This window comes from Pogona vitticeps, chromosome 1, assembly GCF_051106095.1.
Source record: "Pogona vitticeps strain Pit_001003342236 chromosome 1, PviZW2.1, whole genome shotgun sequence".
Lineage (NCBI taxonomy): Eukaryota > Metazoa > Chordata > Lepidosauria > Squamata > Agamidae > Pogona > Pogona vitticeps.
In genome coordinates this window covers 302,257,296-302,401,474 of record NC_135783.1, presented here as the reverse complement: position 1 = coordinate 302,401,474, position 144,179 = coordinate 302,257,296, and the positions used below count along the sequence as shown (strand labels likewise).

Sequence of the window (144,179 nt, the reverse complement as noted above, 5' to 3'; positions counted from 1 at the left end):
CCCCGCTCAATACAGGAATACAAATCAGAGGATATCTGTCAGGTGGTTGTCTAAATTTCTCAAATGCCTCCAGTGTTGGAGCACTCACCACCTCTTGAGCTAATTGATTCCATTGCTATACTGCTCTAACAGTTAGGATGTTTTTCCTGATACTCAACCAAAATCTGGCTCCCTGTAACTTGAGCCTATTGTTGTGTGTCCTGCACTCTGGGATGATTGAGAAGAAATCCTACCCCTCCTCTGAATAACAGCCTTTCAAGTATTTGAAAAGTGCTATCATTTCTCTCCTTGGTGTTATTTTCTCAAAGCTAAACATGTCGAATTATTTCAGTCTTTCCTCTTTACATTACACTAGGCATCCTTCAGTCTTGAAAGACTATGGACTTGGAACAGCATCTAGTATGGCTGAGAAGGCCAATATGAGAGTGACAATCCCTTCCACACTGAAGACAAATCCAATCGTTCCCCTGTCCAGCTCCCTGATTTTGCTGCTTTTGTGACTTCCTCTTTGCCTTGGCCTGCTGGACAAGGGTCTCTTCAAATTGGGAGAGGCAATGATGCACCGCCTGCCTCCAGGCTGAATGCTCAGATGTCAGGGTTTCTCATCTGTTGAGGTCCATTCCTAAGGCTGTCAGGTCCTGCTTGCAGATGTCCTTGTATCGCAGCTGTGGTCTCCCTCTGGGGCAATTTCCCTGCACTAATTCTCCATACAGGAGATCTTTTGGAATCCAACCATCAGCCATTCTCATCATATGCCCAAGCCAATGTAGATGTTGCTGTTTCAGTAACGTATACACACTAAAAATTCCAGCTCATTCTAGGACTACTCTATTTGGAACTTTGTCCTGCCAGGTGATACCAAAAATTTGTCAGAGGCAACGCATATGGAAGGTGTTCAGCTTCCTCTCCTGCCGTGCACAAATGGTCCAGGACTCACTGCAGTACAGGAGTGTGCTCAGGACACAGGCTCTACAGACCTGGATCTTGGTATATGTCGTCAGCTTCTTATTGAGCCATACTCTCTTTGTGAGTCTAGAGAACATGGAAGCTGCTTTGCCAATGCGTTTATCCAGCTCGACATCTAGAGAGAGTGTGTCAGAGATCGTTGAGCCAAGGTACACAAAGTCATGAACAACCTCCAGTTCTTGTGTGGAGACGGTAATAGAGGGAGGTGAGTTCACGCCCTGGCCCATGACTTGTGTTTTCTTCAGGCTGATTGTTAGTCCAGAGTCTTGACAGGCTTTGTTAAAATGATTCATGAGTTGTTGGAGGCCTTCAGCAGAGTGTGGCAACAATGGCTACATCATCTGCAAAGAGGAAGTCCCATATGCATTTCAGTTGGACTTTGGTCCTTGCTCTTAATCTAGAGAGATTAAAGAGCTTTCCGTCTGATTTAATCCGGAGATAGACACCTTCTGTTGCAGTTCCAAAGGCATGTTTCAGCATAGGACTTGAACGAATGAATTTATTTATTATAGTCGGGTGACCAGCTGGGTTTCCAGACCCCTGATCATCCTTGTTGCCCTCCTCTGAACTTGTTCCAATTTGTCAGTATCCATCTTGATGTGCGATGTCCAGAATTGGACACATTACTCAAGATGAGAACTAACCAGTGCTGAATAGAGGGGGACTAGTACCTCATGGGATTTGGAAAATATACTTCTGTTAATGCAGCCTAAAATAGCATTTGACTTTTTTGTAGCCACATCACACTGTTGGCTCACATTCATCTTGTGATCTACAACAATTCCAAGATCCTTCTAGTATTGCAGAGCCGGGTGTCCTCCATCTTGTAACTACTTGTTTGGTTTCTTTTTCCTAGGTGCAGTACTTTGCACTTATCCCTGTTAAATTTCATTCTCTTGTTTTCAGCCCAGTGTTCAAGCCTACCCAAATCATTTTGGATTTTGTTTCTGTCTTCCAGGGATTTACTATTCCACCCACTTTTGTGTCATCCACAAATTTGATTAGCATTCCCTGCACCCCCTGATCCAAGTAATTACTAAAAATGTTGAAGATCACAGGGCCCAGGACTGAGCCCTGGGGTACCCCACTTGTTATCTCCTCTCAGTTTGAGAAGAAGACATTAACCATCACCCTCTGAGTACAATTCTATAGTTAACTGTTTGTCCATCTGGGACAGTTGATCTGCACAAATGGGATCCACAAAAGCTTTTGATCACGTGCCCCTCCAAGCAATGTTTCACCTTTTTTGGACCAAGGTCTAATCCCATCGCATGGTCATTGAAGCCAGCATTACTGTGTAGAAAAGAAACTACAGAAAAATCTAAAAAGATAATTGTGAAATATATCAGAGAACAATGCACCAGAACTGCCTATTACTATGCTATGGGATTCTTTGACGGCTGTAATATAGGGTGTATGTATTGCTGAATCATGCAACTTAAAAAGAGTATCACAAGCTACTAGAAATCAACTTCTTTTTGAGATTAAGAATATCTAAAAATATTATGAATTTGGCAACAAAATTTCCAAATTAGTTGCTAACTATATTTGAAAAAAAAGTTATTGAACGGAAAATAGCAGCTATCAAAAACAACAAATGGGAGAAAATGTATGAGGTTGCTAAAATTAATAATTTTAAAAATATTTTTTAAATTCACTGTACACTACATCAAACCCTGTGGAAACTAAACCTAATAATTTAATAGCCAAAGCAAATTTTTAAAAAAATTATTGAAGATCATGAACGTTTCCTGTCTAAACCAATTACATTTGAGGATTTGCATAAATCAGTTCAGAATGTAAAACCCACACAAGGCATCTGGTTTGCATGACTTTGGTGGATGTGTCTAAAAATGTTTGCTGATCAGCTATCACCTTTCCTCATTAACATGTATAAATCAGTTATGAATGGTTATCCAACACCTCCCCCCTTCTGAAATTTGGCCAGAATAATAGTAATCAAGAAAACAAATAAAGATCTTACAGAAGATCTTTTTTATTATACTGTTTTTATTATATTTTTATTGTTAGCCGCCCAGAGCAGACATGTGTCTAGATGGGCGGGGTATAAATTTAATAAATAAATAAAATAAGTTAAAAAAAATTAAAAACAAACCCTCCCCTTCCTTGTTTGTGAAGGGGTCTCTTTTGTCTGTGAATGACCCAGTGTTCAATCCTATGCATAACTTACTAGAATTTGAATACATATATATATTATGCATAGGATTGAAGATTGGGTCGCTCAGAGAAAAAAAGAGATATATTCAATTTATTTTATTTATTTATTTATTTTTGGACTTATATACCGCCCCATAGTGCTACAAGCACTCTCCGGGCGGTTTACAGTTTCATTATACAGGCTACACATTGCCCCCCCAGCAAGCTGGGTACTCATTTTACCGACCTCGGAAAGATGGAAGGCTGAGTCAACCTTGAGCCGGCTACCTGGAATTTGAACCCCAGGTCGTGAGCACAGTTTTAGCTGCAATACAGCGTTTTAACCACTACGCCACGAGGCTCGTGCAATTACAATTAGAATTACAAATTAGAACAGAATTCCACCGCTAGCCAATATGTCCCGTGCCTAAGATGGCTGAGAAATTCTGGAGGCTGAGTTTTTTAAAAGTAATCTTTCACGCTCTAGGAATTATGTAGAAATCAGCCACACTAAACTCAATGGAACGTAGACATGTTCTGAAACAAAAATGCTTGGTGTTGCACTGTGAGTTCCACCTCACTGGAAAGACTGAACAATCAGAGTATCATGATTCTAGTTTACTTTTTATTCAGTTTTACCTTGGAAAGGCTTTTATGTCAGTGTCAGTTAACTGGGACGCAATGCAATATCATCAAAGTTGATCTTAGGAACAGCCTGACCTGTGGGAGGAATTATTATTGGAAAGGAGAAGGGCCTTATTCACTGTTTTCCTTCTCTCTCTCTTTTTTTCTTTTTGGTGGTCAGAAAGGCACAGCTGGTGGGTACTGTATTGTTAAAGACGGCACATGCTTATCATGGGAGCTTTTTTTAAAAACAACAGGAGGCTAGAGGAGGTAAATGCCCATCTGCTTTTAAAATATCTGATAACTAACAGGAATGCTAGTGGCCTCATAATACACCTGCTACCCGGAACCAAAAATATATAACAACGGGAAATTGTTCCTCAGGAAATCATCACATGCCCAGGAGCAATACAGCTGCTAACCTCTGAAACTGTTTGACCTAGTTGTTTTGACACATATTCTTCTGCTTAATCTTGCTAAGCCACTCGTCTCAGAAATATCCTGTGGCAATGCATTCCCCAGGCTTACTGAGGCTTGATCAAAGACAACATCATTTTGTGTTGGTCTTCTTGCCTTTTCAGTTTCTTAAGTGGGGCTGTTTTGTTCAATTAAGAACAATTGTTGTATATAACACTTGTATTAAAGTATATCTGCCGTATAAGAGCTTGGAAATGTTTTTTTCCTGGGCAACAGTGCCCAGAATCCCCCAACAGGACTATAAAACCTAGAAATCTCCCATCCCTGTCAGTACTGCCTGTGAGTGCTTGAGGATGCTTGGAGCTGTAGTACAAAAAGTACTTTTCCTAGCTTTGTTCCTGGAATGGCCCATTGGTCCATTTAATGGGGTGGGCATCATGTGACTCATGGGCTGCACGTGGCCCACCAGGTGCGTTTTTGTGGTTCTCCTCAAGCCCACCCCAGGGCTCCCTAAGTTTAAAAATGCAGAGAAAGGTACAGAAAGAGAGCAACGGGGTGGCTTTTCTGCATTTCTAGAAGCCTTTAGGTTGGCAGTTTTCACACTGGGAGCCATATCAACTGCTAGATAGATCTACTGTATCTATCTATCTATCAATATATTGGGAAGGGGTTTCTGTTTGGGAAAGTGTTCTGTGTTCTGGTGGCTGCTCCTGAGGAAATGTATTGCAAACAATGGACACGGAACCACCATCTATGGCTGTGCCGCTAGTATGACAGTGGCCGGGTGGTGGGGTCGGAAAGGCACACACTCAGCTGCTGCCGAGACATGAGTACAAACAGGCAGCTATGCACAGGCAGTGAAAAAAATATAACTCTATGGCAGCCCCTCCCAGTGACATTGGCATACCACCCGTTCAACATATCTTCCGTAGAAATAAAAAAGAAATTATTACCCGCCAGTAATGTAATGGTGTACCCTCCTCCGAAATCCTTTTGCCAACGTGTTGATGTACTGGCTACAAAAAAAAAAAAAATCAGTACAGTACACGAACCACAAGAATGGCGGCCACCTTCCTGGCTTCAACTCTGAAAAGAATAAGGCTCATAGAATAATGAAGTTGGAAGGGGCCTATAAGGCCCTCGAGTCCAACCTCCTGCTCAGTGTAGGAATACCAATCAAAAGATATCTGTCAGGTGGTTGTCTAGATTTCTCTCAAATGCCTCCAGTGTTGGAGCACTCACCCACTCCCGAGGTAACTGGTTCCACTGTTGTACTGCTCTAACAGTTAGGAAGTTTTTCCTGTTATTCAATCAAAGTCTGGCTTCCTGTAACTTGAGCCCATTGTTGCGTGTCCTGCATTCTTGGATGATTGAGAACAGCTTCCGCCCCTCCTCTGTATGACAGCCTTTCAAATATTTGAAAAGTGCTATCATATGTTTCCTCATATGTTTTTTCTCAAGGCTAACCATCAGTCTTTCCTCATAGGGCTTGGTTTCCAGCCCTATAGAAACCAAGCCCTGTTCCACATAGACAATCCCGGTAAGGATTTCACTGGCACAACAGAAATACAAAATAACACAACCCTCACAATGAGGGGGAAATATTCCACAGTCACACAGTTGGCCTGGAAAATGTTTCAGTGTTGACTCTTTGTGGTGTGACCCGGGGAGGGAGGGGACAACAAACTAACTGGGGATAACTAGAGAACATTTCTTTTGTGTGACCAGGGCCATAATCTGACAACACTACACTGCCAGAAAACATTAAGGAATGTATTCATTACTCATTATTCACATATTGCTGATCATCTCCAGTTTCAGCAGGAAGAAGCATGCCCTGCTTCTCCTGAAGCATAATCATCATTAAAAACTGTTTTCTTAGCATAGGGACCATTGTAGCAGCCCTGACCCACTCTAGGGAGATAAGATAACATATTGTGGACCAAGATAATTTAGGCTGACTTTGCATGTTACAAAACCGGTGGGAAAAGAGAAGAAAGCTGCCATTCTTGTATAATGCATATAGCCAGGAGTCATGCATTTGTTGTCATTTTCTTATTCTTTCTGTGAAAGCTTTCCCTAAAGTATCATAGTTTTTACTTCTAGATTGAATGTATGGGTGTTGGGTTTTTTAAAGTGGAGTGTGTTGCTTATATACTACCCCACAGCGCTTAACGCATGCTTACATGGGCAGTTTACAATTGAATTATGCAGGCTACAAACAATCCTCCCCCCCACAGCAAGCTGGGTACTCAATGTGCTGACCTCAAAAGGATGAATGGGTGAGTGAACCTTAAGCCAGCTACCTAGGATCGAATCCTGGACCGTGAGCACAGTTTGGGCCACAATACAGGAGCTTAACTACTGTGTCACGAGGCTCCACTGCCCCACAAGACGAGTGTATTCCTTTTGTATGCCATTCCTGTCCTGTGCAACAATGAGGAAATTAGTCCCTCAGAATCAAACAAGCTCTTTCAGCAGCAGGAGGCAAAGCATGAGGGCCCTGCCGAACATCTCTCTCTGTGCCTTTGCCCTCTCTTGTCACCTTCATTCCTTCTGTCTCTGTCCTCCAAGTCTTGTCTTTTGTTCAGCCACAACAACTTCATTCTCTTTAGCGTCAGTTTCAAATTTCCACCTGCAATGCTGCCAGAACCTGCTAAAAGCAGCAAGCAAGTTTAGTCAAGGTCACTCAGATGTAGACATGACTTTGTGCATTTCTGACTCTACATTAAGGGTTGGGGGGGTCATTTTTCACAATTCAAAGAACAGCTGGGGAATCTCTGGCTCTCTGGGCGTTGTTGAACATAACTCCCATCAGCCCCTCAACAGCCAGAGGTCAGAGGTGGGAGAATGCTCTCATCCAGCAACATCTGGATGCCCACTGGTTTCTTATTCTCATTTGAAGCCATCTTCAAAAGCATTAATACAACCTACAGTATTTCAAGGTCAAACTGAGGATTTAGAATAGATTTTAGAAGTAGTGCTCCTTAGAGTGTTGACAAATATATTTGTCATAGTGCATGATTTTCCTTACTTCTGTGTATTGCATTTAGCAGTGTTTGTTTTGTGATTGCTGTTGGAAAATTAAACAGAAAATCTGATTGTTGAGACATGGAAACACATCATCTCACAGGAAACCCCCAGTGGACCCTCTACTTATGGAATTAATCCGTATTGGAACAGTGGCTGCAGGTCAAAAAGTCTGTAGGTCGGGTCTCCATTGACCTACAATGCATTGAAAACTGATTAATCCCGTAACCAGCCATTTTTGTTCCATTTTGGGGTTTTTCTGGTCTGTAGGTCAATTCTCAGGCTGCAAGTCGAGAATTTTGTGGCCAGAGAAGTCTGTAAGTCGAAAAGTCTGTAAGTTGAGCCGTCTGTAAGTTGAGGATCTACTGTACAAGGAAACAAGTTGATCAAATCAAACAGAAATTCCTCTCAAGATCTAGTTTGACCCTTAGGGGATTTTTTCAGGGGATTTTTAACAAAGCAACCAAAGGCCAATGCAAGGGCTGTCTTTTTCCACACAGTCCTATCCATTTCATGAGATGTGTCTCTGATGGAGGTTGCAAGGACTATCAGCAGCCAGCTAATTTGAACATCTGGCAGAAATGGAAATCTGTAAACTGGCCCCAGTGAAAAAATGTGGGGTGTTTTTTGTTTGTTTGTTTGTATTTTGTTTTGTTTTGTTTTTGCTTACTTGTGTGCTCAGCTCCTGGTGCCATTGATCTTGGATTGCTTTCTGCCTGCTGTGCCTCCATCTTGGATCCTTTATTTTTTTTTTCTTTTTTGCCTTCTTTCCTTGGTTTTTGAAGTGATCAGCCCCATTTCTTTAGATTATTTATGCTGCTGGCTGCCAGCCAGCCTGTGCCAGCCTGCTTCCTTGGGATTACCTTTTTGGCCCACCCCTCAATTTCTTTGGGGATTCCCCTTCTTAAATCCCTTCCTTTCTTGGATTATTTTTCTGGCCTGCCTAGCAGGGAGTGGACTTTTTGACTATGCCAGTATGCCACTGGGTGATGTGGGCAGTTGTTATTGTTGGTTGGGCACAGTTTAGGGCATTTATCTTTTGTAGAGCATATTCTGGTGATTTTAGTTGAAATGTATCTTCAACTCGGCATGCCCAGAACTACGATTTGCTCAACTGTAACTTCTTTGCACCTTTATCTGTGAAGAAGCCCATGAGGCTAGGTTGGCCCCCCCTCTATCTCTCTCTTCAGCAACAACTGAAAACATTTTTATTCCAACAGACTTTTAGTGTTTAACACCTAATTTTAACATGACTAAATGCCCTTGCTTCCTGCCAATATACAGTATCTTTTTCTTTAAGTTTTCAAAATGCTTTTATATGTCGTAATTTGTTTTTATATGTTTATTTTAATATTTCCATGTTTAATAATTTTAATCGCTTTTTGTATATTGCTTTTTTATACTTGTCGCTTTTAATTATTTATGAGCCACTCTGAGTTGCATTGCTGGGAGAAAAGTGGCATAGACATGCAATCAATCGACCAATCAATCAAGCCTCAATGAATAAAATGGGACTCTGTGTCTGAGTAATCAAGCCTCATGTGGGATCATAATGTGATATTCCCCCCCCCCGCCTAAAGAGCTGTACTCCCGGGACCTAGTTCTGCATGAAGACAAGAAGCTGGGATTGCTATCTGAATCAGCAGCTCCCTGGAAAAGACATAATGGAGGAATGCAGACAGAAAGCTGACTCAGCCGTATGAAATGCCTACATCCAGTGATGGGATTCAGCAGGCCAACAAACGGTTCTGCAGAACCAATAATACATTAGCAACCGGTTCTGTAGAACTGGTGCGAACCTGCTGAATCCCACCACTGGCCAGGATCAGTGGTGGGATTCAGTAGGCCAACAAACGGTTCTGCAGAACCAATAATACATTAGCTACCGGTTCTGTAGAACTGGTGCGAACCTGCTGAATCCCACCACTGCCTACATCTAAACCTCTGGTACGAGGGGGACAGCCCTTTTCCTCACCACAGCTACCATCTGTGCCATTGTGACTTATTGGCACAATATAACCAAGGTGCTTTTATTTCCCTCTGGACACTTGATTTTTTTTATTTTTTTATTTATTCTACAGTGGACCCTCGACTTCCAGACGGCTTGAGTTACAGACTTTTTGAGTTACAGACTTCTCTGGCCACAAAATTTAGGTTTGACTTGCAGACTGAGATTTGACTTACAGACCAGAAAAAAACCAAAACGGAACAAAAACGGCCTGTTATGGGATTAATCGGTTTTCAATGCACTGTAGGTCAATGGAGACTTGACTTACAGACTTTTTGACTTGAGAACCGCCTTCCAATACGGATTAAGTTCTCAAATCAAGACCCCACTGTATTTATATCCCGCCTATCTGGTAACATGACCACTTCCCACTAATTCAGTGTTTTAATGGCTACCTAATACATACAGGGATTGCTTGCTCCTTCTGTGATGCCAGTATTCCAGTTCTGAAACAATTACTCAATTGCTTCTACAGTATTTTTATTACAATATGGTGACAGACTTCAACTCATATGGACGTATGCCTAATTTTAGTTATGCAAGAAGGGATATATTTTACCTAAACACAAACACACATACATGTGAGTGGCTACATGAAAAAAAAGGTCAGTGGTCCTGTGCCTTGCATAGACAAAAGAGAACATTTCAGTACGTGTCGTTTACCATGCAAACCATACCAGGTGAAATGTACACGGTCTGTGCAACTGTTAATAGTACAGGAATATTGCACTCCTTTTGACATTGCTGATCAGTACAGACACTCTCTCACCCGGTCTAGCAAGCAGTCATGGACTGCATTTGCTGCTACTTCCAACACAAACGGGAAGAAAGTTGTGGGGCGTAATCTCTGTCCCTGTGATTCACTGAATGTATGGTGTTTCTGATATAAGCTGATCTGTTTGAAATATGAGGAGCCTGGCTTTCCCCCTTTGCTGCATCAGTGGAGTACTAAAGCAAAGCAAAAAAGCAAAGTATGCTGCTTATACATACACACACACTCAGTGCTTAAAGCCAGTGGTGGGATTCAAATAAATTAACAACAGGTTCTATGCCCGAATGGCAAATAAAATAAATAAATAAATAAATAAATAAATAAATAAATAAATAAATAAATAAATAAATAAATAAATAAATAAATAAATAAATAAATAAATAAATAAATGCCCAGGACAGTGGGATCGATGAGAGTTTCTTCTACAGTGGTCTTCCTACTGCCTATCATCACAACTACTTCTCACATGATTAAGATATCTGGATAAGTGTATCTGTTTGGGCATGCTGCTGCTGTTAACCTCACCATGGGCATGTGCCAAACACACACACACAAACACACACCTCACAGTGGGTGCCTATGACCAGGTTTGACAGAGAACTGACACATCTCTCCTTCCCTTTACCTCCTATTTTATCCTATAGCTCACCAGTAAAAATTGCTTCCATCCCCTTTCCTGCTCCTGAAATGACTGATAGCCCTGCTTGTTGTTACCTGGAGGCTGCCTTTGCACACCTGTTGAGGAGTTCTTCTCCCCCCCCCCGCTTCCTTCTGGCTTGGAAGGTATGGTCTCTTTTCAATCTGTTGCCACTCCACCTCAACCCCACCACCTCAATTGGTCCAGAGCACTGCCAAAGAGCCCGAAAAACCCACAACAGCCAATATCAACAAATGCTTGATTAGTATGCTCTCATGTATGTCTTTTCTGGAGAATGCTGCCTTCTCATGATGGTCCCTCCCCCTCGGAGTCCCTCCGGCCCCCACCCACCCCCCATGTTGACTTGTGGTCAAGATGTGTCTGAATGTCTGGAGAGAAGAGTTTCAATTCCCCTTATCTATTGAAATGTTTATGTGTTTTCCTTTCTTGGCCCTGGATATATGGCCTTCAAGAATAGTAAGTCTTACTAGTGTTAAAATACTGATAGCTGTCTTCCTCCTTCTAACAGAGTGGGCCATCTCTGTGTGCCATTTGTCTCCCAAAATTGTCAGTTTTGGGGCAGGAGGAAGAGTTCTTTGTTACTCTAAATGAGGCTTGCAGGTTTCATCTCTTTGTGGTGTGAGTGACTTTTCTATTGCATACCTTGCTTGCATGGATCAGTGAGACTGTCACTGGTTCATGCATTGGATATTCTCTGGGATTTTTAAAAAAACTGTTTCTAGGCAGAGCAACAGTCTTATGTGGTACCTTTAACTTGAAAAAAACATAGTAAAACGAGGACGGTTGTTTGTTTGATTGAAGCGGTCTCACCCCAAAACTTTTTCCCTCTGTGTCCTGCCCTCATGCCTTGTCAATCATACACCCCCTCTGCCTCGAGGCCATGGGCTTTCCTCCAGTGACATCAAGGACTCATCCTCCCCCCTTTCCCCCCAGTGACACCTCTGCTCTTTCCAGGGCTTTATCTCTCTCACCCATATCCCACCTCAGATGGCTCAGTGTGGAGTGGGAAGGGAGGCAGTTAATTGTGCCCCTCCCCCTCACTCGTCGCTGGTCACCTGGCCCCTCCTCCTTCATTCATCTCAGGCCAACAAACGGTTCTAAGAACCAATAGTACATTTAGGAAGCGGTTCTATAGAATAGGTGAGAACCTGCTGAATCCCACCTCTGCTTAAAGCACTCCCTGGGTATTTTACAATTTAATTTGCAGGCTACACATTGCCCCCACCCCTGCAAGCTGGCTTTCCCAACTTCAGAAGGATTCCCAACCTTAGGACAGAAGGCTGAATCAACCTCAAGCCGGCTACTTGAGCCTGTTGGGACTGAATCCAGTTTGTGAACAGAGTTTTTACTGCAATACTGCAGTTTAACCACTGCATCACAAGACTTTTACTGATACTCCAGGGCTCGTCAAGCAAGTGGCATCAATGACGCTATGCTGGAGAACACACATTCCAAGTTTTGGTTGATAAATGCTTCCCTTATTGTCTCATTTATTGTAGTATTTACTGAAGGTACTTCAGTAAAAAGTAGATATGTAATGTTCACACAGTCAGAGCTCACTGAAAGCATTTTGCTCTCTGAGGCAAAGTATGTGCAAGCCCCCCAGTAGTTTTGCCACTTATATATCACTAAAGCAAAGAGGATAAATTTTGGGTGCAAGAATGTTAATAAAATAGAATTGGAACTAATTCATCTCCAGAAACTACTCTGGATATGGAAGCAGAACTTTATAATTGTGAATTGTTGCTTTCTAATAATTACTTTTCTCCTGAGAAACCTATATGTGGGACAGGAAGCAACAGTTAGAACTGGATATGGAACAACTGATTGGTTCAAAATTGGGAAAGGAGTACAACAAGGCTGTATATTGTCCCCTGGCTTATTATATGCAGAATACATCATGCAGAAGGCTGTCCTCTGAAGATGCCGGCCACAGAGACTGGCGAAATGTTAGGAAGAACAACCTTCAGAACACGGTCAAAGAGCCTGAAAAACCCACAACAACCAATTACTTTTCAACCTGCCCATACACTTTGGGAAGATCAGAATAAATAAGCATATATGTGGAACTGACCTGGGAACAGTTTGGCCCTGAGCAAGGTATCAGAACAAGACGCTGTCAACTGTACAGTACTGATGTCATTCATTCGAACCATGAATGAACCAGGGCTACATGAGTTGGGAAAAGAATGAGAGCAGGCTATTTTCGCCTGCAAATTGACCTCTTTGCTGGTCACGTTTATTAGCGGCCTTCCAAACAGAGAAGAAGCTGCTCTTCTCATATTGCAACGGTAGCACTAAAACTGAATTCTTAAAGTGAAATAGCTAGGCTGTGGTGTGGATGCCTCTCTTTCCCTCCCGTCTCATTGATGTCATTGGCTGGCAAATTCAGGATGGGAGATTTATTGGATTTGCATTTCTTGAAGGGAACATCAGTTTCACACCTGCCAGAAGAACCAAATGCATCTTGACTTGGATATCTGTTTGCGTGCAAAACACCTTAGATGTTTCAGAAGAAAGTATGATCACAAACCACACACAGAGATAAAAATGAAAAAAAATTTAAAATGCACATATATATGCAATTGCCAACGTAAGAGGGAGGGGAGATTATACAAATTTATATATGTATTTAACAGATCTGTACAAGCCTGCATACATTGGGAGGGAAATGTATACAATTTTTCATGGGGGAGAGGGGTTCACAAAAGAATGGACAAAAATTCCAGTGGGAACAGAAAAACAAGAACACTACTGTTACTCATAGCAACTAGATTTCATTGGTTCAGACAGACATCAGTTACAGGTTTTGCTCTCACCCCAGCTCCCGTCCCTTGGGAAACCTTTGGCAAACTTACACCGGGAAAATTGAGTTCACTGCCCCCACTAATGTTGGGGTGTCTTTCTTTTTCATTTCTCAAGAGACCATTGCAAGATGCCTGACAAATACATTTTACTTCCAATTCTTCCTCTAGCAACCAGAAACTTAGCCTTTTGCTTTCTATAACAGTAAATGGGGCTCCAAATATTATAACTTATTATTATAATTACATATGAATATGGCATTATGTGGTGAACTCCAAATGTTTACAAATCTGAATGCATATCCCTGCTTCCCATAACACTCATACAGGGTGGTAGTATACAGTGGACCCTCGACTTACAGATGGCTCAACTTACAGACTTTTCGAGTTACAGACTTCTCTGGCCGCAAAATTTAGATTCGACTTGCAGCCAAAGAATCGACCTACAGACCAGAAAAAAACCAAAATGGAACAAAAATAGAACAAAAATGGCCAGTTATGGGATTAATCGGTTTTCAATGCATTGTAGGTCAATGGAGATTCAACTTACAGACTTTTCGACTTGCAGTCACCGTTCCAATACGGATTAATTCCGTAAGTAGAGGGTCCACTGTATTTGGGACCATTTGCTGGAGAGGAGAAGGCTGAATGCAAAGTCTCTTCCAACTGTTTGGAAACTCAGCCAGAAAGATTGCGTCTGTTCCAAGGCTGCCAGGCAGCCTTCCAATATTTGTGACAGGCATAGCCATCCCTTATTTACTTGGGACTGTCTCTCTGGATTTTCACATTATGTATGTGTCACTACTGATGTTCTAGGCCAAAGGTCACAATACCTAACCCAAAGACTGGCTGCCCAATATCTTCTAATAATATTGGGCATTGGTTCAGACTATTTTGCCTCTCCAGAGAACAAACAGAGAATCAGCCGACACAGATCAGTACTCTGTCTCCCTGCCAGGCAATGGCCTCCTTTCACCTGAAAATTATTCTCTTGCTATTTATGTCACTGGTAGTATTTCTGAGGTGAGCAGTAAATAAAAATGTGCTCTCCTGCCTCAGGGTCATACTTTTTTTCCTATAAGAATGTCCCCTACGGTGAAAATTACATAATGATTAAACAGGACTGTTTTATGACTTCCAGTCTTTTAGCAACTCAGTTTCCTTTCCTCTAAAATCCCATTAACACATTCTTACAGTTATCCACAGGGAAAAAGAAATCCTTAGACAATTTACCCTTTCCAAGACATCGCAAGAGATGGATTTGTTCTATTAGGTTCAGCATCCTGAGAAGAAAATGAGGCATTCCTTACACTCGAATGCCTTGTCAGAAAATATTTATTTTTTTAAAAAATCAGGTGATTCTCAGTCTTGATGATGTCTCCTACCTTACCTGTATTGGCCATAATGTTAATTTTTGAGTACATCAAATTGCTGGAGAAAGGAACTGAAAGTGAAACTATCAGGCAAAAACAAAATACAGTACTGTAAGAATAAAAAGTAAGACATAAAGAAGACAAAAACATTGTGACACCTTAAAGACTAACTGCTATGTATTAATGTGACCTTTTGTGGACAAGTCGACTTCCTCAGACGTAAGAATGGGAAAGTGAACTTGTGATTATAACTGAGAGTTGGAATAAATCTACCAACTACCAAATCCTTGGTTAAAAATGGATTCACAGCTGTGAATTCACTGAGCATCCTTGAAGTAAGCCTTTCCCCCAACCAGCCCCTCTTGGCCCGTTATTGATAGCTTTACAATAATGATACTTGCCCATCTTACTGGAGCATTCTGGAGTTGGGATGTTTCTCCTGATATTTTGGACCAACAGTCCCTAATCACTGGCTATGCTGGCTGGAAGAACAGAGGTCCATCTGAAGAACAAAAGGTTCTTCACTCTTATTCCAGGGATTGCTTGGACAACAGATCCAAACTGATCTCTCAACATTGTTATGAACTGAACTTTTAGCATTCCACTTAATACAGCTTCAGCATTCCAAGTATATCTGGTCTGACTTGTGTTTGTGATTGTGTGTCCATCTTGCTGTTCAATCACACCACCGCTGGTTGCTTAGTTATTTGCTCATTTGCTTTTTTGTAGCAGTAAATAAATAGAAACATATGGATGGGGACACTTGTGATGAGCAATCCTGAGAGCATTTTTAGCACACAGTGTGCCTTGATCAAGCTCTTGTTACCAATATCCACCAGACTGATTGTTCCTTACAGACACTGTAGGAAAAATACATATTTCTACAACTTAACAACTGATTCACCACAAAATAGCAGGGACTTGAATGAAGCTATTTATCTATGCTATATACTATGTCAAGCTATTTATCCACCTTGCCCAGAAGTGGGGGACATGTGGCCTTCCAGATCAGAACTTGGAAAAGTTACCTTCTGGGCTACATTTTCCATAATCCTCTAGCTGGTAAGGCAGTGGGGTTCTGGGTCCTGCAGTCCAGAAAGGTAACTTTATCAAGCATTGATCTCGATATGTTTGCATGCAACTTCCTTTAGCTCTAGCCAGAGCTGCAAAAGGTTTTCTTCTTGGCCTATAATCAAGTTAGAGGACCCCCACGCTCAGCTTAGCTGGGAGGATGTTGGCTGGAGAACAAGCTGGTTGTAGAAGGATTCTGGGTGTTGTAGTCCAAAAAGCAACTTTTGCAAGCTCTGTATTTATGAGCACTGACCTCTCATGAATAAATGTGGCTGGATCTGAGCTAAAACTGCCTGCAGCACGAAATATCTATTATCATCAACTTGGGAGGTGGAGTCCTGGAAAAACCTGTACTGTATGTATAAGAGCAGTGCAGCTCCACAGCAGAAGGCTGACTCAGCTGGGTTTAATGCTTGGCTCAGGGCCAGGGTTTCTTTAAGGCCCTAGAACAGTCAGGGCTCACAGCAACATGATGCAATCCTCACACTATAGTGTCACCCATACCCATTGAGCAGCCCAGTCACCCATATGCTCAGGCAACACATTTTGGGATGACTATTATGTAATGCTATGAATATTGTCTGTCTGTGTTGTGACTCTCATCTTCCATGACAAGTCATACAGTCACTTCACACCATCAGTTTTTGACACGTGAGCCTGAAATTATGGTGTGGCATAGAGAAAAGAGTTACCAGCTGGTGAGGAAAATCAACAGCCATGGTCTATTTCCATTCCTTCAACACAGGTTGAATAGGCACAGATTGGCTGGTGGAACTGGTATCGATGTCCAGAGTTACCTAAGCTAGCATGGCCACTGTCGAGGTTGGTTGGGACAATTCTGCAAATTAGTGCTCATCAAAATAACTTTTCCATGTTCTGCATATGAGGCATGCTTGGAGAAATATTTCTCCACCTGTAAATCAACTGCAGTGGAGGAAGTAAAGCCAATACCACCCCAAATCTCCATACTTTGAGCAGCTTATATATACAAGGTGCATAGCATAGTTTTTATGTGTGGAACTTAGTGGTGGGACTAAGAGGTACATGACCCATGCATGGCAAAGGTGTATAGGAGATGACTTACGCTGGGAACTGGACAGGGGGAGTGTGTCCCTGATGGTTCTGTTGGACCTCTCAGTGGCTTTCAATACCATCAACCATGGTATCCTTCTGACCTGTGTCTCTGGGATAGGAACTTGGAGGATCTGTTCTACAGTGGCTCTGGTTCTTCCTAGAGGAGAGAGGACTCAGAAGGTGGTGCTGATTGACCCTTTCGCTGCTGACCTGTGGGGTCCCTCAGGGTCCTGTTTCTCTCCCATGTTATTTTAACATCTATATGAAATTGCTGGGAAAGGTTGTCCGGAGTTTTGGAGTTCGGTGTCATCAGTATGCAGATGACACACAGCTCTACCTTTCCTTTCCACCAAAATCCGGGGAAACTGTTTCAGCTCTAGATGTGTCTGATGTCAATAATGGGGTGGATAAGGGTTAATAAAATGAAACTTCCTCCAGAAAAGGCAGATTGAGGAACAGGGATGCAGCCTGTGCTGGATGGGGTTATGCTCCCTCTGGGAACACAGGTGTGCTGCTTGGGGGTGCTCCTGGATTCGTCTCTGAGCCTGGATAGCCAGGTTTCAGAACTGGCCAGAAATGCCTTTACACAGTTAAAACTAGTGGGCCAGCTGTGCCCATTCCTGGAAAGGTCTAATTTGACCATGGCGACACATGCCTTAGTTAAATCCTAGATGTTTTACTAAAACACACTCTACATGGGGCAGCCTTTGGAAAGTGTCTGAAAACTTCATTGGGTCCTAATGCAGCAGCCAAATGTCTAACTGGGACTGGTCACAGGGATAACATAGCCCTCCTGCTATAATAACTCCAATGTCTGTCTATCTGTTTCCGGGAATTAATTAAAGTGCTGGTTATAACCTATAAAGCTCTAAATAGCTTGGGCCCAGGCTATCTCAAGGACTGCATGTTCCTTTATGGGCCTGCTCAGGTGTTAGGATAATCAGGAGAGGCCTTTCTCTCAGTCCCGTCACTGTCATAGGTGCATTTGATGGGGACACAGAAGACAGCCTTCTCTGTTGCTGCTCCCAGACTTTGGAACTCCATCCCACAAGAGGCCAAGCAGGACTCATCTTTGCTGTCCTTCCGCAAGCAAGTGAAGACTTTTCAGCTAAGCTTTCCCTCATTCACTGGCTGCCTGAGTGGGGTTCAGTGAAATAGCAAGCCTACTGCTTTGAATGTATTTTGGAGTTGTTTTTGTTTACCATGTTGTAGTATGATATTTGACCCTTTTTAGTATTTGTATTCTTACTCTTTTTAACTTTAAATATTGTCTTTTAGTGATGTAAGCTGCCTTGGGTCCTTTTTAAGGCAGGACAAACAAATAAAACACATCCACACGGATTTATATTTGGATATTTGGTCATCTGTTTTTTAAGTTTATGCACAAATGCTCCTTTACTGTTATATTTCCAACTATGTGTCTGTATATCCTGTTGCATCATATTTTATGTTATTTTTTCTTTATTTATTTAAAGCTGATCTTATTGAATGTTTATAAAAATAAATAGAAGAAAATTAAAACTATATATACTCTGCACACTAAAAAAAAGTTTGAAAAATATATGAGTTGTTGAGGAAACAAGCAAAAGGATCAGAAGACTACGGGCAAGCCTTCCTAAGGTAGGGGCAGAAATATTTTTCCAACAAAAGATATACAAAGTCCTTTCCTTCACTGTTGATAAATTACATGCAGCCAGCACCTACAAATCTGAAAATATGTCATAGTCTCCAGATTAGAAGACAGGGCTTCCAGATAAGCCTGGTCCCAGAGAACTGGTACCTCTTTTCTACTAAAGCAAATCCAGGGAGTCTCCTCTTCTACTTTATGCCTCTAGGCCACTTGGGGCAACCATCCTGTGGTCTCAAACAAAGGATTCTGCTCAAAAGGCTGCAGAGTCACCCAGCAGACACATGCTGAGATCTATGAGCATTTCTGAGGAACATATGAAGATTCTTAAAAATAGCAACCTGAATCTCTAGTTGTTTAAAAAGCTAGCATCTATCCTCTGTGAAAATGCATTGATTTGACATGCAATGCTGAGGTTTGTTTGTTGTTTGTTTTTAAAAAAGCTAGCTTTGTTTTATTTAACTATCAAATCTTCCTGTGAATTAGCCTGCACAACAGAGCTTTCTGCAGTTCCCAACAAACCATACACAAGGAAGCCGGACCATTAAGATAGAAAGTACTGTAACTTTCAACTCTGTATTTCTCTGGATCGTTCCCAAGATCGTTCCCATGAACGTCAAACAGGAGGCCGACACAAATCGAACGCACTGACCCTTTCTCAGAATTCCCAGCTGTTATCTGTTGTAAGCACTCTCTTGTACAGTACAGCCCTGCCATGGTCCTGATTTATTTTTTATACAGTAATGTGGTCTCTAAATTGCCCACTGAGCTGTCCTCCAGCACAACAGCAACGTCAGCTTGTTTATACATGCAAGATATCTGAAACTGAAATGAAGGAAATTGTTTTTGTTACAGCCTGTCCTCAAGCGTTGCCTAAACTCTGTATTTGGGCTTCTGGCTTGTCAGAGACTTATCACCATCTCAAAGAAACTTAACCCCTACTTGTACACATACATCATTCACCTGAGAAATGGGGTAGAATTTCTGGCTGTAAAACTCTAGTCTTCAGTCTACTTCCTTACTACTATCTTGTTCTTCTTGTTCAAACAAATCAGGGACATGGGCTGGAGAACATGAGCCTTCAAGAAAAAGTTTGTGGAGCTGAGTCCCCTGGAAATTATCAGGCAAAATTGCACCAAGATTCTGGTATGCTTGAGAACACTCGGGAAGTGTTATTTATGTCACTGGTAGAACTCCACCATCAGTCTTTCACATATACTACCTTAATATTGACTGTTGAAAGCCAGCCATATAATAATGATGTTGTTGCTGTTAGTTGTTAAGTCATGTCTGACTCTTCGTGACCCCATGGACCAGAGCATGCCAGGCCCTCCTGTCTTCTACTGCCTCCCGGAGTTGGGTCACATTCATGTTGGTAGCCTTGGTGACACTGTCCAACTGTATGAGTTAGATACTGTATATGCTACAAATAATCAAAAGCAGACTATGAGGGTGACTACATGGGTATTTAGCCCTGTTGTGAGGACAGGCTGGTTCACTCCTTTTACTGATAAGACCAGTCCACTCCCATCACTTCTAAAGGTAAAGTTTTTTTAAAGAGAAAACTTCACATTTCTCAATTGAAGAGTTCTCAGTTCAGAGGTCTTCAGAGGTCTCATCTGGCTACAGTGACACATCCCATCTTGATTAATTTAACCCGCTCTACCTGGAATGGCCTTTGAAGGATATTTCAGCTGATTCAAAATATTACAGCTAAACTGCTGATATGCTAATAAGCTCCTAACAATGTTGTCAATTGCCAACCTGCTTCCAGGCCCAATTGAAAGTGCTGGTTAGGACCTACAGAGACCTCTACAGTTTTGGTCAGGGCTATCTGAAGGATCATAAGAGCTAGTCCATCTTTTGAGGCCTTAAGGGAGATCCGTCTCTTGGTTCCATTGCCATCACAAGCACATTTGCAAGAACAGCTTTTTCGGCAGGTGCTCCTAGGTTATGCAATGGCTTCTTTCTAGCTGCAGGAAAAAGACCTCCGTTTATAGGCAGGCTTTTAATGATTAACTCCAACACAGGAAAGCTGGAATGCTGCACATCTATTGTTCTTTCTGTAGGCAGATCGACATTTAAAGTTTTTAAGGTGCTCTTAAACTACTAAACTTTCAATTATTAAGTTTAATTGTTTTTAAACAGCGTGATTTACTGTATTTTAAGCTGCTTTGTTTTTTTTAACCATTTGTAATGTCCCTTGGGACCCTAGAAACAGAACAAGCAAACAAACAAACAAACATACTTGATCTAAAATATAATTCGTTAACTTGAAGCATTTTGCTATTAATGTCCTAAAAACTTGCTATTAAAACAAATGCAGCAGAGTTGTCTTTAAGAAATGGGGAGGAATGGCAACAGACTGATAGCCTCTCTCTCAATGGCCACTGGTAGACCATTGACCTTAGGTCACTTCCTGCCTTTGCCCTGGTGGGCTCTTGCCCTTGGGTCACCTTCTTCCTCAGAACACCTTCTTCTTCTTCTTCTTCTTCTTCTTCTTCTTCTTCTTCTTCTTCTTCTTCTTCTTCTTCTTCTTCTTCTTCTTCTTCTTCTTCTTCTTCTTCTTCTTCTTCTTCTTCGAAATAGTCTGTTACTTTGTTCCCCTCCATCTTCCACATCAGTGTGCCTCCAAGTCAGCCCACAGCACACCTGCACACATAGAAGCCATCTTAGAAGCATCCATACTCAAATCTACATTTTCTCTCTTTTTAAATCCTGAATAGATTTTTTGGATCAATGTACTATTTCTTTTTTTTCCCCTCTCTTTTATTATCCTGAGTAATTACTCTTGGTTTGCAGCCATAAACTCACCCTACTAACCTGATGTACTCTGCCACCATACAGTAATTAGCACAAATTCCCTGACTAGCCTGGTGAGGCATTGTATTAAGAACAACATTTTCACAGCTGGATTTAAGAATAGAGATGCTCCAGATTCAGACTTAGCGGCTCTCTTAGCTTTGCCACTTTAGAGAGACAAATTATGTTCCGTCCAATTATTTCTAATCACTGTGCCCTGAGGAAAGCGTCTGCAATTCTCACCATATGCAGAGGGTTGTATTTGTATATAATAATTAACTAGAATTCTGAGTCAATGTTTACAGCCACACTAGCTGGGGAACTATGAGAACTACACTTCAGAAAAGTAACTTTTTCAGCCTCTGAATTGCAAGAGTGGCATGGGGAAGATTATCTATTTTGCACTGTGATTTCACTAAAACTGGGGCAGGGGAAGGTTGGATGCTTGTCACTGGGGCCCTACTGCAAAATGTCACTGGGGCCTTGCTGCACATCCTATGCCCCACACAAATATCTAGCATGACATTTGACTGAATCATACTGAACTGGTTTCCAACACTGGTGACCAGACAGCATCTTTGACCACACATGAAAGTAGACAATAGGTAGACAATGAGCTTGGAGCAGGACAGCCTGTCAACATCTTGTTGCCACCTCCCACCATCTGCCGCTTGAGGCGACTTCCCCTCTCTGTCCCATGGCAGGGCTGGCTCTGGAGAGTATGAAGGAGTGCCAGCTGTTCCTGCAAATGCTTCTTTTCTCTCCTTCAAGCCTTTTATCTGATTGCCCACCCCCAGCCTAATCTTGCTCACTACATCCTCCAGAGGTAGTGGTACGTGGAGAGACATTAACTGCAGCAGAAATCAACCCCCGCCGGTTCTTGCTTGTTCAACTGTCTTCTTTCTCTCTTGTCATCACATGGCAAGGGATGGGCCAAAGGGGCCCAATCCCCTACATCCCCCAGAGAGAAAGAGAGAGTGGGTGAGGATGAGCAAGTAAATAGGTGCTCATCCCCTTGTACTGCCAGGATAGACAAAATAAGCAGTTATTATGCCCATGGTTCAGATGTGCTAAATGTTCAGCCACACAGGCTTGCTCTGTGAGGGGTTTGTCAGCATAAAACTACGACTGAAATCCTGTTAGCATAGACAGTCGCAACTAGAGTAGGCCCAATAAATCAATGGTGTTTATGAAGGAGTGGGCTCACCAAATCTCCACTGATTGAAATGGCCTACTCTAGTTGCAACTTACTGTGCTAAGCAACAGGATTCCAGCTTATAAGTATGTTATGCAGTAGAGGGATTGTAAAAGATCATAGAAGATACCTGAATTAATTGAAACTAGCTTAGGGAGGAAAGCTTTTCTGTCAGCTGCTCAGGGCTCCTTTCCTTTCCTCTAGTTCTGCATGTGTCTAGGCAAGATGCACAGTAGAGAAGAATGTTTTCATGTTCTGGTGGTTCCACTGTATAATCGGATCCTTACATACATACATACATACATACATACATACATACATACATACATACATACATACATACATACATACATACATACATACATACATACATACATACGTTTGTTTGTTTGTTTGTTTATTTATTTATTTATTTATTTATTTATTTATTTATTTATTTATTTATTTATTTATTTATTTATTTATTTATTTGCATTTATACCCTGCCCATCTAGTCAACTGACTACTCTGGGTGGCTTCCAACATGTATAATAAAACATTGTAAAAATAACAACATTATAAACATTGATAATCAAATTATTCAAGATGGAAAAAATTAGAAGAAATAAATCAAATAATAACTGGAGGGAAGGCCTGCCTAAACATCCAGGTTTTCAATTGGCTTTTAAAAATGCCCAGCAAGGGGGCCACACAGAACTCAGGAGGAAGATTATTCCAGAGGTGAGGAGCAACCGCCTAGAAGGCCCAGTTTCTTGTTTTTTCCTTCCGGACCTCCCTCAGCGTCAGGCTCCCCAGCCTCACCTCCTGACTAGATTGAGTGATACGGGTAGATTTTGGTGGGAGTAGGCATTCCGCCAAGTATCGAGGCCCTAAACCGTTTAGGGCTTTGTATGTAAGCATTAAGACTTCGAAGTCAATGCAGAACCGAATGTGCAGCCAATGCAACGCGGCCAGAGTAGGAGAGATATGGTGATACTTTCTCACTCCACTAAGGAGTCTGGCCGCCACATTTTGCACCATTTGGAGTTTCCGCATCAGCCTCAAAGGTATCCCCACAGAGTGCATTACAGTGGTCTAATCTCAAGATTACGAGCGCATGTACCAAAGTAGTGAGTGCCCCAACATCAAGATAGGGATGCAGCTGGGCTATCCGCCAAAGATGAAAAAAGGCAGTATGGACCATTGACACGACCTGAGTTTCCATGGTGAGCGCCGGGTCCAGGTGGATCCCCAAGCCGCGAACCTCACTTTTTGCAGTAATAGTCACCTCCCCCAAATGTGAGAGAGTTTCCCAGACCACTGATGGTGAGGCCACCCACCTTCAGGACCTCCGTCTTGTCCGGGTTCAGGCTCAGCCCATTTTCCTGCATCCACTGCAGCACAGACTCCAAGTAGCGCTGAAGGGACAGAACGGCATCCCCTGTAGTTAGTGAAAAGGAGGTGTAGAGCTGAGAGTCATCAGCGTACTGATAGCACAATGCCCCACACCCCCTGATGACCCCACCCAGATGTTAAACAGCATTGGGGAGATGATCGAGCCCTGCGGAACCCCACAATTGAGGCTCCACGAGGCCGATACCCTCTCACCAAGCTGTACTCTCTGGGGATGGTCCCCAAGGAAGGATCAGAGCCAGGCAGATGCCAGGCCACCAATTCCTAACTCGGAGAGCCTCCTCAGGAGGATACCATGGTCTATGGTATCAAAGGCTGCCGAGATATCAAGGAGGACCAACAGGGATGTTTTAGCCCTGTCAGCCTCTCTCAGTAGGTCATCATGCCGGGCAGCTGATGCCGTTTCTGTACCATGGCGTGGCCTGAAACCCAACTGGAATGGATTCAGGGCATTTGTTTCATTCAAATGAGTCTGAAGCTGATCGGCCACCACCTTCTCCACCACTTTGCTAATGAAAGAAATATCATTCCACTTTTATAAGACCTCTCTCTCTCTCTCTCTCTCTCTCTCTCTCTCTCTGGGCTAGAGGTCTCCATCGCTCTTCCAGTGAGATCAGTGTTTTCTCCTTCCCTTACAATCTCTTTTTGCTGTTGTTGTTATTGCTGTGACTTGTTAGATTGTAAGCCTGTGCAAAAGGGCTGCCTCACTACTTCTATAAACCATGGCCGGAACATTTTGTAGTGGAAAAAAAAAGCAGAGGTAGACATTACTGACCATATCACAAATTCTCAAACCCATAATGGGATAACACCTTTATTAGGTCAGTAATGAAAACCCCCCGGGGGGGGGGGCGTGGAGTGTGCCAGCTTTTGAGATTGCACAGATATTCTTAACCGCACAACACAGTGCAGAAATAGGTGGGGAGGGAGGAGAGAATATGTGGTAATGAGCAAATGGTCTTAACACTCTGCCGCCAGCATAGCATTTTGAAATGTTATTGAGGAGGAAGGCTCCGCAGACATTCAAACTGGATTGTCAAATGCGTGCAGAGCCCTCTTCCTCCTGTATTACACCTCACTGACCTGAAAACAGAGAAATGAAGGGATAGCAGAGTTCTGCAGGTAGGGCTGGCTAGAATCCTGCCTGTTACCCTGGAGACCTGTAGCCAGGGAGCACTCAAACCATCACCTCTCCCAAGGCTATCTCTAGCAGATGCAGAGGACTCGATTTCGTAAGGGCCAGTCTATAAGGGCACGTTTCTCCCTACTGTCCCCGATCCCACTCACCACCCCCCCCCCGGTCAGGCTTCTCCCGAAGAACCGCCTGATGCAATCATCACTCTCTTTTACTCCAAAGGAGCCGGGCAAGTTGCATCAGCCCACTTTGACACCGCCGGCAGCAAAGTAACCAATCAGCAGGCGCTTTCCGTTTACGTCAAATACTACGCTCTGCCCATTCCAGATGCCTCGGAGGCGGGATGATTGGGAACTCTCGTGACGCTAGCGACGTTAATTGGAGGATATCCAGCGCCAACTGAGGTTGACCAATGGCCGCAGGGCGAGGGTGCCGGCACACTCGTATTTAGGGAGCTCTGCGGTGGTTTCAGAGCACAGCGGTTCGAGGTGCCTCTGAGCATCGAGCCGAGCGGCCTGTTCCTCTCAGCGCCGGGGCAACCCCGGGCGTTCCGATCCCACCGTGCATCCGCGAGTATCTTGGCTGCTTCTCCGGCTCCTCCTGCGCCGCCACGGAGCCATGAAGCGGGACCCGGTATCGCAGCCTCCTTCTAGCGGAAGAGGAGAGCCCCTCCCTGGGCAGCAGGCGCCAAGGAGGGAGGAGATGATGATGATGATGGAGACGACGACCGCCGAAGAGGCATTGCCGCCGAAATCCCCGCTCTGGGTCTTCGGCTACGGCTCGCTCGTGTGGCGGCCGGACTTCGAGTTCACCTCGAGTAAAGTGGGCTACATCCGGGGCTACACCCGCCGCTTCTGGCAAGGCGACACCTTCCATCGGGGCAGCGAGAAGATGGTGAGAGGCATGGCTGGCGCCCTGGGAGGAGGAGGAGGAGGGGGGGGATCGGGGGAGGAGGAGGAGGGGGGGGATCGGGGCCGGGAAGCAGGCCCGCTGATTGATGGGGGGGGCTCGTCTTATTTCTGGCTGTTGGGAAGGGTACCCCGCGGACAGCCTGTTTTGGAAAGGATGGCTCTCTTGGGGAAACCTGGTGGAAAGCGAGGGGGGGGGGAGGAAGAGGACCAGCCGGTTCGGAGAAGGGCTTCAATCCAGCCCGCCGCCCCAGTGGCCCTCCTCTGGAGCTCGGCCAAAGCCACCTGGTCCCCATCGCCCTCCCTGTGGCATTTCCCATGCGGGAGCTGGGAAGGAGGTCCCGCAGTGCCGATGTTCACTGGGTCTCCTTGGCTTCATCGGTCTGTCCACCCTGGGGTGCTAGTGGGGCTTCTTTAGTAGTTCCTTGGGTCGTGTGCTGATACTGTATATCACATGGCTATCTGATGTTAAAACTCCTCTCTTCTCTCCCTCTTGTTCTTCTCCTGTTTAGCCCGGAAGAGTGGTCACCCTTCAAGAAGATTACAACGTAAGTCTCTCTTGCCTGCCCTCCTTATCCAGTTAAATTTGCATGCTTTACAGCATGGCTTAGTCTGGGTCCTTTTCTGAGAGAGGAGTGGGGATAAATGCAGAACAGTTCTTCGTGAGCATTTTACCCTCATCCCCACTGTGGAGGAGGAGGAGGTGGCATATCTGTGATTAAAGATTCCTCAACCAATTTAGCTCTTGCTATGTGTAACTGTCTCTAGGAGGAATGCCCCAGACCTTTGGATAATCAGACAGCTGGGATGGCTGATTGCTGTTCGCATAAGGGCAGCCTGCTAAATGTAGCCAGATGCTCTGGTTATGAAAGAAAACTGAAATTTAGAAGAGCTTGAAGGTGTTGCCTTTTGTTCTTGCGCTAGAGTTCCCAGAATCCCCATATTGAGTGGGAGATTCTGGGAGTTGTAGTTTAAAGAGGTAACATCTCTAGGTTCCAAAAACTTTGGATGCACTCCACAGTGGAAACATAGTTGCTGAAAAGAGGTTTGGCATGTGGTTGAATCACTACTAGAGCCCTCCAGGAACTCCTGCAAAAGCTGATTGTGTTAATCACCCAGTGGCAGGCCAGAGGTAAAACTGGAATGGAAAGCATGATCAGTATTAAAAATAACTGTTTCCCTTTAATGCCCCCTGCCCACCTCAAACTTCATAAAAATTAAATGGGAGAGTACATTTATTATGGAAAGTGGCAGGTGATCAAGTTTATGGAGAAAGCTGTGTAGCCAACTTCCGCCATTGCTTTTCTGTATGCTTTAAACATGTAGAGTAAGTGTACACAGTATGGCTCAAAAAAGGTGTTTTTGTTGTGCAAATCAGCAATGAATCTAAAAGAGTGAATGGTGGAAAAATGTCACTTTCAAGATGCCCCTTGGCCCTCCTACCTGTCCCAAAGATTCTCATCAAATGCCTTGTTGAGGGGAGAGGTTGGCCACTTCCCTGTATGGTGTTTCAGAGTGCAGATAGTGAAATTATAGCAAAAGTCATTGGAAATATGTGTCACGAAAGGATGCATTTTCATAAATGTAGGGATCATTCTTGTTGAGATATTTCACCACATTTATCAGTAGTTTTTATAGTTCTTTTCTGCTTTGGTTTTTTAAGGGTTTACATTAAAACAGCAATGTTATCTACCCATGCAGATAAGTAATACTGTAATTTGTCATCTTTCAGGGGTGCACATGGGGTGTTGCTTATGAGCTCCGTGGAGATCAAATTGCTGCCTCACTCAAGTATCTCGATATGCGGGAAGCAGTACTTGGAGGCTATGTCACCAAGCTGGTGAAGTTCTACCCCCAAGAAAAAGAGACTGAGGAGCCAATCTGGGCACTTGTTTACATTGCTACCCCACAGAATCCCTCCTATCTCGGTCCAGCATCAGAAGAGGACATTGCAGCACAAATCATTGTCTCCAGTGGCTGTGCTGGCCACAATATCGAGTACTTGCTGCGACTTGCGGACTTCATGCGCTACTGCTGCCCTCAGGTGGAGGATGAACACTTGTTCTCAATTGAGGCAGCTCTGATCTCCATCCTGCCCTGTCTATACCATGTTGAGGAGTTGTTAATAGAATGAATGAGACTCCACAAGCCACACAGGCTTCTTTTAACCAAGAACAACAAATATGAGAGAGACACATCTAGTGCAACTAAAGTTAGGTTAATAAAGCCAAGGGGCAAAAGGGTTGGGATTGGGGATGGAAGAGAGCCTGTTACATACAGTACCTGCTGCTTAAACAGCTGGCAACAGATCTTATTTATTATTGTCTTGAGTCTTTGGAGAGAGCCACTGCCACTTGACCAGCCATCTTTCAGATTGCAAGGCTGGTTGGAAGACACTCTCTAACCCTATACACACCTATCTTGGTGTGAGTCTCATTGAAATCAATATCATTTACTTGTGCAAAAGGTTGCACTGCTCATAGTGGTTTTAAGAAGTCCAAACCAAGCAGTATTGAGAAGGGCTGGAGATACATCATCATCCCTTTTTAAACTAACCCACCAAAAGCAAGGCCTTGGTTTTTAACTCTGCCAGCTTTGCCCTACCTCATCAGTTGGCAAAGCTATATTGGTGTATGTGTGGGGTTTGATTGTGTTTTTGAGTCAAATGAGTGGGCCTCTGCCTCCAGCCTCTATTATGGTGACTTGACATTCATGAGAATGCCGGGGTTTTCAGTGCAATATGAACTTGCCTTCTGTAGGCTCCTAGGGGGCCAAATTTCCTTAGACTTGTCGTAAATGAACTAACAATGCACTACTTTTATTATATGTGGAACTTGAAGATGTATTTATTGTAAGGAACACTTTGTCTTTCATGAAGAGCAGTGTCCAGATTGTTTGCTCATGGCCTTGCAGGTGCCCTGCAGGCCAGGGAGTATTGCAAGACTGATGCAATTGTGCCTTCTAGTTAGGGAGATGAACTGTTACAGAACTGCTAACTTGAGGCACCTTTCTGCAATGGGTGTATATGGTACTACCTGTATTACAATATAGTTTCTTTTCTTATTCGATCTGTTGGTCTCTCATTTATGCCTATATAATTAGTAAGCTCCAAGATATCTCTCTGATGCAATTTTTGGTTACAACCTTAATTTAATAGCCCTTTGGTCAATGTACAGCCTCCCACACAACATAACATGCTGGAGATACTGTTTTTGTACATGGATTAAGAACTGTCCTGTGGCCACCCTAGAACAATGCAGATGTAGTTTTATTAACAAAGCTCGGGATGGCATGCAAAAGCGCCCATTGGTTGACATCTGGCTGCTGTTTGTATATACTGTACTGTGCATTTCTTGTGCATAAAAATATATAAAACTCACATATAGTGTTCAATCAGATGGGGAAACCTGGTTGTCTTTCCCCTAAAGAAAGTGCTAACAGTCTTTGCCTATTCCTTCTATGTAGAGGGAGAAAGAAAAAGAGAAATTGCAGTACCTTTATAATGAATAATTGGCAATACTAATGTTACTGTCTCCAAAGTTTGACATCGAAATGATTTCATAGTGAAGCTGTTTATCTTTACCCATTGGCTGGTTCATGCAGGCCATCTGAAACTGCTTGCTTTATAAGCAGGGTTTCTGTGGTGCACCTGTTAAAAAAGCCACACTGCGCTGGATGGTGCAAGCTCATCTCCTTGGGATTGGTGGCCCAGCATCAAGATCACCTTCTAGTCTTTTCCAACACCAACTGAAAATATTGGTATGGGCAGGAAACACATGTTGCCCCCTAATTTCCACCCTCTGAAATAAAGATCTCTCTGTCTATAATGCTGCATGATCTTCTGTACCCACCAGAGTGATCTGGGAAGTACTTGGCTTACTCTTCAGTTGCTTCTTTTGTGCTATAGAACTGCTGCAATCATGTTATGCTGTGCAACAATGTTCCACTTCCACCCAACACTGCAGGAACAGCTGCCTCTTTCAAAACCCCACGTCTTTGCTGTTGCTGTGATTTAAATTTGACAACAGAAGGCACGGCTACTGGGGCTCCTTACCTGTCGTTCCAGTATTTGATCTCTGATCACAAGCAGAGTATTCTACTGCAAGAGTGAGCCTGAGGCAGATAGATACAGCTTTACTAGGAGACCACACAGTAACTTACAGTGGGTCTGCTGAAGTTTTGACTGCCAGCTGTTTAACAATAATCACATCTTTCTTCCCTTCCCATAAACCAGGCTGCTTTAACAAAGTACCCCTGTGTGGAAACAAAGCCTGAATGTTGGCTTTTGAAATAAGTTCAGTTCTGGTAATGAAGTCAAGTCCCTGGGCTGTGCATAAGCTTAACACACCACAATAGGCCTTAATGTTTGCTCTATTTAGTTTATTGTGCTTATTTCCACCTCTTTCTCATGGTAAACTCTGTGCACTTTGCATTGTTTTCCTGCTCTCTGTTTCATCCTTATAGCATCTTTGTAAGGTCAGTCAGTCTGAAGGAGTGTGACTGACGTGAGGGCTGTCACATGTTTTCATGGCTGAGTAAGGATTTTGAATTTAGGTTTCCCAAATCCTTATTTGGCATCCTAACTAGTGCACTATGGTAGCTTCTATTCTAAATATAAGAGCTACCATCCTCCAGAGCTACCATCCTCCATATGGCCCTGGTCACTGAAGTTCTAAACAACACAGTTGTGTCAAACCTGAAACATGCTCCCTCTCTTTGTTCTAGTGCCTAATCCCTACAAAACAGGGCTGAAGACCATCTTAAAGCCCTTGCACGTGAAAGGGAGAGGCATTAGCAGTCTTGCCAAAGTTTCTCCTCTCTCCCCTGGGGCTGGACCATCTACTCAGACACCTGCTGGTCGCCCCATACATCCCTCCAATCGCTTCTGATTTCATTCTCTTCCGGGTCAGCTAGCCACTGCTGGCAGAGGGAGGGAGGACAAGTCTCCCTGCAAGGCTGCCAAGTGGCTAACCAAGTGGCACTCGGGTGATTGGAAGGAAGAGAAGGACCACCAGTGGACATGTGAGTAGACAGTCCGGCCCCAGGGGCTGGACCCTCATTAACTCCAGCTGCACAAGGATATTTGTATATAAATACGAATACCTCCCATCTCAGGATCAAAATTCCCACTGACCATGGTTCTGCTGGTGGGAGCTGATAGGACTTGTGATATACAGTATGTGGAGAATTCCAGGTTGGAAATGGTTGCTGTAGAGAAACTAGAAGGCTTCCCTCAAGGGAGGAGGTGTAGTTTGCTCCTCTGATTACTGTGGAGAAATGTAATTGGCCTAGCCATCAACATGTAATTTTCCTCTCTCTCTTTCCCCCATTAACATGCCTGTGGCAATAATTAGCAAAGTGATTGCACAAACAACACCAGCACCTACCTACTACCCGTGCCATTACTGGTAATTAGAACTTACTCCCAGCTTAGCCACATTTATTGTGACTTTTTGGAAGGCAAAACAAAAATAGATCTGCACATCAGATGAATGTATTCGAAGAAGGAAGTCACAGCCTTGAGCCTGGAAAAACTGAGCTGTCCACAATTGGATGTTTTGACCTCCTTTTGGCTACCACTAGTCAAAAACAACTTGATGGCACTTACTAATAACACAAAAGCTTGAAGACACTCCTTTTATGAGTACAGCCTCCAGAATCCCCAGCCAGAAATGGCCACACTGTGCTAATGCAAACATATGCATAGACTTCTTGGTATGGAGTCCCGGCCCTTGCCATGTCATGGAACCCAAAGAGACGGAGGTGGGGCCATGGGATTGTTGCTTCCCTATACAGACCCCACTGATAACCCTGGGCTGTACCTGACTCTGGCGTTGCTGGCAGTTGTCTCTTGCTTGCTGTGTACATGCAAGTAGCAACCAACAGAGGAGAGAGAAGAGCATCCTTCTCTCTGGCAGTCTGTGGGCTAACTTCAGAAAGGCTGAGCCAATAAATGGGACTTCTGAGAGCATCTTGTCCAAAGCTCCTAGATACCTAGAAATGATACTGACAGACACAGCCAGGCTCTGTAAGGGCCACAGAAATAGATTATTCTATTCTGGCAAGAACCCCTGCCCTGCAGCCTGAAGGAGAGCATGGGCCTCCTCTTTTGCTTGTCAGATCAGGTAAGGAAGAGGAATCTAGCTTTCCTCACTTGCCCTTTGAATCCCTCTACACTCTTACGCTTTGAATCCTTCCCCTGTTGCACCACTGGTCTAAACAAAGGAGAGGGGGATTTATATATGGAGAATACTGTAGAATGTAGATTAATGACCGAAGCCGGCATTTCCCCAAAAATCGACTAAACCCATGTTATCCTGTCTAGAGCTGCATATTGAAATTAATGAGTCTTGGTAGTCATAACTAGTAAATCCCATTGATTTTAAGACTAATATTGGATGCAGCCCATAGCAATAGATAAAGACACGGAACATTAGAAAAGTTACTTCCTCTCTTGGTTATTCAGGACCCAATCACATCATGTCTTCTCATTTGAATGTTGTGAACATCTGTGCTTCAAAAGAAGCCTTGGACCAAAGTATGCTCTTTTAATAGATGGATCGATACCCCCAAAATATGCCATCCAGAGCTGTTTATACTCATGCCCCAAGGCAGAAGTCCAATAGTGAGGCCTGCCTCCAAAGCAGGTCTTCTGAGGACAGAAGTCAAGTGCAGAAACCATACTGTCTCCCACTCCCTCCCTCCTTGTAAGGATGCCAAGGAAGGAGAGCAAAAGAAGAGGCTGTCTTTCCTCTTCCAAGAAATGCTTATGAAAGAAGAGGAGAAAGTGCCTTGCAGATTTGTGCAGCTTCTGCTTGTGCTAAAAGAGAAAACAGCGGCGTTCACAGGGTTGGCAGGAGGGCAGCAGGAGGACAGTCAGAACCAGGTTATAGCAACCCTAGGAGGGCCTTCAAGGTAAATGAGGCTTTTAAGAAATAGTTTTACCCGTTACCCCCACTGAGTTTTCATGACTGAGTGAGAATTTGATTCCAGGCCTCCTGAATCTTAGGCCATGACTCTGTCTACCACATCACCTGAACAAAATGCACGTTCCTCTATGTTAAAAACCATAGCATCCCTAGTGGATCTGGGAGCCCACAAAAGAGGCTGGACCAGGCAGTTTACTGGGATCAGCACTCATGCAAACAAGCCCTTTCATTATTGATCCATAACAGAATAATTACCTAGATTGTGTGAATTATACCAGAGTCTGCCAAATAAATGTCCAGCTTCCATAATGGTGTCAGTTCTCCGTCTGTCTCCAACATGAGATTGTTCCTCTTTGATAGATGCTTAAACACATTTCTTGAGAACCTCCATGGCAAAAGGCGAAATCCAGTTCCACACACTTACCTTAAGTTCAATGATATGGAATTAGTCTTTCTTCTGAAGAGACATCATCTATAAGATTGTCCTGTTAAGGTAGCAATATTACCTCCCCTAGTCATTACCATGAAATACTAGAGAGAGAAGCAAAAGGGAAATTGAACTTTGGGGCTCTCCGGAATGAGGTGGTGCAGAGGCTGAAGGGGAAAAGGTAAATTAAAAGACAGGCACTGTCATGATATACTATTTATATGAGGATTAGGAAGTACTTGGTGTCATACCAAAGTTGTAACAATGGGTCAGCATTTGTATGTAGGCCTGTCAGAATGTAAGTATTTCCTTTTATAACATACTTTCCATCCAGGAGACCTCAAGTTCAACCCTTAGTGTCTCCAGGTGGGGCTGGAAAATTGTCCTACCTGAAACTGTGGAGAGCTGCTGTCAGTCAGAGGCTACCAGTACTGGACTAGATGGACAAATGATCTGATTTCAACTCCTCAATAAGACGACTGCCTGTGTTCCTACTAACCAGAACCACAGAGATGCAAAAGCTAAGAACCCAGTTTGCAGGAAAGGAGATGCAGCTGTGTGATAGGCTTTGTTGTCAGTATCTGGCAGGTCCTCAGTTTTGGCGGGAAACGACAAGAGAGATGTTTCTTTCATAACAAAATCTTTATTAACAGAACTTTTAGGTTTCTCTACAACAACTTCTGTAGGGTCACCATGACCAAAATCTACAGGGAAATCTGTCCATGGTGGTGGTAAACTTCCTCTGTAGCTTTCTTTTCTCAACAGGGAGAGTGTCCAAATCTCTCCTGATCAGTTGGTGTTCTCAAACATCCACTCCTCACTGCACATATAGTCCCGCAACAGGGCTTCTCCCTCGAGTGGCTTCTGATTCAGCTGGAGAGGTCCCGGACAGATTATCCTCCTCCAAGGACCCCGGCCTCGAGGATACACCAGCACGGTCCATTGTTCTGGTCCTAATCCTTCTATTGGTATTTTTACTTTGCTCTCTTTCCTATCTGGCTCTAAACTCTCATGCCTTTCATCTCTTATTTCTTTCTTCTGTGGTATTTTAAATACTTTTGGTCCTCCTTCCTCCTCCTGCCACCCGTCTTCCCAAACCACCACCTTTCTTGTCTCCCCTGATTTATCCCCCTCCTCCGTCCTCAAGAACACATCTACCCCCTTCTTTCTTGTCTTCTCTAACTCCTCCCCTTTTCTCCCGCCTTCAGCCCTTTCAACTCCTCCGTAACCTTCTCTACTTCCCTATCTCCATCCTTTCTGTCTCTATCCTCCAATATAGACGTGTGAGGGGACGGTTCACTCTTTCTCTCTTGGGCCTCCAAATGTTCTTGGACTTCAACTCCCAGAAATCCTGGCCAGCAGAGCTGGTGGTGAAGGCTTCTGGGAGTTGTAGTCAAAAAATATCTGGGGGCCCAAGGTTGGGGACGACTGCTCTAGCTCACAAGCTGCAGTAACAGGAAATGCTTTTAAACCATAATCCAGTTGGGCAAAGGAATAAATAGCCTAGGGAAGTGATGGAGAAGAGAGGAGACCTGTTTATTGGGAGCGTTTAAAATCTAGGATTCTTGCTATAACCAGATTCTTTCCTATCCTTATTGTTCCAATTCTGTCAGACATTGCTTTTCTAACCACTGACATATAATGACAGAAGAAGCTACACATGCCAGCAGTTTCACATGCATTTTTAAAACATTGTTTCTTTCAGATGTTTTCTGACACACTAGAAATGTAGAAAGACAAACCTACCAACTGAAGGCAGGCTATTCTACTTTTAAATAAGCTTCCTACATCTATCAAATGTTTGTCAAAACTATGATGATGATGATGATGATGATGATGATGATGATGATGATGATGATTTGAAAATACAAGACACAGTCTTTGACTGGCATTATATAAGAGATACAAGTTTCAACCAAAACCCTAAGTATTAGTTTATTATGATTATAATCATTTTGCTTATTATTAATCTTCCCATTTCTAATCTTCTAGCAAAAACAAAAACAGATTCCATCTACTGTTGCCATCCTCTGATTGAATGTTGTCGTCATCTTGCCTATATATTATATATCTCTAGGAACAAAGGTAACTTTCTGCACTTGCTAGAATCCTAAAGGACTTATATGTTATTATTACTGTACTTGGAAACACTCAAGCTGCCATGTTCTGTTAATTTTCTACATGTACTAGTTCTTCGTAAAGGTTTGCAGGAGGTTCTTGGGTTTGCTCTCCATCTATTGCCTAACCAAACTGCTCAGCTTTCACAGCATGTAGCTCTGCAGCTGGATACATATCAGGCACCCAATCCAGTAGTTTAATTTGCATTCCTAAGTCTGCTGGGGAAGACAGATACCAGTCCTGTGTAGTTGTCCACAAGTGTTGAAGGGATGTGGGAGGGAAGAGAAAAAAGCTCAGTCTCATTCAGCCTGTAAAGTCATGCTGACAAATGTATTTACTTCACACAGCATTTTTTCCACACTTAACAATATATTGTTGCATACTTTCTGGTAGAAAGAATAGATCAGAGTATGGAAAAAAAATACTTGTATGGGAGCTCCAGTTCCCGGAATCTTGCATCCAGCATGGAGTGTGGCCACGCTAAATTATAGATTCTGGGCACAATTGTTCAAACAAGTAAAACATTTGAGTCTTCAGATTCTTGGCCTTCAGTTCCCAGGAGCCTCAGCCACTCTGGCCTATGGAAACTGCAGTCCAAAACATGATGGCCAGGATATTGTAGACTTGAAATCCAAATAAGGAACTTTTCCAAGCTCAGGAAGTGTTCATCAGTGTCCTTACGTTTTGAGTTAGTGTAGAGGAGGTTGATCTGTGTCAGAGCTTGGAAACATTACTTTGTTGTACTACAACATCCAGAATCCCCAGACAGCATATAGGCCATATTGGTTGGAGGGTCTTGGGTTTGCAGTCCAGAGCAGCACTGTTTCCAAGCTTTAAGCTATAGACTGAATGTTCTTGCCTTTAGGAGTCTAGCTCCAACTTTAGCTTCTATGCTTTATGTTCACTGATGAATTTAACATGGTAAGAAGAGGTCTGTGGATTTCCCTTTTCCAAAACTGCTCTGGTTATTTGTCCAAAGAAATTTGAAACCAGCACCACAGGGCACCCAGTGCATGCGGATGTACTGTACAGCCAAATAGTTTGCACCTGACACATCCCGGTGATGCTATGTCTGTTTGCCATGGAAGCCAAGCCTCGTGAGAAAGCTGGCTTCAAAAAACATTATCTCTTGGGCACTAAGGATATTCGACAAATTCTTCTCCCCTGCATTACTTTATTGCTTTTTGGATGGGCTTGCTTCAACTCCCTTTTCATCTCCTTTACTTGCTTGGCTACTCTTGGCAAAAGAAAGGCTGTGTGTTTATGCCTGGTAATTCCTGAAGAGAACTGCCAGTACCTTGAACCTCGGAGAACTGCAATAAAGGTCAGGAATCCCATGAGAGGGAGGTGTTGTTTATCTGAGAATCTGTGACTTTAGCTTTCTTCTGGGGACACCAAAACAAGACTTCTCCTCACCTTTCGTTCTGTTCTTTCATTTACTCTTTTTTAATTTGCTGAAGTGATTCAACGAATTAAGTCAATTTGTTGATAATAATGCATTAGAGACTACAGATGAAGTTTAGAGCCCCCCTTAAATAAGAAAACGGACACATTCCACAACGGCTTTTAACAAGATGGGTTAGGGCATGGGAAGAGAAAGCCTGAAAGTAGAAATACCATCCCCTTTTTCAGAAGAGTGGCCATGTTGTTTCAATAAACACTGTTTGAGAGAAACTGTGTTTATTCAAACAATGAAAAAAGCATCAAAAGAGGCTTTCCTTAGCAAGTAAAAATAATAATTGTAAGTATGATTACGGAGAACTAAGTCCCAAGGAGTTCATAAGGCTTACTCCAGCTGGTATGTTTAGGACTATAGCCCAAAATTAAATTTAATTAAAAACACATTAGTTACAGCCAAAATACTATTTACCTCTTAATTTAGCTTTTGTCCTCGAGCGCAGTATTACAAATGAAAACTTTGAGTTTCAGAGTACAATGGCATGTTGCCAAGGTCACAAGGTGGCTGTCACAAGTGGCCCCCTCCTCTTGAGTTTGCCCCTCCGCTATGTAATGTAATGTAAGAGGAAGGAAGCTTTGGCCTTCCAGATCTGTGAGCTGACAATTCTGGGAAGCCTGCCTCAGCATAAACAAAGCAACTCTGGGAGTTAGAGGCCCAAATATTTGGAAGGCCAAGTGTTCCTTCAATCCTGCTTCATCTAGTTCATCAGAATTGGATCTTTATCATGTGCTTTCCCTTTCCTTGTGCACTTGTAGGGAGAAGTATGTTCTAGAAGTTCAAGTCTGATATAAAAGTAAGGAACCACAGGAAAGGACACCTTAAAGTTGCTTATCCACTGTTAGCAGCATCCGATAGGAGACTCAGCTGACACGCAGGTCACTTGGTCAAAGTCCTTTCCACACCAGTGGGTTACATTATCCCCCTGTATATATTCTAAAAATAAGAGCTGATTTTGCATTTGTACATAAATTTTATTTAATTTTAGGCACTTCTGCATCCTCTTTGTTGTTGTTGTTGTTGTTGTGACTGTGAGTGGCAGCCTTCGCTCCTGCTAGTGACAGCCAGTGATGTGAACTAGAACCCAGAAACAACCACTTGGTTGCCATAGGAGACATACTGGACTAGAATCTATTGATAGGGAATCTGGTTTCGCTAAGGGGCTAGCATGTTAAATCTCCCATTTCCTCTGCAACATATAGTTCTTTCCTGAAAGGATAACTCTTGCTCAAATAAGAATGTGAATAATTAATTCTTCCTTTTAGTTATGATTCATAATTGAGATTCTGTGTCTATGTGACAAAGAAACACTCTGCACAAGTGGCTTTCAGCCCGGTGGTGCCCTGATCCAGGGGCAACTGAAGAAAGAAGCATCTCCATCTGGATTTTGAGGTGCCAACTCTGGTAGCTGGACCTTTAGTGAGCCTTTTTTTGCAATCCATCAGGAATGTGGGACTAATTTTATCTGCAGATTTTAAATATATTGTCAAAATACCTTTGATATACTGCCAGACCATAAATTCCAAATTGCTAGCTGAAGAAGAGTTTAAAACCAACATGCATTCTGCAGCTGTTTCCATCTAAGAAGCTCGTCTGGCCTCTACACCATGAGCCATGTGAATTTGGGACATTAAAAAGCAGCAAATAAGTTTGGAACTGCCCACAAGAACTTGATGCACAGCTTTGAAGAAGATTTATCATTCGAATGCTTGATATATTTTTTTATATTCTTAATGGCTGATTAAAGGTATCACCTACTCCTGCATTTGCCCTAAAAAAGTAACCTTAATATGTCTGTAAACTTTATTGCTTTTATCCTAAGCATTGACCATCATTGGTAAACCCATGGCAAAGCCACTAAAGGGGAACTCGTATATCTTGTGCAACATTCGATTTCTCATCAACAGATTATTCAGATTTCAAATGACTGGCAGCCAAATACAAAGTGGACCCTCTACTTAAGGAATTAATCCGTATTGGAATGGTGGCTGCAAGTTGAAAAGTCTGTAATTCGAATCTCCATTGACCTACAATGCACTGAAAACCGATTAATCCCATAACCAGTGGTTTTTATTCTATTTTTATTCCATTTTGGTTTTTTTCTGGTCTGTAAGTCGATTCTCTGGCTGCAAGTCGAATCTAAATTTTGCAGCCAGAGAAGTCTGTAACTCGAAAAGTCTGTAAGTCGAGCCGTCTGTAAGTCGAGGGTCCACTGTAATAGATGCAAATAATGAATACTAACTAACTTTGTTCTTGAAGGCTTTCACAGCCGGGATCCAATGGTTGTTGTGGGTTTTTCGGGCTGTTTGACCGTGTTCTTGAGGTTTCTCTTCCTAACATTTTACCAGTCTCTATGGCCCGCATCTTCAGAGGACAAGATTGTTGAACTCTACCCAGCCACAAGGACCAGTGATCACTGCACATAAAAGACTAACCAATGGAACCCATTGGCCACAGTGACAGATCATCTCCCCCCTTTTCACAACAAAACACCTATAACAAAACAAAACAAAACCAAAGAAACCACAAAAAAACAAACAAACAAACACCCTGGTCACAGGAAACATCCAATTTCCTGGAAATAACAAAACAAAACCCTAATCCCACAGCTACAAATACTCAAAAACCACTAACTTATTTTCCTTAACTGGTTTTAAATGGCCCTTCCAGAAAAATTATTGTCCCAAGGAAACTTGCAGTAATAGCGCAAGTGGAGATTATTTGAAGTATCATTGCAGTTACAGAAGCATTGTCAGTGGCAGTCCATTTAGATGTGCACAGCATCCATTGATATTGCAATTAAATGAATATGCATATATGACACTTATTAAAGATCCAGACCATCCTACTGAATATCACATTAGAGCTCCCCTTGTTTTTAAATGGTTCATTGCATTTAAATTTTATTTGGTACCGATTCTACCCAGTATTTCATAACCAATGCAAATGCTTTGCATACCCCCACCATATTTTTCTCAATCTCATGGTCAAACTATATAATACTTCAAAAATTATCAAGTATTTTTTATCCTTATCTAAAGGAAGTCCAGTCCATCTTGGGACCCCCTAGCACTGAGGATTTGCACCCTGCTACGTCTCCAGTTCCTATTTCCAAAATGTTCTCTCTGCCAAAAGCAGAAAATTTTTATTGCCAAAAGAATCCAGTTGTATCAATATACTACTTTTTTGTCTGAAAAATAAAAGGGCAGACTTTGGGAGCCGGAGTTTGATATCCCACTGTTTCTTGTATAATTCTAGCCATTGAATGCACATACGGAAGCGTTATGTTGTATTTTTAAGTTTATATTGTTTCTTATTTATAATGTTTAATCTATGTTTATTCTTTTATATTAACTTGGTGTTACTTTATTTTAATTTATTGTTGTTGATTATTTTTTCTGTTGTGAACCGCCCAGAGCGGCCTGGTATCCAGATGAGTGGTATACTAAACAAACAAACAGTTAGTTGCATTTAGCTCCATCCTAATTCAGTTTAGGCAAAGACAACTTGAGTCAAGACATCTTGGAAATTAACACTTCATGGAAAGATGAAGTTTCCACCACCTCATTTTGACCTCTGTTTTAAAACATTAGCTTTAAATCATGTTCATGTGTGTTTATACTGCCCCTGCTCCCTCCTAGAACATTTCTTGCCAGTCCTCATGATTTTGTGTTTACACGTTTGGATTCTGAAACACCAGGCAAGGAGCACTGCAAAGCATCCTGGGAACGGTAGAAGAAATGGTGCCAGAAGTCAGCAGCCCAGGCTTGGTCCCAGGTGGTGTTTACTGGAAGCTCCAGGTGGGCATCCTTCCAGGCTGCTGCCGAGGCAGAGATGTTTGCTCTTAGGAAATGGGGGTGACTGAGAGAACACTTCTTGCCTTGCTGCTGCACATTTGAAGAATTGCTACACTGATGCCCATAAAACAGATGCCAATAATCTGGGCAGACAACGAGGGCCAAGAGAGAATACAATTCTCATAGGCCTCCTAGTGTTTGTAGACTGAGTAGTAGGAAGTTATGTATCACCCAAAAGGAAGACCTGCACTGTTCTGAAAAGCCAGGTTGGTCCCCCTCCCCCTCTTTTGGGGGGTGGGAGAAGGAATGGAATAGGAATTCTTCAACGCAAACCAAAGAAATGAACATGTGAGTACCAAAACATTTCCAACTGCAACAATTTTCTGAGAGAAGGGTTGCATTTTCTGACAGAAATGCAAGGGTGCCAACACCTTTTGGCCATGACTGTATGGCCCAAATGAAATTGTCATAGCACTTCAATGTATAAAACATAATGGCTACATTCGTCAATTAAATGTAATCCATATGTAGTATGAATATTCTCATTGTAAACTATGTAAATTAAAGTTTCAGATGCATTGCAATGTAAACATGCAATGGTGTTGCCTTCCTTTTTGTTTTACTTTGCTCCAAAGAAGGCCATAAATTCAGGCCAACATGTTGGCCATTTTTAGATTGAAATAATTTTTTGATATATTTTCTTATAATCTGAAACTTTGGTCTCTCCTTCACAATCAGATTTGTTGAATGTTATCAGTTCCTTTTGTGTTTTAGCTTTTTTTTAAAAAAACAACCTTCAAGGACAGCTCTTTTTCTAACATCTAATTCAATCTGGATGTTGGAATAATATGGATACTGTACCTGTAGCAAGGCTATGTTTGATTGAGAAGCTACATGATCAAATATTAGAAGGGCCGACGTGGATAATGAAGAAAGCTTGTCTTCTGTAGCTCTAGAAGCTAGAACCTGAAGTAATAGATTCGAGTAGGAAAGGAGATTTTGCCTGAACATTATGAATAATTTCTTTACAGTAAGAGCTGTTCAACAGTGGAGTGGACTGCCTTGCTGGGTGGTGGACTCTCTTTCACTGGAAAGAGGTTAAATGGACACCTGTCAGGTGTGCTTTAGCAAAGGATTTCTTGATTCAGCAGAATGTTGGGCCTGATGGCCCTTCGAGACCGTTCCAACTCTATACTTCTATGATCAGTCAGATGAAGAACAAAAGCTAAAGATAAGCCACATGTAGGGAGAGGAATTAATACTCTTTTAGAAAATTAGCTCCTACCCCTTGCTTCACTCAGGGTTGGGGCAAATCTGGCTTTTCAAAAATTAATATACTGTCTTTAAATTGGCCTATGTGCGTTTTTGGAGGAAGACTGATCTCCACAAGCTCAGCATGTCAGCTCTGAGAGAATGAAAATGAATCTTTGAGAAATGTTCCAAAAATGTGATAAGAAAAATGAATTAAATGCGGTGGGAATGGTGCTGAGTTTGCAAAGTGAAGGGAGGGCTCCCATCCAAAGGCCCTCAAGTCTAGAAGGTTCTGACAGTGTTCTGTGCAGGTATGGAATTTCCCATATGTGAGAAACACAGACACAATGAAGAAGAATACAAGGTTTTCTCTTGTGCATTTTCTTATCACAGCCTTCCAAAGGATCAACCAATCTGGATTAAGATAAAATGATGATATTTCTGCTATTCTTGCAGTGATAGAATGATGTCATGCAAAGTAGGGAGTCAAAAAAAAGGAGAGGAGAAAAAAACTACACAGCTGAGGGAATTTTGTTGTTGTTTAGTTGTTAAGTCATTTCCGACTCTTCGTAAGAGTCTTCGCCCTCTTCGTTTTGTACTTGTCCTCCGCTCTTCCTCAGTAGCATGTTGGATGCCTTCCGACCTGAGGGGATCATCTTCCAGCATCATGTTTTAAGCTTTTGTTTCTGTCCATAGAGTTTTCTTGGCAAAGGTACTGGAGTGGCTTGCCAGTTCCTGCTCCAGGTGGATCGTGTTTAATCAGAACTCTCCACTGTGAGCTGTCCGTCTTGGGAGTCCCTGCACGGCATAGCCCATAACTTCTCTGAATTACTCAAGCCCCTTCGCCACGACAAGGCAGCAATCCGTGAAGGGGCTGAGGGGTTTAGAAGAATTAAAATGTTTACAGCAGGTAATGATAACTAAATATAGCTACTGTAATTGCCCACAAAGCCTAAACACTAGAAGCAGCTCGGATTTAAGGGCAGTTCAAGAAGTCAATCTATTATTTATAAACTGGCTATTTATAATTATCTATTACACAGAACTCTTGGCAAAATGCTTTTAGCAGTAAAGCTGCTATAAATACAAAAGGGAAGATTATAGTTCTACAGAACACACCAAGTTCTGCATGCTTTTTTAGGGGAGAAATGTCTTTCTAAACAAATCAAATCAAATCAATTTATTGTCATTGTAAGTATATACACAGTATACTCATACAATGAAATTCACACAGACACCAAGAGACCAGACCCACATGCACACACATAAAAAATCCCCAAACACTCCCCACCCACTAAAAATCCCCCACTAAGAATACAAACATATACACTGCAGGCTAAATAACACTGTCCAGCTGTTCACTACTGGTGGTCTTTAAGCTAATTATTAAGTGCAATAATAGCTCTGGGATTAAAAACTATTCAGAAAATGTGTGTTCCAAGTCTTAATTGTTCTTTATCTTCTACCAGACGGTAACAGTTCAAAAAAGTTGTATGCAGGATGAGAAGAACCTCTCAGGATGTTGTGTGACTTCCTCAGACAGCAGGATGTAAAGATGACATCCAGGGTTGATAGCTGGAGCCTAGTGATATTCTGGGCAGTTTTAATGGTTCTCTGTAGAGCTTTTTTGTCTGCTACAGAGCTATTCCCAAACCATACAAGAATGCCTATAAGTTAGGACACTCTCAATGGTGCTATGATAGTAGGATAGAAGTAAATGCTGAGATAAATTTAACTTCCCGAGCATTCTCAGGAAATACTGTACAGCCTCTTCTGTGCCTTCTTCACTAGCATGTTGGCATTTATAGTCTATTAGACGTCCTCTGAGATGTAAGTGTCCAGAAATTTAAAACTATGAACTCTCTCCACTTCCTTGCCATTTATGTACAGTGGGACATGTACATTTATCTTCCTCCTAAAATCAATTATGAGTTACTTAGTTTTTTATGTTAAGTATAAGATTATTTTCTTTACACCAGAGTATCAACCCTTGTACTTCCTTTCTGTAAGCAGACTCATTGTTCTTATTTATGAACCCCACAACTGTTGTATCATCCACAAATTTAATAATTGTGTTGGTGTTATACAGTGGGGTGCAATCATGTGTGTACAGGGAATAGAGGAAGGGACTTAGCACACAGCCCTGGGGAGCTCCTGTACTTAGTACTAGGGTAGAAGAATGTGAGATCCCATCCTTACTGACTGTGGCCTGTGAGAAAGTCCTTTATCCACACACAAATCTTCTGAGTTAATCTCAGGTTGATCATTTAAAAAAACAACCTATTGGGTAGACTGGTATTAAAAGCAGAGCTATAATCCACAAACAACAGCCTCACGTAAGTTCCCTGTTGTTCTAAATGACTCAATACAGTATGGAGTACAATGGACAAAGTATCATCAGTAGATCTATTTCTCCTGTATGCAAATTGCCATGTGGAATTTACTGTGGAACAGTCACCAAATGGATGGAACAGAAGGAATAAAACAGAACAACTATAATTCTGTAGAGTTCTCCTGTAACTCAGCAGAATGTACCCAAGAGCAGACAGAACAAGCATAGTGAAGTGTGACAAAAATGGAAAGAATGCAAAAAGACAGCAAACAACCTGAGACTCCACTGGATGTAAGGTCTTTTCAAGGGCTCAACTGCATTGCAAAGTAAATGCAGCTACATAACCTAACAGTAAGCCAGTGTCATGTAGCTATTAGTGTGTTGAACTAGGACTCGGAAGACGTGGATTGTATCACTGTTCAGACATGGAAAATCACAGGGGCTCGTAGTTTAAAAAGCGATAGAACATTTCACACACCTTAAAAACACTGTTAGAATTTCTATGGGTTGGATGTGACTTGACAACATTTAGCACATCCTAAGAGCACAACCAGAAGGAAGTGCCATTGTACAGCTGAAGACAGAACACTGTAGAAGTAATGACCCAGTGTGACCCTCCAGAGATGTTCTGAACTCCACCTCCCAACAACCTCTCTCGTAAGAACCAAAGGTGCAGTATCTGGAAGTGTTTAGGTTCCTTATTTCTGCATCAGGCTATGGTGCAACTGTAGGGTTGTCAGTCTGAGGTTAGAAAAGTCTCTTTTCAAATTACCACTCCCAGAATTTCCCAACCACCCTCATCAGAGGGCTGGGATATCTACGTGTTATAATCCAAAAAGAATATTCTCAATCTTGGTGAATGCCATCTGGCCCAAGAGTTCTGGAGCAAAGAGGTGAGGAGTACAGACAAGCAATAGAAGGAGCCTAGGAGAGATGGGGCAATAGTGTCTATTTATATGCAGTTATTCACCCCCACATAGGACACCCAGTGTTGTGTACTAGATAGAGTAATGGTCCAGGATTAAGAAGACCTGGTTCAAATTCTACATCTGCCGTGGAAACTCAATGGGGAGCTGGAGCTGGTAAAAACCAATCCACTTGCTAAATATCTCACTTACCTCGAAAGCCCAATCAGGGTCGCTACAAGTCAGTTCCAACTTGGTGGCACATAACAACATTTACCCCAACAGCCTGGGAGCCTTATATAGTGGAATGGAGGAGTTGTTTCCAACCTAGTAGTGCCTTATGCACTGTAGCTGTGCATATATGGTGGACCAGAAGCTGCTTCTCAGAGAAGTCTGCTGCTTGAATTATTGCATCTAAAGTGTATTATAACCACCCCCCTCCAAAAGCTCTTACTGAGACAAATGTGTTAGTCTTCAAGGTACCACAATTCTTTTGTTTTTATTTTTGTTATGCATGCTTAAATTGAGAAGCACAAGACACTGGGTTGTTTATTTTCTCTGACGGGCATTCTGTCACAAGTAACAGCATGATGAATTGAAGGGTGTGCATGTATGCACATTCCATTAAATGTGTTAGTCTGCACAAGTCATCAGCTAACAATAGATAATTGCAGTCATGTGAGAGTTTTGACATCATTTTAAAGCTATTACAAATGGAGACATCAGAAGAGTCAGAGCATTCACTCAGTGGTTCACACTAAGGGGACAATTTAAAGGTATTCCCAGACACACCAAAGTGACAACTGCTAATTTGAGTGAGAATTGGACAGCACTGATATCTTTGAAACATAAATGTTTCCAGGGGCTAGTTCTGTTAAGTCTGTTGCAGCAAAAACACTTTAAAGCTTAACTGGTTTTAATGTATTCTCAAAGGCTTTCATGGCTGGGATCTGATCGTTGTGGGTTTTTCGGGCTCTTTGGCCATGTTCAGAACATGGCCAAAGAGCCCCAAAAAAACCCCACAATAACCATCTTAACTGGTTTTATTTGGCATTGTGGACTGCAAGCCATTTCTTCAGATGCACAAGGTAGCCTCAGTAGATGAACATTTATCCAGACATAGAGAGGGCAAGAGGACGAATTGCGAACTGTAAAAACAAATAGAACAGCATGTATAAAAAGGAATGCAGGTATGTCTGCTTTATACTGAAAAACAGTTGGGAAACTTAGAAAATTCACTGATAGGCTGATCCCCTCTCTGTTGTTTTGCCAGCTGCCAAATTTTATTCAAACAGGAGTCTCACGAGGTCAAGTCAAGTGCCGCTTTTTTAATTTATGCCTTTTAATTCTTTTTTAAACTCTTTTATTTATGTATTTATTTTGTCACCTTGAAAACAAGGTGGAAGCCAAAACATTTTGCTTAAATGCTCTTATTAGTAACTATTACAAACCTGTGTGTGCATGTGTTTCCCGCAAATGGCTCCAGAAAAACCTGTCGTAAGTAGGCGTGAAGGAGCCAATTATTGTTTCTATACTGGACTATATATTTCCACAGTATGTATACTACTGAAGTGGTACATTTCAAAATATATGTGCTTATCATAACAGACCTTACAGGCAAGGACCAAATTTAGTCTAACAATGCATGTAGCCAATATGCCACACACTTTGCATTTGGATTTTAACTGCATTTCTTTGGCTGCCTGTTTTCAAAAAGTCATTTTTAGGCCATCTACATTACTTACCTCACCAACTTTATTCACTAACTTTTGTAGACCACCTAAACTGTCGGTTGGCAATACTGTGCTATCTTCATATTGGGTGTGGCTAGTTGACTGATGCTACTCCATTGATTATGTTAGTGCTATTTGAATAAGCAAATTTCTCTCTCTCTCTCTCTCTCTCTGTGTGTATACAAATAATAAAAATTGAAAACCATTGGGCAGAACATACATCTTTAATGTACTCCCATTCATGTTTGTGTTCTCTGTCATTTGCTTATCAACTTTCACTGCAGTTTTTTTATTTCTAGCAGAGGTTATAAATGAAATTAATATCTCTTAGAATCAACCATTTTTAACCGACAACTTCACCAGCTTGCTGTGTTCGCACTTTGTCAAAGGTGTTCTCATAATCAGTAAGGCATACATACAAGTCCATGTCCAGGCATTTCTCATATAAGCAGAATAATGCTTCCCTCATGCAAAATTCTCTGATTTCAAACCACATGTCTTCTGCCCCTTCCTTGTACTTCCTATAAAATTTGCCATGTTTAAAGAACCCCTTAAACAAATCCATTTTGAAGGAAATCAACCCTGAGTGTTCACTGGAAGGACAGATCCTGAAGCTGAGGCTTCAATACTTTGGCCATCTCATGAGAAGACTCTTTGGAAAAGATCCTCATGTTGGGAAAGTGTGAGGACAAGAGGAGAAGGGGACGACAGAGGATGAGATGGTTGGACAGTGTCATCGAAGCTACCAACATGAATTTGACCCAGCTCCGGGAGGCAGTGGAAGACAGGAGGGTCTGGTGTTCTCTGGTCCATGGGGGTCACAAAGAGTCAGACATGATTAAATGACTAAACAACAACAAACAAATGGGTATCTCAGCTTATTGTTCTAAAGTCAATACAAGCTTCAGCATTTTTCTTCGGGTGTAATGCAATAAGGGTCAATCTCGGCCAAATTTCAGGAAAGATCTCTGTTTTGTAATTCAACTGAAAAGTTGGATTAATTGGATTGAAAGGACTGTAGCTTTTATTTGTAAATCTCATGGATCTCAACTGGCCATTCAAGACTAAATCATTCCAAAATACTTTGCATTACAACGAGAAGAGCTCAGTAGCTCTTAGTGCTGGCAAATTCATTTACTGCCTTCATCTGTTGTGAAGACTGCACAAAACATGGAGGGAATATGTAGCAAGAACCGAGAGGCCTAGCACTCCCCTCCCACATTTTACTCTCACAGTCCTGGGAAGCTGAGAGAGATGGGAGCAGTTAGCATCCCAGTGACAAGCGTATCTGAACCCTGATTTCTCTGGCTCCTGGATTATGCCTTAATATTACACCATACTATCAAAGATGGGATGTGGTGGCGCTGCAGGTTAAACCGCATAAGCCTCTATGCTGCAAGGTTGTAAGACCAGCAGTCATAAGATCAAATCCACGTGACGGAGTGAGCTCCCAGACTTCTCCGGCCACAAGATTTCCAATCGACTTGTGGCTGGAGAATTGACCTACAGACCAGAAGAGGGAGGCCGAAAAAATCTGGCCACCAATCTGCCTCCGGATGCCTTCCAGGGGTTCTCTGCCGCCATGGGCAGCATCTCGGAAGTCCCCCACCACCGCCGATTGTGTCTCCGAAGCATGATTGGTGGCGGCAGCGAACTCCGAGATGCCTCCCATGGCGGCGGGGAAGGCCTCCGGAGGTTCCCCCCCCGGCCAACGCAGGTTTCCCAGGGCGAACTGGGCCTACCAGGGGAGCGCTTCCCCCAGTAGGCCCAGTCTACTGCCCGGGAATGCCTGGGGAGTAGACCGGGCCTACCGGGGGAAGCCTTTCCCTGTTAGGCCTGGTTCACCCTGGGAAAGCCTGCGTCGGTAGGGGCAGGGAGCTCCGAGAGTCCTCCGGCAGCGGCGCCGAAGCCCTCGGAGTCCTCCGGCAGCGGTGATGGCGGCAGTGGGGGACCCATGGAAGGCTTTGAAAAGGTAAGTTTTAAATTTTTTTTTTTTCATTTTTGTCCGTGCGTGGGGGGTTTCTTGGGCCAGTTACGGATTAAATGGTGTTCAATGCATTCCTATGGGAAATGCATTTTCGACCTAGGGACTTTTTGACCTACAGACACCGTTCCAATACAGATTAATTCCGTAGGTCGAGGGTCCACTGTACAGACAAACGCTGGCTCTATGGCTTGGAAATGGGGATGAGCACTGCCCCCTAGAGTTGGACACGACTGGACTAAAATGTCAAGGGAAACCTTTACCTTTACCTTATCAAAGGTAAAGAAGCCACCACATATGTTACTACACTGAGGAAACATGTTAGTTTACTCTCAGGCAGAATGGCATTAATACAGATTAAAATTGGCTTCAAAATTGCCAGCCATGTGAAAATAACTGGAAATTACAATGGGTGAAATTCAGCCACATAGCACAGTAAGTTGTCAACTCCTTCATAAGTTCTGCTGGTTAAAATGGACCTGTTCTAACTGCGACCTACTGTGCAAAAATAGGTTACAGTTAGAGTAGACCCATTTGAATCAATGCAGCTCATGTAGAAGCTGACTCATCAAACTCCCATTAATTCAATGGGCCTACTCTAATACAATTTATTATACTAAGCAACAGGATTTTGGCCAATGTGTTTTGCAAGAAAGCTATGATAGCTTAAACTATTTTAAGTTCAAATTGTAGATTTAGTCCTAATTCCCTTGTTATGCATGACAATTAACCACTGAGATAGTACAGTACATACAAGGATCTTTCAGACATGGCAAAAGTTCTGTCAGTATGGGGCTTGTTTGTTTGTATGTTTAGTCGTTAAGTTGTGTCTGACTCTTCGGGACCCCATGAATCAGAGCACGCCAGGCCCTCCTGTCTTCCACTGCCTCCCAGAGTTGGGTCAAATTCATATTGGTAGCTTCGATGACACTGTCCAACCATCTTGTCCTCTGTCGTCCCCTTCTCCTCTTGCCCTCACACTTTCCCAACATGAGCTGATTTCCTTCTGAACGGATAAGTTGATCTCCTTGCAGTACAGGGGACTCTTAAGAGTCTCCTCCAGCACCACAATTCAAAAGCATCAATTCTTCAGCGGTCAGCCTTCTTTATGGTCCAGCTCTCGTGTCCATACATTGCTACTGGAAAAACAATAGCTTTGACTATGCGGACCTTTGTTGGCAAGGTGATGTCTCTGCTTTTTAAGATGTTGTCTAGGTTTGTCATCACTTTCCTCCCAAGAAGCAGGCGTCTTTTAATTTCATGGTTGCGGTCCCATCTGCAGTGATCATGGAGCCCAGGAAAGTAAAATCTGTCACTGTCTCCATATCTTCCCCTTCTATTTCCCAGGAGGTGATGGGACCAGTGGCCATGATCTTAGTTTTTTTTTATGTTGAGCTTCAGGCCATTTTTTGCACTCTCCTCTTTCACCCTCAATAAGAGGTTCTTTAATTCCTCCTCACTTTCTGCCATCAGAGTGGTATCATCTGCATATCTGAGGTTGTTGATATTTCTTCCGGCAATCTTAATTCTGGCTTGGGATTCCTCCAGTCCAGCCTTTCGCATGATGTATTCTGCATATAAGTTAACTAAGCACGGAGACAATTTACAGCCTTGTCATACTCCTTTCTCAATTTTGAACCACTCAGTTGTTCCATATCCAATTCTAACTGTTGCTTCCTGTCCCACGTACTGTATAGGTTTCTCATGACATAGATAAAGGTGGTCAGGCACTCCCATTTCTTTAAGGACTTGCCATAGTTTGCTGTGGTCCACACAGTCAAAAACTTTTGCGTAGTCAATGAAGCAGAAGTAGATGTTTTTCTGGAACTCTCTGGCTTTCTCCATAATCCAGTGCACGTTAGCAATTTGGTCTCTAGTCCCTCTGCCCCTTCGAAATCCTGCTTGTACTTCTGGGAGTTCTCGGTCCACACACTGCTGAAGCCTACCTTCTAGGATTTTGAGCATAACCTTGCTAGTGTGGGAAATGAGTGCGATTATATGGTAGCTGAAGCATTCTTTGGCACTGCCCTTCTTTGAGATTGGGATGTAGACTGATCTTTTCCAGTCCTCTGGTCACTGTTGAGTTTTCTAAATTTGCTGGCATATTGAATGTAGCACTTTAACAGCGTCATCTTTTAAGATTTTAAATAGTTTCACTGGAATGCCATCACCTCCACTGGCCCTGTTGTTAGACAAGCTTTCTAAGGCCCACTTGACTTCACTCTCCAGGATGTCTGGCTCAAGGTCAGAAACCACACTATCTGGGTTGTCCGGGATATCCAAATCTTTCTGGTATGATTCCTCTGTGTATTCTTGCCACCTCTTCTTGATGTCTTCTGCTTCTGTGAGGTTCCATTTCCATCCTTCCATCTTTGCACAAAATAGCTCCAATTTTCTCGAACAGATCTCTGGTTTTTCCTTTTCTATTATTTTCCTCTATTTCTTTGCATTGTTCATTTAAGAAGGCCCTCTTGTCTCTCCTTGCTATTCTTTGGATGTCTGCGTTCAGTTTTCTGTAACTTACCTTATCTCCCTTGCATTTTGTTTCCCTTCTTTTCTCTGCTATTTGTAAGGCCTCGTTGGACAGCCACTTTGCTTTCTTGCATTTCCTTTTCTTTGGGATGGTTTCTGTTGCTGCCTCCTGTACAATGTTACAAGCCTCTATCCAAAGTTCTTCAGGCACTCTGTCCACCAAATCTAGTTCCTTAAATCTGTTCTTCACTTCCACTGTGTATTCATAAGGGATTTGGTTTAGATTATATCTGAGTAGCCCAGTGTTTTTTCCTACTCTCTTCAGTTTAAGCTTGAATTTTGCTATGAGAAGCTGATCAGAGCCACAATCAGCTCCAAGTCTTGATTTGCTGACTGTATAGAGCTTCTCCATCTTTGGCTGCAGAGAATATAATCAATCTGATTACGATATTGCCCATCTGGTGATTTCCATGTGTAGAGTCGCCTCTTGTGTTGTTGGAAAAGAGTGTTTGCGATCACCAGCTTGTTCTCTTGACAAAACTCTATTAGCCTTTGCCCTGTTTCATTTTGAACTCCAAGGCCAAATTTTCCTGTTGTTCCTTTTATCTCTTGACTCCCTACTTTAGCATTCCAATCCCCTAGAATGAGAAAAACATCTTTCTTTGTTGTCAGTTCTAGAAGGTGTTGTGTTGGGATATGGTTCTGCTAAAAACAGATAGCATATATTTAGCTAGTCTAGTATTTTTCCTTAGTCTATGTACTTTCCATATATCTATGTGCCATGTGGCCCTGTCCTTAAGGCAACAGGAAGAAGTGTTTCTTCATTTCCCTCTTGTATTGTATGGTGTGATGTAGGTTAGTAGGCGGGCATATGTATGCCTATAAACTATGTAACAGGCTGTAATCTGCTGGAGAGGCGTTTTATGGAGGCAATAATGGAGGCAATAAATCACTCTCGGACAGTGTGTGGAGGAGGGGACGAAGAAATGAGGGAGAGAACAAAGAGCTGCTAGAGGGACGATGAGAGACAGGGAGACGGAGAGAAAGTCTTTTCCCCGGCCATGCTGGAAAGAACTAACAAAGAACTTAAGCAAAAGTTTTTCTTGTGTCCATGAGTGATTATTTTACAGCACCCACATATTTCCCGAGCAGGTCTCGGACAGTGTTGTAAGTATTCACAGAATTGGTCAATTTCATTCTCCTCAGCATTAGTGGTTGGTGCATAAACTTGGATTATTGTGATGTTGAAAGGTCTGCCTTGGATTCATATTGAAATCATTCTATCATTTTTGAGATTGTATCCCATTACATCTTTTCCCACTCACTGGTTGACTATGAGGGCTACTCCATTCCTTCTATGGGCTTCTTGCCCACAATAGTAGATATGATAATCATCTGAATTGAATTTGCCCATTCCTGTCCATTTTAGTTCACCTACGGCCAGGATGTCAATGTTTATTCTTGCCATCTCCTGTTTGACCACATCCAGCTTACAAAGATTCATAGATCTTACATTCCAGGTTCCTATGCAGTATTTTTCTTTGCAGCATCGGACTTTCCTTTCACTTCCAGGCATGTCCACAGCTGAGTGTCCTTTCGGCTTTGGCCCAACCACTTCATTAGCTCTGGAGCTACTTGTACTTGTCCTGCGCTCTTCCTCAGTAGAATGTTGGACGCCTTCCGACCTGAGGGTCCCATCTTCTAGCGTCATATCTTTTAGCCTTTTGTTTCTGTCCATTTTCTTGGCAAAGATACTGGAATGGCTTGGCAAAGCCTGCTCCAGGTGGATTGTGTTGAGTCGGAATTCTCCACTATGACCTGTCTGTCTTGGGTGGCCCTGCACAGCATAGCCCATAGCTTCTTTCAGTTACTCAAGCCCCTTCACCACGGCAAGGCAGCAATCTATGGGAAGTGCCAAAATGCTAAACTCTGCACTCTGGCATGAATTAAGCCCAGCTTCTAGAAATAACAAAAAAGCACAGAAAAGTACAGAAAAAACACTGAGCATAGTGGGAAAACCTGAACAAAACTGTGAGTACAGAATCCAATACTTTTCTGAGAACAAATGCTCCTTCTTTATAAGCCTGTAAGCAGGTTTTCTTATTCTATGAAATTTAAATCTACTAAAACAGAGTTTTACTCAGAGTTTCTGCTGAGTAAAACTCTGTTTTAGTAGATTTAAATTTCATATAATTTTAGATCAGCATGACTGTTATGAATTAGTGGTTAAGAGAGTAAGTAGTAAAGCAGAATATCATTCTATGATATATAGACTAAAACAGTCTTTGATGTTTTTCTGAAACAAATGGGTATGCCTCAACACTTGATTGTCCTAGCTTCTTGTCCACCTGCACTGTGGACAAGAAGCTACTATCAAGACAGAATATGGAGAGACAGAGTGATTTTGTACTGTATAAGCAAAGAAGTGAAATTGGTAGAAGAAACACCAGTAATTTAAGATATGCATATGACACCATCTTACATGCAGAAAGCAGCAATGTCTTCAAACTACTTTCAATGAAAGGATCAAGGGATCATTCACATATTTCAGATCACTATGTATGGGTATGGAAGTTGGACAGGAAGGCTGACCAAAAAACAAAAACTGATTCATTTAAAATGTGGTGCTGAATGAGATCTTACCAGATGCTCTGGGCCACTAGAAAGACAAACAAGTGTGCCCTACAAGAAACCAAGTCCAAACTATCCCTGGAGGCAAAAATAATGAAACTGAGGTTGTCACACTTTGGGCACATTATGAGAAGGCAAGATTTTCTGGAAAAGACAACAATGCTGGGAAAAAGTTGGGGGCAGGAGGAAAAATGAAAGACCACGTAAGAGATGGATTGACTACATAAAGTAAGTCATAGCCTTGGTTCTTCAAGAGCTGAGTAGGGCTGTTGAGGAAAGGTCATTCTGAAAGTCATTCATTCAAAGGGTCAACATAAGTCAGAGTTGACTTGATGGCACTTAACAACAAATAAATATTGGCATTCACATTCCTTCTGTTCTGTAACATCTTTATTTTTGTGAATGCTATGCAGTAGGTGTGGATAAATTAAACTTGCATTTGCATAGCCTATTCATGCCTGCATGTTCCAAAACTGCCATACACATCTGTTTATACAAATACGCGTGTTCGTCTCCACACATATACCTCCAAAATTGTGAAACACAGCTACCTAGTATTTGGTATTAATACTAAGAATCGTAGGGATGTGCACCTCAGGGTTATTTTATTTTTTAAAAAAGGATTATTTAGTTTTATTTAATTATAATCTGCCTTTACTCTGCAATACCATCTTCAGATACTTTAGATACAGCATTATTTTTAGATACTTTAGGTTCATCTTAAGACACCAGTCAGAATACTATAAGTTATACCCACGGGCATCACTCAAGAAGTCAAAGTATCAGCATCCTATACAGCAAGCAATGAAAAATCCACAAAGAAATCACAAATCTTGAACCACATGTACAGAGCCAGCCCTCTGCACCAGATAACGCAGAAGTATTCTCCACTGCAAGAAATAACTTACTCCCTTGAGGAAAAAGAAACAAGTTATCCAATCTACTACAGGACCCCTTGGCCCACCCAGGAACACCATGACCTTTGAGCAAAGCAGAAGTCTCAGTCCTCTCAAGGGACCCGACTTTTTTCTCCTACTGAACCCATGCAGATGATAGAGTGCTGTAGACTGAGGCTCAAAGAATATTCCTACAGCAACCAGTAGAGCAACAAGCTGCGCCTCATTTTACACAGCATGAAGAGGAACAGTCCACAAAAAAACATCAGTGCTCAAACCCTGGCTGAAACACAAGAACCTCAACCAGCTACCTTCTACCTGCTACCAAAACTGCACAAACTGGCCAACTCCAGCAGGCTCATTATATCAATGCCATGCTGTTAGGGGTGTCAGGATACCTTGACTCTATCCTCAAATCACATTTCACTAATGCACATAGCTATGAGAGAGAGAGTGCAGACTTTCTGAGGAAAATGCAATCCACTCACTACTTCCTTGACAACACTATCTTAACCATCATGGATGCAGAAGCCCTCTACATTAACATCCCACACAGAGATGAACAACAGGCAATCAGGAATACCATTCAGAATGAGGACTCAGCACAACGAGCCACTACCCTCTGTGACTTGGTGCTCAGACACAACTGTTTAACTTTTGATAAAACATCTATCTCTAAATTAACAGAACTGCCACGGGTACCTGTATAGCACCACAATATGTACATATATATACATGGCTGACCTGGAACAACACCTTCTTAACTAATGTACCAGAATGCTGGACTAGACAGGTCTTTGGCCTGATTCAGCATGGTTACCCATAAGTTCTTATGACACCACTGACAAGAGAGAGAGAGAATTAAGAAATACTGTGTGAGACTGATGGCTCCTTATTTTACTGGGGGGGAAATCTGACTGTACTGTATAACAGGATTGACAATTACTCATAATCAAGATGAGGTGATACTTGTTTTCCAACTTCCCTAACTACACTGATGCAAGTCCAGACACAGTGATACATTTGTGTTGGGGTTTTTTTAAACAGGCACTGACCTCTTCACAGGCTTGAAGACATGTGCACGTAGTTATTAAATTGTATGGGACAACAAATAACAATTACAGTTATCTTGTGTGCCCAGGCATTATTTGAAAAAGTCTATTTTAGAACATATTCTAACTCCCGTCCTCTGAAGATGCCAGCCACAGAGACTGGTCAAACGTTAGGAACAAAAACTTCCAGAACACGGCCAAACAGCCCAAAAAACCTAGAACAACCATTGGATCTCAGCCGTGAAAGCCTTTGAGAATACAAAAAGACTATTATTTGGCTAACATTACTCCTCCAGAACTACACTGAAAGGTACTAGCAAATAATGAATGACATGAGGTAATACAGCACCAAACCCATCCACTTCATGGACAACAACCCCCCTAGACGATGGCTAAAACTGAGGAGAAGTTTTCTGCATACATCTCAAGCTCTAAATATTAAACCAGAAAAGGCTACATTAAACCTATGAAGAACAAAAACAATACACGTGGCCAAATGGATGAATGCTGAAGAATGTCTCTAGCTGGATCATCTGGAAGTTACTTAATAGACTTCGAAGCGAAGTAAAAGATTAAAAAAAAGAATCAAGATGGGCTACCTGAATAACAGGACAAATTTTCTTTAACTGGAGAAATTCAATCAATGCGGTACTTATGTGCATGCAATTTATGTCCCACCACGTGTACAAAAGAAGATTTAGCAAATGGCAAAGATACTGCAATTAAAGTAGCCTGCTTCTGGTCAAAATAGTCTAATAATCTTAACATTTTGATTTGTTTTCAAATTTACCTATATTTAATATGTAACCATAATTTTAAATTGTGCAGTACTCTGATACAAATAAAAAAAGATTTAAGGAAGAAGGAAGAAAAGATTTTAGCAGAGGTGTTATCATCTCAATGTACAATACCACTTATGAAGCAAGAATGGTTTGATGTTTGCCAAAAATCAGTTGCTTAGCATAGCAAATTATACCAGAACAGGACCACTGAATCAATGGGGATTTAGTTAGTCAACCCCTCTACATATTCTATTGATTCAAATGGGCCTACTCTAACTTTGACTTACTATTCTAAATTGTGACTTATTATTCTACAGTAAGTAATCTGTGATCTCCTGGCCATTGTGATCAGGGTGGTTTTGATTTAAATCACTAGTCAGTAAGACTCCATTTAGATCATTATTTTTAAATGTAAAGACTCATTCTTGATCGTAGTTACTATCTTTAATATTCACAACCAGATGCAGATTTCATATTTAGAATAATAACCTGTCAGATTAGTAAAACAGCTATATCAGAACTGATTTTAGTTGAATAGGTTAATCATTCATATTTGGAGAACTACTTAAATTGTTTTAGTTAAATAAAACTATAGCATTATATAATATTGTTGCATTTGCTTAAACATCAATGTTTATTAACTGAAGTGTTTAAAAAAAAAAGCAAAAGCAAAGTGTGCTGCTTATATACCACCCCATAGCGCTACAAGCCCTCTCTGGGCAGTTTACAAGTTAATTATGCAGGCTACACAAGCTGGGTACTCATTTTACGGACCTCAGAAGGATAGAAGGCTGAGTCAACCTTAAGCCACTCCCTGGGATTGAACCCCAGGTCATGAGCACAGTTTTGGCTGCAGTACAGCAGTTTAACCGCTGCGCCACGAGGCTTCTCGTGACATTTAAATTACGTATCTTAAAAAAAACTTCAAGCTATGTGCACAAGGTTTATAAGTGACGCAGAAGGTTTCACTTTCATTTTTACTGCTTGCCCCTCCCACCTCAGAGCCTTGTACAGATGCATTTAACAACAATCTTCAAACCTAGCATTTAAGGTAATGTGTTCATTGTACATAGATTTGTAGAACAACAATGGGATCAAGGTCTTTTCCTGAATTTTTTAAAATTTTATACCATTTTTACTCTGAAAAGGTAAAAGTATCTATTCAGCTTAGATAACTTGGATTAATTGAATTAGTTTATCAAAAATGTAAATATTGTATGAATATACAGCAGCCTCATGCTACATAACTAAGCTATATTTCAGGATGAATAACCTTTGAACTACAATGTAGTTGTACAGAAAACTACCTATAGACAGATTTTCCCTCCAAAAGCATTTCATTAAAATAAATTTTATTAAAATAAAAAATGTGATTCAAATAAAAAATCTGACTTTTAGTTGTTTCAAAATATCATTGGTTTTAATCCACCCTGATTGTGATCCTACTGTAGATAAGTCATTCACTCTGACATGAAAACAAATATCAAGTGATTGGAAAAACAGGGAAAATACTGAACAAGGTGCATTACTGGTAAGATAATAAAGATATGTTTGCAAATCCACAAACCTTTGGTACATTCCCGTATCTAGACCCATTTTAAGAGAAGCATTAAAAAAAACCCTTATGAAAACAATAAAACTTTTCTTATGAAAACAATAAAACACAGAGTCTGAATTTACATAAAATTATCTCACTCCATTTTATTTAAGATTCATTTCTCCAGTTAGTAAAAGAAAGATGTGTCTCTTTTTATACATATATACAAGTTCAGTTATAAAAATAGACAGCACATTCAAAGAGGAAAAAAAGCTTGGCATTTTTTTCTGATTCCCTCTAAACACAGTATATACACATGTGAATCTGAGGGAGGCAGGGTAAAATCTTCATGATTTAAATTAAACATCCCTCCCCACCCAATTATTCCCTCCAAATCTGTTTTTCTCCCCTAAAAAATCAATCTAACTGAACTCATTTCTGCAATCTTCGGGTGTGCAAATTAGAGGCAGAGTCAAACAGGAAGCACTTCCTCTACACTGTGGGATGCCAGGCAAGGTGCATGAGACTGAAAAATCCTTTGCTATCTTAGCTAAGATCTTCACCTCGTAACCTGGTTCTCCCTTGAATGGTGAAAATGCCCAAAAAGAATGTCCACTTAATCTCAATGTGAAAACAGGAGAACTGGACCCCTCCTTCATCTCAGTGCAATGCAGACAGTATACATATATCTCTAAATCATGCCAAAGCAGAGGGTTCTTTTGCATTTAGAATGGAGTATCAGAACAAAGAGTTACACCCATGACGTTGCTGCTCTTCTGACAACTTTCACTAGCTTCACAGAGCTCTGCAACAGTGCCAGAACATCACAGTGGAGGTAGATGTGGACACATCTAACAAATTACACTTGCTTTAAAAAAAAAAAGAATACGGTGAGTGGATGGCCTGGAATGAACAACACTGCTTGAGCTAGGGATTGCATGGAAGTGAGAGTAACACATGCCTCAGTGTTCTTATTTTGTAGTGTGGAGACTTGTGGTACCTAAAATGTTAACAGAAAGCTCTTCTATGGCACAATGAGAGGGAAAATAATGACATTTTCTCCTTCTCAGATAGCTTCTTGTTAAAAGTACACACAAAATGACTTTTAAATTCTAAAAGTTTTTTCAAGATTGCCACATAAGCCAAAATACTTGGAAATACTTAAAACCCAATGCTATGAAATTTAATGCATCTATTAGATTACTGTGATGTTACAGAATCTTCTACTCTGTGATAGGAGACAGCAACGTCATTCTGAAAAGCTTATCATCCTACTGCTGTTTAACCAAACAAACAGGAGTTCAGAAGCATGGTATTGACAAAATACCTCTTCTTGGACACAGTGCAAAACTTCTCTCTCCTTTCCCCTGAAATCTGCTGTTTATAGTATCCTACCATTCATCCACATTAGAACCGTCAAGTTATTCCTCCACCACTCCCTCAAAAAGGCGCATTCTCAATCTGCAGGGCACTCCCAACGTTTAGACACTGATCTCATTGTAAGAATGAAGTGGAATTCCACTTAAAACCTGAATGATGAGGGGAGAGGGTGCTGGTGTGAATAAGAACAAAGGGGGAGATCTTGTAGCCAATCTCACATGGAAGCTGGATCCTTTCCCCACATGATTTTTAGGATGCCAGAAAAAAACTTAGTGAAAAAGTTAATCTCAAGCATCCCTAGTCTCGGTCTCCTTTCTCTTCACAAATCTGCAAAGGTAGAAAATGTGGGCTACACATGAAAGTGCATGGAGAACACCTCCTGCGCCAGTAGTGCAGCAATCTTCTCTTCACACCCACATACAGGATGGAGACAAGGCATCATCTGTATACCCTTTTGCTGGTAGGCATGGACTGTTTAGAAAGCTGGCATGAACACACATGGGTTCAAAATTACTACCGCCCGCCTGAGGTGTGCGCTCCTTTATACTGTTTTCGTATTGGGTTTTCTGGTGCCAACGAACTTATCAGGTTTAAGGTTTTGGAAGATCCACAAACACTGTTTCCTTTGCTCAAGGGTGAAGAGGCGCTTGATGGTCCAAAATCTGCAAGTCCTGCAGGTCGAATAAGTGGCGTTTGGAGAGGGCTGCCTGAAGACATACCTAGCAAAAACAACAGGACATGTTTCCTCAGTGAGCCACATCTACAGTATGGCTTGTAAACTGAAATCCTGGGACTAATATTAATCATGACTTTTAGCAACTTCAGCTTTCCCCTCTTTCTTCAAGAAAAAAATTATTCTGTTGTTTAAACACAAGTGGTTCAGAGAACTGTGAATATTGGGCATATGTACAAAAAGGAAGCTATTTTCTAATTCAACAAAGGTTAGACTTTTGTACAGCACAACAAGGCTTAAACTGACCAATTATAATTTAATTTTGGGAAAGAAAACATATTAGATTAATTTTTCCTCTAATGAACAAATCACAGACATTCTTATAACTAAATTTACTGGGGGGGGGGAGAAAAAGAAAAATATGGAGTGATGACCAGGGAAGGTCTGTACACATACTTATCTATTTGAAACTCAATGTGAATATTTATGTTGTTATATGTGTTGGCAGTATGACACAGTAGGTTTTATTTGAGATGGGAACCCTGGACCTTCACCATGAGGGTCCCTTCTGATAGGTGCAGAGGAAGAATCCATTAGAATGGGTTATTCCTATCACTGCACAGATCAGGAGACCAGAAATTTGTGGTATTGGAAAACTTTTCACTGAACCTGGAGCCCTCTTCCAGCTGTCTTTTCCAGTACTTTTTCTGAGTACTCAAAAGTGGTTTCTCATTTCCCTCTTCTGGGGGCACTCTAATAGGGCATACCCAAGCCAAACGTGACTGGGAGGGAACAACAGAATTAAAGAGACTCAGTAGCAACCTTCTGAAGAACGTGCCTTCTAATGCTTCCTCAGCAACACTTGACACTTACCTATTTTCTAATGATAGATAAATGTCAGAAGATGTGGCTATTGCTTTGGTTGAATAAAATGTAAACCTATGGGGCCTAGAAACATTTGTGGCATCATATGGCACGACTATACAGATCTGCCTGGAAACATTTCCAATGAAAAGGGATACAAGGAGACAAGAAGAGCCTCTGAGCGCGTAACTGTCCTAGTATAGGAGATGTAAACTTTCAGAGCTTTCCTGACATCTGTTTTATGCCAGGACTCCTCTAGTGGGTGAGCAGTATTAGGACAGAAGGAGGATAAGACTATATTTTGAGAAACGCAGAATGTTTTTTGGAATGAATGAAGAATCTAGCCAAAAATTAAATTGTGGAAAGCACTGAGGTGTTTCCAGACAATAGGGCTGACAAAACCAAGATTCTTCTTGCTGAGATAAATGCTGCAGGAAAGGAGAAAAACAGGAATTTCTCTAAGCGGCTCAAAAAGAGGTCTTGTGAGAGCGTTTGGAATGATGTTTAAAATCGAATGTGGAAAACAGTGTAGAGTAGCTGAAGCTGACTGAGAGGCTACCAAAGGAAATGTTTATGATACGTGTGAGTAGAAAATTGTGGTGCCCCTGGTTTAGAAAGATCTGGAAGAGATGGCAACTGATTGTTATCTTAGTGGGCCTGGATGGAGGCCTTTACCCAAACCATCTTGTAGGAAGAAAAGCACCCTATATATAAAAACAAACAAATGAGCGAGGAGAGACTTAAAGGCAAGAAAGCCAAAAGGAAACTGATGCTTTCGGACCTAATCCATCTGGTTGGCACCTTCCAGATGGCTTCACATATTCTAATATTAGACTTGCGTCCAGAATTTAGTATGGTTGAAATGCCTTTTTAAAGAATATCCCAAGTACCTTAACATGTCCTACTTAGTTTCCAAGCAGCTAGAAGCTGGGTTTCTAAAATTCATTGAGGCTACGAAGTCCCTCTTTTGAAGGGCTTCTTTGATTGTCTGGAAGACTTCCACTCGAACACGTCAAGTTCACTCTGAAGTGGGGATCTTCTTCTTGATGCCTGAACCATAGGGAAGCCAAATCCTTGCACAAAATGCAGCAGCCTTGGCTAAACTGGAAATGTTATCATGGGTGGCATCTGCTCTGAACTTCAGGGCTTTGTAAATTCTTCAGAAGATTCTGTGGAAGAACCTGAATCTAGATCAGAATTCTGGAACACATTTTCTACCTAAAGAAGTGTTGTGGGTGAGTGTGCCAAGGCTGCAAGAGCTGAGGTGCAAGAAAATCTAGTAGCAAGGTCAGTTGTAATATGAGGCTGATGCTGAAGAATCTTTCTAGTCAAGATGCAGAGGGAGAACAGGAATGAAGCACAAGTGTACAATCCAAGCAAGGAGACTGGCAGGGATGTTGCTGCCATCAGCAAATAACCATGGCTTTGAGAGGAAGGTTTATAGTGGTTCTCCTCTGCCCCATGTGCCCTTGATCTGTAATCAGTACTCTTTAAAACAGGGGTGTCAAACACAAGGCCCGCGGGCCAAATCCGGCCCGCCAGACCTCGTCTGATGGCCCGCGGACCCGCCGCCAGCCTTGCAGCCTCCCCCCCCTTTTTTTCAATGAATTTACTCTGTGCCTGCATGGAGTAAATTCATTTTAAAAATGGCTCAAGTTAACCCGGCCCTTTGATGGGGACCAAACTGCTGATGTGGCCCCCGATGAATTTGAGTTTGACACCCCTGCTTTAAAAGATATGCTTCTGCTGTCGCTTTTCTCACACTCTTGGTTCAAAATGCTGGCTAGGGTTGGGAGGGGCCAGACCCTCTTCACCCTCAGAGCACAGAACACTCTTCTTGCTGTTTTGACATTCAGAGCAACCAGGATCTGTTGGTGTTTCATCTGACTTGGCTTCCTTTGGCACAGCCTGGAGCTCTTGAACCTCCTCCTTCTCTTCAGAAGAGGACTCAGATGGATGAGACATGACAAGAAGGGAGACTCTGGTGAACACCAGATGAAGCTGGTCTCACTGATAAAGAGTGGGAAACTTATGTGTCCTGCAAAGGAAGATTTATACTCATTGTTCATCTGCATCCATCTGCATTTTGTGTGTGTAGGCCCTGAAAACAAGAGAAGGTGTAAGTGTATCTACCAAGGGAGTCTTTAGAAGTTCCATGACCTGCTGATGCAAGGTACAGAACCTCTGAAGCCACCTGGGATGCCTTCATACTCTAACTCATCCTTACAACAGCTGAGAAAATGGGGTGGGGGAATGCTCTTAATCTTCTCTCCTCTACCATGCTCCTTCCTTCCTATCAAATGGAACAGGAAGAAAAGGAAGAATGTGTGACAGTTGCAAGCATTCTGGTGGAGGAAGATGATATGGAAGGTCGTCTTTCCTCTTTGCTCCAGAAAAACAGGTATCTCATTCAAACATTCTCATGTTTCTGATAAATTGTTCAAAGGACTCACAGTTGGAAGAACCAGGGCACCTGGGAATTGTGAGAATGTGCAGCAGAGCCTGTTTTCAGATGAGCAGAGGGAGGCATAGGACCAGACTGCCCAGACCACAATCCCAACCAAGAGGACAACTCCTGAAGGGCTTCTGAGATTTCTTGAGTGAATCCAATTGGAGGGACAGAGAAACAGCACTGGCTGAGGTCCCATGATGGGAGCAGCTTGGTAAAACTGCTGCTTGTGTCTCTGCACCAGTGTGTGTGGGTGGGAATGGCACTCCGTCTATGGACAGAAAATGGCAGCAACTGCAAGGGAAAACACAAAGATTTGAAAAATATATATGGAGAAAGGTAGGAAACCTGCTCCCTCAGAGTTCCTCCTTGCATGACCAATCCAATTCTGGATGTGGTGCAAAGGAAGAGTTTGTTGAGATAAGGGCTTCTGCCATGAGAACTCTTCGCTGATAGAGGTTTGGTGTTGACATCCATAAGAATCTGGGGAGGAAGACACATCTTGAGAAAGGGCTTACAGGGAAGCTTTAGAGAGCCATAGGACAGACACTGGAGAAGCAGTTTCAGTGGCTGTGCAGTGTTTTGCCTTCTTAGTGTGGGTACTTGCTTTGTTAGTTTTGGCAGGCATTACTTCATCATGAGGAGGAAGATTTCTATGACATTTCACATTTTCTATGCAACCTATATATTTGAACTCATAAGTAAGTTAAAACATGTTTATGAGCAATCTGATTTTTCTCACCAGATTACTCATAAACGTGTTCAAACCCACCCATAAGCTCAAACATAGGTTGGGGGGGGGGGAAATGACATGTCATATCAATCCTCCCCCTACTCATCAGAACTGGCAGACTTGGTATCCTGCCTACCTTTCTAGGTCAGAGCTGTCCAAAAGCAGGAGACAGAATTGAAAGTAAAAGCAAAAGAGAAAAACATGCTTCCCACTCCCCCTCACCCCAAAGAGAATACAAGTACAGAGATAGGAAAGCAAGCTAGAGGAAAGGCAGAAAGTAACAAGAACTAGAAGAAATCAGGTAAGGTGAAACTGGAGAGACAAGGAATGTAGACAGACCTGACCTGAGTGAAGGCAGGAAACAAAATTGCTGGAAGAGGGCTCCAGATCAAATGAAAACTCTAGACAGTGATAGGATTAACCCATTCTAGCAGCTTCCTTCTCTGCTTCACCCAGAGAATGGCCTATACCAAAGGCTTTTAAAGAACAGATGACTCAGTACAGAGAATCACAGCAGACAGTTTGTTCCATGCTGCGCGCATACCTTTAGACACATTGTAGCCATATGCCGCATATGCTGCTGCAGAGGCGGCAGCTGCTCCCGCTTTAGCACCTGCCATAGCAGCTGCACTTCCTGCTGTTGATTTCCGGCTTCGGCCCTTCCCTGTGGTTTTTGATGTGCTGTTTGAACCTTTGGGGCGACCTCGGCTTCTACCTGAATGACCTCTCCCTGTGACAGGCATGTCATGTATTGAAATTCCTTAAGGAGACAAAAGAAAAAGGCAAAGAATGATTTAGTGATCCATCACAAATGATGTCTCAAGAAGTGAACAGGCTTGCATAACTCCTGTTGCACAACATAAGCAGGGCTGTAAGTTTGATCTGTTTCTTGCTGTGAAATATTACCCCCCCCACCCCGGGGAGAATCACAGTAGGGGCTCCTTTGTTTACCAGTGATGAACAGAGTGGAATATATGTCTGCTTTCATTATGCAACTGGATTTTGACCACTTTGTTTACTATTTGTCTTCATTGACAGTGCAAATATTCTCTGAGACAGATATACATCATCTTGTTTTTTAGACAAAGAAAAAGTGGCCTTAGAAAACAGCTGCTTGGAGACTTTGAATGAACAATGTTTTACGATTCTGTTCTCACATTTAAGTGCTTATCCTAACAGCAAATCTGCTCACCACCTTCAAAAAGCATGCATGAAAATTAAATATATGCCCTTGCTGAACTTTGTAAATAGAAGTCTTGGTTTCATGAGTTACCACCGTAATCTGTTATCACTGTCTAGATCCTTTGTTAAATCCCATGTGCGTAAGTAGTGCTAAAGTTCAGAATTTGCATTGTGTCATCTTAAGTCAAGTATACAGACAAATACTAACCATTCATATTGTCAGAAACTGAGCCAGTGATGGAAGCAGGAGAGTTTGTTGCTCTTGATTGAGGCGCAGAAGATGCTGGATCATCTACAATAACCAGCATGTCATTGCTGCTCTCATCAGGTGGAATGGATCCCATGTGCAATTCACTGTTGATGGAAATCTAGACACATAATAACAAACAGAAATGTAATGTAAATATAAAGTAAATTGTAAGTATATGAGTTGGCATGGCTTTAGCATCAAACACCTTGTGCAACTGGAAGTGCCCTTCCTTCAGATTTAACCATGAAAAGGAAACTGAAAATCCAGATTACTGTTCTGTCTCACATGCAGTGTAGCTTGGCTTGGTCTAAGCAGAAATGCTAAGCTCTATAATGAACTGCAATTCATGAAAGTCACTAGTTTCCTTTAGCAAACTTTGAGGCCATGGCCCCTCTGTGTTGTACTTTTGTACTGCTCGCTCTCTCTCTTTTAAGTGAATAATTTTTCCTAACAAAACAAGGACAGCATAATTTCCATATACGTATTTGTTACATCTCTACCCTGACTTTTCTCCAAGTAGGTCAATGAGGCTTACATGACCTGTTTCCCCATTTTTGTCCTCATATTTTTGTAGGGTAGATTAGGTTGATACAGCAATTGGCTTGCGGAAACTAGCAGTCTTCAAAACTAAGTGGGGATCCAAATCCAGGAATTCCCTAGTCCTCGTCAAACAGCCTACCAATGTACCCTATACACTGGCATGCAGCAGTATGGATGTCTTGTTTTGGGATACTTCTAGGCCACTGCTGTTTTCCAGGAATATCTGCAGCTTACAACATTATAAGTATTTACTGGGAATACTATTTGGGTGATTCTCCTACTAGAAAGAATAGATAACACATTTAAAATAATAAAATGAAGACCAAATCTACCAGCACCTGCTAATTAAAAACCTGGCGTGGAGTAGCTGAAACAACTTCATCCAAATCCAGCTAAATACCACTTTCCACATCAACTGAACTATCAAGTAAAACAATTCTATCTTTCTAGAATGAGCTTCACTTTATCAGTCCTTTACTAACTCCAGGTACTAGCAGAAAACAACTTTGTCCTCATCTTCATAATCTAAACATGCAGGTTTCAAATATATGACAAATAAGGGTATGCATTTGGACAAAAAAATTAAACATTGGCTATATTAACCAATTTACAACAGCAAATTTATGACAAAAGGCAGAACTTGGCAAGTGAGCTACCCTTTTATTCCCTTCTTGCATCAACCTTCCTGTAGGCATTTTAGGATTAAATTGGATTCTTTAAGTAATCATTTTAAAATTTAAACTAGAGGGCAAGATGGACTCTTCAAAATTCTCAAATGTCAGGGCAGAGCCTTCTTGTGGATGGAATAATATCCTTCCTGATTTATTTCCCCCATGTAGTTGAAAGTAACTTAGCTTGACCATCATAGGTCGTCTCAGATGAGGCGATGGCTGGCAGGTCAGTCTAGTATCTGTCTACTCAGAAAATACCACTGTATTCAATAGGGTTTATTCCCAGTTAACAACACATCCTCAGCTACGGCCTGAGTAACTGTTATCTGCTCAGAGAACTGCCTTTACTTCAGTGATGAGGATGCAGAAGAGACTGGCTTATTAGACCAAATCAAAATAAACAAAAGACCTGAGAGATTATACCACAGAGAGGCTTTTGGATGAAGGAAACAGTAAATCCTACAGGAATTGTTAGCGGACATCATTACACAGCTGGCTGTAAAGAGATTCTTACCTCACTGAAAGGGCTAGGCATGGCAGAGTCTACACTAACAAATGACTCGTCCCCATCAGCTGAGAGATTAGAATTGTCCGCAGATGGAACAAATGGGATCACCAGATTCATGCCTTCTTTTTTTTTCCTCCCATCTAACTCATCCTCCTTCTTCTTCTGCAAACAAAAGAAACAACCATCATAATGCCAGAAAATATTAAAAAGAAGCTAAAAGCTAGGATGGACAATGGGACAGTCCAGTATGCAATCATAATTAACTGAATTTTAACTAGCAGAAAGAAAGTAACAGTTATCCAACCTGTGACTTCCATATTTGTTTAAAGGAAACTTAAAAGGAGTTCTGCTGGATCGGGCTTTAAAATGCCATCTTTTAAACTACAGCGGTGCCTCGCAAGACAGTTTAAATTCGTTCCGCGAAAATCGTCGTGAAAAAATCATCTTGAGAGGTTCACTATGCATCAGGCTAAAAAAAAAGTCTTGTGAAACACTGCCATAGGAAAAAAAGTCTTGTGAGGCACCATAGTGATCGCAAAAACCAATCGTCTTGCGGGGTTTTCATCCCACGCAATCGTCTAGCGAGGCACCACTGTATAACTGCTAGAAATACTCCAGCAAGTATGGCCAGTGGATTCTGAGAATTGGTGTCCCAAACTGACTTTTCTAACCTCTGCACGAGACCAAACTGTTTACCTTGTCTAGCATTCTTTTTACAACAGAAATTAGTCCAGATCTCTTACAAACAGGTGCCAAGGGAGCATACCTCCTGTCTTGTCCCCAACAATCAATATTCAGAGGGATACCACCTCTGAAACACAAAGATTTTCTTTTAGATACCATGATTAGTAAGTGCTAACAGACATATTTTCTGTGCACTGGACTCCTCTTTTTGAAAGGCATCAAAGCTAGTAGTCAGCACCAGAAGTTCTGTCAAATGCTACATCTATTAATTAATTTATTGTAGTTAAATTATCTATCTAGAACTGCTAAACTGTGATCATTAAATCTAACTCACAATTTCTTCTTATTTCAATACTGAGTATCTAAAGAACAGCAATAATGTCAAGTACTATTATTTCAGAAAAATTCATTTCGCATAATACAACTAGAATTTTCATTCTCTTCAGAAAGGAACTTCAGATACTTTAGAAGAGTGGTCCACAACCTTTTCTGAGTCATGGACCAGTTATTATTATTTATTGGACAGATGGGATCTGTTCACCGGGGGGGGGCACTCCTCTGCTTGTGGGTGGGCGGGTCACATGCAGGGGCACAGCGTGCTTGCATGCATGCACAAAGCGAGCTCGCACACATATGCAAAGGGTGGGGGCGTGCTCGTGGGTGGGGCATGCATGCCTAAAGGGGCGGGGCGCTCTCATGGGTGGGTGGGGCACCTGTGCCTGCGGGTGGCAGGCCATGTGTGCGGGGGTGGGTGGGAGATCTGTCTCCGCAGCCTGGTCCTGCCATGGACTGGGGGTTGGGGACCACTGTTTTAGAAGACCTTTCTGTTTAGGCAAGTTTTCCCTTAATAACTACTGGGCTGAGGTTTTCTTTTAAAATGAATGGTTGTGCTCTGCTGTTTTAAACCTATTTTAGCATTGATTTTATTGCTGTTTTTGATATAATACTTGTTTAATTCTTCTTAAATATTTGTATACCTACTGTTTTTAGCTTCTACATACTGTTTTTTAATGATGTAAGCTGCCTTGGGTTCTTTTTAAGAAAAAAGGTGTGATACAAATATTTTATATAAATAAATAAATAATTTTAGTCACGAATGATCTGAGGCAAAGGAAACTGAACATACCATTCACACAAATAACTTAGAAAAACTGACATCCATGCATTCCTTTAATGTTTTATATTAAAATTCAGATTGAAACTCCTTCTTAAGTAGGTGAGGCAGACCATTCCTGAAAATAGTCTTTAAAATTCTCTTTGGACCTGTAACCTCTTTGAACCCTCACCTTTGGAACAGTCTCCCCTCAGAGATCTGTCTAGCTCCCTCACTGTGTGTTTTTAAGAGCCAACTTAAGACCTGGCTCTTTAAGCTGATTTTCCCTCCTGTCATCACTTGATTATTTTTAATTTTTTCCCTATCTTGAGATATATTATTATTGTATTTGCGAAGGCTTTCACAGCTCGGATCTAATGGTTGTTGTGGGTTTTTCGGGCTCTTCAGAGGACAGCACTCTGAAGATGCCAGCCACAGAAATGAGCAAAACGTTAGGAAGAACAACCTTCAGAACACGACCAAAGAGCCTGAAAAACCCACAACAATCACTATATTATTATTGTTGCTTTTTATTTTATATACTGTTTTTATTCTATTTTTATTGTTAGCTACCCAGAGTAGACATGTGTCTAGATGGGCGGGGTATAAATTTAATAAATAAATAAATAAATAAATAAATAAATAAATAAATAAATAAATAAATAAATAAATAAATAAATAAATAAATAAATAAATAAATAACAGAACAAAGGAACAAATGTGTGTTCAAACCTTTTCAGCATACTTCTCCCTTTTCCGTTTACGCTCTTTCACACGATTTGTCTCTTCCTGCTGTCTTTTCTCCTCCTGACGCTGACGCACTACCAAGATAAGAAAATATAATACAAGTAAATCTTTATCAGCAGGATGGAAACAGTGGTGTAAAATTTAAGAGCTAAGGCAAATTACCTAGGAGATGCATGTGTTGTTCTTTTCACTCCATCCATTTATTTTAGCCTCTACAGTCTAACTCCCTCCCCTCTGTACTGTAGCCCAACCTTTTCTTAAAGAAACTAATATTGTTATTTATACCAAAATAATTACTTTAGATGCTGTTCAGAGAAAAAAATGGCATAATAATTTGAGACATGAAATGCTAAATGCCCCTCTCACATAGGTTTAATACTTGCCAACAGGAAAGAAAGAAAAGAAAAGAAAATGAAAAGCAAATACTGTAGGAAGACAGAGTATGTCTTTGTGCTTTCTCATCTAGGCTCCAATTTCTTTTCTGGCTTTGCCACCACACATATAGATCTCTGGGAAATGGGGAGCTTGTTACAATACTATCACCTGCACCCAAGAAAGCTGTAATAACACCCTACACCAGTGATGGTGAATGAGTGCCTAAACTGCAACACAAAATCAACTTATTTATTTCAAAGTGCCAACACTGCAATTAAAAGTTTTAGTTTAGAAAAACAACTACTACTACACTGCAAGGATTAAACACTTTTTTTTTGTTTCTTCCTATGGGCGGTATTAACAAATAAATGCTTACTGGTCCTCCAATCCCCCATTGGGCTAGACTGGTAATGGTTGCCATTGCACCCCTCTGCTGGACCACTGCGCCAGCAGAAGGGAGTGCCAAAATCCGGGATCGGAGGACACGTAAGTATTTCTGTGTGCCGGCTGTAGCACATGTGCCATAGGTTCACCATCGCTGCCCTACACCACCATTAAGCCATGTAGCACTTCTCACTCTCTCGTTCATTTTGTAAAGCCTGCTGGTATGGACCTCGAATGACCTGATCTCCATCTTGCAATATTTTAATCATCCCACTGCTGCTGTATATCCTTCTTTCTCTTTATTTCCTTACACTGGGTTTAGTTATGCTTTGCCTTCTAATGAGATGCCACACATGGTAGCTTGAAATTATTCACAACTTTCTTCAACAAATCACTGCTTTACAATCAATGAATAACTGCAACAGCCCTTCTAAAATATTTGTTTTATAATAACAACAATATAATTGTGTGCCGTCAAGTCAATTTTGACTTATGGCAACACTTTCTAGAGTTTTCTAGATAGAGAATACACAGAAGTGATTTACCATTCCCTTTTTCTAGGGGTGCCCTGGGACTGTGCAGCTTGCCCAAAGCATGCAGGCTGGGGCTCTTCCAGGAGACACAGTGGGGAATCAAAACTCCCGACGTCTGGCTCAGCAGGCAGATACAGCTAACAGTTTTATACTCTAGTCTTACTTCCACACTTTAAAGATATTTTAAAAAGGAAGAAATGCTGGCTTCCTCTTTTGACTAATGTTTGCTGCATGATACAGCTTCTTATGGGCTTTGTTAAGGAAACTACTAGTAGCAGCAGTCCCCATTCTACCTTGCCCTGCCGTGGTGATGTCTTTTCTTCCACTCTGACTTCTTGTGTACCAAAGCACATTTAAAGATAGGAGAAGAGAAGTTTCTCATCACATTACTTCCAACTTGGGAATATTCTACAGACATACTTTATTGCAAGGTACTAATGAACAAACTCAAAGTAGTATAGCCAATGGAAAACAAAATTGAGCTTGAATACAAATACGTTCACTGTCTTTAAACATTTCTTCATCGGTTTCACTTTGTGAAGTGAAACAAAACAAGCAAGTGTGCACACATTTGGAACTGGTGAAATTTTGGACAGAAATACTGATTCCACATACATTTCTTCTCAAGTTCCTCATCATCCAGAAGCAGACTAACAACTTCCTTAGGTTTCAATGTATCTGGTTTGAAATTGCCACCTGAAATCACCATCCTTTGAATCTGGAAGGGAAAAAAACCACATTAGACTTTCACCTATCATGGGGCAGAAATAGACTGAAGAAGTACTTTGGTAAAGCACTCAGGAGTACAAAAAGGTATTCTTTAAAAATGTTTTGGTAATTATTACCATGGATGTATCATAATAAACCCAGTAGTTACTGGTTTGCTCTGTTTAAGTAACTTAGACTGATTGTGAAACAGATGATGTTCAAATGTTGTTTTAAAAAACAGTTCCATATGCTTGAATAATAGTGCAGCTTGACCCACATACTCCACGGAGTCATTAGACATATCCTGACACAAATTCAGATATACTGTACATGTAATACAATATCACAAAAATGGGCCACAAATAAGGGTGACAATGTATGTTCTGTGTGAATATGCCCGAACACGATCAATTACTGTAGGTTAATCAAATCAACTAGCAACAAACAGTTTTATTCATTAGCAAGTTATGTCTTGTTCTTCTGAGCAGGGTAGCCAGATGCCCTGCAAAAGAGGGCAGGGCTCCTACGCCTTTAATAGTTGTATGGAACAGAGTGCAGAACAAGTGACTATCCAGATGTCTCATAACTGTAGCTTCAAGAAGCTCTAGACAATATAGTCAGTGGGAAAGATGATGGGAGTTGAAATCCAGCAACACCCAAAAGACCATTTGTTTCCTATCTCTGGTTTCTCAACAATCATAGCATAGTGTCCTTGTTCTTCCCACATGTCATCGTCAACATTTTTTATTCTTACCTCACTTTTCTCCTTAGCCCTTTGCAAAATGCGCTCCTCGATGGTGCCTTTACAAATTAAACGGTAGACAGTGACTTGTTTGGTCTGACCCAGCCTGTGAGCTCTATCCATGGCCTGCTGATCCACTGTTGGATTCCAGTCACTATCATAGAATATTACCTGGCAGGGCATATTTGGAAAAAAAAGTTACAAATGCAGAAGTAATTATCTACCCACTGGTTCTTAACCTTTGTTACTCAGATGTTTTTGGACTGCAACTCCCAAAAGCCTTCACCTTCAGCTCTGCTGGCTGGGGTTTCTGGGAGTTGCAGTTCAAAAACACCTGAGTAACAAAGGTTAAGAATCACTGATCTACAACACACATAGTTCATGCACAACTTTAAAAGGCTGAATAATGGTATTTTTATTTGCTGTTAGATTCTGAGGCAAAAGCCCCTGAAAGTTCCTGTGGCAGAGAAGACAAAACCCTGGTGGATTTAGCTGCAGCAAGCACCATTGCAGAGAAAGCAATTTCTGTGGACTGAGCAAATTTAGACTAAATAATTACTTTCAGATCTTGCTACAAGAAAATTACATACTAACAGTGTGCCAAATTCAGTGTGACTCCCAACTAGATAAGATCAATTAAAATCAATCAAATTTACACTACTTAAGAATAAATCATTACAACTTATTTCAATTTGTTTACTAGAGTTGGGGCTCCCATTTGGTTTAGTCTATACATATTATATCCCATTACTGGAAAAAAAAAGTCTATAGGACTGAAACACCTTCATTGTATTACACTCTATTTCTTAACACGATCCTTGTTAATGAGATTATATGAAGTACTCTAATTAAATTGTAAATTTAGTATTTGCAGAATATATGCACCTATATTTATTTTAATCTGTATTTCATATACTTCTGCTCGATTGTAGTACTGTTTCAAACTCTTCAAATTTTCATACTGTAGTTATAGATATGTTTGTAAAAGATGCACTGGGTATGCTGTATTTCAGAAATGGTCAAAACTACCCAATATATCACCAGGCCTAAAGGTTCCCTAGAGCACAATAATTATTTTAAATTACATAACAATATATATTAAAACTCCCATTTTCATCATTCATGCAAATTGACATTATAACATATACTGAAAAGATCCTAGGCAATGCTGTCTGACACAGAATCAGTACAATTAACATGCCATAAAAGTTAGTGGTCCTTGTTTAAATTAAAATCACATACTGTTCGAGCATTTTGAATAAGATGTTTGGATAAGATTGTAGCAATTTAAGGACTGCTTTACATATTACCATTTTCAATGATGTGATGATTTTATTTATTTATTTAAAAAATTACCGCACCCATCTAGTCAGTGCATCTAGTGGTCAGGCCTTTTTCTCAGGAAAAAACATGGCACATTGGAAAATGTTGCACAAATAGTACACATTTCCTCCAAGTATATATGTGTTAGACAGCCATCAACTAGCCAGTTTAAGTCTTTGCAGTGAAATAAAACAATGGTATTTCTTACATCATGGTACTTCTACACAGATACAGATAGATAAACACACATACACACACCCCTATATTGTGTGAAATGCAGCTGTAACAGTTCAACTCAGAAAAGCAAAGAATGTGAACCTTTATATTTTATTGCTCTCACCACAGTAATTTTGTATTGCCAGGCAATACCATCTCTTACTCTGAGTGAATGCAGTGTTAATTTCATTAGTTTTACATTTTTTTCATGTAATCGTATATCGTATTTTGGTGTCTGTTCACGTTCGTATATCATATTTTGGTGTCTGTTCACATTTATCCTGGAATTTTCAGACCAAGTTATTTACTTACTGTATCAGCAGCTGTAAGATTAATTCCTAAACCACCAGCTCTTGTGCTCAACAAAAAGACAAAGATATCATTCCTACAGAGACAGGGGAAAAGAATATCCAATTGAAACGTGTTGCTGTACAAACAGTACAGATGGTTCAACACAAACAACCTTTTCACATTAGCTAATAATCTAATGTTGGTTTCAGTTGTTCTGAACACTTCGTGTTTTACAAATGTCTAGTAGAGAACGGCCATAAAATGTCATATACATTTAAAAATACATATAGATCTGGATCCATATTGAAATTGCAATTCAATACATTGGAGGAATTTTAAGAAAATAAGCCGCATTAAATATAGTTGGACTTATTGCTCAGAAAACATACACATGATTTTGCTGTGCCTCATTAATTCATCCTATGAAATTAATGGGGCATAAGCAAGCCTGGTGCAACCTTATTTTCTTCTATTGTGGCTTTCTTGTCACTGATACCTTATTTTGAAAACTCTACCAAGCAAGTCACTATGCATTGGTAAACCATATAAAGTACATGTGACACACAACTGTGAAATATGTGATCTCTGTGGTCACCTCACATTCTCAGAACAAGGCACTGGGGCTGGTGAGATCTCTGGTGAACCCTAGTCAGAGCTTCTGAATGAGTCAACAAGTGGTGACCATGCTCCATACCAGAGCACAGGTAAACATAATGCACAGAGAAGTTCTGTAACCACAGAATCTATGATGGTACCCAACATTTTGGATACCATTATAGATTCTATGAAGGAGTCTTTCTGCAGATTTCATTCTCTTAGCTCATTACTTTCTTGATACTTTGCTGAAAATAACCAGATCATTCTTTATCAGCAGTCATAACCGGGGATAAGAATGGCAAGGATGAGTCTGAGAACTCACTGGCACAGACAAGCATAAGGCCATACATTTAACTAAAAATAGAACCCAAAATGTTGAAAAAGAGAAGTAACTGGAAATGCTGCCCACAACAAAAGTGATGATAAGCAAACAAGAACTTATGGTTATGTATGTTCATTTTCAGCTTTAACTTCTAGACTTTATCTACCTCAATAGAATAAAAGTACCATCCAAACTAGCAGTACAACTACACCTTTTCAAGCTAATTGCACAACTGCAAAATAAATCTGCAAAGCATAGCTATGAATGTTTAGTTCATACAGTCTTTGTATAGGAATAGTTTGGAGGAACATATATTTGAAAGAAAATTACTAAAAGAACTAGCCTTTCTGCAGCTTAATTTAAAGGAACTGTCTGGAGGATTGCAAAAATTTCAAAGGTGATGCATATTTGCATAAATGTTACTTGAGTGTCAGACACACAGTTTAACATCCAGGTATTATCGCTAATAACATACATGTAACCTTGCCCTAGACACTTTAATTACTTGGCCATGAGAACACAATTACTGTGTGGCTATGAGGTAATACTGATACTGTTTAGAAATGCCATCTGAATTCACTCTCAAATGCCATCCTACTTCTTAAGCTCCACATGATCATAAACTGGACTATATACTGCAGAGATAACATGTTAAGTTTTGTAATAAATGAAAACAGAAGACAACATGTTCTATTATCTAAAGTGGCTACCCAATATGTCTGGTATGATGCCATAGAAATGGTATATGTCTGGTATGATGCCATAGAAATGTCAGAACCAACGTATGGCATCATACGAGAAGCAGAACACAGAATAAATGATACAAACGTTTTGGCTCATTTTATTTATAACTTTATGAGATACATTGATTTTATAAGATAAATATCTTAAGAAGACAGACCTCATTAAAAATACTTCACAATATTTTTTTCTGATAAGCAGAGCTATTTAGAAATAAAACATTGAGAAAACAAGAGAAATATAGAACAAAATATCATAATATAATTTAATCTGCTGGCTCGAATAATAATACTAACCAAGTTGTTCCACTTTCTCTCCCCATAATAGTGCATATTTCTCTTTCAATTGAGAATTAACACTATATGGCTGTGGATCATGCTCCATTCTATCACAAGACTCAATCCTGGTCTTCTAAAATTCATGTTTTTATGTACTTCTATGTTTTTTTCCAGCAACCTTCAGAGTGAGCACACCTCCCTTATCTTTTCCAGTGGTTCCATTTGCCTGCAAACCTGTTAGCACTGATAACTTTTGATTCGGTATTCAGGAAGCCATGATAATGCAGGGCTTGGGAAAAGCCAGAAAAGGCCTTGGAATAGATATGCAGTCAAAAGAGCTCTACTGAAAGAAAGTGCCCCCACTGATTTCTAGGGAAACACCCTCTGCCATTTCTCCTCTGCATCAATGCCCATACTATATAACACACTCCCTAGCCTTCTTGCATGGCATTTTCTGGGTAGATTAAAAGGATACCAATGGGAAGACAGATGAGGCAGTCTTCTTCAACAGTCCAGCTGCATGCATCTAAATTTGAATCTGACCTCTAGTGTGCAAATGAAACACCAAGGGCAACCCTCTGTTTCCTATTCAGCACAAATATTTGTAAGTAGGAATGGAAGAAGCCAAACACAAATATAAAATTCTGTTAATCTGGGCATTTCTTCTCAACACATTATAGCAATAAAAGAAAGCGTACCTGTTCTGAAAGTCAGCTACCATATCCCTTCTTTCAGAGATTTTTGATGAGCCATCTAGCCGCATATATGTATGCTTCCTGTAAACCATGTATTCCTAAATCAAGAACACAAGAAACAAGAACAAAATCAATCTTACAATTTCATATCATGTTCAAACAGAGTCTATTCAATATTATCTGCATAATTTTACATGAATTTCAAAGTTTATCTCACTCCCATCTGTACATCTATCTGGATTCTGACGTACTGGTAATTCCACTAAAAACGGGTAAGGTTTTGTGTTTCAGTCTTCTGCTTAGAACAAATTCAGAATTTGGAAGCAGAGGTAGAATGCAGCATCCTGAGAATTCCAAAGTTTCATTTCAAAGGGCAATTTCCAGTATGCACGAACAGCCCTGGGAATCTATACGAATCCTAAAGCATAATACACCCAAAAATGATTCAGCAGGACAGCAAATATAGCAGGGTTTCAGCAGCATGTAAAATTATTCGTTTTTTATCATTACTTTTCCATTCAGGTGGAATGTAATAGTCTAGGGCAGTGGTTCTTAACCTGGGTGATAATGCCCCCCAGGGGGCGATTTCATTTTTCAGGGGGGCGGTAGAACGAAAAGGGGCGGCGTGGGGGCTCTGAAGCAGAAGGGGGCGGTAGGGGGGCGCTGGAGCAAGCCAAACCTGTGAAGATGGCTGCAACCTTTTTACAGTGTGCATGAATATATATTTTCCTCCAATTTAAATTTAGCTTCAGACTTTTTGTCTTGGAATTTTTAGTTCCCGCATTTGTTTTTATGCCCTTTTTATATTTCTTTTTGCGTCTTAAAATTCACTTGCAACTAAATCATTAAATGTTACTTTTTGGGGGCATTTCATTTTCTTGGAATTTAATTTTGTTTTCAGGGGTCATTGGATTTAAGTGTCTTAAATAAATAAATAAATAGATAGATAGATAAATAAATAAATAAATAAATAAATAAATGAAAGAAAGAAAGAAAGAAAGAAAGAAAGAAAGAAAGAAATCACTGCGGGGAGGGGGGCGATGATAACTTCCTCAATGGCTCAAGGGGGCGTTTCTTTCAAAAAGGTTAAGAACCACAGGTCTAGGGTAGTAGACAGGACTTAAAAGAGACTGTGATAAATTTACTCCTTGAGGCACATTCTCTATTTGACTGCAACTGGCTCCAGTGCTTCACTAGTTGAAAACCACATCTTGAACCTCACAGGTTTCTTCCCCTCAGCTTAAAATAACTATAACTTACCTTTCTGCATCCTACAAACCAAGCATACTTAATGGGCTTTCGATTTGCTCTAAACATGACTTGACTGAGTGTAGGACCTATTGCTATTACTTTATCAGAACTTAAGCAGAGGGAGCAAATATGCTAAGTCAGAAACAAGATGCCTGCACACTGGTGAAGAAACTGAAAGTAGATAATTTACTTCAGGAATTCACCTGTGGTTCTTTTTACAGATACTCTCAAGGTCCATTTGCTCAGCTCCAGTGGAAACTGACAAAGATATGCCAGGACTGTAGTCTAGAGATGCACAGGGTGAACATTTCAGTGTTTGTTTCATTTTGGAGGTGGTGGTGCTACAAAAAACCTACTAACATCCAGTAACTCACTATTTTGCAATGAATGTAACACAGCAAAGAGGAAATTCCCTTTTACCATGCTGACTGCTTGTGTAAGAATCCACAGTGGTTTTCTGTTCCAGAGTACTCTTGAATATATATAAAAAAGAGTTAAAAAAAATAAAAAGCTGAGAATGCTCCATGCCTACTTTCTTCTCTCTTGGCTCTCAAAAAACTTTCACCATGAACATCCTTAGCAAGCAGCACAAATTGCACAATCACGCTGATGAAGTAAAGAAAGAGTACCACTCCTCCTCACTGCATTTCAACCAATCCAGGCTCCTTATACCTTCAAAATTTCCACTCCACCCTTCAGGATAATTTGATTGGCTGCCCATACAACCTTATCATCTGAAGAACTTCCCAGGTAACTTGACAGACAAGGGGTGAAGGAAAAATTTAATGAAGGAAGGACACAGAAAAACCTATTAAATTTCCATATACCCTTCTTTCATTTAAAGTGCATCCTTCATGTCTAAGAGGTTCTTAGGAATTAGCGAAAGAATTTAAAAGTGATAGAATAGCCTCTTTTATGTTTTTCCCTTTTGTTTTTAAACAAAATTCCCATCCCTACTGCAGTCTCTCAGATGATGAAGCTTATTCAACTGACATGGCAACCTGAACCACAGGAAGCCTGAATTATGTCAAAACAGATACAGTGGAACTGGAAAAGGTGCAGAATAGAGCGACTAAAATGATGACTGGGCTAGGGCACCTCCCTCATGAGGAAAAGCTAGAGTGTTTGGGGCTCTTTAGTCTAGAGAAAAGGTGCCTGCAGGTGATGGATAAAGTGGATAGAGGGAAGCCCTTTTCCCTCTCAAGCAACACCAGAACCAGGGGACATTCATTCAAATTAAGTGTTGCGAGAGTGAAAACAGACAAAAGGAAAGATTTCTTTACTCAGAGTGTTGTTGGTCTGTGGAACTCCTTCCCACAGGATGTGGTGATGGCATCTGGTCTAGACGCCTTTAAAGGGGGATTGGACAGATTCCTGGTGGAAAAGTCCATTGCAGGTTACAAGCCATGACGGGGATGTATAATCTCCAGGCTTAAAAGGAGGTACTTCAAAATGCTAGATGGAGGGGAGTGGTAGCAGGAGACTATCTAGTTGTCCCGTGTGCCCCCAGAGGCATCTGGTGGGGCCATTGTGAGATACAGGAAGCTGGAATGGATGGGTCCCTGGCCTAATCCAGCAGGACAGGGCTCTTCTTATGTTCTTATGTCTGTTCCAGACCTCAAGAACGGTAATTCTGCTCTAGAAAGAATCCTGGGTTTCTAGGGCAGGAAACAGAACATGGTGTATATTGGAATCTATCTTAAGTAGACAAACTATGTTTGTAGGCCTGAATAAGGGAAGAACAGAATGAGGGCCCTATGTACTGTATTATATTAGTTATTCTGTTAATATGAAAAAAATATCTGTATACTGCCTTTCATAGCAAATGAAGGCTGAAATGGTTCACAACCGTAGAAGAGTTTACATAATATAGCAATATTTCAGATAGTTCAAACAGATACTTAGTGAGTCAGAATAACAAACTCCAGTTCAAGCATATGAATGCCAAATGAAGTGTTCAGGATGTTAATGGCAACATATAGCAATTACATTGGAAGGTTCAAGAGTTCTCACCCAAAAGGTTTTCAAATCTTTAACCACGAACAGACTGCAATCTTATGTTTTTTAAGTAAAAAAGAAGATGAGTAATCATAGAGAGATAGCTATATTAAAACTGCTTAAATATTATCCTATTAAGCCTATTCAGTTGACACGGTCAGCATGACATCAGAAATACCAGTCTTGGAAAATAATGAAATCAGTCCTGATTAGAGAAAACTGGTTACTGAGGCAACAGAGGAATTTAGTCATCCGCATGTTTCTATCTTGTTATGATCCACTAAGAAATGCAGGGAGACGGCAAAGTTATTCGAAAATAGATACTACTCAATTATCCAAACCCAGGCAACCAAATATTTATTCACAGGAGGGGTGGGCACTTTCTTGGGGGGAGGAATATTGCACTAGGCTCTCTGAGTTAACCAGAGAAAGCCCCTGTGCAGCTGCTTAGCTTGCTGCAGGTGATAAAAGGCTGCCTCCCTTTTCCTGTAAAACAAGGCATAGGGAGATCTTGTGCTTCATTTTAAAGGTGAAATCTGTTTCTGGGAGGCTTCAGGGCATACACTTGAACACCTCATTTTGTGTTTTTCTGTTCACTACCATAGTGGAAAAATCAACAGTATTCGCAAGCAATGGAGGCCCAAATCTTGGCAGGGAGGGCCACACACAAGCAGTGGACAATATATTTAAAATATCATTCAGTGGGCCCACAATGAAAAAGGAAAAGTTTCAGGCTGAACTGATGTGAAATAGCATCAGTGGCAGGGATAAAGAGGAGCTGGATAGCTCTGTCTTCATAACAGAGATAGAATAATGCAATAGCAACACTGAAAAATAACTATTTCAGCCCTGTAAGACTATGATTGTTCGTCTCATTGGGAGAAAGACAAACAAACCAGTCAGAGATTATTAGTCCTATATTGTTATGTTGTTGTAATGGACCCAATTTATAGTCACTCAAATAGGGCTTCCCAAGTAAGTGAGTTATTTAAGGCGTGGTTTTACCAGTTCCACACTGCTAGTAAGTTTCCATGGTGAAGTGGGAAATCAAATGCAGGTCTTCGATCCTTTTGTTGTTGTTTAGTCGTTAAGTCGTGTCAGACTCTTGGTGACCCCAAGGACCAGAGCACGCCAGGCCCTCCTGTCTTCCACTGCCTCCCAGAGTTGGGTCAAATTCATATTGGTAGTTTTGATGACACTGTCCAACCATTTTGTCGTCTGTTGTCCCTTTCTCCTCTTGCCTTCACTCTTTCCCAACATCAAAGTCTTTTCCAGGGAGATTTCTCTTCTCATGAGATGGCCAAAGTACTGAAGTCTCAACTTCAGGATCTGTCCTTCCAGTGAGCACTCAATTCGAGTCCTAGTCTGTCACTTTATCCACTACACTGCACTGGGTACCTGTACTATATTATTGATCATTATTTTATGTTGAGAATAGGTTTCCTTTTATTTCTTTAGTCACAAATGTCAGATACCCTTTATATAGATTATATGCTTCTTACCTCCAACAAGTCAATCATCCGTGTCATTTGAGAGTAGATAAGAACTCTGTGTCCTTGAGATTTCAATCTTGTTAACAAAATGTCCAAGGCATAAAGCTTTCCGCTGTCTGTGATCAGGCTCTCTTTGTCTAAAAGAAATGAAGTTTTACAAAACCCTTAAAATTTATAGCATAGAATTATTGCAGCACATGAAGGCAAGTTCATTTTTACATGAACTTTCTTGACCAACATAATGTTATAAACTTTAACTAAGCCTTTCTTGGATGAACAATCTTATATCATCCATGAAAGGATGTAAGAATATCCCTTTCTCATGGTTCAGAAAATGATTTGAAGGCATCTGATGTTGTTGCACCTGCAAAATGAAGTAAACACAGATCTGACCAACACCTGGATGGATCAAAGTTACGAACCACATGCCTGAGGTCTTAAAAGAATAAACATAATGCTATGAGTGATTGAGTAGATACGCAGTTATGAAGGAAATAGGTTCAAGGAAAGTAGCATGTGTTTTCAGGGTGAAGAATACTGTCAGCTGATGAGAAAAAAAAAATAGTTCAAACCAATAATGAACTATGCCAAAGTTCTAAAAGAATACACTAGTTGTCAGGAAGCTCATGTTGTAAATTCTACTTGCTTTGCTTTCATTTGTTTCATGCTACTTCAAGAAGCTTGAGAATCTCTTAACTACTTCCTCCACCTGGTTTGTATCTCTGTTCTATCAAGTTAAGACTAAAATTATACTTGTATTTATTCTATGCATAGTCAGCAATGCTGAATTTTATATCAAAACAGAATTTTAGGTAATGCATTTCTTCTCTTTCTTTTCTTAAAATTCTCCCCCCAATCATCTCATTTCATATTGCCAAATCTGTTCCAAACTGTATGAGCTGTCACTAGCAGTTCATATAGTTCATACAAGATTAAGGAACACAGAAACATTCAGAAGACATGGCTTGTTCTAGTGGACCCTAATGGGGATAAAAGGACTGCCATTAGTAAAACAAGTGCAACGAAATATGAAAGCAACACATATTTTTGAGGCCTGCCTACCTTATTTAGAACTATGCTTAGCACTATACTAAGGCACATCAGTTCTCCATTTTAGAGCAGAAACAGGAATTCATTCATTCATTCATTCATTCATTCATTCATTCATTCATTCATTCATTCATATTTCTACCCTGCCCATCAAATGGAAAGCCACTAATCTATCTAGTGAGGGGATAAATATTTATAAAAAATCTTTGGGCAGGATGCAACAGCGGACATCCTTCATCTCAACCCTCCTTCCTTGGTTCTCTACAGCAGTGGTCCCCAACCTTTTCCCAACAATGGACCGGTTGGGGTGTGTGTGACATGCTCACGCATGCGCGGGACACGAGATCTGCATCTGCAGTGCGCTCCTGCCTAGGCCACAGACCGGTGCTGGGTCATGAACCAGGGGTTGGGGACCCCTGCTCTACAGTACAAAATAGTAGACGATGTTAAAGATTCATACATGATTAAGCACCAGTTAATCATTATTTTTGTCCCCTTTTTCTTTTTGCTTTCCATAGATTACCTAAAAGAAGAGGGAAATCTGCCATAGATTTGTGCCAGGATCAAATTGGCTTCATTTCACTCAAACAAAAAACTGTTTTTAGTCAGCCTTAACTGAGCTCCATTAGTAAATGAGGGAGTGCTATGAGTGTAAATTGACTGTGGAAGAAACAGGCAGTCGAAATAACAGCTAAAAGAGATTAGTTATTCGGTTGTGTATTTTCCCCCCTGAAGAACATGATTTAATCTTAGCTCTCACAGGTGAAAATGAAAATTTCCCTAGGGTAATACTAAAACAGACAGTAAATGAGGTGAATCTGTCAGCAACTGCCTCTTTCCCCAAGGCATGACGGGGTCAGTGAGGAGCTAGCTCTCACAGTAAACAGTTTGCAAAGACTGTGCTCTTTATCGATGCAAAAAGAACTCAGACACTTCCTGCCATTTAATCTAAAACCATTTTTCTTTCAAAGAACAGGAACACCCTCAAGAGATTCCCACAGTGATCACAGCAGGGAACAGAGGGTCTGAGAGAAGAGAGGTAACTGCAACAGCAGCTGTTTTGCTGTTCAGTTATATATCCATCTCACTGTAACTTTGTGGTCTGAAATTAATTCTGTATTGAATTCCTCCTTCAATTTTTATTTACTTTCTAAAACAAAGCAAACAACATGCACCCCCTTTCCCCATCACTTTCATTTTCTCCTACTGCAAAGGTCAAATTTTCAACTTGAATTCTGAGATGTAAAAACAACTCTCAAACATTCAAGGAAAAAGGAGTACATAAGATTCAATACTTTCCAGGTGAAAACAGAGGTACTGTTGAAGACTCCCCTACATCTAATTTACTTCACAACAGACTGTCTTGCACTGATGTAAAAGTCATGAGGATGTCTGTTCTTTAATTTAAAGAAATACTAGAAGAATTGTCCTAGAGGACATTCCCAAAAGTTCAAAACCAACCTTGACAGCTGTGGCATGCGAAAATATAATCCTTCCTCTTTATGTATCTTATCATGTGGCTCCCAGTATGGGCAGAAAGTTTAAGTGAAAGCAGCTGGGGTTGCATGATTTTAGCAGCAGTGGTGGCAAGGCAATCCATTGGGACAGCACCAGAGTATGTTACAGAAGCTAAAACCACATAAGATATAGTTTATCTGATATACCTAGTATTCCCATTTATTTCTGACAAGTTTATAATGTATTTAAGGTTTTCTTATTATGTATTTCATTCTGCATGCTGCTGTGGGTATAGTTTTGGCACAAAAATAAGTATTAATTATTACACTAAAAATGACAAGCTATATACTGCAAGGTACTTTAGTATTCATCTGTAAGCATTTAAATGCATAAATACTACTAAAGATGAGGTGCACACTTTTAGAGGTTCAACTGTTAGAGCTGGGAAAACAGCAGAATCCTAGAGAACTACTTCAGCCGCTCCCATTAGAAAAGATCTTACTAAGGCAGCCCCAATAGCAACAAAAATCTACTAACTATAGGAACAGGACAATGCCCATATCGGCCTTCAACCAGTTTAGGCTTATTGTCCAATGTACCTTGACAAGGGCTCCCTCAGGACATTGGTGCAGGCACTGGTGATCTCCTGCACTGACTACTGCAATGCTCTCTATGTGGGGCTGCATGGAGACTACAGAGGGCCCAGAATGTGGCAGCTAAACTGGTTGTCAGTGCGAGCAAATTTAATTGCATCACTCCAGTTCTGGACAGTCTCCACTGGTTACCCATTGTGTCCCAGATCAGGTTCAAGGTTTTGACACTCACATATAAAGCCAATCACAGTTTGGAACGATATTACGCTTCTTTCCCCAGTGTCATCTGTCTGACCCACCAGATCATCTCAGGCCAGGCTCTTCTGGGTAGCCATCCTGAGAGAAGTTCAAAGGCAAGGCTTTCTCTGTGGTGGCACCAAGACTATGGAACTAGTTCCCAGCAGAGCTATGCCTGCCCCCTTCCCTATATCCTTTTAAGAAACAGCTGAAAATACTTCCTTTCATGGAGGTTTTTCAATCTGAACCCCTTTGAGCGCTTCACTTCCAGTTCTGCTTTCCTGTGACAATTTGTTAGTGAAATTTTTTTAATGCTCTTGGCGTATTGTTGCTATTTTGTGTTATAGTTTAGTGTTTTGTTGTGAAGATTTGTTTTTAATCCTTTGTAAATTGCCCAGAATGGTGCTTTGGCACTAATGGGATGGTATATCCCATAAGAAAGAAACCTAATTTGGCGGCAGACTAAACTGGCAATTATAGGCCCGTCGCCAATATTTCTTTCATGAGCAAAGTAGTCGAGAGGGTGGTTGCTGACCAGCTTCAAGCACATCTGGATGAAACAGATGCCCTGGATCCTTTTCAGTCGGGCTTCAGGCCATGCCACGGTACAGAGACTGCATTGGTCACCCTGTACGATGACTTGTTGAGGGAGGCCGACAGCGGTAAAATTTCTTTGTTGGTCCTCCTCGACATCTCAGCGGCCTTCGATACCATCGACCACGGTATCCTCCTGGGGAGGCTCTCTGAGTTGGGTATCAGTGGCTTGGCTCTAGCCTGGCTCCGTTCCTTCTTGGAGGACCGCCCCCAGAGAGTGCAGCTTGGGGAGAGTATTTCGGCCCCATGGAGTCTCAATTATGGGGTTCCACAGGGGTCAATCATCTCCCCAATGCTGTTTAACATCTATATGAGGCCGCTGGGTGGGGTCATCAGGGGATGTGGAGCATCGTGCCATCAATATGCTGATGACACCCAGCTCTATATTTCCTTTTCACCAACTGCAGGTGATGCCGTCCTGTCACTCCAGCACTGCCTGGGGGCCGTACAGCAGTGGATGCAGGAGAACGGGCTGAGGCTGAACCCGGACAAGACGGAAGTTCTGAGGGTGGGTGGCCCTGTGGATGGTGGCTTGGGAAACTCCCTCATGTTTGGGAAACTCCCTCATGTTTGGGGGGTGGTGGCCCTGGCCGCGAAGAGTGGGATCCGCAGCCTGGGGGTACACCTGGACCCGATGCTCACCATGGAAACGCAGGTGGCACCAGTAGTCCGTACCGCCTTTTTCCACCTTTGGCGGATTGCCTGGCTGCGACCTTGCCTAGACACGGGGGCGCTCACTACCTTAGTACTTGCGCTCGTAATTTCTAGATTAGACTACTGTAACGCTCTACGTGGGGCTTCCTTTGAAGCTGATGCGGAAACTTCAAGTGGTGCAGAATGCGGCGGCCAGACTCCTTACTGGAGTGAGAAAATACCAACATATCTCTCCTACTCTGGCCATGCTGCACTGGCTGCCCATCCGTTTCCGCATTGACTTCAAAGTGTTAATGCTTATATATAAAGCCCTAAACGGTTTAGGACCTCGATACTTGGCGGAACGCTTACTCCCAACTAGTTCTACCCGTGTCACCCGCGCGAGCCAGGAGGTGAGGCTGAGGAGCCTGACGCTGAGGGAGGCCCGGAAAGAAAGAACTAGAAACCGGGCTTTCTCGGTGGTGGCTCCTCGTCTCTGGAATAACCTACCTCCGGAGATTCGCGCTGCACCCTCGCTGGGTGCCTTTAAGAACCAACTAAAAACATGGATGTATAGGCAGGCCTTCCCTTCCAGTTAATTCCTGTCCTCTTTCCTTTTTTCTCTCTTTATTTGATTTATTTTTATTTTTCCCATCTTATAGAATCATTTAATTAATTAATTGTTATAAATTTTTAAAGAACTTGTTATCCTTATGTTGTAAGCCGCCTAGAGTGGTCGAAATGACTAAATAGGCGGGGTATGTATAAATAAATAAATAAATAAATAAATAAATAAATAAATAAATAAATAAATAAATAAATAAATAAATAAATAAATAAATAAATAAATAAATGAATAAATGAATAAATAAATGAATGAATGAATGAATGAATGAATGAATGAATGAATAAAATAAATGTAGAGCATTGGATGTGTGAAAAAACACATACACACATGGAGCTTGATAGTTTGTTTCCCACTTTTTGGAGAAAGTCTTCCATAATATGCATTACTTACAATGATATAGCAGGAAGAAGCCGGGGGGGGGGCATAAAAACAAGCATGTGAAGCACTAGGACTGAACCTACCTGGTATTCTGATGAAAGACCAGCCATTTTGAGGTCTGACCGCCATGAGGCCTCCTGGATGTTCAGGGAAAAACTGAAAGCATCGTTTCAGCCAGCCTGCTGCTAGTTCAGGTGTTCCATACAATAAACATTGCTTAGCTTCAAGGCTTCCTCCTTCTTTAAGTGCCTTACGCTCATATTCTGCACTTCGATCATTGCAATAGAAATCCAATGGCACAGCTGTTACCTGTGGATTAAAAGAATAAAATTATATTCCAGCTCATGTTGGAAATCTCTGATGAGACCAGCAATAAATCATCTTCTTTCAGGAATACAATGCTGAAACAAGATATGAAAAGACACAAGTAGTCTCCAAAATCTTCAAACACTGTAAGAAGCAAGTCATGGATCCTTTTTAAAGGAGAAGGGATAGGCAGGTAATATTTTAATTAAATAAATAAATGGGTTTTACAGACATCAGGTGAAAGATTATGGCTTTGTAATCTGCTCTACGGCAGTGACAGATTTTACATTCTTGGGCTCCATGATCACTGCAGATGGTGACAGCAGCCATGAAACTAAAAGACACCTGCTTCTTGGGAGGAAAGCGATGACAAACCTAGACAGCATCCTAAAAAGCAAAGAGTTCACCTTGCCGACAAAGGTCCGCATAGTCAAAGCTATTGTTTTTCCAGTAGAAATTTATGGACGTGACAGCTGGACCATAAAGAAGGCTGACGGCCGAAGAATTTGTACTTTTGAATTGTGGTGCTGGAGGAGACTCTTGAGAGTCTCCTGGACTGCAAGGAGATCAAACCTATCAATGTTGAAGGAAATCAATCCTGAGTGCTCACTGGAAGGACAGATCCTGAAGTTGAGACTTCAGTACTTTGGCCATCTCATGAGAAGAGAAATCTCCCTGGAAAAGACTTTGATGTTGGGAAAGAGTGAAGGCAAGAGGAGAAAGGGACAACAGACGACAAAATGGTTGGACAGTGTCATCAAAACTACCAATATGAATTTGACCCAACTCTGGGAGGCAGTGGAAGACAGGAGGGCCTGGAGTTCTCCGGTCCATGGGGTCACCAAGAGTCGGACACGACTAAACAACTAAACAACAACAAACAAATGGCTCTCTCAGCACTAAGCAACAACAGAATGCATTCTACTGTAATGTGCTCCATGAGGGCTACTTTTGAGATTTATGCAGAAGCTTCAAATGGTACAGAATATGGCAGCCAGACTTCTCACTGCGGTGAGAAAATATCAGCATATTTCCTCCACTCTGGCTGCCTTTCTTTGGCTGCCGGTTCATTTCTGCAATGATTTCAAGGTGTTAATTATGACATATAAAGCCCTAAATGGTTTAGGACTTTGATATCTAGCAGAACGCCTCCTCCCACCTAGATCTACCTGAATCACTCGTAAAAGCCAAGGCGGGCGGCTGATGGGCCTAATGCCAAGGGAGGCCCAGAGAGAAAGACCAAGAAACCGGGCCTTCTCCGCTGTGGCCCCTCACCTCTGGAACAGTCTGCCTGCAGAGATCTGTCTGGCTCCCTCAGTGGGTGTTTTTAAGAGCAAACTTAAGACCTGGCTCTTTAGACAAGCTTTCCCGCTTGTCATCACCTAATTACTTTTGCCATCTTGAATTATATTATTATTGTTGTCTTTATTTTATTATATTATTTTTATTTTTATACATTATTCTTAGCTGTCCAGAGTAGACTTCGGTATAGATAGATAGATAGATAGATAGATAGATAGATAGATAGATAGATAGATAGATAGATAGATAGATAGATAGATAGATAGATAGATAGATAGATAGATAGATAGATAGATAGATAGATAGATAGATAGATAGATAGATAGATAGATAGATAGATAGATAGATAGATAGATAAATAAATAAATAAATAAATAAATAAATAAATTTCTTATGGGAGCTGATACTCCAACTATTGCATGTTTTCAGGCACTCAACTAGAAGGAAAGTATCTAGATGTAACATGATTCTTAACTAGAGAGTTTGAAATCTATTAGAAAACAATAGAGAGAGAGGAAGGTTTGACAAAAGAAAAATGAGGACAAATTTAACTGGTAAATGATACTGTAGAAAAGCTGGATAAACATTATGGTTTGATAAAAGCATTTTGTCAATGAGAATGCAGTTGCAACAGGTATAAGTAGTAGCACGGCATAAAAAGGTTCAAAGAGGTATGTGCAAAAATCATGGCTCTCATCCTATCTTTACCAGAAATGCTCACTGGATACTGCACCCCTGCTGGTTGGTCAAGATGTTTCTTCTGGACCACCCCTTCAAAAATTCTGTAACAGACTTGGGCTCTGACCTTTCTAGTCACTTTATTCAGTGAAACTATAGGTGACAATATTTTCACCTTAATGTTCACTGATTCATCTTCCAGCAAAATACTTCTGAAAATGCCATCTCAAGTGAATCCATAATGCAACAACAACAAAAAATGCTGCTGCCCCCTGAGGACTGACACGCTTTATTTGGCGTAAGTGTGAACTAGCTGCATCTCACTTTATCAAATGAATGGAGCAAAGCCTTAGCAGACAGATTATTCAGATACATACTAGAAAACAGTGATAGATGGGAATGGAAATGCAGATAGTGTTGCCACAGTGAAAATCTTAACAGTTTTTTGGAGAAGGCAAATAGTTTCTCACATAGATAAGCTGATTAACACATATATAGTGATGCAAACATTTTGCTAGTCAAATATGAAAGAAAAGTCTAACCACTAGATCAGGGGTCTCAAACACATGGCCCATGGGCCAACTGTGGCCCACCGGATGATAGTTTGTGGCCCCCACCTTGCCACCCCCCTAAGCACCCACCCGTCCTCTGCTGTCAAGAGTAAAAAAAAGCCTCCCCTCGCTCACCGGCTCTCTCCCAAGACAGTGCCTCTTGGACCCTCCATCCGGAACTTCAGCCTGCCAGCCTGCCTGTCTACCGGCTGGCAGGCTGCAGTTCCAGATGGAGGGTCCAAGAGGCACTGTCTTGGGGAGAGCTGGTGAGCGTGCTGCCGGCCCTTTTCCCTGAGTACCCGAGCTGCTGTCACGCGATGCCTGAGAGCGACACTCGCTCCCAGCCCATTCTCAAAGAGCAGCTCCAAGCCGCCACCAACAACAGCTGCCGCCAACACCGCCTCTTCCAGGGATGCGACCCTCTGGCTCTCTTGGCACCCCCAGCACCAGCCTGGCCAGCGGCTGCCTCAGCGCCCGGCAACACTTTCTCCTCCTCCTCCTCCTCCTCCTCCTCCTGTTTCAGCCGCAAAATTTGCTCCTCTATCGTGTTGGGGGTAGCTGCTGCTGCTGAGTGTGCCTTTTTTTGAGGGGGGCTGAGAGGAAGGTTGCTGGACCCCCGTGTGTGTGTTTGTGTGCGTGCGCGCACCTGTGGGGGTCCCGCCCCGTTCTGTTTAATTTAAGACTGAGGCAAAGAAGCAGCCAGGCTTGGCCGCTTCTCGTGACTGCCCATTGACTGCCACCCGATCGCAAGGAGACAACTGCTGGAGGGGGTGAGAGGTGGCCGAGCGTGGCTTCTTCTTTACCTCAGTCTGCTTCCTGCTGCTGCGTTCCGTGTGTAAAACAACCCTCAATATTTCCTCTAATTATTTTAGGGGAAAGTGTCATTTTATACACTGAAAAATATGGTAATTGGCTCAGAGTTTTTTGGTAGATTTCATGGTACAGTACTGACTTAGGCCTAGATGCCCCTAAAGCCCAATCCAGCACTGCAAGCATTATACAGTACCACCATGGCTCTCAATACTAGTGGTTTGCGGACTAAAGTGAGAAGGGGCCAAAGGGAACAAAAATGCAAAAAGCACACAGCTATTCTATGATAACTTCCATTACAGAAATTCTCTTCTAATATACACAGCCTTACAATCTATGGCCTACACCCTAGAATTTTTAGAAAAGAAATACACACAAATAGGGCCCCTTCCAGCTCTGCAGTTCCAATTTTATATTACATTGAGTAAACAGAGAATTATTTCTGAGCAGCAGACTCACAAGGCCACTACTCATATTTCCATAATATAACAGAATATATTTAAAAAGTAACTGTTTTAAATGTCAACAAGTGATACTACATAGGTTGTGGCTTTGTTTAAAGAGGATTTTCTACTTATTTTTTGTAGCATAAAAATTAAGCCTAGATCCTCATGCACCTGTGCAATAAATATAATTATTGTTATGTAGTATTTATTTATTTGCAATGTCCTGGTCCTAACCTTAAGACAACTGCTGCCAGAAGAGCCCTTTTTCCTTTTTCCAAATAAAAGGGAAATAAAAACTTTTGCTAGCCTTTACTGTTCTCCCGTTCCAAGACACCAACTGCAGTGGAAGGGGGCTACTCTCTTATATAAGATGTTTAAATGATCACATCCTGGTTGTTTGTCTTTTTTCACCAACTATCTGATGGGATATTTACTACTCCGTGCCCCACTGTTTTTAATGGGGTGTTCTGTGGCTAGTGTAACTGCAACCTGGATTCTGCTGGCACAGTTGTACACTGCTCTGTCTATGAAGCACTTGCAATTCATAACTGCTGTTAGGATTCTGTCTACCATGCCCTGAAGTCGTCTGACATGTGGGCGTATTTCAGAAATCCTCATGAGAAAATTACAATATACGCACACATTTGAATTGAATAAATGAGTTTTTTTGCTACACTTTTTAAACACTGCACTTCTATTATCTAGCTGGCACTGCTCCTCTGGAAGAACATTGTGAGTTGATAACCATATAACGAATGAAATAAATCCATCCACTTCATGGACACCAACTCCCTAGCCAATGGCTAAAATCAAGGGAAAGTTTTCTGCACACATCTCTAAATATTAAACCAGAAAAGGCAAAGCTGAACCTATTGAGAGCAAAAATAACACACCTTGCTAAATGGATGAGTGCCAAAGAGTGTCTCTCAAACCAGGACAAAATTCTGGCTGGGCCATCTGGAAGTCATTTAATAGACTTTGAAGAAAAGTAAGAAGATCAGATAATAAGTAAAATGGGGCTTCTTGAATAAAGGACAACTTTTCTGTGACTGGAGAAATTCAATGCAATCAATGCAACACTTAACGTGCATGCAATTTATGCCCCACCACCTCTACAAAAGAAGATTTAGCAAATAGCTGAGGTAATGCTATTGAAGTAGCCTCCTTCTGGTCAAAATAATCTAATTACCTTAACATTTTACCTAATTATCTGAACATTTTAATTTTACCTATATTTAATATATGGCCATAATTTTAAATTGTGTAACACTCTGATACAATAAAGAAAGAAACACTGTACTGTCCTTTAGTTTGATCATCAAACTAATAGCGAAATTTCATTTCCATATTTATAAAGCTGGAGGTTTCAGTTTATCTTCCTGTGTACACCACCTTCCCTACTATCAACTTTATTATGAACCATCCAGCCAAAGAAAGAAGCAGTGCCAACACAGGAATCTAAGCTTTATACCAAACTAGCTGTTTTGGACTATCTCCATCATTTTAATCTCTGTTGCTATCTGGATGGAGTAAAATGTGAGCCAAAGAGCTGCCTCTTGAAATTAATGAATGCTTGAATGGTCTCAAGATAAGGACGCAAAGGGGATGGCCTTTTGTAATAATCTATAGTACTCTCTTATCTTTCTTTAACAGCAAGTCCATGGAGTTTTCCTGTCACTGCTAAATAATGAACAAAGTGGACATAAAATGCCGTGAAAACAACAGGGAGAGCTGTACAACTTATAACCACTGATTATAATTAATCTCTCCTTATGTACTTATATAGAACAAGTGTAGGGCAAATCTCTCTCCTAGAAAATTATTATTAAATGTTATGAGTGAAGCAATCTCCTCTATGCATGCAAGAACAGGAGGAATATCTTTAGCAGTATAATGGAATGCATTGCCATGCTTCCTCAATGCTCCTTAACATCTACAAGAAGCCACTTGGGGAAGTAATATAGAGGTTTGGGATTCACTGTCACTAGTATGCTATCTCTCCTTTGCTTCATCTGCAGGGGATGCTGTACAGGTCCTTGAGTGCTGCCTAGCATCAATAATGGACTGGATGAGATCCAATAAACTAAATCCAGATTAGTCAGAGATCCTACTTTTGGGAGGCTCATCAGACCGGTCAGAGAGAAACTTACCTGACCTTGAAAGGGTTATACTTCCCCTGAAGGATCAGGTTCACAGCTTGGGAGCATTCTTGCACCTGGCACTCTCTATGGAGGCTCAAATATTGATTGTGGTCAGGAGAGTGTTTTATCAACTCCAGTTGATTGCCTAGTTATACCTTACTTGGATAAGAAAGTGTTTTGTGCATTGCTGAGCTCAAAAGTAGATGACTGTAATGCCCTTTATGCAGGGTTGCCCCTGAAAACAGTACAAAAACTTCAGCAGGTCCAAAATGCAGTGGCCAAACTAATTTCTAGGACTAGGAGATTCAATCATATTTGACCAACCTTGGCTCACCCTGTCAGTTACTTACTGTGCTCAATGCAACATGCTGGTAACAACCTATAAAGCCCTTAAGGTTTAGGACCTTGATAGCTGCTGGAATGCCTCTCTCAGAAATCAACTGCCTGTTTCAACCACTCCTCCCAATTCATTTTGTTAAAAGTGGCCACACTAAGGGAAGCCAAAAGACAAGCAACCAGGCCTTTTCAGTAGGGGCCTACAATCTCTGAAACAACCTTCCAGCTGAGATACATCAGACTCCTTCCTTCCAGGTATTCAGGAAATTAGTGAAAACAGAATTGTACAAAGCTACCTTCCGTATCCCCCAGATGCTGTTACACAATTAAATCCTCAATAGTTTATAAGCACTATAGAATTAGAATTTATAATCCATATTATGTGTTGAGATCTTTGAACTATAACACATTTTAATTAAAACTATCACCAAGTAAGCCTTTATAATGGCTATTTCACTTTTAGGTTATGATGGAATCTGCCACTGTCTGCAAATTACACTTTACCTAAACTTTGAGGAAACTAAGGATGGCAAGAGGCGAGGCATTCCACAGCAAGCTGCTTATCATATTTTTCATATGCCAACCATCTGATATAATACCCACAGATGTATCATTACTAAAACAAATATAAACCAGGAATGGAACATATGTATGGCTCTGTGATAAGACTTGACAGCTCCTTGCCTGCTTCTATATGGCAACTGCTCTTATTACCCTCTATATAGAGAAAAGATTTATTGCTCTGCTACCACTCTTAAACAACTAGTTGAGATGATACCGAGGAGTTCAAACTAACTGAAAGCAGATGTCTTAACTTGTGGTTATCTTGCCAGACAACTTTCAGGCACATTCAGGGTGGAGAGGGCTTTCTGACAGCAGATGGTACACTGTACTTGTGAGGTCATACGCAGTAGATCAAGGCTCCCTCATTATGTTAGCAAACAATTACTTTCTGCAGGAGACCAAAAGGCTTGTTTACTTTATTGAGCTATAAAAATAAAAATAAAAAGAGTAGGCAAAACACCCCTTTTAATAGGATTATATAATACTTCTACTGAGCCTTGTTATCAAATTTTATTCATGGACCAGAATCCTGTTGGGATTTTACTCTAGAGCAAATGAAATCACAAAAGTCACAGAGCTGAGTTGCAGCTATTTAACCTGGTCACATACCTGGTCCTATGACTGTCATACAATATGATTCTGGCCACAGAGACTGCAAGACATACTGAGAACTAGTAATCTAATGATTATAGTGTATTTTAACGATGCTAAGTATTTGAAGCTTCTGGCTACATAAAATTCCTATGGGAGTCATATAAGGTCATATCTGTCCAGCGTGCCTCTATCTGGCATTTGCATGTTTGACTATCAGTACTTGAGCAGAGGCTTGCAAACTCAAGGTGATTTATAGTCTTTGCCATTGCAATTTTTTAAAAACCCTCAGAAATGTTAGGTGGGGGGGGTAACCTCAATTGAAATGTCCTTTCCCTCTCACTCAACATGTGGCAGTGTCTGCAAGAGTCAACAAAATGGAAATAGTTCTTATCCAAATAGGTAAGACAAGGAAAGTGGCTGTTAAATCACAACAATTTGCCCCCACAAGGAGAACACTGGCAGAAGAATACTATCTTTGAGCCACAGGCTCCAAAATATACTATATGGTAATTATACACAGTTACGCCATTTTAGATGCTTTCTCTGCTGTGATTAAAACAGAACTCAGCAGGAAAGCAGGAACTATTCCATTTGAGAGCAAATTTATAGTGGGTATGTAGCACCTGACAACACTTCTCATTAGCTGAAGAAGAAACCTACTTTGATACAAAACTCATACACAGCACTACATTGAGACCTAATAGAAAGAGGACAATAGTGCATACTATTCCAACTTCCCCCTTTCCAAATTTCTACTTTTCACTCAGAAAAAGACATTTCCTATAGCTTTAATATTATTTTATGTTTACCACAAGAACAGATCAGGTCTGCACATAGTGTCCCCTACAACAAGATGTCAAACATACAAATGTCAATTCCTGTTCTCTCAGTCAAACATGACACCTGAAAAGGGCTTGAATTTCTTACAGTTAATCAAAACTAGAACAAGTTCTGAAAGAACGAAGAAAAGAAATACCAAATAAAATAAAAATGTAAAGCAACACAAATTACGTACTCCTTAGAAAAAGAAAGAATATTGGATTTCTGGCAAAATACACTAAAGAAAAATATTAAGAGTGAAGATAGAACTTTAGAAAATAAACACAGAAGACTCACCCTTGGACTCACTACAGACAGGAAGGATGGCAGCTCTATAATTTGACAACACTGTTTCCATGAGGTAGCTGATCGCTGATGAATGATGTAATCAGTGTAGCCAGTGACTGCTTTACAGTGGCTCGTGAACACAAGGTTCTAAAATTAATAAAATTTAAAATGTTTTGTGAAAGTTCAGAATATTATTATCATATGAGCTTGCAAGTAACTAGTCACAAAAAAATTCACAGAGATATAACTAAGTTATAACTACATTATGATAGTAAACTACTAAAGTATGTGTTCACTCATTTTGTAGTCTAACTGTGATTTTTAATTTCTGAGGTCCAGACTCACTAATCAGTAGAAGGAAAACACATGAGTTAAATGCTGGTTAGTGCCATGCCTCTTATTTTCTATTGGGTGCTGAAGTAACCACAAGCTGGCTGGAAACAGAGTGTGTGGTTTGTATTGAGAAGCTAGTGGCTGAAGAAACTCAATATTTTGCTTACTTCTGGCAAACAGGAAAATGTCCCTCTTTAAAAACTGTAGCCAAAACTGTAACTGTAATTTTTGGCATTGAAACTATAAATAATTAATTTTTAGAAACATCCCATGCTCTAGATTCTATTCCACTTCAAAAGAGACAATAATTCTTGAGATGACACCACTACTATTTAATTGTTACATTCAGTATTAATATTATTTATTTATTTCTTGAATTTGTACCCTGCCCATTTAGTCCACTGACTACTCTTAATGAAGGTCTACACTGAATGGAGCATATTTACAACGAAGACTAGCTAAACATTTTTTAAAAAGTCTATGAGGAAAGACCTCAGATTTCAGCTTCTTTAATTACCTGGTTGGTTGCTACAGTTAGCGTAATTACTTGTAAAAAGGGCCAACCATGATTCTGCATTTCACAGAACGTTCTACTTGTGAGGTTGAGGCACTAGTCCATAAAGTCAACATCTTTAGGTGATCCCAACTGGATTACAAACTTGCCGGAGGTTCTAAGAGCTCTTATAGACAATCACATTGTCATACAGATTTGGACATTAAAAGCTTATCCTACCACCATGCACTTGAATGTTCAACAGAGTCACAAACATCAAACAGTATACTATAAAAGCTCATGTCTTTTTTGAAAGCCCAGGCTTAAAAAAATTAAAAAATACTTTAAAGAAGCGGAAGCCAGACAACAAGTTAACAAAACAGTTACAGTTAGTAATATACTAGATTAGATTAAACTAAAAAAAGGTTATGTAATTAACTTAGTTACATTGGGAGATGTCTCATTTGTAAATGAAGTGCAAGGACACAGTGTTAACCACATAATATAATAATAATCGTATTTTAGATGAAGGGGATCATAATAAATTAGTTTATGTTAACAGCAAGTGAAATGTTAACATGCAAAGGCTACCAGGTATATGTTAGAAGAAAAAGGTAAAAAATTACTTCCCCATGCATGTTTCTTCATACAGTGGTGCCTCGCAAGATGAATGCCTCGTGGGACGAAAAACCCGCATGACAAATGTTTTTTGCGATCACTGTGGTGCTTCGCAAGATGGCTTCTTCTATGGCCGTGCTTCGCAAGATGATTTCCCCCCCGCGCAAGATCGATGCCTCGCAAGACGAAAATAATGCATTTGTCTCGCGAGATTCCCATAGGAATGCATTGCAATGCATTCCTATGGGAAACCACTTTTCGCAAGACGAAAATTTAGCAAGACAGCGCTACTCGTGGAAGGAATTACTTTCGTCTTGCAAGGCATCACTGTATTTTTATTTGAAAAACATAACCTGTTTTTTGCAGCTATGCCAAAGAGAGAGTAAAATATTTCTAAAATAGCTGTCTATGCACTTTTAGATTCAAAGTGAAACTATACGAGTGGAGATAATCTCTGGACATAATCTGACTGAAATCAGTAGGGATTAAAGTGCATGTTCTGGGTTTTATTGCTGTGGCCCATTTAAAGCAAACAAGTGTTCTGCTTATTTGCTTCCCCATAGTGTTTAATGCATTCTCTGGGCAGTTTGTTGTCCTTGTTTAGTCGTTAAGTCGTGTCTGACTCTTCGTGACCCCATGGACCAGAGTACACCAGGCCCTCATGTTTTCTACTGCCTCCTGGAGTTGGGTCAAATTCATGTTGGTAGCTTCAATGACACTGTCCAACCATCTCATCCTCTGTCGTCCCCTTCTCCTCTTGACTTCTCATTTTCAAACATTGCTACTAGAAAAAACATAGCTTTGACTATGCGGACCTTTGTCGGCAAGTTGATGTCTCTGCTTTTTAAGATGCTGTCAAGGTTTGTCATCACTTTCCTCCCAAGAAGCAGATGTCTTTTCATTTCATGGCTGCTGTCCCATCTGCAGTGATCATGGAGCCCAGGAAAGTAAAATCTGTCACTGCCTCCATATCTTCCCCTTCTATTTGCCAGGAGGTGATGGGACCAGTGGCCATAATCTTAGTTTTTTTTTTATTTTGAGCTTCAGACCATTTTTTGCACTCTCCTCTTTCACCCTCAATAAGAGGTTCTTTAATTCCTCCTCACTTTCTGCCATCAGAGTGGTATCATCTGCATATCGGAGGTTGTTGATATTTCTTCCAGCAATCTTAATTCCGGCTTGGGATTCCTCCAGTCCAGCCTTTCGTATGATGTATTCTGCATATAAGTTAATTAAGCATGGAGACAATTTACAGCCCTGTCATACTCCTTTCCCAATTTTGAACCAATCAGTTGTTCCATATCCAGTTCTAACTGTTGCTTCCTGTCCCACATATAGGTTTCTCAGGAGATAGATAAGGTGGGTCAGGCACTCCCATTTCTTTAAGGACTTGTCATTGTTTGCTGTGGTCCACACAGTCAAAGGCTTTTGCATAATGAAGCAGAAGTAGATGTTTTTCTGGACCTCTCTTGCTTTCTCCATAATCCAGCGCATGTTAGCAATTTGGTCTCTAGTTCCTCTGCCCCTTTGAAATCCAGCTCGTACTTCTGAGAGTTCTCGGTCCACATACTGCTGAAGCCTATCTTGGAGGAATTTGAGCATAACCTTGCTAGTGTGGGAAATTAGTGCAATTCTACAGTAGTTGGAGCCTTCTTTGTCACTGCCCTTTTTTGGGATTGGGATGTAGATTGATCTCTTCTAATCATCTGAGCACTGCTGTGTTGTCCAAACTTGCTAGCACATTGAGTATAGCACCTTAACAGCGTCATCTTTTAAGATTTTAAATAGTTCCACTGGAATGCCATCACCTCCACTGGCCTTGTTGTTAGCCATGCTTTCTAAAGCCCACTTGACTTCACTCTCCAGGATGCCTGGCTCAAGGTCAGCAACCATACTATCTTGGTTGTTTGGGACATCCAAATCTTTCTGATATAATTCCTCTGTGTATTCTTGCCACCTCTTCTTGACGTCTTCTGCTTCTGTGAGGTCTCTCCCCTTTTTGTCCTTTATCATGTCCATCTTTGCACAAAATGTTCCTTGAATATCTCCAATTTTCTTGAACAGATCTCCAGTTTTTCCTTTTCTATTATTTTCCTCTATTTATTTTCACTGTTCATTTAAGAAGGCCCTCTTGTCTCTCCTTGCTGTTCTTTGGAAATCTGCATTCAATTTTCTGTAACTTTCCCATCTCTCTTGCATTTGGTTTCCCTTCTTTTCTCTGCTATTTGTAAGGCCTCGTTGGACAGCCACTTTGATTTCTTGCATTTCTTTTTCTTTGGGATTGTTTCTGTTGCTGCCTCCTGTACAATGTTATGAGCCTCCATCCATAGTTCTTCAGGCACTCTGTCCACCAGATCTAGTTCCTTAAATCTGTTCTTCACTTCCACTGTGTATTCATAAGTGATTTGGTTTAGATTATAACTGAATAGCCCAGTGGTGTTTCCTACTTTCTTCAGTTGAAGCTTGAATTTTGCTATAAGAAACTGATGATCAGAGCCAAAATCAACTCCAGGTATTGTTTTTTGTTGATTCTATAGAGCTTCTCCATCTTTGGCTGCGGAGAACATAATCAATCTGATTTCGGTATTGCCCATCTGGTGATGTCCACGTGTAGAGTCGCCTCTTGTGTTGTTGGAAAAGAGTGTTTCTGATGACCAGTTTCTTCTCTTGACAAAACTCTATTAGCCTTTGCCCTGCTTCATTTTGAATTCCAAAGTCAAACTTACCTGTTGTTCTTTTTATCTCTTGACTCCTTACTTTAGCATTCCAGTTTCCTATAATGACAACATCTTTCCTTGGTGTCAGTTCTAGAAGGTGTTGTAAGTCTTCATAGAACTGGTCAATTTCAGCCTCTTCAGCATCAGTTGTTGGTGCTTAAACGGGAATTACTGTGATGTTGAAAGGTCTACTGTACCTTGGATTCGTATTGAAATCATTTTATCATTTTGAGATTGCATCCCAGTATAGCTTTTCCCACTCTTTTGTTGACTATGAGGGCTACTCCATTTCTTCTATGGGATTCTTGCCCACAGTAGTAGATATGATAGTCGTCTGAATTGAATTTGCCCATTCCTGTCCATTTTAGTTCACCGACGCCCAGGATGTCAATGTTTATTTTTGCCATCTCCTGTTTGACCACATCCAACTTACCAAGGTTCATAGATCTTACATTCCAGGTTCCTATGCAGTATTTTTCTTTGCAGCATCGGACTTTCCTTTCACTTCCACGCACGTCTGCAGCTGAGCGTCCTTTTGGCTTTGGCCCAACCACTTCATTAGCTCTGGAGCTACTTGTACTTGTCCTCCGCTCTTCCTCAGTTGCATGTTGGATGCCTTCCGACCTGAGGGGCTCGTCTTCCAGCATCATATCTTTTAGCCTTTTGTTTCTGTTCATGGAGTTTTCTTGGCAAAGATAGTGGAGTGGCTTACCAGGTCCTGTTCCAGGTGGATCACATTTAGTCAGAACTCTCCACTATGACCTGTCCATCTTGGGTGCCTGTGCACAGCATAGCCCATAGTGTCTCTGAATTACTCAAGTCCCCTTGCCACGACAAGGCAGCCATCAATGAAGGGGTTGGGCAGTTTACAATTTTAGTTATGCAGGCTACATATTGTCCCCGCCCAAAGAGCTGGGTACTCAATGTACTGACCTCGGAAGGATGGAAGTCTGAGTCAACTTCAAGACAGCTACTTGAGCCCAGGATCAAACTCAGATTGTGAGTTCAGGTGTTCACTGCAATACTGTAGTTTAACCACTGTGCCATTAGGCTCCTCAATATAATAGAAACCACCATCTTCATGGGTCAGCAAAATACCAGTACTCAGCAGACAACTGAGCAAAACTAAACCTTAGAACTATGCTCTTACCAGTCTTAAGCAAAAAATACCTGTGCAATTCCAAATGTCTGCAGTTAAAGTTCTCTCACCCATTCTCATCCTAGACTACTATGGATAGCAAAACGGTTGAACACGAGCTTCAGTAGTTAGAGGTGGAGATTAAGTGTCTTTGTCCTTAAAACAACTAGCAGTGCTAGACTGATTATATTAATTTCAACCACAGCAGAATTAAAAGAAAAAATACCTAAATGTACAGTGGTGCCTCGCATAACGTTTTTAATTGGTTCCAAAAAAAAAAGTTATGTGAAACATCGTTATGCGAAACACCATTTCCCATAGAGATGCATTGGAAACCGGTTAATCCGTTCCAATAGGCACGGATTGCCGTCCTTAAGCGAAAAAACCCATAGGAAACATCGTTAAACGATACAATGTATCCTCCATTGGAATGTATTGTAGCTGACTCAATACATTTCAAGGGCTTTGCCAAGTCAATTTTTGCAAAATTAAGTGTGTCATAAAAGGGTCAAAAATGGTTTTAAATGCTTGGATTAGCTTCTGCACCCTCTAAAACGGATGCAAAAGTTAATTTGGCTTTGATCTGACTTTTCGTTAATTAATGGTGAATTTTTTTCCCCCAACTTTTGACAGCTGTCAAAATCTGACAGCTCCATTATTTCCTATGGGGGAAGAAAAAATTCACAAAAAATTAATGAAGACTCAGCAACTGTTCTAAATTCTTGGGTTCGTTAGAGGACCCCCTAAGTTGTGTGCAAACCTGATTTGGCGTTGATCTGAACTTTCGTTAATTTTTTGTAAATTGTTTTCTCCCCCATAGGAAAGCATGGAGCTGTCAGATTTTGACAGGTCCATTGGTTCCTATGGGCCAAAAAACAAAACTTCACAAAAAATTAACGAAAAGTCAGATCAACGCCAAATTAAGTATGCACACATTTTAGAAGGTGCACTAATGATTCCAAGCATTTAAAACTGTTTTTCAACATGTTAAGACACTTTTGTAATTGAAAAAATGAACATCGTTAAGTGAAGCAGGGGACCTAAAACCAAAAACGTTAAGCGAAGCATGGTCCCAAAAACGCTATGCGAAAATCGCCCATAGGGAAAAACGTTATACGAAGCACAATCTGACTCTGAAAAAATAAACGTTAAGCGAAAAAAACGTTAAACGAAGCAAACGTTATGCGAGGCACCACTGTACTTGATTTTCATAACTTATATAAACTGCAAAAATTGGACTGTCTGGTCCAGACAGGTTACATACTTCTCTGATAACACAATGATACTGTTGGAGGGCACCAATTTACTGGTTTTTAGTACTTCCTTTAACATTCGCTATTTACACTAAGAATTTGTACTGAAAGTACAGCTTACCCTCAGCAAAGTGCAGCTGTGCAAGTTGGGAGGGGAGAGTGGAAAATTTACATCAAGCAAGAAATCTTTGTTCTTCAGACACTGAGACTTATGTTGGCTGTCTTCTTCCAGCTCTCTCCAGCAGCGAAAGTGATGGAGCCTGTAGGCGGCTTTCAGAGACAGGAAAAGAGCTAACCATCTGAAACAAACCATAGCAGACATTCACAGCTCTGTGAACAAGAACTTAAAATATGCAGAAATGTAGTATTTCTCCTCAACTCCTTATCACTTATGCTTAGAGCTGGTACTTTAAACAGCAGAAATAAACATGCAGATATTTAACCTATCCCTCTTCCTCCACTTCCAATCTCACACATTCAAAAATGTCATATGCGTATCTTACAAGGAAAAAAGCACATTTCAGAGCAGAATATAACTAAATGAGCCACACCATTTCATATGTAAAATTTGACATAGAATTGCACATCAGGTCTTTGTATAACTTAAACTCAGTAACTGAACATGACAAAACGAGCCTGAACTTTTATCAGTCTTAATTATTTGAAGTTAGAAATAATCTCTTCATAGCAAATGATTTTACAGTATGTGTAAAAATGATCCCCTTTTCCTATTAAGGCCAATGTATGGTCTGACATATATGTCTATGGTGAGAATCATACAATACACATATTCATATCCAGTGTGTATTTATACTAATTGGAAGTCTGTTTCCCCCCCCCCCCATAAAATGTTTGGGAAATGCCAGAAAAATTAAGAATAAGTAATGACCATGTACAGTGGTACCCTGCTGGACGATTACCCCACTTGACGACGAATCCACTTAATGTTGAAGTTTTTGCGATTGCTTTTGCGATTGCAAAACGATGTTTAGATGGGGGAATTTCGCTTAATGCTGATCGGTTCCCTGTTTTGGGAACCGATTTTTTGCTTTACGACGATCAGCAAACAGCTGATTGTTGGGTTTCAAAATGGCCGCCGGCTTAGAAAATGGCTCCCAGCTGTGTTAGGGATGGATTCCTCGCATTACAGGCACCAGAAAATAGCCGCTGTATGGAGGATCTTCACTGGACGAGCAGGTATTTCACCCATTGGAATGCATTGAACGGTTTTCAATGCGTTTCTAATGGGTTTTTTTATTTCGCTTGACGACGATTTCGCTCTACAGTGATTTCGCTGGAACGAATTAACGTTGTCAAGCGAGGCACCACTGTACTTTTCATAGTCCAACACTGTCCATAGTTACTGAGAATAAAGTCTCACTGCATTCAGTGGGTATTGCTCTCAAATATATTTGCAATGGGATCAAGGTTCCCTCTAAGCTCGGGTGTGTGTGTGTGCATGAGTGCACCTCTGCTTCCCTCTGTGCAGCTGTCTTCCCCCTCTGCGCAGCAATTGTGTTAGGTTCTGGTCATGATGGAACCCTGCGCTTGGGGGGGGACGGAGTCGCGCATGTGCAGGAGCAAAATAGAGAGACAGAGAGGCGGAGCCCCACCCAGTGGAGCTGAAAATTAAAAGGTACATTGAATGGGATTGAACACTTAGCAGTTCTTCACTGATTTTTATTTGCTATTATCATTATGATCACTTTGATGCTTCACCACCATGGCATGAAGTAAGTACAACTACTCCCTTAAAGCACCATATAATGGCAAAAAGCATGTTTCTTTTTTACAGTCTACTGAAATGCAAACATACTTATAGATTTATTCTCTTATTAATGACACATGTGTTCCTCCAACCATTTTAAGATTTATGTTGGCATTCCTCACCTTGCTAGATGTCCCTTATGCATGAGGTTTGCCATCTCTGCTGGAGAAACATCAATAAACCGTAGGAAAGAGAAACAATTCTCTTCTTCTGTGCCTGTAATATAAAAGAAAAAGACTCAATGTTGTAATAGAATTAACAGGCATGTAATACCTTCATCTTAAGCTTTTTTACATGAAACACTCTATAATTCTGCAAACTCTTGGATTCAGCCAAGTCTGCTGTCATGTCTGTCTTGCCCTGAATGATGTTAACTGGCACACACAGAACTGGATCCACTATTAGTATAGACAGTATTTAATTTAGGTCACTAAGAGAATCTGGAGGCTTGATTATCCAGCATCTAAAACTTACAAAATGTAAGAAGGAACACAGCAGTTGATTCTTGTGGACAGCAATCACATTTCCTCACTTAATAAATGCCATTTTTCTCTCTAACAGAAAACTCACTACCAGTTATTACAGTCTAAATGCAATGCAAAATGTCTCTGTAGTCAATATGATGAAGACTACTGCTTCAACTACGATTTCTGGAGCACAGTAACAATTGCCATTTGCAGCACTATTTCTTTTAATGTAGCCATGTGTGCCAATAGATGCAAGAAATAGATGCAATGTGAAATGACAGCAGCCAATAGAGGTTAGGTAGAGTAGGAAGGAGCAGGAGAACTCCTAAACGGGAACAGGTGGGTGACAAAATACATATCACTCCTCCAATCCTAAGGACAACAGGATGTTGAGAAATGACTAAAAAATGGTAAATGACTGCAGATCACTCTCATTTCTCCCTATAACTCAATGATGCAAACACCAGATCAGTAATTCAGAGATCCAATGATTTTGGGACTGAACAAAATATAAACGTGGCACTAGAGAAGATACATTATCAGTGTCTCTTGTGCACAAAATAAAACATTTGAGCACTAACAAATTAAGCAGTAGTGTTACTGACACAGATATATGAGTTGCAATAGATACCAAAATGAAGAGAAGCCAATAAAGTGATGCAGCGGTATCACAATGGCTTCTAAGCATCCCCTCCCAATGAATGGAGTCAGGCTTGGTCTCTCATTTGCTAGAGAGCTGGCAATGATGAAAATGAATGGGACAGAGACTAGAGTGATGATGGCAGAAAACCCAGAGTGAGTCTGTTCAAACAGGCTAAAGACCACTGGAAAGCCTATTTTGTGCTGGCTCTGGCAATGAAGAAGTTTTTTCTTCTCTGTCACACCATGTCTGCAGTCATCCAGATGATCTGTCTCAAGCAATCAGGACCTACTATGTTCTTGTCCACAAGAAGAGAATGTTGATAATTCAACAGCCCACTGTGAACAATTTGCACAACACTTTGTAGATAAAATCATTCAAATCCTCTCTGACTTGGATGCTGAAGTGAACGCTGGTTTGGTGGATATAATTTTGACTCTTGCTCGCTCGTTGTTAATGGATTACTTTAGATTTCTGGAATCTGAGGATGTGGACAGGACCCTTGGAAAGGTGAAAGCCACCCTATGTATCCTGTATCTTTGCCCTTCCTGGATTAGAAAAACAGCTAGATGGGGTCTGGCTGAGTGGGTACGGGGAATGTCTCTTTGGAGTGGGGGGAGGGAAACATCTTGCCTCAAGGAAGCAGTTGCAAGGCCTCTCTGAATTCCACAATACTGGACAATTATGGACAAATCTCCAAAACTCCTTTTGTGGGCAATGTGCTAGAATGGGTCGTGGCTTCTCAGCTCTAAGGGTACCTAGATGAGATTATCTAGATCCATTTCAACTTGGCTTTAGACCTACCGTGTTTCCCCAAAAATAAAATAGGGCATTATATTAATTTTTACAGTACAGTGGTGCCCCGCATAGCGAGGTTAATCCGTTCCGGATTAACCTTCGCTATGCGAAAACATCGCTGTACGGGGCAGGAAAAGCCTATTGGGACACATTAAACTTAGTTTAATGCGTTCCAATAGGCGCCAAAACTTACCCCTCCAGCGATATTTTCGCTGGTCCGGCGGCCATTTTGGAGCCGGCCGCGGACGACCCGAAATGGCCCCCCGCAGCATTTTCGCGACCTGCACAATGGTGAAGGGTGGGATTTCAGTTAACTGGGGCTTATTTTTGGGGTAGGGCTTACCATATTTGCCGGCGTACAAGATGACTGGGCGTATAAGACGACCCCTCAACATTTCCACTCAAAATATAGAGTGGACGGCTCTGCTGCGGCGCCAGTGGCTCTGCCTAGGCCCACTCTGGAAGTTCATGGCCGGGAGGGGAAGCGGTCGGTTGGGCGGTGGCAGTGGAGGAGGAGGAGGAGGAAGAGGAGAAGCGGCCGAGCGGGTGGGGGCGGGCGAGCGAGTGGGCAGCTGGCTCAGCGGCGAGGAGGAGGGGAAGCGGCTGGGCAGGCCTGAGGAGGGCGAGGAAGAGGGGAAGTGGCTGGGTGGGCAGGGGCGGGCAGCTGGCTCAGTGGCGTGGGGCGGCGGGCAGCCCGGCGGCGGGCTCTGGCCACTCAGGCATGCCGGGCTCTGCTTCCCTCCCTCCATCCGGACCGATCGCCTGCCTGCCTGCCTTCCTCCCCGGCCGGCGCAGCCCCACGTCACTCACTCAATGGCAGTGGCGGCGGCTCCTTCCTGGCCCAACTGAAGTGCACCCGGCATATAAGATCACTTGGAGGCATGTTTTTTGGGCCAAAAAAGTCATTTTATATGCCGGCAAATACGGTATATTACAAGCATCCTGAAAAATCATACTAGGGCTTATTTTCAGGTTAGATCTTATTTTCAGGGAAATAGGGTAGTTATGGGACATAGACTGCTCTGGTTGCTTTGGCTGATAATCTATGCTGAGAATTAGATAAGAGAGTGTGCCTCTGTTGGACCTCTCAGTGGCTTCCAATACTACTGACCATGTAACCTTCTGGGTGGCCTGATTGGGATGGGACTGAGAGGGACTGTGTTGTAGTGGCTCTGGTCTTTCTTTCCTGGAGGGGCAAACCCCAATAGTAGTGCTGGGGAAACCTGTTTGATGCCTTGGCCGTTGGTCTGTAAGGTCCTTCAGAGTCCCACTTTCCTCCCTACACTATTTAACATATACATGAAACCAACAGGAGAGTGTGTGGCTTACACTAAGGATGCTCAACTCTCACCCCCGCCACTTTCTTTCCATCTAAATCTGTCCTAATCCATTAACTGGGGTCGGTATTGAACTGACTGAGGGTGAACAAACTGAAGTGTAATTCATGCAGGACACAGATGCTCCTGGTCAGATAGAAAGCAGACCAGGGAATAGAAAGTTATATCCCATTTGCATTAATGCAATATACCTACCTTTATTTGTTTGTTTGTTTGTTTGTTTGTTTGTTTATTCATTCATTCATTCATTCATTCAATCAATCAATCAATCAATCCATCCCACTAATCGAGGGAACAGGCCAGTACTCTGGGCAACTTACAATAAGAACATCAACATAAACTAAAATTCAATAATAAACAAATAAATATTAAACAAGAGAGTAAACAACCACAACTTAAATAAAATCTGTACTAAGATACAAGATGGTGACAGACCAAACAATCAACCATAAAATCACGGGTCATCAAAAATTAGAGAGACCAAAAACTCCCAGAATCAAATTAAACAGAGGCAAGAGTATGGAAACCCTGAGTAAAGAGCCCAGCCTTTACTTGTTTCCTAAAGCCAAGGAAGGTTGGGGCCTGACATATTGCTGCAGGAAGAGAGTTCCACAACATGGCGGCCAACACTGAGAAGGACGATTTTAACCTATAAAACCCTAAATGGTTTGAGTCCAATTTAGAAAACAATTTGCATCAATAGAAATAAAACAATAGATAGGGGATGCATGCCAAATCAGCAGAAGGAAATAGCAGTAAATAGTTGAGGGTACACCAGTAGCGAGTGTCAGCGGTGTAGATGTTTGTATTCTTAGTGGATGATTTTTAGTGGGTGGGGAGTGTTTGGGGATTTTTATGTGTTTGCATGTGGGTCTGGTCTCTGGGTGTCTGTGTAAATTTCGCTGTATGGGTATACCATGTATATACTTACAATGACAATAAATTTATTTGATTTGATTTTCCAGTACAGAGATAAATGCCATAAAAATGTGTATGAATTGTTTTTCACATACTCCATCAAAGAAACAGTGAAAACAAGGCATTTCAACTGAAGGAAGGTACTTTAATCTTAACATTAAGAATACTGAAGTATGAAATAATTTAGTAATTGAATAGAATAGCTTAAAAGTTCCTAAAACTGCCTTCCTTGGAGCTTAAACCACAATTAGAAAAACTAAGCTAAATCCACTATCACTAGTAAAATGGCATGATATGTATTATAAAGAGTTAAACTGATCCAGTGTTGTCAAGAACTTTAACATACCTCTCCTATGGAAGAGAGACTGCTGGATGTGATCTGGTGCAAAAGGAGAAAGTAAAAACTGCAACCACCTAAAAATCAACACAAGAATGTAATGATTAGAGTGTGAGACTGTGATTTTGGAGATCCACTCTGAAGTCTTCACTGAACCATGAAACTCATTGGGTGACAGCCAGCTATTCTCCCTCAGTCTGAGGGAGTTCACTGAGCAAAGATATGTATATAAGTATAACAAATAGATAAATATGACAAAGTAAGCAAGTGTTGGTAGTTCCAACTTTTGTTATTTCTGAATTCCACCTTTCCTCTAAGAAGCTTATTTTGTCTAGCAGCTCTATGACTTCATCAAACATAAGCAAAGTCTGGAAGAATGAGAGATAGAAAAACATCCTCTCTTCTTCACAGCAGTCATTGAAGAAATTCTAGTGACTGAAAATATGGAACTGAAGAAGCTGATGGAACACCAACATTACTTACCTGTCCCGTGAGTGGTTAAACACCCTGATCTGCCCATGACGGTACAGAAATTTTGAAATCTGGTATGGCTTCAACGAAATATGAAATGGTGACCAAGTTTCTTGTCGCTCAAAGAGTTCTGGATGATTGCAGACCTATTTTTTTAAAAATGTCAAGAGTTAGAAGATATTGTGAAAATTAATTATGCACACTGTTTAGACATTCCAAAGGTTTGGGGGGGAAACCCACACTGGCTGAATTCCCATTGGACACTTATGCATGTGCAACAAGAACTGCAGAGGTTTGCACAACTAATAGATAAGGTGCCAGATGAGTCCTAGCAGTGTGGTCATGTGTTCAGTCCACATGCAAAAGGCACATTGTGTATTGCTGTAACAACACTCCCATAGTTCCCCTTGAATATGCTTAAAAATGCAGAATTCTGGTTATCCTCAAGTACATCCCAAACGGAATTACTTCACAAAAGATGGCTGGAGACTATATCTTAAGAAGTAATTATTCTAAGCTGGGCACACATCAAGCCTAGCTGTTATTTTCTCTATCCTCTTTCTTCCTTCCCTTCCAAAATTTTCACATCTCCCACCCCAAATTATACTGTATTGCATCCCCTCAAGCTGTAAGTTACAAGCTACAGTATAAATGTCACAACTGAAGAAAGACTGGAATTTGTTAGTCTTGCACTCAGAAGCAAGGGAGTGTTGGCACACAATAATTTTTGTTCTAATGCTTATCTAATAAGAATATCAGAATGATCAATATCCATACATCTCACCTTCCTGAACTGCATGACTAGATTCATGAGGCTGCTTGTGGTATTTTGTGCTTGCTGAGTAGTACCCATGGAGGACTGCAGAAGATCATCAATGGAAATTTTGTTCTTCAGTGCTTGGTACAATAATTTTTGTCTACTGGTCTGTTGGCAATACATAAGAATCTCAATCTGAAAAATGGAAACAGATTAGACTATTACCAAAAGAAATCAACAAGAAAGTAAGGTTTAAGACACACAATCTATGAATGGTCATAGCACATAAGAGGCAAAGAAATATTCAGGCACATATTCATTCAGGGGGTCCACAATCAGAATAAACATACAAAAAACTGTTCTTCATTCAGGAACATTTGGACAGGAAGCATCCCCCAGCCGAAATGGCAAAAAAGCAAGGTTTCTTCTATATTTAATAAAGCTAGGTGGCTTTGCTATAGCAATCACAAAACAATGTTTCCTATGGGGGATTTTCATTTGACTACGATTAGGTCCGTGCTTCGTGAACCGTTTGTTCGCAAGACGACGATGTTTTCCAGCTCCGCAAAATGGCTGCCCTGTGTTTTCTGGACCCATGCTTCGCAGGGCAGCCATTTTAACAGCTGATCGGCGCTCGGAAAATGGCTTCCCCTATGGGCGATCTTCGCTGGACAATGAGGTAATTTTCCCATTGGAATGCATTAAATGGGTTTCAATGCATTCCAATGGGGAAACTGTTTTCGCTGAACGATGTTTCCGCTTAACAGCGATTTCAGGGGAACGGATTATCGTCGTGGTGTGGGGCACCACTGTATTCTGGGTCTGGTATTCTCACAGAATTTAGAATTCAGCATTGCATAATTCTGCTGCAGAAATGCCCAGGTTCTTGCATAATATTCACTTTGATAGCTGCTTTCTAATTGGCTACTAATAGAGTTGGGACAGTTCACTGTATCAGAGTCACTGATCAGTTCTCCGGTTTCTTTGAAGGATGACTTAACACCAATGGATCTAAACTGAAAACAAGAGGTATGGAAAGGTATGCCAAGAAAATAAATACTATGTTTATACTAATTATCAGGCAATATTGAAAGTAATGCCTTCTTGGGCTTCCTTCTGTTTCCCATAACAGCAGCTCTGGACCTAACAAAACATATGTTGGATAAGGTGACATTTTTCAAAATCTGTTTTAATGCAAGACACAAGCATTTCATAATAATGCATAATCCTGAAAATGCAAAGTTTTATCTTTCAGCTAAGTCCATCTGGCACCTTGTCTGACAGCTCATTTTCCACATCTTTCTTGATTCTCCTCAGCATAAAAGGTTTCAGGATCATGTGCAAGCGAGAAAGTTGATCTGGAATTTGAGAGAAAAAGCAACCTGTAATCACCAGTTTTAATGCTAAAAACCTATGTGCCACTACTTAAATTAGTCTTTACTGAAAATGCTATAAAACTCAAGCAACTCAATTCACAGTTTTTGACTCTTGGCAATTCAGTACTAGAAACAGGAGTACTATAGGGCACCAGCAGCTCAATGCTTTTATCAATGTTGCACTTTTGTGGGAATTTCCCTCAAATCTTAGAGTTTAGCACTAGTGGTGGGAGACTTCATGTAGTTGTGATCTCTTCCCTTTCTCTTTTCCTCTTCTGTACCCTAAAAGCATCCCTGGTGCTGCTGTTCCCAAAAACTTGCTTATATATATATTGCTGATGTCTCCATTTTCCACAAAACCATTTTCCTTAATAGTATGGAATATGTTTACCTGGATCTACAGTTATATAAAAATCATGTAATGCATTCTTGTACTTAAGATCAGTCATGCTTGAGATATGGAACTCAGATTCCTGCCCAGTACTTACTCTCATCAATGGCAGATTTATTTTCCGCATGGCTTTCAATATCTTTAGAAAACCATTCATTGAATTCCTCATGGGAGTCAAACAATGTTGGCATAATGAAATGAAGCAAAGCCCAGAGCTGCAACACAAAAGCAAATGCAATTGTTAAAAGTTACCTGCTGAAATAACCATACTACAGAGTGTATCAAATAGGCTAAACCAAAGTCCAATTGCCAGTAATTGTTTAATCTTCAAAAATTACACACATTCATATTGCCTTGAGGGAAAAGCCTTCAACAGCAGTGACAAAGACAATTCTTGCCACCTTCCACGGCAGGCAGAAGGTGGCCTTATTTAAAACAAAACAAAACAGAATAAACCAAAGAGAACAAAGCATACCTCAGCCATGGTGTTTTGGATGGGTGTCCCAGTTAGTAACAGTCGATTTCGGCACTGGAACTGAAGTAAAATTTTCCAGCGGACACTGAAATACATTGTATTCTAAGTATTAAAAATAAGCTATCAAAATGAGTGACAAAAATGTAATTGCTGCTCACATGTAAAAAATCAATTTCCAAGGTCTTTCCCTGGACACAGAAAAGACCAGATACATTTTCATGCTGTTCCCGCCTCCCCAAAAGCTGTTAAAACTGATATATTGGCCCAAATCCTGTTGCACAGCTCCACTGGCACAACTGGAGTGACACAACAAGTGGTGGCAAATTGATGCTAATTAAAAAGTCCATGCTTCAATCTCAGGTTGCATGGAGCTTCACTGGATTGCACACAGGTCTACCACTTTTGATGACATCTCTCCTGTTGTGCAACAGCACAGTGGCCAACATGGTATAACAAGAGGTAGCTGCGCTAGTCTGTGTTAGGATGTCAGGTTTGTAACCCCATAAAGACTAACTGCTATATTTTAATGTGAGCTTTTATGGACAAGTCCACTTCTTTAGACAGGTCTCAACATTTTCCTTTTTTCCCAATATTTCACTGAACAGTTGATTTTTTTTAAAAGAACTAGCTGAAGAATACAGAGTAGAAGAAGCAGTGGTTCTTCCTTTTGCTGCTGGCTGCTGTTGCTCATTGTAAGTTACAGTTCACATAGCTTTTGAGTAGTGGCAGTGGCAGGATGCCAGTGATGGATAAGGCACACCTCTTGTCTATGCTAAACTGTACTACCCGGTTTACATCTGCTGTTTGTCACTTGCCTAGTGGTAGAAGCACCTCCTCTTTTTGGCTGGCCTAGCACAGCACTACTATGACATCATCACCCATCTGTTCATTTTCAGTGACTTTAAAATTCACATCATACTTATACTCATCCAAGCTACTAGTGCAGTACATATTTAGGTTAGAGTCTTAACATATTAAGACAGAAAGAAAAATCCATAAGCATCACAATGCAACCCCCAAAATAATATTTTAAAAAATCATTCAGAATTTTGTATGCCTATATCTCCTGTATACTAATTTCCTTTCTGTCAACAGCCACCAAATTCTGGCATTTTTTTCTCTCCACAAATTACCTGGAGCTACTCTTGAGTGCCTGTGCCTCATCCAGTACCATGTATTGCCACTTAACCCGTTGGAAATACTTCACATCTTGGACTACAAGCTGATAACTGGTGATCACTACATGGAAAGGAGCATCCTGAGTATACAAAGTTTTCTGTAATAGGGGGAAAAAAGACCAGGGTTACATAAACCAAGTAGTACAAAAATCGAATGTTTCTATTCAACAATCATATGATGACTTTTTCAGTGTTTTCCAAATTTTTGTGTCCTGGCTAATAATTAAACAAAATATCAGGAACTGACATCAGGGTAATATATGCATAACAAGTTGCCCACAAGCTTCATGCATTTGTCTGCCAATCTGTGGAGACCTGGAATCTCCCAAATGCTCCCAGTTTAGAAAAGAGGAGAAAAGAATGGCCGCTATCAGAAGATTTTCATTTCATGACTGTGAGGCCTCATGTTGTAAAAACTGCATCATAATATCTAGTTCTGGTACACAGGAGTATACCTCTGACTATAGGTTTAGGTATCTGGCTAGGAAGCCAAAGGTTAGGAGTTCAATTCCCCACTGGGCCTCCTGCAATAAGAATCAGCCTGTGTGGCCTTTGGCATGCTGCACAGTCCCAGGGGCACCCCACTTCCATGTATGCTCTACCTCAAAACCCTGGAAAGAGTCACCATAAGTCAAAATTTACTTGATAGCACACTAGACACCTATATAATCAGACTTCCACCAAGATAGCCCTACAACAGAGGTTCTCGACCTTGGGTAAAGCAGGTGTTCTTGGACTGCAACTCCCAGCTACCCTGGCCAGCCCAGCTGGTAGTGAAGGCATCTGGGAATTGCAATCCAAGTACATCTGGGTTACCCAAGGTTGAGAACCACTGCCCTAAAACAAGGGTGGGCAACTTCAGAAAGTCTGCAAGCCAACTTTCTGTGCCAAGGGCCATAAAGGGCCCAAACATTCTGGGATGGGGTGCGTAATCAGTTTCAAAATCCTACTTTGGAGGTCGTGAGGGGGGCTGCACAATATTTTATGTGAAAACAAAATGACATGGTTCCTTCCCCCTCCCTTATTCCCATTCTTCCAACCGGGGACTCAAAGTATCATTTACAGAACCTAGGTGGGACTTTTCTCACCATGTTCAAAGATCCAAGGCAAAAGCTGTGGCGGATTCTTCTCTTAAGAAGTGCTCAAATGTTGGGCCACAGAAGGGGAATTCCCAGAAACACAGGTGACAATATGGAATGAAGGGCACTGGGCTGGAATTCTGGGCCTTGGATGATAGCACAAGGCTTGTATCAGTGAGTGGCTGAATGTTGAAATGAAACTGAGAATGATGAATGTATTCCCTCATTCTTCTTTTCAGAAATATATGCTCACATTCTCATCAGCTATGGCTTTGGGTCTGTTTGCTTTTTTTTAATGCAATATATGTGATAGTACCTGACTCCAGAATTTCCTGATGACTTTTCTATCATGAGGATTTCCCCAGTAAGGTAGCACCTAGAAAGTTCACACAAATACATTCCAAATAAATACTTTTTAACACAATTGAAGAAGAATATTTAAGATCTCTATAAAAATCCCAGAAAGCATTACTACTGACTGAGGGATACTGAAATCAGACGATTATTCCTGATTTGAAAGAAAAAAAGAAAAAAATTCTAAGCAGCATGGATCTTAGGTTGCTCATTCACTGGTTAAAGACTGGATAAAATTACAGAGGGTAAACAACAAGCTGCAAAGTTTAGAATTTTTGTGGCTCACAAGGAAGGCTTAAAATAGTTGTTGGGTTTTTTGGGGCTGTTCTGAAGAACACAGCCAAAAAGCCTGAAAAACCTACAACAACCATCAGATCCCGACCATGAAAGCCTTTGAGAATACAAGGCTTAAAATATTTTTGTCTGTTTTAATAACTTACTAGATGACAGCTCAGCATGATTATCTATTTAAATTTATTTACTGCCATTTGTTTTCTTCTCACACTCCTTGTATCTTCCCCAAAGTTTCAGAGTTGCACTGCAGAATAAGAACTACTGTCATAAGGAACAGGAAGCAGCCAAAATTCACTGCCAAAATCAATAATCAGACAACTAGAAATAATAATAAGTGCTGTACTGCCATCTGTTGAACAAGCAAAGAACTGCATAAAATGAACAAGTGAACAGTTTCTTCAGCCTGGGAAGAATAGTAGTAGTCACTTCTCTTTTTATGCAAAAATGGCACCCAAATCATACTTGTTCAAGACAGCTCATTGGCAGAGTTCAGGGGACATGTTTAGGAAGAGATACTTCAGTATAGCAGAATGTTGGACTAGGACTAGAGGACATCTGGGTTCAACTCCCTATTTGGCAATGAAAATCAGAGGACGATCCTGGGGCTATCACACTCTCCGAGTCTTAGCTCAGAGTTGCCATCATGATGACAAACTGGGGAGGATGACAGAATTGTATGCCAATCTGCTGCATAAAGAATAAACCAGCTCAAGAATGGTTTTCTGTTCAAGGAATGAGACAAAAATCTCAGTGCAGAAACACCACAATGAAAAATTATGAAACTATTAAAGGGGCTTAGCAAAAAACATCTAGAAGAAAAGATAACAAGCAGTTGCATCTTCTAAATCTTCAAGCTAAGCAAAGTATTTATATGACAGAAAGCTGAAACTTTCAATTAAGTTAATGTTCTAGCACCATCCCAAATCTTACCTTGAATTTAGGGACAAATCTGGCAAACTCCTGATGCCAGTTGTTTAGCGTAGAAGCTGGTGAAATGATTAAGAAGGGTCCCCAAATGTTCTCTCTCTGGAAAAAGCAAGCGTTAACTAATGAGAAACATCAATTTATGAAACAGTGAAACAAGCAAACATTCTATATAAAGTAAATGTGTATGTGGTCACAAAGTTGCCCACTGAAGCTATACGTAACTAGGTTTACCAGAAAGCTAAAATGTTTACTGAAATTTCCTTCCATATCTATAACAAAAACAAAAGCAAAACAATTGTGCCACCATAAAGACTAACAAATGCATTTCACTGTTTTTCAATATAATCCACTTCCCTGAACACATTTTATTTTATTTTTGTTGTACATGCTGAAGCAGACTAACATGGCTACCTCCTATAAAGCAGTTCTTGTTATATCTTCTATAGTAGGGGACTCTAACCCCCGGGGCCGCGGCCTGGCAGGACCAAGCCACGGAGAAAGATTTACAGCCCCCCCCCGCATGTACTCCCCCTGCCCCGAGAGCCCACCTTGCCTACCCGCAAGCATGCCCCCTGCGAGCACGCTCCCCAGGCATGCGCACGAGCATGCTCCCACCCCCACGCATGCCCCTACACATGCGCACTCCCACTCCCACAAGCATGCCCCACCCCTGCACATGCACGTGAGTACACCCCAGCCCACCTGTTCTGCACATGGACCCCCCCAACAAGTCTGCTGTTGGGAAAAGACTGGGGACCACTGTTCTATAGGGATGCTGTAACAAGTAGCAACCCCAATTATCTCTGGGAAAATGGCTGCTATGAGACACAATACTATTTATTGTTATGCTATTCTAGCAACTTTTGAGTTTTTTTTCATGTCTAAAAATATTCATCTCACAGTGCAACTCTGTATCTTCACAAATATGTTGATATTCTCCAAGTCAAAACATGACTTGGCAGGATCGGGCCGTGAAGACAGATCTCCTGCTCCCCTGCACGCACTCCCCCACACACCCCACCCGGACACATGTGTGCCCTGCCCCTCTGCAAGCATGCCCCTCCCCTCCACGCATGCACGTCCCATCCCTCCGCCCATGCACACAGGTCCGCCCCTCTCCGCAAGCGCAACCCGCCCATCCAAGAGCACACCCCATCCATATGTGAGCGCCAAATTGTCTGTGATTCAGAAAAGGTTAGGGGCCATTGCTATACAGAATGAAGTGACATAGATCCTTTTATGTGTTTGCAGTTTTAAAACAGACAAAAGTGAAGGGAAATATACTACTGGATGAAGGAGATGAAGACTGAGATTAGCTGATTAGTTCTCAGGAATATTAGAAAGATGAAGCTATATAAATCCAGGAAACAATTTGAACAACAAGAGACTGCACTCTTAATTCTGTTGATAAAAGGTCTGAAAACAAATGTTTGTGTGCAACGGTATAAACTAAGGCCCATCTGAACCCTGCATTAAATATTAGTTTTCATTGATAGCAGTATAAGAGACAAAGAATCCACTTACTTCAGCCAGATGGACTAACAAAGCAATACTCTGCACTGTTTTGCCCAGGCCCATTTCATCTGCTAGAATCCCATTGATGCCCTGCAAGGATAGCAAACACTGTACAATCTGGTTTGTGTAAGGCGCAAAATGCACAGAACATTTTTGCACCTATTTATTAGGCAAGGCACAAGAAATCAGTACAAAACTGAAACTTTCAATTAACTTTAAATATTATCTGAGGGAAGTACCATAATGCTGCCGCTATGAAAAACAATCAAGTTGTCACTGAAAGCACTGCTTGGTTTATTCTCACAATATTTGTTCCTTTAATTAAAAGAAATTTAGGCAAAAACATGTGAGTGAAATTTATCTGTTTCTGAAGTCATAAGAAGAAAAAAGCATTTATGAAAATTAGATTGAAGAAACACTGGCATACCTGCTCATACAGATTAGCCAACCAGTTCATGCCTTTCAGCTGGTAACCTTTGAGTTTACCATTGAAAATGGTAGGCTGTGGAATGTCCTCTCCTGCCCGGATAGATGGGTTAGCAAGGCTGTAGCTTTCTCCAAAGCCAGTGCCAGATTTGTTGGCAGCCCGAAGAGCTGCTGCTCGACTTTCTTTAGCATCTTCATCAAATGATCTCGTCTAGATAAGGAGAAAGGAAGAGAGAGAGAGATTAGGCTACAATTATATACACACTTACCTTGATGTAAGACTGACCCAAATTTATGGGACCTACTTCTAAGTAGAGGTGTAGAGGACTACACTGAAAATGCTGAAGTTCTTTCTACACAAGTTTTATTAGAAATCTGAGTCACTGAAGTTAACAAGTACAACTGTGTTTTAAATCTGAGCATCAACTTATAATCCACCTGTAGCTACTCTCTTGTTCTAGATCTGATACAAATATAGTACAGTAAAAACAATCTAATGCATAGATTACAACCAGATGTAATCTTCAAAACATTTTCTTACTATATGATGCTCTCCTCAATACTCACCTGGGCCTGATGAATCCGGAAGGCATCTTCAGCATTCTTCAGAGCCTGAACCTTGTAGTAGTTGCTATCTGAAAATATCAACAAATTTTAAAAGACTACACAGATTAAATCTCAATTTTTTTACGTTCCTGAAACATACCTAAAAGCTCAAAGTTCATAGGATTGCACAGGCATACAACATAATTATGACTTCTAAGAGCTCTCTAAATCCTGCTGGAGTCCAGTTTTACTCCTTACCATAATCCTCCTGGGTGATGTTGACTACAACTCCTCCACCAATATCAATCTGTCTCTGGATAGAACTGTCTTCAAGTTTTCTTAAGATTTCTTCCTGGATTCCATCATGTCCCATATCTCGTTTACGGCTCATGAAGTGGGCATACAATTCAGTTTGTGTAATTAGGAAGTTAAGTTTTCTCTGCTGCCTCTTAGCCTAAAATAATTTACAAGAAAAACAGGAAACAATGTCATATCTACAGGACCATAGCCTCCAAAAAAGTAAAAAGGTGTAGTTAACTTCAAAACCAGTGTTCTAATTAAAAGCAAGAGCTAATCATATTTCATTATATTTTCAATTCTACTGGGATGCCTTTCACAAGTTAAAGATACCATTTCAAAAACATCTAAATAGTTGTAAGGGCCCTAGCTGACATCTAGCCTGGGTTTTCTTGCTAATCTAGGGTAGACATCATGTTAAACAGACACAGCGACTAGAATCCTGTTGCTTTGTTATGCACGCAAAAGCCAAAAGGTGCAAGATCCAGTTGGTCCTAGCTGGCAAGTAACATGTCCCTGCTTGGATTCTCAATCATTCACCAAGCCAGCAGCCAAACGTTCCCAAGAATCCCAGCAGGGAGTTGTTAATTGCTATCTATGAATGACTAAATGTTAAACTTTTTGCCTTCTGCATGCATAACAAAGCAACAGGATTTCAGCCTATACTTTATAAAATAAAGAAAGAATTGGTCTGATTATAGAAAAATGAAAGATAAAAATAGAGTTCAGGCAGCAGCCATTTACGGATACACAGAAATAAGGCTGTGCTGCCCCTCATAAAAGACAGCTCCTGAAAAGGTGTGGAGGATTTTACTTCTTAACTAAAGGTCTGTGTTGCCAAAAATCATCATGGTTAATAGCTTGATATTTGGATTTTCATCCTTGTGTGATTTAGCCTCACCTCTCTCATCTCTTCATCCAATTTACGCTGCTCCAGTGCCTCCTTCTCAGCTCGTTTGCGGTGCTCTTTCTCTACTTTCTCATACTTCTTCCAGTAAAGAAGCATCTCTTTTGTAAGGCGTCGTGCCCGTGGTAGAGTCTCCTTGCAGTTCTTTTGGGCTTGAATAGCTGCTCGACGCACCTCTCTCATACACTGGTGGGCCAGCTACCAGGGGGACAGTGAGAGAGAGAGAAATATGGTGGTCTTTTAAAATAAGATGCAGGTATACAGAAGCAATGGAGGTGACATCCTGAAAGTCTTGCCATTTTTCCACAGCATTACGGTTTTCAATGCTGAAACAACTTATTTGAAAAATGAAATAATAAAAAATAAGCCAAAGTCAATCTATTGCTGTTATAGTCAGAATTTTCTTTGCACAACAAAGATGAATCTTTATAGCTCAAACATACACATAAAAGGTAAGACTTTTTCAAATACTTCAAGAAAAATAGCTTATATCTTCTACATAAATGAGATAATATAAATATAAAGCAATAATACTACAATCAATATTATGTATGCAATTACTGTATAAAAAAACAGATTCAGTTCCGAATTAGTGTTTGGGTAAAGAGTTGAAGGAGGATTATTAAACTGAAACTCAGAGAGACAAGACGGAGATATGGTCAATGTATGCTTTGTTGTTGTTACATGTCACTATGTCACCTCTGATTTATGGCAATCCTGTGAATGAGCAATATCCAAAATTCTGTCCCAAACAGCCCTGCTCAGCTCTTGCAAACTCAAGGCTGTAGTTTCTTTTAGGGAGTCAATCCATCTTCCACTGGTCTTTCTCTTTTCCTGTTGCTTTTTCCTATCACTATTGTCTTTTCCAGGGAATCTTGCCATCTCACAATGTGTCCAAAGCATGTCAGTCTCAGTTTCATCATTTTCACCTCCAGAGATAGTTCCGGCTTGATTTGCTATAGGATCTGTTTGTTTTTCTTGTAGTCCAGAGTACCTGCAAAGCTTTCCCCAGCACGATGTTTCTAACGAATCAATATTTTTTCCTGTCAGTTATCTTTACTCTCCAGCTTTCACACCCATACATAGTGAGCCAGCTGCTTTCTGCCATTAAGATGGTGTCATCGGTACATCTTCAATTATTAAAATTATTATAACTATTTCTTCCACCAATTTTCATTTCATCTTCATGTGAATCTAGTCTGGCTTTCTGTATATATTCTGTGTATAGACTGAACAGACAGGGAAATAAAATATATCCTTGTCTGACACTTTTGCCTATAGGAAACTATTCTGTCATTCTATATTCTGTCCTCATAGTAGTTTCTTATGCATTAGGACAATCAAGTGTTGAGGCACACCCATTTCTCTCAGAACAATCCATAGCTTCTCATGATCCACAGAATCAAAGGTTTTTGTGGTAGTCTATATAGCACAGACTGACTTTTTCTGAAATTCTTTGATGCGCTCCAGTAGCCAGCAGATATTTGCAATATGATCTTGAATGGCTCTTTCTTTTCACAATTGAGCTTAACATCAGATATATCTCTCTTCATATAAAGTAAAAGCCACTGCTGCAACACTTTGAGCATCAATTTGTTTGTATGGGAAATTAGAGCAATGGTTCTATAGTTACTGAACTCCCTGGCATCTCCTTTCTTGAGGATTTTAATGTATACTGAGCAATTCCAATCTGTGGGCCTTTTTTTCTTATCCATATTTGTTGGCATATTCTTGTTGAATTTTAACAGATTCTGTCTGTGGCTTGAAATAATTCTATCATTATTCCATCTACACCCCCATGTTACTTTTTAGAACCGCAGGTTCTTAATCATAGGATTCCTCTTCAAAGGAATATGTCATCCTTTCATCTCTTCTGTATAGGTCTTCAGTATACTATTTCTACCCTTTTCTTTATTTTCTCTGGGTTAGACAGTGTGCTTCCCTGTTGGGTCTTTCAGCATTTCTAATCTAGGCCTAAATTTCCCTTTGATTTCTTGAATCTTCTGGAAGAGATATCCTAGTTTTCCTCTTTTGTTGTTCTCTTCCATTTTCCTGTTCTAGCCATCATAATAGCTCTCTTTGGCGCTACATGACAGTCACTGAAAACCTGCATTCAGGATTCTTACCTTGCTTCTGTAACATTTTATGTTTTCTTCTTTCCTGTCTCTAACAATTTAAGTGTTTTTTTCTGTCATCTATCTAGGTTTTTCCTTTTACTACAGGAATTGTCTTTTTGCATTCTTCTCTAACATTTTTTGTTTCAATCTACAATTGTTTTTATTCATGGTCAATTTAGGTGAGTAATGCAAATCTGTTTTTATGTGGACTTTAAATTCATGAGAAATTTTATTTAAATTGTATTTTGGCATTACAATTCTTTTAGTGCTTGCATTTAGATTTATGGTAGTATTTGATATAAACAGTTCATTATCAATACCACAATCTGCTCCTGGCCTTGTTTTGGCAGAGAGAATATAGCTTCTCCACATTCTGCTTCCAATTACACAATACTTGATTTCTATCTTGGCTGTCTGATGATGTCCATGTGTACTGTGTTTGTTTGCTTGAAGTGTGTATTTGCCATAAACAGACTGTTGGCTTCACAGAAATCTGAGTCATTCTCCTGCTTCGTTTCTAGACCAAATTCTGAACAGTTTTTATCCCAGAGCTATAATTGCACTTAATAATGAGCTTAAAGATCACCAGTAGTGAATAGTTAGTTGGACTGTGTTACTTGGCCTGCGGTGTAGATGTTTGTATTTTTAGTGGGGACTTTTAGTGGGTGGGGAGTGTTGGGGGAATGTTATGTGTGTGCATGTGTCTGGTCTCTGGGTGTCTGTGAATTTCATTGTATGGGTATACTGTGTATATACTTACAATGACAATAAATAAATAAATAAATAAATAAATAAATAAATAAATAAATAAATAAATAAATAAATAAGGAAAGAAAGAAAGAAAGAAAGAAAGAAAGAAAGAAAGAAAGAAAGAAAGAAAGAAAGAAAGAAAGAAAGAAAGAAAGAAAGAAAGAAAGAAAGAAAGAAAGAAATTTCCCAACATTTGGTTCTGCTTTATTTACTACTTTTGCCTTCCAGTTGCCTATGACTAGAAGCATATCTTGTTTTGGTGTCTGATCAATTTCCTCTTGGATGCTTGCATAACAGCTTTCAATTTCATCTTTTTCAGCATCTGCTGTTGAAGCACTGACTTGAATAATAGTAATGTTGATGGCTTTTCCCAGGAGTCTGATAAGTATTATTTTGTCAGAACTTGCATTACAGCATCTAAGTTCCTGTGCTCCATTTTGTTTCAGTATTAGAACCACTCTAGTTCTTCCGAGTTTGTCGTTTTGAGAATAAAACATGTTGCAGTTGTCTGGCTGAAAATATCCCATTCCAGTCTACTTTCATTCACTGACACCAAACACTGCAGTGCTTACATTCCATTTCTTTCTTCACAGTTTTCAGTTTATCCTAAATCATATTCCTCACATTCTATGTTCCAAAAGTAGAGCCTGAGCTGTAAATATTCTGCCTTGGGTGACCCTGCTAGGGGTCCAGGCTCACAACGGAGTCTAGCCATTGCTGTCAAGGTTCTTTGACATACTAAAACTCCCTCACTATGTTAAGATGTGAATCGAAGAAGGGACAGTGTATGCTTACCTTATTCTAAAAAGTATTGTACTCCCTTTGAAGGAAGCTCCACAATCTGGATATATGAGTTGATCCAAATTTAGCACTGGAGGCACACGTTGGAACCTCTGAGGCATGAGCATCAGTTCATATCAGGCAAAGATAAAATTTCCAAAGCATTTTAACATAATGTTTGGTTGTTACACTGATTCAAATGCTGCACCTTTTAATCTACAGTATTTTTGGTGTTCGACTTAAGGTTATTGTATTTTATTTTTTAAAATTAAGGCTGCAATTGTATACCCACTCATTTGGGGCTAATTTCCATATAGACACATATAGAATTACGTTGCTAACACTCAAAGGCTGGAATTCAGTAGTAAGTTGTAGAGTAGGTTCACTGAATCAGAAAAACATACAGAGGAGCTGACTCACTAAACCGCTACTGATTCAGTGGGTCTACTCTAGTAGCAACTTACTGCTGTATTTTAAGCAATCTATAATAATTTGGAAGACAGAATAAAAATGAATAAACTAAAAATTGAAAGCTCATCACAAACTAAGTTGCTTTATCAGAATATAAAAAGATGCATGATATATCATACCTTTCTGCTGTTGCTTAAGAACAGGTTTCGGGCAGATACTTTTTGCTTATATGCCTGAAGAAAAGAAGTAAGGTTATAGCTTGGTAATATCTTTTAAAGGTAATTTTGCCATTTCAAAAAAAATATCATCTAGAAAATGAATTACAATAGCTATATAAAGTAAAATGAATAAATGAAAGAAGTCTATCTTTCCTTCAATTTCTTTGTAGCAATTATCTCCTATCTGTATATCTCAGATCAAAAAGAAATAAATTTTAGACATTTCACTCTATGAATTCATAGGCTTCTCACCTTCCCATCTTTTGCCCATGTCAATTTACTGCCCCTTCCTATGTAAACAGAAGATTTATTTAAATGAAATGCAAAAATGGATGTCTGAATAGGCGTGTACAGAAGTCAGAGGCAAGTTAGTGTTGATAGTATAGTAAATAATAGAATATTAGACTGTTTTCTGCATTCTTGTGCTTGCTGATGTTTTCTCCACTACCACATTCTTGGTTTTTCTATTCAGAAAACTCACCTTGGGCAGCTCTTTTTTAGCAATGCTCAACCATACTTTCCTTCGGCGTGCATTCAGCTGTTCAATGGACAAATGCTTTTTCTTGGACCCTGGGGGAGGTGTATCATGAGAAAACTTGGCAAAAACTTTGGTCTGGTGATGGCGCCGTGGAGATTCCTCAGAGGATATTTCTTCATCCCGTTTCTTCTTTTTTTTAACCTTTTTCAATTTGGCTGAGTAAGAGCAGGATATCATATCATTTTCCTCCTTTAACAATGTAGAAGCCATAAACACTAAACCCATAATTGTCAAACATATCCCATTCATGTTTATTTAGATATTTTATGCCATTTTAATTTTATTTTTGTTATACATGCTGAGGCGTGTATTACTTTATTTCTTATTACTTAAGCAATTCCAAAGCTGTTCACATTTCAAAAGCCAGAATATACAGTATGTCAAACTAAAGTAATAAAATAAACAATGATAGAAAACATCAGAAAAGTATGACCTTAAATTTGCAAAGTAACCACCTAAGGACTTATTGTGTGTGTGTGTGTTTTTTTTTGTGTGTGTAACATCTTCCATTTTTCAAATTTAAAGAGATGCCAAATAATGAAGAGGGTACAGGAAAGAAATAAAGCTATACGGAGATTATTAAATGAAGCTGATGTTTGAAATTACAACTTCCACAAGTTGCAGCAAGTATAGCGAATTATAAGACATAAGACCGTTGTAGTTCAAAACATATGGAGAACAAGAGAGAAAATCAATACAGTGCTTACCTTTTAATTTCTTTTCCTCTTTGAACTTCTTTTTCTTGGGTCCTATGAGATGACGCTGCTGCTCATAGTAAGGATCATATGTGGAAAGTAAACCTGCACTGTAATACTGGTACTGCTGTAACTGAAACAAATTTGAATAGTTGTTTTTGTTTTTTATACTAGGATTAAGTAAGTAAGCAAGACAATTGAGCTAAAAAATTCAGATATCTTTTCAGAAAATACAGATTCTTAACATATGGTATGATCTACAACATAAAGTTCTTGAAAGGAATGTATTAAGTTAAACGTGGTCCCCAAATAACTTCTAAATGACTGCTGAAAAAGCTATCAAGTTGGGTGTTAAGGGGACGGGACACTGAAGGCCCAAACCCCACACCAAACAAAAGTAATTGTTTTTTTTCTGGGCAACAGGCTGTAAAGTTAGGTACAAGAGATATGCAAGAGCACCAATTAAATTATAAGAATGAAAACCAGCAAAAAAAATCACAAATTAATGCTTTCTTCTTATATCACTGTACTTCAGGCACAACGTGCAGATAGCATGGAAAAAAGAACAAAAAGGAAGAGATAACCACACCTCTTCTCTAGCCATAGACTACAGAATAATAATACAGTGGTGCCCCGTATGTGTGTGTGTGTGTTTAGTCGTTTAGTCGTGTCCGACTCTTTAATCCGTTCCAGGATTAACATCGCTATACGGAAACATCGTAAAGCGAAATTAAAAAGCCCATTGAAACGCATTAAAACCTGGTTAATGCATTCCAATGGACTAAAAACTGGCAGGGACAGGGTGGGTGGGGGATCCTGGAGGCTTCCAGGCAAAAGCCTGGAAGCCTTCAGGACCCCTCCACCCTGTCCCCGCCGCCCCGCGCTGCCTTTTCTAGCCGAGATCGGACTCCCAGGAGCCCGATCCAGGCTGGGGAAAGCAGCGAGGGGTGGCTGCCAGCTAAGAGGTCAGGGAGGAGGGGATCCCGAAGGCTTCAGGACCCCTCCTCCCTGTCCCCGCCGCCCCGCGCTGCCTCCCCTAGCCGAGATCGGACTCCCAGGAGCCCGATCCAGGCTGGGGAAAGCAGCGAGGGGTGGCTGCCAGCTAAGGGGACACGGAGGGGGATCCCGAAGGCTTCAGGACCCCTCCTCCCTGTCCCCGCCGCCCCGCGCTGCCTTTTCTAGCCAAGATCAGACTCCCAGGAGCCCGATCCAGGCTGGGGAAAGCAGCAAGGGGTGGCTGCCAACTAAGGTGACAGGGAGGAGGGGGATCCCGAAGGCTTCAGGACCCCTCCTCCCTGTCCCCGCCGCCCCGCGCTGCCTCCCCTAGCCGAGATCGGACTCCCAGGAGCCCGATCCAGGCTGGGAAAAGCAGCGAGGGGTGGCTGCCAGCTAAGGGGACAGGGAGGAGGGGGATCCCAAAGGCTTCAGGACCCCTCCTCCCTGTCCCCGCCGCCCCGCGCTGCCTTCCCTAGCCGAGATCGGACTCCCAGGAGCCCGATCCAGGCTGGGGAAAGCAGCGAGGAGTGGCTGCCAGCTAAGGGGACAGGGAGGAGGGGGATCCCGAAGGCTTCGGGACCCCTCCTCCCTGTCCCCGCCGCCCCGCGCTGCCCTCCCTAGCCGAGATCGGACTCCCAGGAGCCCGATCCAGGCTGGGAAAAGCAGCGAGGGGTGGCTGCCAGCGAAGGGGGCAGGGTGGGGGAGGGATCCCGAAGGCTTCCAGGCAAAAGCCTGGAAACCTTCGGGACCCCTCCACCCTGTCCCTGCCGCCCCGCGCTGCCCAGCCCAGGATGCCTGACAGGCATCGGGTCTCCCCACCTTCCCCCCGCGGCTTGGATCGTACCCGCGGGGGGCTGGCCCTGCCATGGCTGGACTCTTGGGAGTCCAGCCATGGCAGGGCTAGCCCTCGCGGGTCCGATCCAAGCCGCGGGGAGAGAGTGGGAGAGCGGGGGGATCCGGATGCCTTTCAGGCATCCCGGGCATGTATCCCACCCGCCGCAGGTTACCCAAGGCTGGGTAACCGGGGGCGGGTGGGATCCGAGCCCAGGATGCCTGGCAGGCATCGGATCCCCCCACCCTCCCCCCGTGGTGGCCTCAGAAGGACCCTTCGGAAGGGTCCTTCGAAGGCCACCGCAGGCATTTTCCCCCAGCTGAGTGGCGGGAGCGCTCCTTTGGAGGCTCCCGCCGCTCAGCTGGGGGAAAATGGTGCCTACGGGGAAAACATCGCAAAGCGATTTTTCCCCATAGGCACCTTCGTTATACGATCGCAAAAGCGAATTCATCGTTAAACGGGGCACTCGTTATACGAGGCACCACTGTACTGCCACTGCTTTACAAACAGGAAGGGTAATGAAAAGGTTTAAGGGAATAGAATAGTATCAAGTATATTAAGAGCTGGAAACAGTTAAATCTATTCTCGTCTAGTAGCATGGTTCACTATGAAAAAAATTATGTGCTAGATTTTTTTACCTCTTTGTCTTTGCTGTATTTACTTTGATGCAGTTTCTTGTACTTGTGCAATCGCAGCATATTGTGAAGTTCTTCCCTAGAAAGTGTGAACTCCTCCCCTTCTTCCCCGTCTTCATCAGTTGCTGACTCACTATCACTGGAGTTATCACTCAGGAGAATGCTCTGTCAAAATTGAGATAATTTCACTTCAGTAAGAGTGAGCAATATGACAAGGGGGAAAAAGAATTCCTCAAATATATCTACTGGATTATGGCAGAACTGATGAAAGGATTAACCAAGTTCACTATACAGAATATCCTTACTACCTACTACACTTTCCCATGCCTCATTTGCATTTCTACCTAAGGGGATAAAACTTCTTTAACAGGAAGAGAATATAACACTATAAACCCCCAATGTGTTTGATTTGGATGTCCCCATGTGACCAGTTTCCTCACATACAGAGACATTTTTGATGCCTGTCTCGTGACTTTGTGAGGAAACAGGGAAACATCATTCTCAAAATGTTGCTGCACTGCAACTTCCATTACCTCTCACAATTTGATATGATGGCAGGGGCAGATGGGAACTACAGTGCAACAATATATGGAGGCTGCAAATTCTTCAGCCCTGCTTTAGGGTGCATAAGTACATAAATAATGTGACAAGTTCAAGAAAACAACTGCACTAAAATGGCTGTGTTCAGAACCTATGCTAAACCATGGTGCAGTTTACCGTGAACAAACACAGCCTCTTCCCTGACTTGTACATTTCCACTCCGCCTTCAAAACTAGAATAGCATGTTGGGAACTCTGCTTTATTTTCACTGAAATGTCTCTGGCTGTGCTATACAGATTATTGATTGATTGATTGATTGATTGATTGATTGATTGATTGATTGATTGATTGATTGATTGATTGATTGATTGATTGATTGATTGATTGATTGATTGATTGATTGACTGATTGTTATTTGTGGCTGATTTTAGAACAAGCCAACTTCACAATATGAGTTACAAAGCTGGCTTGTTGTGGAATCCTCCACATAGGAAAGGAGGAATGGTAGGCCACAGAAGTTGGGAACATGGGACTATTCTTTTCTCTCTGAAAGACACAGCAAGAGAGAGAGAGAAATGTTTGGCCATCTCTTAACAGGAAAAAAAAGAGATTCCCAATCTCTGGCTTAACATGACATGAAAACATGGCCAGCAGCAACAGAGAAATGAAAACCTGTAACAATTTTAACTGATTCATCACAGTTCTAAATACTGAAGAAGTTATAACATATATTTAAGTGCTTTAAAAGCAATTTTCATATTTCAAAAAAACACTGACATTAAAAAAATTAAAAATATGATCAAAATATTATTATGACAATTTACATTTCCAATTAATAAAAACCTTACCTTTAGCCATTTTCTGCTCTTTTTCAATTTGGAAAAGTTATATAGACTCCCTTTTTCTGTTTTTGGCTCTGTTTAAAGAATATATAAAAAGAAAATGGTTGTAATATACATGCGGCTCAAGATCTTTTAGGCAATTTGAAGATCCTTTAGGTATTTATCCCAGCTCTACCTCTTAAGAAAAGATGTATTCACTAATAACAAACATTACCAGCCCACATGTGCCCCCAAGTGGTGAGCCTAAGCTGCATATTTTTCAAGAATTTAAGACACAACAACAGTTTCTTGGTCCAAATACGAAACCATCTGCAAAGACTAGTAATTTCATCATCAAATGGTAACTAACATTTATTCTGTTACTTACCAGATTGTATTACCCCATTTAGTGAGTGTGTGTTTAACATTCCAGAATTCCCTGCCCCTGAAGCTTCCCCCAGCAAAGAGCTTGTAGGTTCTTCTTTAACTTGCATCAAGGGACCCCCCGGCTGAGGAAGCAGAGAACTGTCGTCCAACCCATCTTCACTTTCATCACTACAATTAAGTTAAAAATATATACTTAATACAGAAAAAAACAGAAAAAAGGAAAAAAATAGAAAACTGCTCTGATGTGTCACAGCTAAAAGAAAGGGAATTGAGAGATGGGAGCTCTGTAGTGCTGCAGCACCAGTACAATGTTGGATTGCAGTCTTTTGTATATCATTCAAAATTCTACTGATCAAGGACTAACATAAATATGAGAACGATAAAATTTAAAGGATGTCACAAACTAATAAATAAATAAATAAAATGCCTCTTTTTTGTGAGTTTCCAAATCAAAAGAAATAACTTGATACCTGGACACATTCCTATTGAAGATAGCAGATGTCTGTCGTAAGAAGTTATCCAACCGCAGAGCTTTCTCCAAATATCGCAGATAGAGGGGTGTTGCCAGCTCTGTGCAGTTGCCATCGTCTCCAGCACCCAGCTCTGAGGCCATAGAACACGCCTCTCCTCATGCAAAAAAGTCTTCTAATGCACAGCTTAAAAAAAACAAGGTTTTTTTTTAGTCCCATCATATCTATCTTTAAAAGTGATGAAGTCAAAGGAACCCTCTTTTGTTTTTTGGAGGTGGCAGTAGCAGAGATGCACCATTTTTTTTATCACACCTCACATTGGGCAGCCCAGTCTTAGAAGCTGCACATCTGTAGGTTTCTTCTATCACCCATCCTCTTTCTGTGAACAACCCCTACTCTTTCTCAGTCCAGTGAAGGCTCACTCTTAACTGGGACCTCATACTAACTTCCACAGATAAGGCTGGTGAGAGGAAGTAAAGAAAAAAGGACATTAGGGAAGACAGGCTCTGTCAAAAGGGAGCAAAGAAAAAAAGCAAAGCAAAGCGTGCTGCTTATATACTGCCCCAGAGTGCTTCAAGCACTCTCTGGGCGTTTTACAAGTTAATTATGCAGGCTACACATTGCAACCCCAGCAAGCTGGGTACCCATTTTACCGACCTTGGAAGGATAGAAGGCTGAGTCAACCTTGAGCCGGCTACCTGGGATTAAACCCCAGGTCATGAGCACAGTTTTGGCTGCAGTACAGCGGTTTAACAGCAAATACAGTGGTGCCTTGCACAACGATGTTAATTGGTTCCAAAAAAATCAACGTTGTGTGAAACATCGTTCTGCGAAACACCATTTCCCATAGGAATGCATTGAAAACCGGTTAATCCATTCCAATTGGAACAGATTGCTGTCCTTGAGCGAAAATCCCCATAGGAAACATTGTTGAGTGAAACCCGGTTCCCCAATTGAAATGCATTGAAGCCGACTCAATGCATTTCAATGGCTTTGCGAAGTCCTTTTTCGCTCCTGTAAAAGTGTCTTACAATGTTTGGAACCTGTTTTAAATGCTTGCAATGGTTAGCCCACCTCCTGAAACCTATGCAAACTTATTTTGGTGTTGTTCTGACACTTCGTTAATTTGTGGTGATTTTTTGTTTTTCCCCTCATTGAAATGCATGGAGTTCAATGAGGGGAAAAACAAAAAATCACCACAAATTAACGAAGTGTCAGAACAACACCAAAATAAGTTTGCATAGGTTTCAGGAGGTGGGCTAACCATTGCAAGCATTTAAAACAGGTTCCAAACATTGTAAGACACTTTTACAGGAGCGAAAAAGAGGCATTGTTGTGTGAAAATTCCCCATAGGAAACATCGTTGTGTGAGGCGGCAAATTTAACAGAAAAAGGCATCGTTGTGTGAATTCATTGTTGTGTGAGGCACCCGTTGTGCAAGGCATCACTGTACCTAAATTGAAGTTTAATCTATAAAAAACCCACTGTACTGAAGGACAACAAAATATAACATATCTGGTATTATGCTCTCTGATAAATAAGCATTTGAAGCTGAATCATAAAATTATTACTATGGTACTTAGGAATCTGAAATCTTTTTCTAACCAAAAATATATTGTTACAAATGAGAGCTTCCAAAGACAACTAAAGGCATAACAAATGGACCAATACGAAATGAACTCCATACGAACACATTTTCTCTGAGGGACAAGTTGCTAATCCTTTGCCTTACATTAAATACTTTACCAACAGGCATTAACAACAGCATGTTTGCTTCTGAAATTGTCTCCTCCCTCGAAACGTCTGTTCCCATAACTTTACAATTATGTAACCACTGATAATGGAAATGTCACATCAAAACAGTGAAAAGTTTTAGAAAACGCTATAAAAAATACTCAAAGCAGGGACAATTTGAGCCAGGACACACACTTTTCATGGCAGAGAGTAGAGAAATACCTCCACTTAAAACTTCAAGTAGCTGTTACATGAGTTGGTTCAGTGCTTCTTCAGACTGTGTCCTTGGAGATCTTGGGGGTCCTTGAGAGTTAGGAGTTGCTCAGCGAGGTTAAATTAAGAAAGAAACCTTACTCAACATTATTGATCCTCCTCTGCAAAGTACATTTACATGAGCAGGGTAGATATATCCTACAGCACCATCTCCATTCACATGACATAAGGCCCAACAGGGCCTTATGTACATTGGCTGAAATCCTGTTGCATAGTTGTTGGAAGAGACTTGCCATAAACTTTTATCTGTTGTATAATGAGTTAATGCAGCAAGTAATGCCTATATGGAGATCTCTTAATTTATGGCAATTATGTTGTGCCATAGAATTTCAGCCACTGTGTAATCTGAATGTGCACTCTGCAATAGCTGAAAGCATCCCAAATACAAATCAATGCAGGACATATTCTTGCAAGCATCTGTAGAGCACAAATCTCTAGCAGGTGCAACTGTGTAATCCATGGAGAAAGTACTGTACTATGTATATGGTCCAATGTACAAATCTAGATATTTCCCAGTTCTCCCAGTGGTATGTCATGTATTTGTCAGCAGACAGCACAAAATAAGATCTCACTACCCCTTTGGAATACTGACACTGCAACTCAGGAACAATACTGTATATGATTGCTAGTATACTGTATGTACTCCTTGTGTATGTGCATTCAGTTAAAAAACCAAATTTATAATAATGCAGAAACATGGATCACTTCTCATGATGGCCTCACTGATGATATTGCAAATGGTCTTGGTTGTGACCTTCAGGTGAAACAAGTGGTATATAGTAATTTTTTCCACAGGTTTATTTAATTTTTCTGGGTATCAGTTTGGTCTTTTCTACATATTTATTTTACTTCACTGGCCATGTGTAGCAATTTAAGAACTTCATTATATAAATGTGCAAACTGAACAGACATTGGTGGTATTTCCTAAGTCTCCATGAAATTTCAGTGCAGTAACATGTGATACGGGGACAAGAATGGTATCCCTCTCGCCGGAGTGCCGTCCTTCCTCTGTACAACAGAGAAGGGGGTACAAACCCAGCCTGTCTCATCCCCCAAGAGAACAGAGCAGCGAGGGACAGAAATGAAGTACAGTGGTGCCTCGCACAACAAGCGCCCCGTAGAGCGATGAATTCGCTCTACGAGGACGCTCTTGCGATCGCTAATGCGATCGCACAGCGATGGCCCCAATAGGCGAAAATCGCAGAACGAAGGTCGGTAAGCTGCTCGCTTACCGACCTTCGCTTTGTGACCCGCCGATCAGCTGTTCCGCAGCTTCAAAATGGCCGCCGGAACAGCCGAAAGGACCGGGTGCAGCGTTTTCGCGTCCTTGGTAAGCAAGGGGAGGGCGCGAAAACGCTGCTGGAACAGCCGAAATGGCTGCGCGCAGCGTTTTCACGCTCTCCCCTCGCTTACTAAGGGCGCGAAAACGCTGCGCCCGGCCCTTTCGGCTGTTCCTGCGGCCATTTTGAAGCCGCAGAACAGCTGATCACAGCCATTTTTGTGCCCTCGTTCAGCGAGGGGAGGGCGCGAAAATGGCTGCCGGTCCCCAGAAGCATCGCTGAACGGTGAGTTTTCAGCCGATCTGGAACGCATTAAACAATGTTTAATGCATTCCAATGGGCTTTTCTGCCCCGCTCAGCGATGTTTCACACAGCGAGGGTTAATTCGGGACGGATTAACCTCGCTGTGTGAGGCACCACTGTAAATAGAAGGAGGAATACAAAAGCTAACCGTTGAAGGGACTCAGAGAAAAACAGCGGGAATACAATGGTGCCTCGTATAACGAGCGCCCCATTTAATGGCGAATCCGCATAGCGATGCGGATTTTGCGATCGCTTTTGCAATCGCATTACGATGTTGCCTATGGGGAAAAATTGCTTTGCGATTTTCCCCCATAGGCCCCATTTTCCCCCAGCTGAGCGGCGGGAGCCTCCGAAGGACTGCTCCCACCGCTCAGCTGGGGGAAAATGCCGGCGGTGGCCTCGGAAGGACCCTTCGGAAGGGTTTAATGCGTTCCTATGGAGTTTTTTGTTCTGTTTACCGATGTTTCCGTATAGCGACGTTAATCCTGGAACGGATTAACATCGCTATGCGGGGCACCACTGTAGAGCGGAAGAAGAGGATGGAGATAGAGGCAGGGACAGCTGATATCAAATGGGGGAAAGAACAGTTGGGAGAGGGTCTGGATGGAGGATCCCTGGACCAGAGCATGGGAGAGGCTGAGAGTGCCTAAGGAGGAGGCAGACTTAGGAAAAGAAGAGAGATCCCCCCCGAGACCATCTTATCGGGGAGAGGCAGAAGCCAAGAGTGGAGGAGAAAGTTGAGAGAAGAAAAGGAGAGAGTGGAGAGAGAAAGGTGGGAGAGGCTGGAATTAAGGGTGAACAAAATGAAGAGGAAGGGATACAGGGAGAACCCTGGAAGACCCTCACAGCTGTCAGATGTCCCATGTGGGTGGATCGCCGGGACAACGACAACGTGCCCCTGCTGGAAGGTGAAGCGGGACAGACAGTGAACCCAAACTTATTGATGGATTGGCCAGGTCCATGGAACTCTGGTGAAAGGAACCCATTCCTCAACAACAAATGAAAGCCCCTTGCTGACCTGTTGTCAGAAGGAGAGGAACTTTGGAATCATTTTGTTGATACTGGTTATTTGTTGAATACCCCAATAAACACCTGTTTCTAAACAACAAAAAATCTTCTGATTCCTTCGCACAAAAGAAGGAGCAAAAAAATCAAACCCTCACATAACAGTGGTATGTAAAGATCAGACAAGAAATGCACATATTGGACAACACAGCACAGAGTTATACATAGAGCTACACAATCTTGTCTTCATACCTCGGTGACTCAAGAGTACATAAGCTGAAATGTTCATGAAAGGCCATTTAGCACACAAAGGAACTAGTTCAGTAACAAATATTGGAAAGCCACATTGCTAATGATTGTTTTCTCAAAACCTTTAGATTTTACAGGTACAGTGGGGTCTTGACTTAAGAACGGCTTGAGTTAAGAACATTTTGACTTAAGAACCGCTCTCATAGGAAAATATTGACTTGACTTAAGTACTTAGATTTGAGTTAAGAACGTGGGAGGCAGGGAAAGTGCAAAATGTGAACTTTCAGTTAACTGTTGGCCAGTGAAAAGGGTGCCTGTCTGCTTCCTCACTCCTCCCAGCGTTTAGAGAGTGGATTGGGAGACAGTCTTCGGACTGCCTGGTACTCTACTGCCTGGACTGTATTTTCCCTGCCTTCCCTGAACCTTTCTTGACCTAAGAAAAAAAAGAAACAAAATATCCCCCTCTAGTGGTCGAAGGCGGAATAGCAGCTTCCCATTAGTTTCTATGGACGGAAAAGAGCAGATACGGATCAAATGGTTTTCAATGCATTCCTATGGGAAATGCAGATTTGACTTAAGAACTTTTTGACTTGAGAACCACCTTCCAATACGGATTAAGTTCTCAAGTCAAGACCCCACTGTACTTTAAACACTCAAAACAAACCTCAACCCAACATCCACAAACAAGGTTAAAGAATAAAGAGAGAAATCTATGCCTTAAAATCCTCTCTTTCCCAACAGCTTGTAACCATATCTGTTCTCAGATGTTACTCTACATGGTATGTGCGTGAGGAGGACAATATCATAGTGGAAATCTCTGTCCTGATCTATGTGTGCACATTAAAATGCCCAAATATAAATCCTTGCACAAATATCTTTGCAAGTATTTGGTATCCTAATACAGTTGTGGGACAGAGCAATCCATACTCCACACTTGTTTATTCTACGGACATAACTAACATGTAAAAAAGACAAGTGTAGCACTAAACCAATGGATTCAAATTACAAGAAAGGAAGTTCTGATTACTATCAGAAAGAGCTGCTTGAGAATAGATCATTTTGATAGATGGTTAACTCTTCTTCGTTTGAGATTTTAAATAAAGGTGAGATGGCCATCTGTGGCACAGACACACCTATGCACAAAGAGTAGACCCTCTATGGCCAACCAGACACTCAGAACACCTTTTGCAAGATCTGAATCATGGCACATCCAGCAGAGCAATGAATGACAACTTCCACTATAATTCTATCCAATGGAATGTATTGTCACTCTAAAGCAGTGGCACTCAACCTATAATCAACTCATTCAAATATCATATATCTTGCCACCTTCATCACCTGCTCTATCTATCTTGACCAGCTTATCTTTATTATTATTTCTTCGCACTATCTCACTATCTCTCTATCTCTCTCTGCTTCTTTTTCTCTCTCTTCTTCTCTTCTGCCTAACCTTCTTCTCTTTGCTGACTCCGCCCCTCCACTCCTCTCATAGGCTCATGCAAATGAGAACCAGACTGTGAGTGACAGGAGTGACGTGGGGTAACCGTCACACTAAGTATAGGTCAGTGTGAAGAGGAACCGATTAAAGCGGTCATACCTGGAAGTGAGCTGACCCCTCAATCGTCTTGTGTGAAAGGAAGTCAGGCTATTTAGAGGGTAGAGGAGAAAAAGGTGGGAGGAGAACACTTGGTAGTGGAAGGTTTCTTGATGATGACAGACTGAGAGGAGAAGAGGAGCTGGGTTTCGGAAGAGTGGTTAGACATGGGAGAGGGAGAGAGAGCAGGAGAGTGAGTGACAAGACAAAGAAGAAGGGCCATATGTGTTCTCATTCCTAAAGAAGAAAGAAAGGGATAGTGATAGAGGGAGCAGACCCTCACACGGATGCAGAGCGACGGGTATAGAAGTCCAGTTAGGGGAGCTAGACCCACCAGAACGGACAGTCTATGTCTAGCCGAGAGGGAAGGGTCCTCAGAGGAAGGTGGTGCATCCAGAACCCATCCCCACTGGAGAGACACTCTGTGAAGGCGAGTGGGCACGTCACCCATGCTGTGGGACCATATGCACGGTAAAGAGCACCCCACTGAGGAAGCCGAACAATCGGAAGAGATTTGGGATGTCACCGTGTTGAAGGAGAGAACTATACAGATGGGACTGCCTATGATGTGGGCTGGTTCATCTATGTTTAATGGTCCAGTTGGACCTACAGAAATTATTGTACACTCTTCCCCTCCTAAAGATAGTAAGGTAAAGGTAAAGGTTCCCCTTGACAATTTTTGTCCAGTCGTGTTTGACTCTAGGGAGCGGTGCTCATCCCTGTTTCCAAGCCATAGAGCCAGCGTTTGTCCGAAGACAATCTTCTGTGGTCACATGGCCAGTGCGACTTAGACACGGAATGGTCCCTATTTATCTACTTGCATTTGCATGCTTTTGAACCGCTAGGTTGGCAGCAGCTGGGACAAGCGACGGGAATTCACTCCATCGCATGGATTCGATCTTACGACTGCTTGGTCTTCTGACCCTGCAGCACAGGCTTCTGCGGTTTAGCCTGCAGCGCCACTAGATAGTAAACATTCTGTTAAAGATATCCTGTCTCCTGTGGTTAATCACATTAAAAAAAGAGGAATTGCTTAAATTAGAACAAGAACCCAGCCGCAATGGCACCCAATGTGGGGCAGTTCCTATAAATGGAGATGGGGAAAGAACATGGTTGCAACGCACAATAGAAAGACAAGAGGAATTAATGGAGATGTTAACTGAGCAACATAAAGTATTGAGGAGACAAGTGCTAAAGAAAGAGGAGGGGAATGGGAATGTAAAGATACCAGAGTCTGGAGGAATCACTAGAAACTCCTGAGTAGTGGGACCAGCATCTATTCATATCAAGAAGATGGGGCCAGAAAATAACCCTGAGGCCTACTTGCACACCTTCGAGAGGGTGGCCGCTGCAGCAGGATGGCCAAAGGAACATTGGAGCAAGAACTCAATCACTGTCAGGGAAACAAATCTTCATCAGCCCTGAGAAAGTGGGTAAAGGACCATTAGCTTGGTCAGGACACAGGGACACACATGCACGTTAATGAGAGCACACATGATTTCTTCTGTTCTCCCTTCAATTAGGCAATGAACAGCAGTTTAAAATCTCCATTAGCTACAGAGGAAACTCCAAGTCATTCATTTTTTCTTTATAAAAGCAAATATTTGATTTAAAAAAACTTCACCTTCTAGTTTTTTTCTATTTCTTTTCTTCTAATTTTAAAAACTGTACTTCTTTCACACCTGCCTCCACCTTCACCATTTTCTCAGATACCAGGTTACCACATCCAACTTATTTTTTAAAGTATGTTCAGCAACTAGGTAAGAATGACAGAGGGCAATGGTGAGACCAAAAACAGTAAACTGCAAGAAAATTTACAGGACAGGATGAGGCAATGTTGGGTGCTTGGATTTCACTTTAATAAAAGTGAATCCAAGTAGCCCACAAGCTGTGCATCTCGATCTAGGAAACAGTAGTTTCTTTCAACTGTTTCACGCCCCTGCCCAGAATTTTCCATTTTGGATTTTGTTACAGTAGTTTCTCTCAATTGTTTGTTTCATGCCCCTGCCCAGAATTTTCCATTTTGGATTTTGTTACCATGTACTCTAAGAAAGGAAACCAATGTTCAATAAAATTGTCTTTTTCTGTCCTGTAATTTTTGTGCTAGTTTGTCCAAAGTGGCCATTCTCCACCACCTACATATCTAGATATGGTTTAGCTAAACACTTCAAGCCTATTCTTGCTCCTGAACAACAGTATATTTATTAGTCTCTTATGCATCAGTTTTCATTTTGCTCTGTAAAAACAGAAAAAAGAAACAATTCATATCTGTGTTCTACTGACCAACCAGTTATTTCATGAATTCTCTTTAATACACTTTGCTCATACTGTACTTTTGCACCTTTGGGCACTCTACAAATCACAATGTTATTTGCTTTGTATTCTCTCCAGTGTAACTGTGATCCTTTCCTAGCTTTGCTGGATTGTGGTGCCATCTACAAAGGACTTTAAGGTTAATTCTCACACACTTCCTGATATGAGCCATAGACTGGAGGAAGTCCAAAGACTGTGCATCATTAAACGTAATGTACATTGAGCATCATTAAATGTAATGTTCAAATCTGTTTCCTCAGATTATATTTGCTCCTTCTGAATGCTCATGCATTTGCAACTGCTGGTCTTTATTATTGGCATTTTACAGAAACATGGACTTTCCCTATCACAGAAAATGTTGAAACCAGTTTCACACATTACTGAATACAACTGCATTTATATTCGACTGATATCTTTTCAAGCTACCACAGCACCTCTCTTTTCAAAGTCTAGACAGATAATCATACAGTAGATGAAGCCAATTCTAATATGAAGATAATAGTAATGAGGAAAAGATAGCTACTATTATGATGTTTGCCATTAGCTTTCATAGGGAGAAGAGCACATCTAGAAAAGAATCTTAGCAATCCTATTTATCAGTCTCAATCTCAAAAATCAGTTCAAGACCGGTCCTGTTTGATAAAAACTTTAACAATTTCAGCTGTTCCTATCTAATAAAGGTGGATAGTAGACAGCCACCTCATTTGTTAATCACCTCAGCTACTCTAACAGCTGGATCTAGAATGGAAAGGACTGAAATAGGGACAGGTTCTTGGCAAATGTTCAGTCAAAGTCCCTTCAGCATGTGTGCTGTCAACTAAACTGGCACATTTCCCTGTTTCCTATTCTTACAAGAGATGTGTCTTCCTTGGTTACATAGCAAACCAGCAAACATACTAAGTAGCCAGGCAACCATAGTTTTTGGCTTGGCTACCAAAGCCACTGGGAAATAATTCTCTCAGGCATGCTTTTGTGCAAGTATACTGACACATGTATCCCAGCCAGTTTCACAGGGAATCCATGTGTAAGTTTACATCTTTGGTATATTAACAAGTAGACTGAATGGGTGCCCCTTCAGACACTGTATGATGGCAAACTTGATCATTCCTAGGCATCATAGCCAATGAAAGATAACATATTGTAATTGGACTCCAGCTACATGTCCTCTACCGCCACCATCAAAGGTTCCTTGACCCTGGCTTGTATGTCTGAATATGAGAGTTAGTGATTACTAAGATCCAAACATGTGTTTTCGTCCTCTGGATAACACAGCATAACATCCTGCGACCCTGAAAACTACCACACAATCTCATGCATTTTGGGAGGAGGCTAGTCTCTGAGATGACTGTCTGCTCTGTCAGAAAGTCATGTGGTGAATTTAACCTCCCCAAGAAAGGCTTTAATAGCCTCCTATTTTTGCTATCAGTGCTCCTTCCCTTTGATTTGCCATGGTGCTCAAAGACTGTTTCCTGTGAATTTGTTGCAGCTTGTACTGTTGTATATTCTAATGGCTCCACTTCCCTTCCTTCACAAAAGTCAGCACTTATCAACAATTTTCACTTTATTATTGTATATATATGCCAATTTTATTTTATTATTGTAGTTATATGCCACCTTTCTCCCAGAACTCATTTTGGCTTACAAAAGAGATGAAAAACAATATAAATTTAAAATATAATAGAATTGAAAACATTAACATAGGATTAAATTCACTATAATATTAAATTTTAAACACTTTAAAATGTTTGGCTAAAAAGACTAACACAAGTTTACCCTTAAAAAGGAAGCAGCACTTTGTATGAAATAGTATAGTTTGAGACATTTAATTTCCAGATATCTGCCTGAATAAAACAGACAATGCTCCCCCAGTGAATTTGAACGCTTCTCTTAAGGCAATCATGTCTTTTGGATGCATACTTTCTCCCACATCAGCTACAGACACAGCTGGGTGGTGTAACTGAAGGGTCCAAATTTCAACCAGTGTGTGACCTTGCATATTTGCTTGCTTTCAACAACAGTGGAAACTCTGAACAGTATAACTAATGGTGACAACTGTTGCATTTTATACTGGCCACAGCATAATTGTACACATTAGTGAGGCCACCGTAATTTCTTTGTAACTGCTGTATGTATTATATATTTTACATCTGTGAGATAGGTGGCATCAGGGATGTGATTCACTGATTTCCAACTAGACTAGTTCCTCCCGTACCTCATTATGGGAAGGAAGATCATCATAATGCAGTATGATTTGTGGATGTCTGACCTGTTGCCATGAATGCTGCAGGAATTTCTGTCAATGTTACTATGTTATTCCTCATGTAAAGTGGTGTTATGTTGTTGACATTGCTATCAGCAGCTCTATGGATCCCAACTACATTACACCAATATTTTTTCTGGTCCATTAGCAAAAGAGGACTGCCAAGTCATGCTTTTAGTCCGATTGCACAGGACCAAGTTCCCATGCAATGACAGGGAGTTTAATTCTCACCAAAGAAAATCAGTGGCGTATGTAATCCTTTACACATCAATTTCTGGAGTGTGAACTATACAATACCAAATACTTATGCAAACAAAGAACTATTTGAGAAATTGTACTTTTCTACAATATTTTGCCAAATGCTCGCTATAGTAAAGCAACAATCTTTATTCGACATTCAGCAAAATCCTGTTAGTGTAACATTACCATATCCAGCATCAGAAATTTTAAACAAATTGAAATCTTCCTATCCTCACATATTTGGGCTCTGAGGTTCCCTAGGACACCCTTTAGCTATGTGAAAGCCTTTGGGAGCCTCAGGATAGGAGTGGAGCTCTTATTAGCAAAAATGCCCCTGGATCACCATTATGGAATTAGGACTGCCAGCAATTTTGAACTATTAAGGCCACTTTAAATCTCCTCCCCAACCCCAAGGCTCTCAAACTCCCTTTTACAGTACCTGAAAGACAGAAGGATAGGAAGCTTTCAGTTAAATTAATTATATCTGGTGCTGGATCTACTTTACACCAGTACAACTTTATACAATGGGATAATTGTACTGTATAAAAGTATGCTGTAAGTATGTTGCCCAGGATGTTGTAAGAAAAGCAGGTATCTAATTTCTGCCTTGTAAACATTTTATCATAAATGAATCAAACTCCAGGTAAGAACCAGCACAGAACACTCTGCAACAGACCATTGTGATCCTGAAGAGTATAAAAGCCAACCTATATTCCCCTAGTTTTCTAAATATTTGGTTTACACTTGCTGAAGCACACTGATACATTACAACTGTCCCTTTATTTATAAAGCACTGTCCTTTAGTACGGTGATAAAATGGGTATTTAAACATACGCTGTCCAACCTTGCTGCTACCCGACAAATACTTGGGGAAAAGATGGGAACTAGGATTTGATTAAGATGTAACCTGAACATTTTTAAGATCTCAGAAACACACAAGTTTGACTGGCAAGCAATAGCTGTCAAGGACTTACCAACTTACCTGTTTACAGAGTAAGACTGCAGTAGAGCAATCTAGAAACTGGTCACCACCATATTATACAGCTAAGCTTGCACATAAACATGGAACTATATACTTTTGATTAGCAGTGTATTAATGACTGCTAATCGTTAATATTACTGGCGAGATAGCAAGACAGTCATAACTTTTAGTGTGCCCACTACATAACCCATGTGAACCTGAGTTTCTCCGATTAAGGTGACACAAGCAACATAATAAATTATATCCCATGATTGTTGTATTTACTGGTCTTAAGAGCTGTGAGATCCACTACAATTTTAGACTCAGCCATCACAATCCTGAACGCCTCAAATGCAAGTTTCGCCACCTGTTCCAGTGGACTGAAAGTGACAGTGAACAGCCCGGATGACTATCCTATGGGTTCAAACTTGACAACACTTAAGGCGGGGCTGTCAGTCCGCTTCGTGCCCCGGCGCGGGAGGCGCACGTGTGCTTGTGGGCTGGGTGTGACCGACACACCCTCACCGGACACATGCTGCCCGAGGCCAGAAGGCGGCACAGGCCCGACCTAAAGCAACTCTACTCAGACGGTTTATGCAAGAGGATAAGTTGCTGAGGTCCCAGTGCACCCCAATAGTGCTAGTCCGTACCCTTTCCCCGCAAAACGAGAGAGCCTGCCCCTTTAAGAGAAGGCCCGGCTGCCAGGGCTACCGCTGAGGGAGCCCGAAGGAGGGGTCGGATGTGGGGTGACGCCACGGGCCGGCCTAATGGGTCCCCGAGACGCTGCCACCTGTCCCGGCCTGCGAACTATCATCTGTCACCTTGGTGTGAGGCCCGGCTTGGGCCGGGGGTAGCTCCTGAGTTGTCCGCCCCGCTTTCTCCTGCCGGCCTCTCGCCTTGCGCAGCGTTGTCGCTTCTTGTGTCCTGCCGCGGTGCCTCTCGTCTTCTGCCTCGCCAAGATGGCGGCCGCGCTATTGCTGCTGAGGAGGAGGCGGCGGCTGCGGGCGCTGGGACGGCGGCGGCGGCCACTTTCGCTCACTGAGAGGAGAGGAGCAGGGACACGGGGAGCCATGGCGGGGGGGAGGAGAGGCGCCATAGCCAGGCCAGAACAATCGAACTCGGCACCCTCACCTGGCAGTCCGAGCTCCAACCCGCAAACGCCGGCCAGCTAGTTTCCCTGCAACGGTTACATAATCTTTGAACCCACATACCGCGCTCGTGCCCCCAAACAGAACCTAAGAAGGCCCCTTCAGCATCGATTCGTTATTGTTCTACTGGTCGAGTCTGGCGTTGACGGAAATTGCCGAGCGCCTTCGGCCGAAAAGAGTAGCGTGAGTTAGCAATTCTCGCGCGAGGGACTAGTGAACCCTCGCGAGAATCAGATTCCAACGGGACTTCTCCGGATGGAAGTGACGTAGAGTATCGCTAGCTGTTGTTGTGACTGAGGGTGGGTCTGTTTAGGCCCGTCTAGGTCCGTTGTTCTTGCGCAGCGGTTGTAGCCTAGCGTGAATGTTCTAGTTTCATG

General features: G+C 41.3%; 2 protein-coding genes and 1 long non-coding RNA gene across 4 annotated transcripts; 1 reads left to right on the top strand and 2 right to left on the bottom strand.

Annotated features, from left to right (window-relative positions):
* Positions 1 to 9,148: 9,148 nt before the first annotated feature.
* On the bottom strand, positions 9,149 to 25,229 carry LOC144588508 (uncharacterized). The gene is made up of 3 exons (XR_013544126.1): positions 25,054 to 25,229; positions 23,898 to 23,998; positions 9,149 to 21,233 (listed from the first exon to the last, which is right to left on the bottom strand). It is a non-coding gene; the product is annotated as an uncharacterized LOC144588508 (long non-coding RNA).
* Positions 25,230 to 25,595: 366 nt separating this feature from the next.
* CHAC1 (ChaC glutathione specific gamma-glutamylcyclotransferase 1) lies at positions 25,596 to 29,081 on the top strand. Its single transcript, XM_020793787.3, has 3 exons — positions 25,596 to 25,999; positions 26,526 to 26,561; positions 27,746 to 29,081. The coding sequence occupies exons 1-3, from the start codon at positions 25,724 to 25,726 to the stop codon at positions 28,145 to 28,147; spliced, it is 714 nt and encodes a 237-aa protein (XP_020649446.3). The 5' UTR covers positions 25,596 to 25,723; the 3' UTR covers positions 28,148 to 29,081.
* Positions 29,082 to 58,453: 29,372 nt separating this feature from the next.
* INO80 (INO80 complex ATPase subunit) lies at positions 58,454 to 143,615 on the bottom strand. Of its 2 annotated transcripts, none has more exons than XM_020793730.3 (36): positions 143,476 to 143,615; positions 130,443 to 130,628; positions 129,974 to 130,140; positions 129,613 to 129,680; positions 128,228 to 128,389; positions 125,774 to 125,894; positions 125,010 to 125,221; positions 124,490 to 124,543; positions 120,247 to 120,450; positions 119,307 to 119,502; positions 119,070 to 119,137; positions 118,504 to 118,713; positions 118,086 to 118,166; positions 116,565 to 116,660; positions 115,303 to 115,362; positions 113,863 to 114,005; positions 112,730 to 112,814; positions 112,352 to 112,469; positions 111,760 to 111,845; positions 110,515 to 110,682; positions 109,743 to 109,876; positions 109,269 to 109,336; positions 104,885 to 104,978; positions 103,116 to 103,293; positions 96,452 to 96,589; positions 87,691 to 87,916; positions 82,046 to 82,173; positions 77,298 to 77,392; positions 74,683 to 74,755; positions 72,844 to 73,002; positions 71,997 to 72,099; positions 70,075 to 70,163; positions 67,572 to 67,727; positions 65,805 to 65,964; positions 64,959 to 65,174; positions 58,454 to 60,414 (listed from the first exon to the last, which is right to left on the bottom strand). In XM_020793730.3, exons 2-36 carry the CDS (start codon positions 130,583 to 130,585, stop codon positions 60,209 to 60,211), a joined length of 4,665 nt encoding a protein of 1,554 aa, XP_020649389.2. In that variant the 5' UTR covers positions 130,586 to 130,628; positions 143,476 to 143,615; the 3' UTR covers positions 58,454 to 60,208. The 2 variants fall into 2 exon arrangements, with proteins under 2 accessions (XP_020649389.2, XP_072842358.2); XM_072986257.2 differs by having other exon boundaries at positions 125,774 to 125,888.
* Between the last annotated feature and the right edge of the window lie 564 nt (positions 143,616 to 144,179).

Bases quoted from the DNA above. Each gene is read 5' to 3' on its own strand.
- CHAC1 (XM_020793787.3), top strand. From the start codon at position 25,724: ATGAAGCGGGACCCGGTATCGCAGCCTCCTTCTAGCGGAAGAGGAGAG. The intron at 26,000-26,525 runs GTGAGAGGCATG...TCTCCTGTTTAG, and splicing joins ATCGGGGCAGCGAGAAGATG to CCCGGAAGAGTGGTCACCCT. The intron at 26,562-27,745 runs GTAAGTCTCTCT...GTCATCTTTCAG, and splicing joins CCCTTCAAGAAGATTACAAC to GGGTGCACATGGGGTGTTGC.
- INO80 (XM_020793730.3), bottom strand. From the start codon at position 130,585: ATGGCCTCAGAGCTGGGTGCTGGAGACGATGGCAACTGCACAGAGCTG. The intron at 120,451-124,489 runs GTATGATATATC...TCCCCCTGGTAG, and splicing joins TCTTAAGCAACAGCAGAAAG to CTGGCCCACCAGTGTATGAG. The intron at 109,877-110,514 runs GTGAGATGTATG...TTAAAAAAATAG, and splicing joins TAGTCATGCAGTTCAGGAAG to GTCTGCAATCATCCAGAACT.